The sequence below is a fragment of the Scomber scombrus genome, chromosome 4, assembly GCF_963691925.1.
Source record: "Scomber scombrus chromosome 4, fScoSco1.1, whole genome shotgun sequence".
Classification (NCBI taxonomy): Eukaryota; Metazoa; Chordata; class Actinopteri; order Scombriformes; family Scombridae; genus Scomber; species Scomber scombrus.
Window position 1 is genome coordinate 15,110,066 of NC_084973.1, and position 139,580 is coordinate 15,249,645.

Consider the following 139,580-nt stretch of genomic DNA (forward strand, 5'->3'; position numbering starts at 1 on the left):
TTCTTTGTCCTGAAGACAATAGCTAGTGTAGTTTATAAACTGTTCCAAAGTCAGCATTATATGAGAAGTTCCTTGTGCAGCAGATCCTACTGTGAATGTGCGAGAATGCAGTTCAGTTTACAGAGTTTTGAAAATGTGTTGTGCTGCATATCACAACCTCTTGACTTTGTACTGAAGTTGTTGATAATAATGTAGCACAAAGTCAAGAGGTTGTGATATGAAGTACAATACGCTAGCTAATGAGATTTGTTGACAAATCATCAGCCTTAGCCTTTAAAGAAGCGATGTGATAGAAGATTAAGGCAAATAATAAGTTATTTGGAATTAATAATTGAACAAAGAAAAAGCTGGACTTACTGCACCAAAAGAATCCAGAGAAAGCAGAGAAAAGGACAATTGCAACTGCATTGATCTCTAGCATGTACAATAGAAAAACAACTCACCAAGGACCACTTATCAACAAAAAACACAAACTGCCATTTTCATGCCCATGTATGGATCATGTTACTGTGTTACTACAGTCAACACTGTTGCTTGGTTCAGAAACTGCAACATTGTGACTGACAGCTATTCTGATGGGGCTGGAAAATGATTATGAGGATTTCTGTGACTTCACCAGGCTGGCATCCTTTCTTTTCTTTTTTGGAGAAACATTTTAAGCTGCTTGTTTTCCCATCCTTTTCCAACGCAGGTAGACATCTCTATATCTGTCTATCCATCTAACCATACATCTGAAAATCTGACTACCAGTCATCCATCCATACATCCATGTAAACATTCATAAAATCGGTCGATCTACCCAGGCAGTTAGCTGCTCTCCCCTGGGAGAGGCTCAGCTGCCTCCTGCAGCCTTCAGACACGTTTTAATGGTGAGCCTGAACTATAGGCTCCTCTGGCTCTCCTGAGATACACACACGCATATCAAACACTGCATAAAATTGCATGTGTATCAGCAGTGGTGACCTCACCAATACCTCTACCACAGTCTTCCCATTTCTCTTAATATTTATACAGCATTTCTTTATCCAAACACTTGTTTCTCTTTCTACATAAAGCCTCTTTGTTTTTCCTTTTCATTGAACTCCATGTAAACACAAGTTATTTTCCTTTCTGTAACACCAACGTCAATCCCTCAATCCCTTTTTGTCTCTTTTGTTTGTTTTTTTTGTGCCTTATCTCTCTGTGCATTGGAGCTCTGTTTCTGCACCACCCCTCCCCTCTCTGCCACAGTCCCCTTTCCTTCTATTTTACTCTATCACTTTCTCATTTTCTGTCATTAATGTCATTCTGCCCTGTAGCAAAAGTGTTTCTGTGAATGTGTGCCGGTGTGTCTGCCTAATGGTGTTCAAATCTTCACTCTCCTTTTAATGCCCTCATGCAAGCGCTAACACACACACACACACACACACACACACACACACACACACACACACACACACACACACATACACACACACAGTTACTTCAGAGAGGCAAACCTGGGCACAACATAAAGGGACATCATCCTGCTCTCGTGGTCCAGTAGAGGCAGGGTGACGGATGGGATGGGGAGAAATGGGAGAGAGATAAAACAGCAATATGGAGCCATGGGGGCAGGTCCAAAAAAGGGGAAGAGGGGAGTCAGCAACAGAGAGAGAAAGAGGGGGGCAGAGAGGGAGTGGTTCACACATTTGATGAGTGAAAGTAGCTGTGATAAATCCAGCTGAGTGGCCTTATCTGTGTTCAGTTGTGTGTTTGCCTGTTGGGAGTGTGGTCTTGTGAGGCTGAGGGCAGACAGAGAGGTGCGTATTTGGGTCAAGAGGAGCTTGTGGGTCTGGATCTGAGCTACATGAAATGTGTATGGTATTTGAAGCCCAGCGTATATTTAAGTATTTAAGTAAGAGTATTTATATTTTATTTAATGTGCAGCTAATGAGGAACTACAACAAAACTCCAGTAAAAAAAAATCTGCAACTAGACATGCTGCAGGCTAATGCTCTTTGTCTGACCTTAACACACATCCAAGGTGTAACTGGCTGTTTATTCAAGCTGAGATAGTACCAAGGGCATAGTGAGGCCTTGCACTGTGTTCACCTAAACACAGCCACACGTCAAACTAGACTTCTTTTTGCTTTAACATTAATATTAAAAATACCAAAAGGATTGTTAAACATTTTTAAGAAATTCGCTTATTTGCTTTCTTGCTGAGAGTTAGATGAGGAAATCAATACCACTCTCACGTCTGTGTGGTAAATATGAAGCCATTTCTAGCAGCTGGCTAGCTTAGCTTAACACAAGGAAAAGGGGGAAACAGCCTGGCTCTGTCCAAAGATCCTGAAAGCTCACAAATTAACACATTATATCTAATTTATGTAATCCATCCATACAAAAACTCTCAGCAAAGAAATTGTCCCACACATATTCCTCCCCAAAACCACAACTTTTCATTTTTACGCTTGTTTTTTTTTTACAGATTTTTTTTAAATGTGGATTTTGTTACGTTCAGACAGAGCCAGACTAGCTGATTCCACCTGTTTCAGTCTTTATTCTAAGCTAATCTAATCGCATCCTGGCTCCAGCTATATAGAGAAAGTGGTATTGAACTCATCTAACTAGCAAAAAGCAAATAAGCAGTATTTCTCAACATCTTGGGGCGGCTGTGCTTCAGGAGTTTGAGTGGGTCATCACTAATCGGAAGATCTGCGGTTGGATCCCTGTCCCCTCTAGTCCGCATATTGAAGTGTCCCTGGGCAAGATACGGAATCCCAAATTGCTCCTAGTGACTGTGCCATTGGTGTGTGACTGTGAGTGAATGATTAGACTCCTCTTGATGAGCAGCCACCTTGCATGGCAGCCTCTGCCATCAGTGTATGAATTTATGACTTATGAATTTATGTTTGTGTATAAATGGGTGAATGTGGCATGTAGTTTAAAAAGCACTTTGAGTGGACGGAGGACTTGAGAGGCAACAAATAAATGCAGCCCATTTATCATTTTCCATTTCCTTCAAAGCTGCACCACATCATTCCACATGTTGGTGGACCTATATGAAAGCAGATGTTAAAGTTGGAAATGAAATTTTAAGACTTACTCTGAGATTGATATAACTTACAGCACTGTGCAAAAGTCTTAGGCCACCACCATCATACAAACAGAAAATACAGGAAATATGTACACAAAATTTAACATTAAGTATTCAATATTATTATTAATTGAGGCTCCATTCTGTTTAGGTTTAAGAGAGCCAGGTTCCTGCTAATGCTCAAGTGTAAGAGGAGGTCTGCCTATAGAAGCTGTTTTCTGAGACTGAGAAATAATGATATATGGTCATTATAGCATTGCTAAAACAACTAATCTAATGGTGGCCTAAGACTTGTCCAAGAGGACTGTGTGTCCTTGGCACCCATTATCTGTAAATAGCAGGAACATCTGTCAAATTCAGTTAAAAATCTGACAGTTCCCATCATCTTTTTCTGCTTACACACCTCAAAGTCCCTCATCACTTTGCTTATAGTCCGCAGATGTACATTACTGTGCAAAAGTCTTAGGCCACCATTAGATTTGGTGTTTTAGCAATGCTATAATGACCATATTTAATTATTTCTCTGTCTCTTTAATAGAACACAACCAGAAAATACAGGAAATGTGTATGCAGTATTAAAAAAACAGGGGGGGGGGGGGGGGGTTTATCAGCATGTTCATAATTAAAGTTTGCTTTTACTTCAAGTGGAAAAAATATGAGGGTTTCAGTCCACAGTGAAATTGAAAAACATTGAAAAGAGGAGGCATGGTGAATTTCCAAACAATAAGTTCTCAAAGGAGACATGGCCATACAGCCCAGCAGGCAAACACAGTAAAGCCATTACCAGTAGTTCAAATGAGGTTCCTGACACCATGCATGTCAATGAGGAGAAGCTGAAGCTCAAGAGAGTAAAAACACACTCACACCGTGCACACTCCCAAATAAACAAGGACACACCCACCCACATACAGAAAATGTGGTAACTCACAGAAATACCCACAATTATATGCACACATCACTATCTCACTAGATTCACTCAGTAGCAGATTGACTATAACATAGCCTACAGGTGTCATTAACATTTCAAACATGGAAAATTATGCAAACACCCTGCCACGCTGTGGGGGCAAGCAGCTCAGCTCATTTAACACACTCCTCCGGCCGCTCAGACGGAACCGTTTCCTCATCTGTCAGTTTTCCACCGCTTTACAAAAACAAACATCTTGTCAACAAACTGCACTCTCAAATTTACATGAACACACACGCAGACATTGGTGGTGGGGGTGGCGGGTGTGTGTTGAGGGACGGACGAGACAGACAAAAAATAGCACAGTTAATGCTGCTAAGGAAAACCAATTTCAGAGAAAAAACACACAGACGCTGACATCTCACACATGAAAGATGGTGTCAATGAACATTTCTGCTACCATCATCTTTTCTGGCCCTCTTGGATAGACTGTCCAGCCTTGTGCCTAGCAAAACCAATCTGCTCTTATTTCATTTCGTCCCAATCAATTCTTTTGCTTGGGTGAACTGACCATAGTGTGTGTGCGTATTGTGTGGGTGTGTGTGTGTGTGTGTCCATCACGCCCAGTGGAGGTCCATGTGCAGGGCTTCAGAATATGAGGTAATCAATCACATCATACTGCCTTAGATTAGAGCCACATCGATCTGGTTTCAGCTCTGACAAACAACCTGACCTAGAATACATCCACCTGGACAGGGCACACACACTCACACAGTGTCCCTTCTTTTGCTGCATTTCTAGCACTCCACACAGCACACCCTCCAGGGAGTGTACACAACCACATACACACATACCAGGAATATTTACTGAGAACCGCAGTCGCACACAGAGCGGTCCCTGTGCAGTAAACATCCAAGGTGGGATGATTTTCCCCGTGGGTGGCTGATCATTTGTATGCTTCTTTCACTGTCCATCACCTCCGCTGCCCCAGTCCACGAAAGCAAACACCCACCATCACAGTTTGACATTCTCATAATTTCCAATAGACTCAAGAATGTCATACATATTTCTACCTGTGTGCATGTCTTCTCTCTGCTGCATTCACTTATTTAATTTATTAATGCTGTATCGTCCCAATCAATGGTTGGCGGTGTGATGAAGGTCTTTGCCTGAGGGGAGAGAGAGCAAATGGAACAGGCTCTGAGATGTGCAGCGTTCACATAATTATTAAGTCTGAGCTCAAGCCTGCACGTGAGTTTGAGCATGTGTGCATATTCACATGTGTGTGCTGTGCTTAACAAGTAATCATTAGCAATAGATATGCGGTGAGGGTGTCAGAGTGTCATCCAGGCATTGTTTGAAGATCTCTAGCTGTCTACCCTGTAGTGAAGACTGGAGAAAATCAAAGCCCTTAACATCTAGGGTGTGGTGTGTGTGTGTGTGTGTGTGTGTGTGTGTGTGTGTGTGTGTGTGTGTGTGTGTGTGTGTGTGTGTGTGTGTGTGTGTGTGTGTGTGTGTGTGTGTGTGTGTGTGTGTGTGTGTGTGTGTCTCTGTAGGTGTAGGTGACAAGCCTTCACCCACCATTCCACTACAGAGCAGACAAAAATATACACCCGAGCAAAAGTACAGTCAAGTGGCTGAAAGTTTTTCCCCCACTTTTGTTTTATAATGTGAAACATCTGGCATAGAGTATAATTAGTTTCGATATTTGATTCAATAGCTGTATCTATAACAAAATGAGATTTATGGAAATTTATTTGGAATTTAATCAATATCTTACATCAGCCAATGTGACACAACTATTAAACCATAGCTGGCATGCACAGTGAATTTGAAACACTGACTTGCACAGCATTTATCGTGATATAGTGTGCTTGACTGTTATGCAACACTTTTCTGTTCCCTGTTCAAACTAAATTGCTTGCCAGGCAGTTAATCTGCCATTTTCTAAGGAGTAAACAAGTTTAGATCATTCCCACAAATATCTGTCTCTTTCGTTGGCTTTATAGTTAAGGTTGTTCCATGGGATGTTCATGTTGTCCACTATTTCTGCTTTTTTATTGATTGGATTTTGGCTCGAGCGTGCACAGCTGTATTTGAGAAATTGTCATTTTGAGTAATGAGGAAAACAATGAAATCCTCCTCCTACTGTTTGTCTATGTAGCCTCTGTAGAAGGGGAAGCTAAGCGATCAAAATAGAGTGGGCTCATTGGAAGCCAGAACCACTAAAAGATTAATAAGGATTATTTTAAACTGTAAATCATGCAAAGATATACCAGTAGAGCCCCTGAATAAAAATATAGACCAGGAATGTGCTTGATATGTCCCCTTTAAAAGAGTAGTTTGATATTTTGAGAAATACATGTATACAGTTAGATGAGCAGGTTGATATGAAGCTGCTGCCAGCAGCCAGTTAGCTTACCTTAGCACAACGTCTGGACACAGGAGTAAACAGCTAGCCTGGCTCTGGCCAAAGGAAACAAAATCCCCTACCAAAAAGCTCACAAAATTAACAAGTAGTGTCTTGTCTCTGTTTGATCAGTACAAAAACCAAAGTTGGAAGTCATTGCCAGCTAAGTCCTGGAGTCTCTGCTGGTTGCCTGGAAACATCATGGTGATGACACAGACCACAACACAGTGTCTTAACCTTTTTATGTGAATTCAACAAACATGATATTACATATTAATTAATGAGATTTAGAGGGGCTGGTAGGTGGGTTTTGTTACAACAATGATATTATATATATTATATCTTCTAATTCTTTGCAAGAAAGTGAATAAATGTGATTCCTTACTGTTCCTTTAAGGGCAATTAAAATTTGGTCTTGTAACTGTAGATTGTGTGTCTAATTTACCATTGTCTTCTAATATGAGGTGACTCAGTCATATTAAGTTGTATAATTACTGCGTTGATTTTCATACTGGAGCCTGAAGTATCCGATGTGTCCTGTGAGCAACAGCTAAACAGTAAAAGACCTACAGAGACAGCTGGGCAGACGAGTGACCAATGTAGTTCTTCTGGAGGCGGGAGGATTGACCAATGAGAGAGCAGGGCTGATTGGTGGTGATTTATGTTCCTGACATCTTTAACCAAATTACCCAGCATCCCTTGCAGTGTGATTACTGTGATGCACCATCTTGATGCTTGTGTGTAAAGTGCGTGTGTTACTTCACCTCTCCCCAGGCCACAGATCACAGAGAGCTGGAAGGAGGATTTGGACACGACAAGTCAAGATTCAAAACTACCAGACAGGGGGAAAAAATGTTTTTTCAGATTTTCCATGATAGTCTGATATATCTCTTGCAGTTATCACAGTTATCGTGCCCACCTACCTGGAGGCAAGCCTTAGACAACATGTTTGGGGTTTTATGAAGTAATCTCATTGATCGTTTGCCAAGCTGTCAGGACACTCAGAAGATTTTCCCAGCATTTGTTTGAATTTATGAGAATCTAACAGGTTTGTATTTGCATTTCCACACAGTGGTAAACAATTTCACATAAAAAGCCTTTCCTTTTACAATCTGAATTCTAATACATATTGATCTATACTAGCTGTAACAGGAAAATACAAAAAAAACTGTGTGTGCTGACATGCATTTGATTAGCTGTTTCCCTGGTGGCTACTAGTGTAATTTTCCCAAAGACTAAACCAGAGGCCTAAAGACTTTGAAATGAGCTGAGGAAAGCCATGCTTAGCAGTCAGAAATATGTCAGCCTAAGCTTTCCCTTTGAACATAATATGCAAGTAAATCACATTAAGCTATAGCTTGACAAATATGTAGTGATTTTTGTGGTTCACTGTGAGATGTCTCTCTACTGAAACCAGCCCAGTTTATATTAGAGCTAACAGGCTCATCTAACTGGAAGCCTGCATGATCCATCAGTTCATTTCAGCCACTCTGCTCTCTCAGCCCTGCTCTTAAAACAGATAGTGGGAGACTGTCTCATTTCACGCTTGCAGGAGTTAATGCTATTAAACTAGACACATAGATACAAATGTGCATAGATTCAAACACATGTGCGCACACACATACACATACACACACACAGACAAGATGTAGCTGCTATCTGATGGCCTGAACAACGGCAACCTCTGAGATAAAGAGCAGCTTTCCTGTTCCAGTGATACACAGCCATGTGTTCAGCCTCTAGATGTGTGTGTGTGTGTGTGTGTGTGTGTGTGTGTGTGTGTGTGTGTGTGTGTGTGTGTGTGTGTGTGTGTGTGTGTGTGTGTGTGTGTGTGTGTGTGTGTGTGTGTTTGGTGGTACTGTGTGTGAGTACACATTTGCACCTGCACTGTGACTGATGCAGGACCAATCCCTCAGTGATCCCATTACAAGGGTCTGACAAGCGAGGGTTGGGCGTGCGTGTGTGTGTGTGTGTGTGTGTGTGTGTGTGTGTGTGTGTGTGTGTGTGTGTGTGTGTGTGTGTGTGTGTGTGTGTGTGTGTGTGTGTGTGTGTGTGTGTGTGTGTGTGTTTGTGTGTGTGTGTATATGAGTGTTTGCGTGTGTGTGTGATGGAGAGGATCGTCTCAGAGCTGCTGTTAGTTAGCAGCGTTCTCTATCATTGTGGCATGTTATTATCTAGCAAGGGCCTATGTTACATCACTCATGCTTACACATACACGCAGACACACACAAAAACACAGATTTGTTTTGATAGTTTTGTGAGGACACTCGATTGATTGTATCCATGCCATAATACTTAGTTTGACATGTTGGGAAATATGTTTATTTGCTCTGTTGCTGAGAGTTAGATGGGAAGATTGATACTATTCTTATGTTTATGCAGTAAATCTGAAGCTGTAGCCAGGAGACGGTTAGCTTAGTTTAGCTTAGCTAAGCATAAAGACTGGAAACACACAGAAACAGCTTGACTGGCTCTGACCAAAAGTTAAAAAATTCCCCCTCAACACCTCTAAATATCACTGATTAACTCATTCTATCTTATTTTGTTTAATCTGCACACAAACAGAAATGTAAAAACAACCTCACAGTGATGACAAAACTCCATGAAGTCATAGTGCCAGGCCAAGAAAACATTCTACGACATAACTCCTTGTCCTAGGAGTATCACTCTTGAAGACCACCACCTTATAATATCTTCACTCTGAAGTGAAGTTCAAAAACACAAGAGAAGTGCAAGAACAACAAATCCATTCACAAACTTGCCTTTTGCTTACGAGATCAGCCAAATAAAAACTAAGATTATTAGCATTTGGGTATGAGTCCCTAAAGCTAAAAGGGAAGTCCAGCTTGCTGGTCATGCACACACACATCCCTACACATATTATAGGACTTTAGGTAAGCAAGCCACTTACCAATGCATTTGTTAAAAAAAAATAAAAACCCAAGTAAAAGTAAACACTATTTTAGAACATTTTAGAATAGCAGTAAAACATAAGCCTATAAGAATTACAGTGAATGTGGCAATGAAGTGTACATACTGTACTGCCAACTAGTCTTTATCTCTATGCAAACCTGCCCTCCCAGTACCTTGTTATTCCTGTGCACAGCCAACCTGCCTGACAGCGAGCACATTTTAGTAAGTCTAGTCAGCTCAGACTGAGAGACAGTCTGAATGTTGCATTACTTATACTGATATAAAACACACACACACACACACACACACACACACACACACACACACACACACACACACACACACACACACACACACACACACACACACAAACAAATGTACACATGTACAAAGAGGTGATGATAAATATTCAATAAACCATGGAGTCAAAACCTTGGTACAAACCTTGCACAGTGTCAACTGAATGCATTCATATTATGTGTACAAAAACATGCATATTTTACACTCCATTAAACAGAAACTACATACATGAATAGCTAATCATGCACATTTATGCTCACTTTAGTAACAAGGAATGCAAAGTTGCATCCTGTATACATTTGACAAAATATCAGTAAAATCCAACTAAAAACCATTTATCACCAGTAGCCTATACTTACTTGCCTGTACCTCAGTGTGTGTAAGGGTGACTGGTATTCACACATGTACACTGTAACACATTTAAGAGCTGATACTTCAGAAAAACATATAACATTGATATACAGTATAAAGGGCTAATAGAAGCAAATTGAGTTTGCTGTCTGTCTGTCTGTCTGTCTGTCTGTCTGTCTGTCTGTCTGTCTGTCTGTCTGTCTGTCTGTCTGTCTGTCTGTCTCGAGCTGTGTTAGTTGGGTTTGGAGCAGGTTATGCCTTCCCTCCTCATATTTTTCCTCCAGCCTATTGTTTACTAGCTGCTTGAACTGGCACCTGAGAACAGATTGCTGTTCAGAAGACTTCCAGCAGAACAGGCAGAGTAAGTAGATCTCTTCTCCTCTGCTATAATCTAATCAAATTTGATGTTTCCAAACAGCAGCTGGCTAAAGGCACAGCGATGATACCCTCAGAACAAAGCCCACGCTTGTTGTCGGAGACTTACCTAAGCTTCTCCAATTCCTGCCTCAATTTAGCACTCTCTCCCTGAAGGTTAACGCTGCAAAACAACAAGAAAGCAATTTAAAGGCCTGACACACAAGCTCAGATGTGTGTATTACTCTCAAAATTGTTCACGTCCCTCAAAATTGTTCAATTGTTAGTGGAGCAGATATCCACTGTAGGCTGATGGGGGCAAGTCTGCCATGATCCCATGTTTATTCTGCATGGCAAAGGAAATTCAAACACCAACAGACAGCGTTGACACAAACAACCTTTTAAAAATATCTTGGCCCTTTGAGAATGTTACTGTCTTCCAAGAAATATGTTCAGTTTGCTGTTCAGTGGTTAGTTCAGCTTTCTCTGTTACCAAACCTGTGTGTGAAAATCTTTATAATTGTGAAATACAAAGATGTTGGGGACCAATGTAGGATTTAGTGATGGTATATATGCTACCACTTTTAAGCTCTCATGCATTATTAAAATATCAAATATAACGTCTTTCTTCATGTGAATTAAATAATAGGGGGAGGGTAGGTGGCTTTGATACACTATGTGTACATCAAATGTAAAGATCACTACACTTCAGTCAGTACTGCAAAAGGTCCTTTCATCGCTTTGACCTATCCAGCTCTCATTTTCATCTAACACTAACGAGGGGCTCATTAATTTCTAATCAAAGGATCCTGATACACTGCAGGTCCATTGAGGATATTCAGCCCTCTACACATAAAGTGGATGGGGTCATCATATTTTAAACAATACATCTGAGGACCAGTGGGAACACATCAACCCACAAGGTGGAGGTGAGTCTATGTCAGAGAACATTCTGAGCCCTTTTTAATCAGGTGTATTAAAATCCATACAGCTGAGACAGGAGTGAAGGCGGGAAAACAGAAAAACAAGATGAGGGAGAAAAAGATGCAGTGTTAGGAAGACTGAATTGAGAGCTGCTTTGTGTTTAACTGGGCAAAAAGTTCCCTTGCACACATCTGGAAAGAAGACACTATCTCACTGTTTTAGTGTGTGTGTGCTTATGTGCACGTGCATGCAGGAATGGCCGTTCCGCCACGTTCCAGATAATTCCACACAGGCGAGTCCACACTCTCTCTCTGTACTCTCCCAGCAAAGCTCCACTAACACACCATCGGTCACTCTGTTCTGTGCTTGTGTGTAACTGTCCAGACTCAGTGAAACAGACGACTGCGCCTGTCTGTCATACGCTGTTTAACAAGAAATTCTGCCTCGAGACTATCAATCTGAGGCCGCTGAGAGCCACAGGAGCAAACCACAAGTTTTATCAGCAGAAAACACATTCAGTGTATCAGCCCAATCAATCATATCTCTTCAGATTTCTACCTAGGCCTCTAAACCATTAACCTATTACAACAACTATGCTGGTATCAAATGATACAGTCAACACATTCAATACAGTCAATTCACAACACTGTACTGCTTTATTTGTTGACCTATCAAAATCATTTGACTCTGTAGACTATGAACTATTGCTAAATACATGAAGCGATATTTGAATAGGGGACACAGCTATAAAATTGTTATAAACAATATTTGGAAATACTGCTAAACTGCACCTTTACGTGGATGGCACAGTAAAGGCATACTCAGTTGCCCCTTCTCTGAGCCAAGCCATTTCAACAGCTTCAAGACTCACTTCATGTACTCAAGTCAGTTCTTAATGCACATAGGACCAAATTCAGGACTTTTTCTAGAAAATGTTCCCAATCCCCAAGTAACATAAATCTCTACACTCTAAATGAGGGCTCAATCAAAAAAAATGTCATCTTTTAAGTATTTAGGCATCTGGTTAGATGACAAAAGAAACTAAAACTAAGGATAGGTGTTTATTTGTATGTTTTTGTGTACAAGGCCGTGCCGAGTAAACTCCTGTCAATATATGTAACCTCCTGACGCAGACCTCTAGCAGGCTTCAGCTTTGTTCGACTAGCTTGCTTCATTATCAGGTTTCAAGGGCTTTCACTGAGCTGGGAAAAAAAGATTTCTCCTACGTTGCTCCCTAGTCTTGGAATAATCTGCAGAGCATATTATATTTTAATAATCTAGTCCCGTTGGAAAAATTTAAGCCATGATAAAAGTCTGAGCAACTGACAGATGAAAGTGCCTTACTTGAGCTAGATTTCATCTTTTCCTTGTGTGTTTGATGTTTGTATTCCCTATCTGTTGTGTTTTATTTATATTTAAACAGTAACTGCTGTGCTGTCTTGGCCAGGTCTCCCTCAGAAAAGAGATTTTAATCTCAATGGACTTCCTGGTTAAATAAAGGTTAAATAAAAAATAAATTAAAACATCATATCAAAGTAGTCATGCTATTGTAGCAGAAGAATATTAAGAGAATTCCTATGAGAAATTGAGTTATGGGATGATATGATAATCTAATCAAAATCAGCGTTGGTCTTTTATTACCAGTATCCAATCACGTTAGAGTGTTATCATGTGCTCCCATTTGCCTTCAGCGTGGAATGAGAGTGAAAGACAAGAGGAAATTCAAAAAGCTGAATAGGAAAAGATGTGTATATAGATGTGTATGTGTAACTTTTACAATAAGTAGATTACAGAGACATAAAAAATGAATTATTCCCATACATTTACACACATTCACTGTAAAAGCATTATGACCCTGGGTTACACATTCACTTTAAAGAAAAATTTTATTATATAATAAAATAGTCACAATCAGAGTATTTCCAACCACATTTTTCCAGTCAAATCATACACTCTGTTAACATTGTGGGATGGAGCAATATAGTGAAATAACACATCCAAGGGTTCAGTTAACACTGTGCAGCCAACAGTGTTACTGCTCTCTACACTCATCCTGCAATCAAAGGTGTGACACTTTCAGAAACACTCTCTGCCAAATTTCTCTCAGAGTCTTCAAATTAGACAAAAGGCCAGGTCCACATATGCAAGGCAAATTAGCTATTCTCAATACTTAACTTAAATCAGAGACAACAATAGTCTATATGAGACAAAAGACAGCGGCTCCCCTGCCTCAGTAATCCACATGTGTCACAGTGCCATCTAGCTATACAATAAATAACTGCAAGGAACCTTAAATAGATTAATCAACCACATTCATTTTGTCTCTGCTGAAGTTGAAATATCCTACATTTTACCTTAATGTACTTTAATGCTCACATGCTGTAATAAAGTCTGCTACAATTTTATCTCTGTTTTTTTCTTTTTTTCATTTTCAGCAACGTATATATTAAGGTGGTACTACATTGGCATGAAAATCAGTACAGTCTTATATATTCTACTACAATAATCCTGCATTTACTACAAGGCTTCTAATCTCATTTTTCTGTAGACAATGTGTCAGAAACATGTTCCTTCAACTCTGTGGTCATTTTTGAGACTGCAATTTGTGGTGGTGTGGTTTTCAACTGCATTATATGGAGCTGTGTTACTTTGTGGGGTATGAAATATATATTTTACCACCCAAGACACACCCACTGGAGATGCTGGAGCATTCTGAATGTATGAAGCACACGTCAGTGACACACAGCAGAAAGGAGCACTGATTGGTCATCAGCACAGAAAACAACCATGATGGAGTGCAGAGGGTGTGAATGACTGTTAGAGACCTGAAGGACGTTTATAGACACTGAGTGACTCACATGTGAAATAAACTCTTCACACCTGACAATTTGTCCTGGGTAATTAACTAGTCATAATTTGGAATAAATTAATTAATTTTATTTAATTAATAATTAATAAAGGCGCAGATAAAGTTCTTCACTCTAATATAACACAAAGGCCAGTAAAACACCTCTGCATAATTTCTGCTTACAGTCTAATGTATCTATATGTGCACACACTCATACACTTCATGCCTGGCCTCTCTTTGGACACAGGCACTTGCTGAACCGCAGAATGTTAAATAAACCAGTGAAGGAATTCAACTGAGTCAACATAGCCTGGAAGTGGAGAGCTTAGTGTGTGTGTGTGTGTGTGTGTGTGTGTGTGTGTGTGTGTGTGTGTGTGTGTGTATGTGTGTGTGTGTGTGTGTGTGTGTGTGTGTGTGTGTGTGTGTGTGTGTGTGTGTGTGTGTGTGTGTGTGTGTGTGTGTGTGTGTGTGTGTGTGTGTGTGTGTGTGTGTGTGTGTGTGTGAATGTATTGGAAGCAGAACAGAGTGCTGTCTGTCACAGGGCAGTCCGGAGTAAACACACACACACACACACACAAACACACACACACACACACACACACACACACACACACACACACACACACACACACACACACACCGACACACACACACAAACTTTGTTTAGACCCTACCTGTCTGTGGAATGCACCGAATCCAGCTGCTATGGCAACAGAAACCTGAGGTAAATCTCAGTATAACACCTTGCCAGCTCTCTCTCTCTGTCACTCTCTGTCACTCTCTGTCTCTCTCTCTCTCTCTCTCTCTCTCTCTCTCTCTCTCTCTCTCTCTCTCCTCTCTCTCTCTCTCTCTCTCTCTCTCTCTCTCTCTCTCTCTCTCTCTCTCACACACACACACACACACCTGACCTTCAGGTTCCACAAGTTCATACTGATGGTGGGATGATGCAGTGTTTCCTGTAGCATCATTTTAGATATAGCCTGTTGTCTCTGTGGGAAGATTTTGGAGTTACCTGAGCACTGCAGATCCACCATGATTACCAAACACAACACTTCATCAGCCAACCAACAAATGAATAATATCGAACACATTCACAGTAAATAACAATATAGAACACACATCAATACAATACAACACCACTAGATATTACTTTACAATAAACTATTCCTTTTCCACAGCAGACATTCTGAGTTGTCTTAGTAGGAAAAGTGCAGATGTTACTAATTATATGATACTGATGGTTATAAACCATGCATAATACCAGGAATTCACTCAGCCACATCTGATTTTATTATTTACACCTGTACTTATTCTACTGAGACACGTCTGTGAAAAAAGATCAAATCTGAAGTGAAAATGAAGAAATACTGAACAACCTCTGCAGCCAACAATGCATTCCTATCATTATCAATTTTCATTTAATTTATCAGTTTATTCGGTTATTCAGTGAACAGAAGCAGCATAGTTTAAATTAATTCAATTGTAAGTTGATGTTGGTTATCAAGAATTAGAAAAATGAGAAATGGGATTCTTCCTATTCTTATTTTGATTCTTACTTATTCCACTCTCCAGTAAATACCAGCTGGCTGCTGTATTTACCCCTCCTCTGCTCCCAATGTTGGTCATGAAATTAAAATAAAGTGTTTTAATTTAAGTCCTTTCACACTCACGCAGGATTCCTCTGCTCAAGCTGAAAAGTTATGTGGAACTATGCAGGTAATTATGTGATATACTCGACCTCTATTATAAACCATAAAGGTAAGCCTAACAGGTACGGGGTGAGAAGAAGGCTATGTTATGTATGGTTCATATAAGCTATGCAATTAGTCTGACGTTGGGCCACAGCACAATGGGCACAGTTTGACTTGTCATTTATACAATGAAGCAATTAATAATGAGGTTATAGTTACACGTGTGTTTGACAAGTTAAATGTCTGCTGTGAGAAAGGTCAAATGTGTGGAAAAACCTTTTTACCAGTAGGTGGTAGTAAATGGTCCACTAATGAGAGTCGGTCCACTCGTCTTTATGTAGATATTATTTAATGATATGGTTTGTATGTTTTTTAATTGCATTAATTACTCCACATTTTTAAAGCCTATGCTCTGGTATTTTACAAACACACACACACACACACCTTTGTGAAACACTTTTTGGATTTTTGTCTCGCACGCTTTCGCATGACGTCACGCGTTAAACGAAGTGACGCACCTTCCGTTCTCTCAACTTCCGCCTTGCACGTGTGTTTACAACAAAAATGTGGACAACTTGGCTTCAGTAACACAGTTGATAATATTGAACTCTCATTGACTGTGCACTGGTAGAAATATGGGGAAGCTTAATGTTGTGGTGTTGAGATACTTATCTCGAGACGATTTCCGGGTCCTCACGGCGGTAAGTACAGTTTTATCCGACCTGAGTTAGCCTGTGCTAGGCTAAGGTTGAGATGTGTCGGTGTGTCAGACAATACTGTTACAAACCTGAATAATGGAGCAGTACACATGTCAGCAGCTTTGATAGCGTGATGATAGTGTGTCGCTGTCACAGCGGGTAAAGTAATGATATTGTTGTCAAAGCACTGTACAGGTATAAAAATACGGTGGTTGCATGTGAGATATGATTATAGTGCTTTCAGCAGATACAGTGGGTAATATGGTGTCAATACCAACTCTAAATAGTGTGGCCAAACAGGTCAAAAATGTAAGAGAGTGATTAAAAAGGAGTGGTTAAAACTGAAAAAGCTGAGATAACGTGACTTTTAGTCTCCAGTAACTCTGTATCCTGAGTTTGTAATGCAGACTTTAAGCTATGAATTTTGGCTTATTTGGTCAAAGTTGTCTAAGCTTTGCCAGTGCTAAAAAAAAAGACATTACACAACTGAGTGTAAAATTGGTGGGATGCCCCTTTAAGTAATATCATCACATTTCTATAAATATATTCCCTGACTGAGGTATCAATCAATAAACAGTACTCATTTATGTCTGCATGTCGTCCAACTCTGCAACTGATGTGACACTTTTACTGCTCGTTTTTCTGCTCTCATGATCATATTCATGTGAATTTCCCCATCACACAGGTCGAGATGGGGATGAAGAACCATGAGATTGTTCCAGTGAGCCTCGTCGCTTCCATTGCCAGCCTTAAACACGGTGGCTGCAACAAGATCCTCAGGGAGCTTGTCAAGCACAAACTCGTGGCCTATGAACGCACCAAGAGTAGGAAAACACATGCTTGTTTTATCTCATAAAAGTCCTGATACATGTTGAAAGGATGTATGTCATGTCAAACATGTAGGTGTACAGTTCTAACTGGTGTGTATACATTGATTCCAGTGGTGCAGGGCTACAGGTTGAACTACGGAGGATACGACTACTTAGCCCTGAAGACCTTTTGCTCCAGAGAAGTGATCCTATCAGTTGGAAACCAGATGGGAGTGGGGAAGGAATCAGGCAAATACGACAATCACTAAGAGTGTGCACATATTAGTCAGAAACACTCAGTCGTGGCAGTCATGATCACACACTTTTGTTTGTGTTCACCTCTTCAGATATATATATTGTGGCAAGTCCAGACGGGACCCAGTATGCTCTGAAGCTTCACAGGCTGGGTCGTACCTCCTTCAGGAACCTAAAGAACAAGAGAGATTACCACAAACACAGGAAGAACATATCCTGGCTTTACCTCTCTCGACTCTCTGCTATGAAGGAGTTTGCCTACATGAAGGTAAAGGACAAATCTCTATTCATGGACAAAGTGTCATACATCATCATCATCAGCTGTTTAAAAGATGTATAGTATAAATCAAGTTTAGTGTGGTGCATCTTTTGAGCTTTCATCTTACTCCTCTCAGGCACTGTATGATCGAGGCTTTCCCGTTCCGAAGCCCATAGACTACAACAGACATGCTGTATTGATGGAGCTCATCAATGGATATCCACTGTATGTAATCAAGCATTTTCTCTTTCTTGATTTAATGTATTGTGTACACTCTTTATCATGTCTAACTCCAAAAAAAGTTTATTGTGATAAAAAAATGTCATGGATTATTTTTCTCTCTCAGGTGTCAGGTGCACGAATTGCAAGACCCCTCAGCCCTGTACAGTGAGTTCATGGAGCTCATAGTCAAACTGGCCAATAACGGCCTCATTCATGGAGACTTTAATGAGTTCAACCTTATGTTAGATGACCAGGACCACATAACAATGATCGACTTCCCTCAGATGGTGTCCACCTCACACCCTAATGCTGAATGGTTGGTGTCTATGCCATAAAGTTGAACATTAAAAAACATTAAAAAGGAATTGGTATAGCAAAAGTTTTACCTGTTGTTCCCTTCTTCAATCTTTATTTGTAGGTATTTTGATCGAGATGTGAAATGCATCAGAGATTACTTTGCAAAACGGTACAATTATGAGAGCGAGCTCTTCCCAACCTTCAATGACATCAGGTAACTTTTTTTTGTTTTGTTTTGTTTTGTTTGTACTTTTTCATCAGCTAAAATTAAATACCAACTTGGACAGGCATTTTATTGGAAAACCTTTCCACTGCACTGAGTTGTGTTTGTATGTTTGCATGACAATAATTTGTCAGATGTGTAACACTGCCCAACTTTTAGAAAAAGGACATGTATATTGTGAGCAGTGTTATTTCTCTACATTTATTTCAAAGGCTGATTTTGAGGTGAAAAACAAGACAATATTTTATTTGTTGTCAATGCATGTTCCTGCAGACGGTCGTATTCTCTAGATGTTGAAGTCTCAGCCAGCGGCTTCACCAAAGATCTACAGAGAGATGGTGCATTGCTACACCCAGCTGGACCTGAGGACGAGGAAGATGATGATGAGAAGGATGACGATGAAGACTCAACTGATGAGGAAGCAGGAGGAGAAGAGGAGAGTGTGGACATGGATGAATATAAACATGTAATGCTGGAACTGGAGGGTCTGAAAGTTAGTGAGACACACGCAAATGAGGAGGAGGAGGTGGAGGAGGAGAAGGTGGGGGAGGAGGAGGAGAGTGAAAAAAGGCAAGCAGAGAAGACAGAGAGAGCTCCTGAAGCTAGAAGTGATGAGGAGACCGAGAATAACTTGGAGGAAGAGCTGAATGAAGCAGAGGATGAGTGCCCAGAGCTGGCGGACATTTCTGCCTCCAACAAAGAGTTCAAACCGTTCAGGTAAACACAATGAAAAGTTATAACAATCCAGTATCCAAAATGTGTTGTACCTGCAGCTGTGGAACAGAGCCAACTAATAAGTTTAGGTCTGTTAATAGGAATGCCTGAAAAAAATGAATTTAATTTCAGAGACAGTCACAGACTATTGAAGATGCTTAAGGAAGTCATTTTAATCCTTTTCTGAGAACTTGTTTCTTAAGAATACAGCATCATTTGTGTCAAATTACACAAATGCTAAGTACACCCCTGCAGTGAACTGTTTTGCTTTTTGTGTGTTCTATTATAATATTATTATATTTGTTTGTGTTTTTTCTCCTGCAGAGACTCAGACAGCCTTTTTCACATAGCAGAACACAGGAGGAGGACAGACAGTGAGGCTACAATGGGCAGCATAGGGAGCTGCTCTACCATCCCACCAGTAAGTAAAACACAAACACATCTAACTGCACGAGTCATACAGGAATTGGGTTAGAAGGTTTTAATACATTTAGCTATCACATGGTGTTGCACTTTGTGAAAGAATGTGACAAATAACAGTCGACCTACTGTTTGCTGTGCAGAGACACACGGTGCATGTATACAGCATCTGTAGTAACCTGGTGCCTCTGTTATTGTGTGTGCTACAGGAGGTAGTCCGACAGAAGGTGCGGAGGCAGCTCACCAAACAGCAGAAGGCAGCACAGAGGAGACGTCTGCAGAAGGGAGAAGCCAACTTAGTGACCAAATCCAGGAGAGAGAATCAAATAAACATCAAGTCTAGTATGGAGAGCGCCTCCTTCTGGGGATAAACGGGACTGTGACCAACAAAGGGAATTCATGTCAACATCCTTTTCTATGGTTAACATGCATAACATGTTTCCTCTGTTGTAAACACATGATGGCTGATGGAAAAACCCAACAAAGAGAATGTCTGCGCATCATCTCCACTGTTCTGTACTGTCATGGAAAATTCACGAGGGAAGAATGACAAAACTGGGATCACAGCACAGTGAAAACAAACTTTGTGTATTCTGTTCTTCTTGTTGGCTCTCACAATGTCGAGTTAGAGGATGTCCTTCCTCTATCAAAAGGGCAGTAAACTATCAACATTCAGTACAATGTAAATATGGACTACTTATAATGCGGTAATTTGATTGACAATTAAACCATTTAAACGTTACTGCAGTGTGATTGTTTTTTTTTTATTTAAAAGAAGGAAAAAATGTTATTTTGGCTCGTGTGACACTGTAGTGTAGTGTGAAACCTGTTAATGAGTTTGGATATATTATTTTAAACTGATACATCACATATCAACAACACAACAACAGACAGATACCTATTTAGTAACCTGCTATTGCTGAAGTCTCAAATTCAATCTACATCCGAGTCTACTGCTTTTAGATTGACTAATGTGGGTCTGGATTCAAGATTCAAACAATGCAACTTCATCAACATCTTTTATTTTTGCTGAACTCCAGAGTTTCAAAGGTCTCCAACTATTATGGTAGCTTGAATAGTTCACTACATCCACTCTCCCAGCAACCAATCAAAAAGAAGACTGACACAAGCATGTGGGAACATGCATGCCCCAGAACACGTTAATACATTGAAAAGCTACAGGAAATGGACATGCATGCCCATCACTCTTTCCCTCTGACACATCTTAACATACAGAGTCAGGCACAACATGTAAAAGATTACAGAGGAGACAACATGGGAGCTGAAAAACTACTTCTTTCTCAGAATCTCGCTCATTTAGGCTTTCAGAGCGGGTGAATTCAGACTTGAACAATGGCCATTCATATTGAGGACATTGAATGGAACTCAGACCCGAGGCTCAGTAGGCTCAAACTAGTTTTTGAAGTCAAGAGTGTCCCACCCCCCACACGTCTCACACAGTACATGTGCAGCGTTATGATGCTGTATAGAGACAGTTTTATAAAATCATCTTGTAATATAACAGACTTTCCACAGAACAAACTGTTTTCCTGTCCTCGAGGTGGTGCAGTGTGCTGTTTGTAATTCAACTTGGCAATTTTGTGCAGGTCTTTAACTGTCTGACTCCGTTCAGGGATTAGCCAGCTGCACGGCCTAGGGGAGGGGCTCAGCATTCCAGCTCTCCACCTCTGTGTGTGTGTGCATGTGTAGAAAGAGTGAGGGGCCCTCTGAGCTAATTGGCAGCGAGGGTGACAAAGGTGGTCTGCTTCAAAAGAGAAACCCTAGTGAGATGTTCACACAGGAGAGGAGGAGGGGAGAAACGGAAAGGAGGTTTAGGAAGTTGAGAGAAGGAGAGTGTAGGGAGTTTTAGATTTATGATATTCCCCTCCTGCGTCGTGATGATGGTGGAGACTGCTCATTTCTAGGTTCATCTGTGCCTTTTTGATGGACCATTTTGATGAAGCATGTGGGAACTGAACTGGACAAGTGGAAAAGAAAAGTGGATTGAATGTGTTTGAGGCAGTGCTGGATGAGGATGAGTAAAGTGAAAGTTGAGGACAGCATCATGTCGTACCTGTCACAGAGTGAGACTGACCCAAACCTCAAAGACTGTGAGTAACTGAAGGATAACATAATAATAATAACCACTGAAACATTAGAACATTCTATAACAAGAAGGCAATTTATTGTTTTCTCATCATTTGGTTATATTTTCTGCACAGTACAAGTGTCAGTAAAGTTATACCTGTTGCAATAGGCAGAGTTGTTATTGTTTTGCACACATTTAGGGGGAAAGGCAGGGAACTTCTAAACCTATTTCAGGGTCACAAAAAGCCCAGATGGGTTATAAAGTGCTGATCCGTGTAAGTTATGGGGTGTTTCCCTTCAACTCCTAATTCTACTTAAATAAACACTGTCTGGGAGTTTTGATTTGCAGATGTCTGGCTTGTACAGGTTAACAATTATACACATTCTTAAAAGTGGTCTCAGATTAAGAGGAGCTGAAAAGATTTGGAGAAAAAATTGGATCTGATTGAGACAAATGCATTAATTTACAGTCCAACAGTGTGCGCTTCATGCTTCAATTAAGTAACACATTCACACTGTTGTGGTCATTAGTACTTTTACTATTGTCAGTCTTCATTTTGACATGCATGTTTCTTCATCATGTGTGCAGTGAATGTAGTGGCCATGCTCCATAACTTTTGGGAGCAGAAGCAGACAAGTCAGTTAAATGGTTCATCCACTGAATCGGATGGTTCTGTCAGAGACATCGCCAGCCAGGCAGAGAGCTTGCTGCTGTACGAGTCTGCATCTTCCCCTTGTCCCCCGTACATCTGCTATGTCACCCTGCCTGGAGGATGCTGCTTTGGTAACTATAAGGTGTGTTTATCATTATCAGTTATGTCTGGCATGGTTTCAGTACTCTGTAGTTAATGTGCTTAAACTGCCCCAGTTACTTCATGTGTTGTTGGAACTATCATCAATATGTCGTGAATACACAAAAATGATTTTTTTTAAAACATGGGATAAAAGTCAGTATTTAATTATATCATCTGATATAAGTAATGCATAAGTAATGTATCTGCTTTGAGCTTGTACTAATGATATTGCAGAGATTGAAAACTGCAGCATAGTTTGTAAATGTTATAGATGTCATGAGTTTGTCAGGTACCACTAATAAGTCGCCCTTTAAAAAGCATTTTTTAAGTTTTAACTAATTTTTTGATTATTTTGATGTTGAGTATGTGTTAATAAGTCATGTAGTATTGCTTTATACATCAGTTTTAAATACTTACTACTTAGAAACAACTTTGCCTGGTATTTCTTGCAGGTGTTTACTCTACACACTTTTCTTTTTAGCTCAGCAATTCATCATAAGGACCCTCTAATTCACCACCTTTGAAAAAAACTCTGGAAAGTCAACAGCCATGTGTTAGCAATTTAATGACATGTATAACTGAATACTTGATGGCATATTAGAATGCATGATCTTTCCATACCAACAAATATAATGACATTATTACTATTACTAAATATAAATGATAGATTTTTTCACTGAAATTAGTTATTTTCATAACCTGGCAACCCAAAGGTTGGTCTTATAAAAGATGTACTATTGATTTTTAAAGCATTAGCAAATTATTTAACCATTAATAAAGCCATTAAAAACAACATATAAACCCTTTGTAAATGGTGACTTATCACACAGTGCTACTATTGCTGCCAGATGCAAGTTTTGTTCCAGATTTTCATTTTTCTGATTAAAAGCATTTGAATTTGTGACATGTATTAGTTCAGCCACTACAAGGACCATCTGAGGACTATTCACACAGTTACACACACATTTGAGGTTGTTTTAAATTGATGTTGTTCAGCTTAAATCCCATGATGCCTCTCAATGGGTTCATTGTGACCCAGACATCAGCCCCCAGCTCAAAGCAGGCATGTGATTGGTTATCTGTGAATGCCTCTAATGTCCTAATCTCATTGGTGATTTGAGTTCTGATCCCATGATTATTTGAAGTGTAAAATCAAAATGTGAGAGAGTGGGCGGCCACTTACAGATGGGAATGACTGACTCAAGTCAGTCAACCCTAACCTACATATTGAGCAGGCCCTCATATTTCAGTTTGAAATGACAAAGTTGTACTCTTTTTAACATTTCATCCTCAGGTATGTGACACTCTGGCAGAGGCCCGCAGGGATGCAGCTCGTGTGGCTCTGATGAACTCGCTTGTGAACGAGCTGCCGTGTCGACGTATCACCCCTCAGTTCATCACTCAGAGTTTACAGCAGGCCACCACAGACAGCGTTGTGAGTGTGGGCCAGTTCCAACACACAGTACTGCACCTTTATATGAGGCAGATTGTTAGACTGACACTGTAAAAGAGTGTTTAGTCTCAGCATGATTACTGACTTGCACTGTCATCTCCGCACAGGTTTCTATTGAAGATGCGTGTGATTCAAGCACCAGTATAGGAACCTACAGTTTGCTTCTCAACTCCTACATAGGCAGGAACATGCTGGAGTTCCAGGTAAAAACATGAAGCCAAAGCCTACTTTGTAAATGCTATTTTTCTTGTAGCTATACTCCTAAATCATGAGGAGTCATGTGGTAATCGTGTGAAAGACCTACTTACTTCAAATGATTCAGGCTTTGTGAAGTGCTACTTTGTGCCAAGGGATATTAATTTGTGTATTTAGAGTTGGACCCAAAAAAGTGTTATTACTTTACAAAATTAGGGATTATTAAGCCAAACATAGCAAAACTCACAACCCCTGGGTGGTAATTCCATCTTCCATTGTTATTATACCACTAGTCTGTTTTAGCCTATTTATTCCCATTCCTTGCACTCTCAGATAGACCCTGGCACTGAGTCGTTGTATGAAACACCCAATATTTCTAACTTTGTGTAAATAATCACGTCTGCAGACAGAGGGTTATTAGAGGGAGGAAATGGGTTCATTATCATTCCTGCTAAAGCACAGTTCTGAGTTCACACACACACCTCCATACAGTCTATACACAAGCACTCAAATGCATATACATACACGTGCATTCAAATGTTTTTACATACAATATTAAACACTGGGTATTTATTCGACAGTACTCCATTTAATATATCCATGTGTGGCAAGCAGAATCATGAACAAGCGGCATAGGACAGCTGGAAATAGAGTAAACAGGCTAGTAGATACAACAACATGAACTTTAACCCCAAATAACAAACAGTACGTGTCCCATTTTCCATCTGTGTCCCATTATGTCAGATTCAGCTAATGTATAGATTGTCTCTGTTTAACACTAATGTCATTAGCTCCTAACACATGGCAGCTGTTCAACCAGACAGTGTTTTATAAATTATTTTTGAAACCTACCTGGTTAATAAAGGTTTACAGTATCTTTTCAAACCAATCGTCCAAAGTTTAGGTATAAGTTCAAGAAATCTCCTCATAATATGTTATCTTTGTCAGACCTATGTACACAGTCCTGAATGTTTGGGTCTAGTATTCACAAAACTTTCTCCCTGTCTTTTTCTCACCTACTTTCTCCCTATCTCTTTCCCTTTATAGGGGATGATGACAGTTTTCCAGTTGTTGCACTGGAATGGGACACTGAAGGCTCTGAGGGAAAGGCAGTGCTCTAGACAGGTACAGGTCTCACAAAGGACATCTATTTGTTTTAGATTATGCTGACCCAGGTTACAGAACACTTTAGTATCTTTGCTGCTACAGAGGGATTTACTTTTTCTCATTTTCAGAGTGTGATTGCCTATTACTCTCAGCGAGGACTTGACGAGTACATGCGCAGCAGCATGGCTCTGGACTGGCTTGGACGGGAGCAGAGGTCACCTGGACGACTGGCAGAGGAGCTACAAGTGGCACAGAGAGAGCTGGTGTTGGCCCGACGTCGAGGAATAGAGCTGCGCTTCTACAAGGAAAAGACAGAGATCCTTAGCTTGGCTCTGAGTCAAGCATACATTCACCACACACCTGAGGCCTTCAGCCAGGCGCCAAGTCACATGTGCAAGCTAGAACAACTTCCTTTACACACATTATACTGCCAGGATACAGAAGTCCAGATAACACCACCCTGCAGTCCTTCACCAACCCTCTATAAAAACACAAAGCAAACAGTCTGTCAAACCTCTGGCAAACACATGACCTCCAACAGTTCCCCACCCAGTTCACAGCAGACATATGCGCCTTTAAATCACTTTGAATAGACTGAAGTAGGAGGTGGAGGGTGAAAGTTGTCATATGACTTTGTGAATGAACTAAAGCTGAGATTTGACATCGGTAAGGAAGAACGTTTTCTATCAAGCATGATCATGGTCCTCATTTTTTGTAAACATAATCCTGAAAGTTACAAATACTGTTATTTTGTGTATTAATAATGCTCTAACCTTGTTAACACTATAACATCAAATGTAGTGTTATGACGATATAACTAAGACTTAAAGATAGTGTATTCGCAACTATAAACACAAGAAATACTGCTTTCAAGTGATTTATATCAAATAGTTTGAAATGTAGTTATACTGTAGTAGTCACCACCTATCTATTTCTGTATGAAGATTACTAAACTTCACTGTCCTACTTTTTATTTATGGTAATTTCGGTTGTCTTTTTACAAGTTTATCATAATACACAACGCCAACTGCATTTTAAAAATACTGGAATTTTAAAATTATTAGAATTATTTGGCCTTTAGTATAACATTACCTACCAGCATTTCAATGCTCCCCTGTGCCTCAGTCTTCCCTCCCTGTGTAACATGTCATCTGACATGTTGCACTTATCAATGGAAATTACTTGCCAGAGCAGTTCAAGATGCTGACTGTTACTATGTTGGCTGGATGTTATAAGACAAATAGTCTGTTCTGAGTCTAACACATATCTGTTCATGTAAAAGACCAGCTGGATATAAAATACAGTTTCATTTGTATCTATCATTGACATTAGTATGTGTCATACGGGATCAACTGCAGGTATAATTAAAGGAGCAAGCACTTATATTTTCTTGATCAAAGATCTAGTACATCCAGTTGCCTCAGGTTTCGTGAAGCACTGTAAGTCTATGTGTGAAAGCATTTTAAAGGGAAATGTTGAACTAATTGTTGTAATATCTACCTGTAAATAAATATGTCTTTTGTCTCTCACTACCAAACTGTTCATCCATGTGATCACTGCTGAGAATAGTAAGGCATTTTTAAAAATGCAATATTACAGACTACATGTGTGAGAAAGTGTTAATTGTATTGTGATATAATTACAAGACAAATAATTACATAAGAGTTACTTTTCTTGCATCATCACTACAGAGATTGAAATATAATTTTTGAAAGGTACAAACCACATCCCATCCCAGAATCAAACTGAGCATCTTGAGTGACCTTGAATTCGTTTTATGTGTAATTGTGTCATTTAAAGATTTTGTGGCCTAGTTTGTTACTCTAAACATTAGGGTTTATAGAGTTGTGATTTGAAAAATTATACGTTATGAACTTATTTACTATTAAAGAGAAACACATCACATTCTAATCATAATGATAATAATAATTTTAACTTTATAGCAACCTCCATGCATAGATGCAGCTCAAAGATGAAATAAGATAAGATATTCCTTTATTAATCCCATGATAGGGAAGTTTACATTATTGCAGCATCAAAGTGGACAGTAAAAATAGAAGAGTATAATCAATTAAAAAAAAAGAACAATTAATAATAAGTACAAAAGCAATACAAATCAAAAGTAGTAAAAAATATAAAGTAATGACAACATTATGTACAAGTGTAATATGGGTATTGACTGATAATATACCTGTGTTTGATATTTTTATTGTATTGTATTGTATATTGTATTATATGTATATGTATATGTATATGTATATGTATATGTGTATATATATACGTGTGTGTGTGTGTGTGTGTGTGTGTGTGTGTGTGTGTGTGTGTGTGTGTGTGTGTGTGTGTGTGTGTGTGTGTGTGTGTGTGTTTGTGTGTGTGTGTGTGTGTGTGTGTGTGTGTGTGTCTGTGCGCATGCTTGGGCTTCATGCTTGAATATTCTGATTCATGAACACAGAAAAGTTTAACACAAAGTAAACAAATCATTAACGTGGCCTTTGCTCTGTAATATTTTGGGCTCTCAGGCTTTCCGTACAGAGGTGGGGTAGTCACGTGACTGAAGGTTGTTTGATCGGAGTTCCTGAAATAAACAAAACAAATGACAGCTGACCAGCGGATGAGGCCGCTGCTGCATGTCAGTCGGCTGGAAGTGTTGCAATCTTATGTTAACGATTTGAGCAACAACACTGTAAAGTTATAAGACGCTGATGAATACATTACTGAGGAGAAAGACGAGCTAACAGCTACGCGTTAGCCTAGCTTAGCCTTGGAAGAGCGCCATCAGTCTTGTAAGCTAATTAAGTTTAATCAGCGTCGGTCTTAAAATTTAACCTCTTGATATTATGTCTACATTATTAAGTAGACTTGTTGTCCGTTGCTTTGATATTTTCTCCAGAGGCCATATAAGAGGAGATTTCCTTATAACCAGTGACAGTGTTTATCTCGACAACACAGACAGCCACTAGCTTCTTATCACTAGCTGCTGCTCAAGGGTCGTTGTTTGTTTGTGTGTTTGTATCAAGTTTACTTATGAGGACTGTTCGTTTCAAATCGATCAGCTTCACCGATGTGAACTCAGAGGTGCGAAAGTCTGAGGTCAACAGACAGTAAAGATGGAGGCTGTAAGACCTAAGAAGACCAAAGCAAAAAACAGCGGAAACACCCAGGTGATTAAACCAACACATTTACTGTCATTTTTAAGTTAATTTACGAACACACTCAATAACAGTGGTGCACAATTTAGAGTGTCCAAGTATTTGAATATCTGTCTTAAATGCAGGTCCTCCATAACATGTAAATGTTAAATTGAAAGTCTCCTTGATTTCAAATGACTGAGCTGATTTACTGGGTTATTGTACTTAGATGACATAATGTATATGTTTTTGCTACATTATTCATAATGTTTGTTCTTTAGTCACGCAGCCATTGTCACATGTAGAAAACTACAGCTTAGGCTGAGTTGTTAACTAAGGGGAATTAAGCTGTGTCTGATTGTTTTGTATGTTTTCAGCTGGTCAGAAAGCAGAAGCAGGCAGCAGAAGACAAAAGAGCTACAGCTCCCTCAGTTGTCTATGATGAGGCGTCCACCTCTGACTTTACAGACATCCCTCTCAGCCTGCCGTATCAAGAACCAGAAGAGGTACATCAGGACTCTGTTCAACCCCCTGAGATCACAGAACAGCCACTGGATCTGCTCCCTGAGAAGCAGAAGACCTCTTCATCACAGACTTTATCCACTTCTGCTTCAACCAAGAATTTACAGTCAACTGTGACACCACAAGTCACAGAGGATTTGACAGAATTGGAAAAGCGGGATGAAACAGATGGGGTGGTGAAAGTTCAGGGGACTGAGCTGAAAGGTGTACCACAAAGCACCGAGCTGGAAGGAGATCAGCAATCATGGAATCAACCATGCCTTTCTACACAGTTTGAGATCCCAAATGTCCCCAGTGCTCCTGCACTGTACCCCTCCCTCCAGACACTGGAGGAAGGCGCCATGATACAGTTCAGTGAGGAAACTGTGAAAAATTGTGGAAAGGGACCTGCTGTGTTGGCACTCGCTGAGCAGGAGTCCTCTCCTCTGAGTTTGCAACCTCTGGAGTCTGTAGCTGAACTTTCCAGGAGCAAACTCTACCCAGAATTACCCAAGACAGTGCCAGAGTTTCAGGTAATCTCATGCATCATGTTAAGTGAGATTACAAATCCAGTTTTAGGTTTATTCAAATAGAAAAAAAACCTAGATAGTTACTAGTTTGTCATTTCACTTGTGAGTGTTTCCCACAGCTTGAGAATTATTTGTGGTGGTAAAACAGCATTCACAACTTTACTTCTGATTAAGGAGGTACACTGTCCGTCTGCACTTTTGATAGCAGTGTCACATAACTTCTTAATATGACATTAACTAATATTTGGTTATGGTCACTGTATTATTAAGATATTTTTAAGGTGTGTGTTTTTACCTTATTAAACTGTTACAACAACAAAAAATGTATCAATACTGAATTATATGGTGAAAAATGATATATTTGATATTGTATATATTGCCTATACCCAGTTATTAAAGGACTTCTCTTAGGAGCCATCATTGTTGCCTTACATACATACTGCACATGTTTGCATGTTTTTCCTTTGCAGCCATTCTCACAGGAGCAGCTGAGTGTCTGGGAGCCGGGCGGAGGGTTGCGTTCCTGGTTAGAGGGTGTTGAAGTGTGTGCAACCCAGTTCTGTGCTTTGGCCCGGCAGGAGAACCATGAACTGACTGAACTGCTGCAGAACTATTGGCGCTGTCGTAGACAGCTGACCCAGTCTCACACACAGCTACATACACAGTCCTCTGACTGTAAAAGTACACAGAATCGTCTCTGGAGCTTCAGGGATGAACAGCTAACACTTCAGGTGTGTTTTTTGGAATAATAAGAAAAAGTATATAGTAAAGAAAACTGGGATTGTTCTCTGCTGTTATAACACTTCTTACTGTATGTAATTTCTTCACTACAGGGTGTGTGTGCAGACCAGTATAAGGTGTGCGGGTACCACCGCTTCCAGCAGGCAGAGTTTAGTGAGAGTGTGCTGGCTGAACTGAGGAGACTCTTTGAAGCTCGGAGTGAGCTGCTTCATCAAAAGGTGGCACTGCACGCGTACACTGCTCTGCTGTCACGCCTTCAGGTGGAATCATACTTGTATCGCCTATTAAAAGGTGAGAGACTTGTTGTCAGTAATTGCTTTAAAGTGGACATAACAGATTAGTGGCTAACACTCCTAAAAACATGCCTCTCACATACAACACTGATACCAAGGACATACCTGACATTGTGTATCTGTTTTTTCTGGTTTGTATGTTTTTGTTATCAGATTGTCCTGGCAGCCAAACACAGCCTTGTTCTCTCCAACCCCTGAAAGAGGCCATCAGTGTCCTCTTTAGCTTCACACGAAGAGTCCTTGATGATACACAGTTCCAGACAGACATCCACCACTGGCTAGAAAGATTGGTATACACACAAAAACACTCTACAGCCTCCCTTTTTCTATATTCCACCCTCACTCCATGGTTGAGGTATTTAGTTTCTGTGATTTTTCATGTGGCTCCGGTCCATTATCCAGGTGGCAGTCCTGCTGCATGTTGGAGGATCTGGAGAGCACCTGTACCTGCTGTGCCATCTGCTGTGCTGTCCTGCTGGGGTGGGCAAGTGGGCTTCACCTTTCCTTCAGGTTAGTTTTGGAAAACAGTCTCTTATTTATTGTTGTCATTTCAGTAGTCATACATACAGATGACTGTAGTTTTTATCTGCTTAGATCCAAGTTTTGGGGAACACCTTTGGACTGCAACACTTTATGCAAGCTTTGGCAATCTTAATGTCACCTGCTCGGTAAATAATGAAGCACTTTTACTTTTTCTTCAACACTGACTTTGAACTGTTTTCCTTGAGAATCCAGGCCATCCACATCTCTGATCAGTGGCTTCTCTGTTTTGACTCAGACATCGTGCAGAGTTTCTGGGCCATATGAAGCCATGTGAGAGCCAGAGCTCAGCAGCTTCCGGACCTGAGTCAGGCAACTGGACCCTTGTGGATGAAGGAGGAGAAGAGGTACATGTAGCCAGGCAATGATTGTAGTTTGAGGGAAGAAACAACTTTTGAAAATAGAGAATTATATAAAACTTGGCTTAAGTTAATATTCATGAACATTTTAAGTGTATGTTTACATGTAATGGAAAATAAAAACCATGATAAAAATAGTTATGACAAAAAATATCCAGCTCATATGTCTGTAAAGAAATCATGAAAAGACTGTGTTTTATATACATAATGTTCTGGTATTTGATCTCATCGCCTGAGTCACATTCAAAGCTGCTGTAAAAAGGGTGCTAAATAAGCACCTCTGACCATTTAAATATCAATTGGCCAGCCTAAAACCACGACTGCAGCTAGTACAAATGCGTTGCTTAGGAACAACTTTGTTTTGAAAATGTTCAAGACACGTATTACTTTGCCAAATAACATTTGATGTTAATTATTGTAATTAAATCAAAGCAAATTAGAATTGCAAAAATGCAATTAGAATTCACTTTGCACAGTTTTCTTAAAAACTGCAAAATACAGTTTGTTATGACGCTTTTACTGAAATGAGTTCAGTATGTGGTCATTTAACCAGTAGCTGAATTACCTTGCTGTTCTCTGCATTCAGGATGAGGACCCAGAGAGCAGCTGGGTGCTGCTGTGTGAGGAGGACCTGATCTCCCTTCTGACCCAGTTCCCCTTCCAGCAGCTCTATTCACACATGCTGGGGATGAGCAAGCAGGGTAAGTGAGTCTGTCTGTCATGTTTTTTTTTATTTGTATCACTCACTGAATGAACTGACACAGCTAACTTTCCGTTTCCAGGTGTGTATGAGCCTCAGGCCTCCAGTCAGAAGATGATGCGTGTGTTTGCTTTTGCTTCCTCACTCATTGAAATTCTCGCTCTTGGCCTACAAACCTATAACAGGGCACGATACAGACAGCTGGTCAAACGCATTGGACACATCATACGGTCAGTACAATAGTAGTATAAGCTTATTAATGTGCAAAAATGCACAGAATTGATTACATGTCTTGTCTTGTTTCCTTCAGATTGACATTGTGTTACGTTAGTGATCACTGGGCCCAGTATGTGAGTGTGACTGGTGCTGGTGAATCCAGCTCTCATGCACACTCTCTGTCTTTGGACAAGCTGCAGTTGGAATATGATCATCTCTTCCTCAGAGCTGTCCTACATGTACTCAGAAACAAGAGGTGAGGAATTTTCCTGAAGTTTTCATTTTAGCTGAAAATATTCACTTTATGAGTTTTCACATTAGTTTTATGTGGTCCGCTCTCACAGGCTGGGCATTTGGTTATTCATGTCCGAGATGCCATATGGGACTCTGTCCAGCTCTATGCTGTGGAGGGTCCTTTATGTTATGCAGTGTGCCGAGACAGCAGGACCAGAAACACTCGGCTCTGCCAATGACACACGCTCTTGCATTCATGCTCTCAGAGGTATACACACAAAATGTTACAAGAGTCAAAAACATTATCTAGATTTGGGTTGCTTCCCTGCAAAGCTGAATGTAATAAGTTGTATTTCCCTCTTAAAGCGCCTTAAGTTCAATTTAAAAACATCCACAACTGTTGACATATTTTATGACCGTCTCTGTTACAGACCAAGAGCACCAGGAGAGGTTTGAGCATTGGCTATGTGAGGTGAACAGCTCTGACGGCATCTCCCTCCTCACCGCACTAGCACACATGGCCACACCAACTCAGCACTCCGACCCTGCCTTCATCACAACCATAACTCTGCTGATTTACCAGGTATGACAAAGAGATAAGAGGTGTGTGCGAGCCAGTAAAAAAAGACAGTTTTATATGTTTTTACTGAGCTCTTTTATGTAGTCTAGTTAAATTAAGACACTGGAGTAAAGGCAGACTGTGAAGGAGACACTAAGTGTACATGTATATGAAATTGGATCGAAATAGAAAATGGGTAGCAAGAGAAAAGAGGTTCTCACAAGCATATAACTAAAAATTAATCAGGTTCCTCTGGTTCAGAAGACCTACAGTGCCTTCCTTTTTTCTTTTAACATCTCTCTTTATTGTTTCCTCCAGGTGTCTTATGTGAGTATGTCTACCAGAGAAACCTACTCCAAGGTGGGGAGGGAGTTGCTGGCTGCCATTGCAACAGCCCATCCTTATATTGTCTCTGTGGTCCTGGAGAGACTGAGAGAGACCATACAAACTGTCGGCATGGTAAGTTCCAAATGCAAGTAGTTGACCGCAGTCAGAGGAAGATATGTAAACGGCAAAACTAAAAACACAAGTTTTTGCTTCCATCTATGTTCATGTGTGTTAGGTGGCACTGTATTTGTGTAAAGAGCTGCCTCTGAGTCTGTGGCGGCCGCGGCCAGAGGAAATATGTGTGATCGGAGCATGGTTGCTCCAGCATCCTCTGTCTGCAGTGGAGAATCGGCTGGCCTGTGTTATACTGGAGGGTCTGAACTGGGGTTATTCACTGGTAAGTCACACATGCATTCAAAATTATTATTGCTTGAGTACAGTTGTGAGTTTGTTGTTAAATGTCAAAGCCTTTTTTCGTCTTGTAGGATGGATCGTTGGCCCTGTCTTCATCTTTTCACAGTGAGGTGGCTCTGCTGGTGGCTGAAGCCTATCAAAAGTATCTCACTGACAAACCATACAGTGGCCTCATATCAGAGGGAATAAAACAGGTAACTAATGCACCAGTTTTTCAGCAGGATCTGGTGCGGTCCATTGTGGCTGTAACAAAGAATTACTTAGTTTTTTTCCATCTCTGTCCATCTTCTTCCTTCAGGTGTCTTACCTGGCCAGTGTCCTTCGTTTGGGCGTATCTCCTGAAGCATCTTTTAGTCAATGGGCATGGCAACTGTTGCTAAGGCTGAAGCTCCATGGTAATGCCCAGAACCCGAAAGGTTCCTGGTCAGTCCCTGCTATGGCATCCAACCCACCTCCGGAGCTCACACACGCTCCGAGCATGCACTCTGTTCTCAGGGCTGTAAAAGCAGGCATCCCTATTGGATGCTACCTGTCCATTGCTATGACAACAGTGGGACATAGGTTTGTATGCACACATACCCTTTTATTTATTATATATGGCTGAATTACCTATAGAATTTGAATAAAGTTCATCTCTATGTGATTTTTTTTTTTTTCTAGCCTGGAGCACTTTTGTACTGATGGAGTTGACTTGCTGAAGAGTCTTATTCAGTCTCGCCACCTGAGGGCTGCTGTGCACCTTCTGGAAAACATCCTACCCCCAAGTTATCCCCTCAGCTTCTACCTGCTCAAAAACGCTCAGTAAGCAAGATACATCCTTCACACCCAACCTGTGAAAGACCAGGAAAAGTTTCTTACACTTAACATTTGCTCATAAGTCTCTTCTCTCTTCTGTCCTGCCAGGTTTGTAAGTTGTATCCAGTTATTCCTGCAATACGATAGTGTGTGTCCTCAAGGTGTGACACAGCAAGTCACTCACCGGGTTGCACCGCTCCTCACGGGAACCACCTATGGAGACAATGTCCGACTGCTGAACAGTGTCATTCAGGTAGCTTTTATTAAAATGACTTCACATGCATCACAGCCCAATACAGAAATGCAGGATTCTTTCAGTGATTTTAAAACATTTTTAAACATCCTGTTTAATGAACATGAGTTATTTTAACTCTAACATCTTTCCCAAAACAAAGAAGACATTTTTTAACGTGTGTGTGTGCACTTTTTTTCTTCCAGAGCCATGTTTTAAAGAGCTCACAGCCCGGTCGTGTCGGAGCTGCAGCAGTGCTGGAATTTTGGGTGGGAATTCTGACTCAGCAGAACTTGTGGTATCGGGACAAAACAGTCCTGTTCCTCATGGATCAAATCTGTTGCGCTGCATTCACGCATCACCAGGAGGAATGTGTGCAGAAACTCCTCTACCAACAGCATAAGGTATTTACTCAGTCGTGTTAGAGGTTTGCATATTTCAGGGACTTTCATGGGCCCTGCGGGTGCAGATGGTGAATTTAGCACTGTAAATAACTTTATTAACATTAATATTGCATTAGCATTACAGTTATAGCAGGGGACGGTTTGCACCTTAAACCCATTAAATCATGGTACAAACGTTAGTGCTGTGCAGACTGCCTCTGGTTCATGTGATGAAACTGATCTCATATCATTAGAAGTCAGTACTGCTGAATAACAAGGAACTCACACTGTGATTTATTTATTTATTTTCCCCATTTTCATACCTCATGCAGAACGCCTTGGGTTACCATGGAGATCGAGGTCTGCTCTCTTCTCTGGTTGGCTGGATTGCTGGAAATGCCACACCCTCTTTTATAGAGGGCCAATCACTGAGTGCAGAGGTAAGCCCCAACAGTACGTGCAAGAAATATGATCACGTCGATGAAGTTCTCAGTCCTGACAGGATTGTGTATGTGTGTTGTCTGTAGGTTTGGTTTGCATGGCTGGTGCTGAATATGGAGGGCGTGTTTGAGGAAGACTCTCAGCTTAGAAGATGTGTTGAGCATGAGCTCCTGTCAGAGCCCAACAATTCCCCAGAACAAGCTTTAAAGGTATGCAGACAAACACACAAAACGTTATACTTTTATTTAGGTGAAGGATCAGGATTTTTAATTTCACAATACAGGTTTGACACAGTAAATACAAATAAAATGTTGGGGTGAGTGTTGGTGGTTCATAATGAGTGAGTAATGAGTGTTGGTGGTTCATAATCAAGAGTGCTGTATGGAGACAGCTTTAATGGTTTGTCTGTGTCTGAGACAGAAGGCGCAACAGAGGCTGAAGTTGCCAGTAGCCCCATCTCTGCAGCGGCTGCAGGTGTACCGCTGGGCATGCCAGGCCTTAGCCACGCCCCTTGACCACCCTCTCCTTCCTCTGGTCTGGCAGAAGTTCTTACAGCTCTACCTCAGACAGCCTGGGCCTGAATATGGGTACAATGCACACACATCGCCATCCTTTACCCAGAGAAACCACAAAATAGACAGAATGCATGAACAGTAAAAGTACCATGTATCTGTTCGTATGTGTTGTCCACTAGGCTGGCTGCAGGTGGATGTATTGGCCGAAGGTTCTTCCAGGCTTCTTATCAGGCCACTTTACTCAGAGACTTGAGACATAGAATACAGGAGGTGTCTGACTTCCACCATGCTGCCAGCCAGGCCCTCAGAGTGCCCCCGCCACACACATCTTCACCAGACAGCCAAGGCGACGAGGGCCCCGATAGTCCCAGGCCACCTTACCTCACCTCTCCTCAGCTACACACAGAGCTGGTCAGGTAGGTCTCTGATGTTTGATGTTTGCACTGAAATAGATTCTTTCCTTTTGTCTAGTAGGTAATAGTCTATATACGGATACTCACATCTCAGCTGATTGGTCGCCTACAGGTTGTTTGGTGTGTTTGCCGTGTGGTTGGATGATGAAACTCTTCAGAAGCAGGAAGTGTACCTTCCCTCTCTTACTCCAGAGTATGAGCCACACAGACTGGCACAAGTCATGCAGCGGCAGGAGGTAGGTGTTGCTTTTTTGCGTGGTTGTGTGTGTGTTTATATTGATGAATGAAAAATACACAGATCAGTTATAGCAGCCAGTTTTTTTATATCATACTGCTTATACATTTGAATCTGTGTTGTTGCTTTAGGAGCTTTGGCTTGAGTTTGTGGACCAGGAGCGTCTGCGATTTGATGAAAGGGAGGTTTTGTCTCTGTGGGAGAAGGTGCAGAATGAGCCAAACTTCCTCCAGGCCCAAAACCCCGGCTTCACTGACTACACCAGCCTCAGTAATGGTACAGAGACAAAACTGCTTCTCTCCATCCAAAACATTGCCTATAAGTTCATTTCAGCAGAAACACAGCAGTAAATGTGAAGGTGGACAATTTTGAACTATGATTTGTGACAAATATGAACACATAACTCTAGTAGGAGTTCATATACATGTCAAATGTTGTGGTGATTTTTAAAAAGTGTAGACTTTTTATTTAGTTTTTTGTGTTTTTTGCATGCAATATCGAAAACAAACTCCAGTAGCGTAAGTGTTGAAGTTTTTTAACCAGTTTGATGTTATACTTTGTCTCTCTTTGTGTGCAGCGAGGGAACGTATCCTTTCCAACCTACAGAAGCATCCAGTTCCTCGATCAGCTCCAGATCTGCAGCACCAGAAAGTTCCAGTAGCTGAGGTCCCCACTGTCTGTCTCACTGACTCTAAAGCTGCTGCTGAACTGCTGCAGCAGGACCTCAGCATCCTGCAAGACCAGGCCAGGTACATGGAGTTCATACAAACATGTATAAGCACATAATTCACTGACACACACAAATGAAAGGAAAACATATGCAAAGCTACGCTCTGATATTACAAAATACTTGTTCATCATTGTGTCAGGATTGCAGTGGCACGCGAAGCCCAGCAGGTGGCGATGGAGCAGGAGCTGCTGGAAGGTCTTCCTCTACTGTATAAGAACCGACCTGAGCAAGTCAGCATGGCCCTGGAGTGTAAAGGGAAGGGAGGGCAGCTGTGCCAGGGACCTGCAAACATGACTGTTACAGTATGATCACTCACTCTGTGCAAAAGCCAAATTTTTAAGTATACGTATAAAATCCTTGCCATAATTTGTTAATGTGTGTTTGTGTATGTAACTGTGTAGTGTGAGTGTGTCCAGAGACAAGAGGCAGTCCAGACTCAGATAACCTCACTGTGCAGGGACCTCAAGAAGCTTCAAAACGACGCCATGGCTTCTCCTCCTCAAAGCCTAGCCCAGGCTGCTGTCCACACAGAGAACTTTATCACGTCAGTATAAACAGATCCCAGTGCTCAGAAAGAAAATACATGATCGACGTGATAATATATACAAGTACAAACATATGCAGAAATAATGATGTTGGCTTATGTGTGTTTTATTTATGTGCTCAGGGCTCTGGTGAATATGTACAAGGCACAGAAATCCCCAGCAGTGCAGCATGTTGGCGTGTCTGTCTTCTATCAGGTGGTCTCCTTTGTGTGTGAGGACACATTGCGACATCCGCCAACTCGCCAGTACCTCTCCTCGTGTGTGGAGATACTGGGACAGGTGCGCATACACACATATACACATAGTACTATAAGATTTTTATCAAGCATTGTTTTAGCATCATGTAGAATACCTAAACAAAGTCAAACTGTTACGTCCTTCATCCCTTGAACAATATGTATCCATGACCAAAATTGTCAACCCACTTACTCCAATCACCAGCAGCCTGACACTGCTCTCCAACAATAGAGCAAAGTATGATGGGATTTGGGGTGTTACTAAAGGATACTGAACCAGAAATGCTACTGTGGTAGTATTTTAAACTGCTGACTTCCTGATGTTAGATGAATTTCTATATGTATATGCATTTAAATGAGGAACAAAAATGGTCAAAAAAAATAACTACTTAGACCTCACAAACAAAAACTTAAATTTTAAGGAATTCCTGTTCTTTTGGCCCTGTCAGCTGGATAAAATCAGGTTGCAGAGTCAGCACCCTGCAGAATAATGGGGCAGACCCTGGTTACAGTTGGTGTCTGGTCTGGCAAAACATACTTATGAATTAGCCAGTAAATCTTGTTTTGTGTGTAGGTGTTTATCCAGGGCAATGCAGAAGAGTGTGGGCGCGTCCTGAAGGCCATCCTGGAACAGAGGCGACTTTGCCCTCTCATCTCCCCCTTCTTCACTCCCAACGCAGCACCCAATCAGCTCGTCTTCCTCTACCAAGACGTGGTGACTTCCCTTCACCTAGACAGTGCTGATGTCATTTTCATGCTACTTACCAAGGTCAGTCCAGACACAAATACAACTAGTTGAATATGATATACTGTACACCAACAGCGGTTCAGTTACAGAAGCTAATTTTGCATCTCTGCTTGTAGTTTGATTTGTGCCAGTGGCTGATTGAAGCCCATCCTGTGTTTTCTGAGAGAACCCGTTTGCTGGAGTTGGTCCATGGAGCTCTCTGTGTCTGCGGCCGAGACCCAGAACCTGAACTTCTCACACCTTTTCACCTTTTCACCAAACACTGGACCTGGCTTTTACGCCACCATTTCCCCGACCACTACAGTGACTGCCTGCGTCTGCTTATGACCAGTAAGTGTGTGTGTCTGTGTGCGCTGCCCCCTTTACTATGTGGATTAAAATAATTATTGAGCCACAAAGCAATGAATTGTCTTTACCATTTTTTATATAATAAAGAATGAGACAACATAATACTACTTATATTAGGCTTCTAGAGCCTCGCAAAACACTGTTTATTATAGGTGCAGTTAGCTATTAGGCCATACATTTTTGTATCCTCCACTGAGTTTCAAGATGAGTCATCAAATGGTGAGACACAGGATTAAAAATAGGAAAATGTACTTTTTATTTCTGTCTTTCTATGTCTTTAAATTCAACCTGTGCCAAGCAAAGCATATCATGAATTTTAAGGTTAATGAATGAGTTTTTTCTTGCCACCACTGAGCCATTTTGCTTACATTTATGATAGTACAGAAATAAAATCTGAAACTCGCTTGATATGGTTATTCTGTCATATTTAATAGCATCTTTTTATTTATTTTTTTTGTCTCTGATGTTCTACTGGCATGATAATTTTCTTTAAAGAAAGGGCGATGTTAATGGATCAATGAGATTAAATTATTCTAAATAGATATACAAATGATAAATGAATAATACTATATGAATAATATAACATTTTTATTTCAAGAATACTGAGTTTAGATGTCTGAAATACAAGTCCTTCCAAATAAAACAGACATTTCTCAACATCACCAGGCTCCTCAAACCAATTACTGAGCCCAGAGTGTTGGAAGGTGACTCTGCGAGTGCTCGGCTGTTTACCTCCAACCCGCAGCAGCAGGAGCAAAGGTGAACAAACACTCAGCACCAGTGATGTCTCCAGCCGTACAGCCGGACCCTCAGCCTCTCCATACAGATCTCCAATCAGCCTCTCTCCTCAGCAGGTTACTAATGCTGGTATCTTTATTGATAATAGACTCAAACTTTGTAATCTGATAATAGCTAACATTTTGTGTGTTATATTTGCTGCTAACAGGTGGATGAAACAGTCGACTGGCTGAGTGACTACTTCCTGCGGAATCGTATCAGTAAGACAGATCTCCGCAGCTTTGGCCTCTACTCTGCTTGGACTCCTTACATCAGTGAGGTTGTCTCCTTCTGGGAGCATTTGGTTGGTTGTCTGATCAATGTGCCACTCAGCAGCTGTGCCCGAGAGTCAGTGGGCAGCAGTAAAACAATGAAAGGTAAATATCAAATGCAAGATTATATAGAGGATATTTAGACCAATGATCAATCGTAGAATTCACCATTGTTGATTGTTTTGTGCACATGCTTTGTTGTTATCTGTTGTCATAAAAATGTGATATGTTTCTCACAGCTCTTCAGGACTTACACAGTAAGATTGTGAAGTTGTTCAAGCCTTGGATCTTTCCCCTGGACACTGATGATGGCGGGCAAGTATCACACCTACAGCTCTCAAGCAGCTGTTGGTTTTACATACAGAACTATGGAGCTAAACTGTTGTCAGTAAGGCAGATGTGAAACAGATGTGAGAACAGACTCAAGAGAGAACAGAAGATCAAAAATATTCATATTCCACAAGATAGATTTTTTTTTCAGATATAATCTCTGCTCCCCTTTGCAAGTGGATAGCAGATGCTTGTGGTGGTGTATTTTTAAACTGAACCAACAGTGGGGGGGTTTCTGAATTTCCAACACATACTATACATTACACCAAAGGAAAAACACAAACAAGACACTGCTCAGAAAGATAGAATATGTCAATATTAGTGTGTTTGTGTTTTAGCAACCTCAAATGTTACCCGTGGCTGGAGACCGATGCGAGTGCAGCAGGATGTCTGGTTGGCCTGTATGCTCAACTCACTGACACACTGCACCACAAATTCAGAGGTGGGTTCCTAGCGGTCCGGTGTGCATACAAAAGTGAGTGTTAATGTGCCGCTATTCTTTGTTGTCTGTACTGTTATATATAACTATGTGTGTATGTTACAGATCGCCTGCTCCCAGATCAGAGAGGTCCTCTGTGGTTGTGTATGATGCAGTACTGTGAGAGCTGCACCTCTCCCCGCACACCTGAATACCTGCTCTACCTGTACCACACGCACCTCTGCAGCCTGCCATGGAGACACCTGCACCCTGACACTCAGCTCATGGAGCAGCTCTTCAATGTGAGACTCTACCCTCTGATTCCTGACCCCTCACCTCCAGCACTGCACACTGATCTGTACAGGGACACAGGGGAGCTTGTTAATTTGAGACCTCAGTCCTTGGCCCCCAGTTTCTATTATTAGTCCTTGGACAAGACACTTAACCCCAAATTGCTCCCGTTGCCAACGGTGTGTGAATGTGTATGAATGGTTAGTTTCCCTCTGATGAGCAGGTTGGCACCCTGCGTGGTAGCCCCTGCCATCAGTGTATGAACGTGTGTGAATGGGTGAATGAGACATAGTGCTTTGAGTGGTCATAACGACTAGAAAAGCGCTATATAAGTACAGTCAATTTACAATTTTTAAAAATTCTAAATATCCAAGAATGGCAAGTAAGGCATACCAAAAAAGGGATGGAATTTAGCAAGAAGAGGAAAATATTTTCTATTTTGTCCATCTTGTTATGTATAAGCCATTTTTCAATCGTAGTAATAAAGTCAATCTTTCTACCTCTTATCTTTTTAATAATAATATATCAAAGGGTGCTGTATGTAGATCCATCTGTAACCATTTATGCAATTACAAGCAACTGTGGGGTAGTTTTCTGTAGCCGTAAGTATTTTCTGAAGACCTCTATCATTCCATGTTATTTCTATGTGGAGGCCTGCCAGTTAAAACAAATTACTTGTCAGTCCAATTAATATTTAGAATATTCAGATTTCTTTCAAATTAACAATGACTATCAGTTGAGCCATAGATGTGCAGCTTGCAGTTAATCGGAATCAAACTTATATAATCAGATGTAATTTGTTACTTTTTATGTGTGCAGGTGGAGAGAGGAAGTCCCAAGAGCTGCTTCCTGTTTATGGGAGAGGTGTTATGTGAAGTAAACTGGGTCAGCATCCTAAGTGACCACTTCCAGACACCTCCCACATCTACAACATATCCAGCTCTACCTGACATGGCTATTCAGAAGGAATCACACACCATGTTGGTCTATCTGCTATACATGCTAGTTTTTCTGGCAAAAGAAGAGCAGGTCCTGAGTCAACAGGTGAGTTCAACCTGTTCTTTATTAATTATTTTATTTATTTCATTTTATTTTATTTTATTTGTCTTCTTTTACAAAAGGCTCATTTTAGATCTCTTGTTATTCATTAATATCTTCTTCCTCAAATTCCAGGACTCCCCTCTGCTCAGTCTTTTGGTCCAGTCCACCTCTCTGCCCTGGCACCAGCTGGACCTGTCTTCATACCAGGGCATTCTGGGATATGTTGGCACTCACTACCCTCCGTCCTTGCTGCTTAGTGCAGATTCTGCGCCTCAGCTGCTGCTGAAATCACTGCGTAGTGCTGCTGGGCTCCACCCCCGACCTAATGACACTCCGCACAGGGTTCGCTCCGACAGATTTATTAAAGCATCATAAACCTATATATAAGTCCATATATATGAAATAGAACCACCCTACTCATGATACAGTGTTGCGAGGTGAGCTTACTTACACATACATGCAGTGAGTCAGACATTTTTAATAAATTAGCCACTAAACTCATTCATAACTCCATAAATAAATGAATGAAAGCTGCTCACAGGTAAGATTTCATAAGAATCTAAGAGGAGAATTTAGATCAATAGACTGGATATAACTCTCCTTGAGCAACCAGATTATACAGAGTTGTTAGAGGATATAAGAATTCATGAGTTTCTTATATCTGCATCTCTTGTGTAAAATTAGGAGGCTTGGAAGACCCTCATTAAATTTGTCTTAAACCGTTTATTTCTCTTAGCCAGCACTGTATCACTCAGTTTACACGAATGTAGTAATTACATATCTGCGGTGGACATAGAGCAGCAGAAGGCACTTTTATATACGAAGTTGATACTTTTGCATAGTAGACGGACTTTGGCAAGACGTACACGATCCACTTCAAAACTATATTGTACACAGGACAATGCCAAGATCCAGAAATGTGTCAATGCTTACATTTCACCAGTAGCTTAATTTCTAAAAAATAATCTTCCTTTGCTCTCAAAGATAGGTGCATCAGGTAATAGCAAATTATTCACAGAGAAAAGCTTTGGAGACATTTCGTTAATTTAGTTTATGTATTCCTTTAATAAAGTTGATATACTATTCTTCCAGATTAAGGTATGATAACTTTATATTCACTACTTGAAAACCTCTCTGTAGATCAGTTATACTGCATAACTTCGTAGTAACTGAGCATCCATATAATGTCATTAATCTAGGAGCACACTAGATATGTGTGTCTTGAAACGACGTCAGTATATATATCGTATTGTAAATGACAAAGTTAGGTATTTATTGGTTTATCAATGTGTTTTCTTTATTCCAGACAAACAAAATCTCTCTGATTTCTGTCATTTTCTTTCTGTCAGGAGGAGACGCTAAAGGCGGCAGTGTACGTGTGCTGGTGTGTGCAGTCTTTGGTGACTCTGGAGCAAGGAGGTAGCATCAGCCTCAACACCCTGGAAGCCCAGCTGGAGACATTGCTGGAGAGCATTGTCACATTCAACCCACCAGGTGAGCTGAGCCTCACCATCTTTAACATGATTATAATCAATCAGTATTCAACTCTTCTCTTCCCTCACTTCTACATCTCTACATCCTCCTCCTTTTTTTCCCTCTACAGAGACAGGTTTGGAGCAAAGGCACATGGCGTTCTGCAGTCTGTTCAGCGATGCACTGGCTTTGCTCAACGGAGTTGGCGTCTCAACGGGCGAGGCCCTTGCCGCTCATGTTATTACATGGCTGGACAGAAAGGGGAGGGGCTTTCCTATCCTGCCTCTTCTCACAGCCTGTTCCCGCTGTCTTGCATCAGTGCGTCACATGACGCGCATCATGGAGGCATGCATCACAGCCTACTTCAATCATGGTAACCAAAGTAGAAATTCTGTTTTTTTTAACTGAGGATTACAATTAACTGTTTTATAAATTGACTCACATGTCAACAAGTAGTTTTAGTCCTTTAAATTTCCTCTCTTTTGTATAGAAAGTTTAATGTGATATCAGATGTTACATTGATTTTATTTTTGCTTCACCCATGTCAGCTGAGGAGGAGTCTGTAGGTTGGGGTCCTGTGTTGGCATCACTGCAGGTGCCTGAGCTCACCGCAGATGACTTCCTCTCTGAGAGCCAATCGGGAGGAAGCTTCCTGACACTTTATGCCTTCATCCTTCAGCGCCTTAACACTGAATACACAGCAGCCAATGAGAGAAGGACGCTGGCTCTCATTAACACATGGACCAATCAAGTCTTCCCCAGGTATGAACCCCTCATTCTCTCAATTATTTGCCTCTTTGAAAAAGGTCCAACTGCAGACCTCCCTCCTGAGGCCCCTACTTCTGTGAGCCAGTGAGGTTTGAGCATGAGTAATAGGGTTCTCTTGTATGAAATTTGTAAACTTTCACTAATTTTGCTTTAGCAGTGAACCCAAATCTGTTACTGAATCTTGAGTCATATTAGATCTACAAGACCTAATTTAAAAGTTTGGTCCAGCTTTTGTAAGGCAATTGCACTACTGCACTGCCGGTTGCTACTGATTTCTTTGCTGTGCTTAAAGCTTGTGGGTGACACTGAAGCAGCAAAATCCCAAATTACTTTAACAAATTATTATATTTTATGGTGTGACATCTGTGTGGTTATGGTTTGGTTAGGTTAGGCACAAAAACACTTGGTTACAGCTAGGGAAAGATCATGTATTGAATTAAAATGATCACTTGAAACTTGTAAACATCAGGATAATGTTGTTACAGTTTTTTTTTTTAAATGTCTAAACTTGTGGTTAGAAACAGGAGGTGAACAGTGGTTTACTTTTTGTCAGAGCAGTAACATCTGCATGAGAGGGGCTTTAGAAGAAAGGTCTGAGATGCTACAGTTGGACCCCCTTGGCCTCTTTTGGATTTTCAAAGTTCCGTTATTTTGATTTTGCCTGTGAGTTTAAGGCGTATTCTTCACTACACCTGCTATAATGTGTTTTGTGTTTTCAGTGGTCCTGGTGATGAAGCAAAGCTGTTTCTTTGGTGGCACAAGGCAATGAATCTGTCAGCGGAGCAGCTACAGCCACAGGCGGGCCTCAGCGAAGTGTCTGGGGTCGTCATGGGTCTGTTGAGGTTGCAAACAAGACTGTTTCAGCTGGGAGAAGAAAGACTCAACTCTGGACTACTAGGTGCTATAGGTCTTGGAAAGAGGTCCCCTGTTTCTAATAGGTAAGCTCATGTGCGTTCTGTTAAAATAAACCAGCTGATAATCATAAACCAGCTGTTAATGTGTGTCTATTGTGCGTTTAGGTTCAGGGTGGTGGTGCGCAGTCTGGCTGCATTCCTTTCAATCCAGGTACCATCAGAAACTGAGCTCCGACTCCAACCTACCAGTGACTTACAGCTCTCTGCAAAGGCACAGCAAGTACGCAGCTGAAACTGCAAATAGTGTTTTCATTTTGTAGTCTGCAATTATCTCCTAAAATAACTTTCTCCTTTTCTTCTTGTGGATGCAGACATTGGGGATGTTGGAGGCCATGCCCAGCAATAGGCAGTACGCTGACTTAGAAGACTCTGTGAATAAAGCTGTTCAGTTCATCCGCTACCCAGGACACTGTCTCAAAGATGGACCCCGACTGCTCGCCCTGCTAGCTAATCTCCTGTACCCTGAACTCAGATACCTGCACATTATCCGTTAACCTTGACTTGACGTGACACACCGATGCTGGAGATATACAGGACGTTATTCTTCAGTGGCAAATACAGTGACAGTAAAACTCTGTTTTGCACAGAGAAATTCTTGTTTGAGCACAACGTTTCCAAGTAGTGATATTAATACGGAACTAACTTTGCTAATATATCAGTGAGTGAAAATGACTGTTCATCAGATCTCGCTGTGCAATTGTGAAAAATACTTTTCTGACTTATGACCAAGGATAAAACCAGTCAGAAGTATAAGAAATGTAATTTGCTAAACTTTTCTTGCACTTTCTTGCTTTCTTCACTCATGTTTTGTTGCTTTTTATATAACCTGCCTATCAGTTTTCAATTCCATCTATTTTAATCTTGATTTGAGAGGATCTTACACATATTTATTGAAGCAGAATTCATGAATCAGAGTTCAACACTGTGGTTTAGACGTGACTTTCACACCTGTGTGTGGAATCCGACAAAGAAAAAGTTGAAGGGTCCACACATTATTTGGAGGAAGTTGAAAGACAGATGTAATAGGCATATATGTTAGTAGTACCTTCTTAAAATGGTGTGGAGGACACCACAAAAGCTGGTTGACAGTCTGGTATTTCTGGTTTGCCATTTTTAAACTAATGGGGTTCTTAGCTAGACTCAACAGCAAATTCATGCTAAAGTCTAGCTAAGAACCACATGTTGAGGAAATTTATGGATCCTAGGTACTTGGCACACATTCAGATAAATGAAATAATCATGTTTAGTTGCACAACATTTGCCAGTATTATGTTCATGTCCAGCCAAAAGTGCTTTTATTGTTTCTGCCAAAGATGTTATTTTTTGTCTGCTCTGCTACTTAAATCTTCTCGACAATGTATTGTGTTCGTTTCATCTGTTTCGGTGACAAAATCTCCCATCTGAAAAAGCACACGCAGTAGAAAACACCACACAGTGCACCACACCACTTGGCTTCCTTATAAAGTAGTGTGTACAAAGTAATACAAATAGCTAATGCTGTTAGTATTAAGGAGAAGGGACACTAGTTACAGGGTGTAATTTGATTTATATACACAATGGGGTTATGTAATGGTCATTTGAGGACAAAGGCATGTTTTTCAAATATCCCACCTCCAACATTGCTGCACATCCAAAACAAGTTTTCACATTTTAATCATCTTTGCCAGTTCACCACTTCTGTTGCTCTGTGCCATCTCAATAACAGTCGTATTGCACTTATAAAGCCTGAACCTCGCCATATTGCCTGTGATGTGTGGTGACTATTAATGTCATAAGCATTTCTTTTTTATGAGTCAGTAATCAGGAATGGGTCTGAAGGAGGGGAGCTATAGAGGCAGGTTGCACAAAGGAGACGACTCTTTTCAATAAAGGGAAATGAATGTCTCGCAGCTGGTATTTATCAACCAATTCGATGATCTGGGAACATATGTAGTACAGTGATCCTCTGAGAGCAGGAAGATGCATCTAAACTCCCCGGACAGATCACATGGAAAGACACTCATAAATTGAGCTTCAAAGGATCAGTCAAGGAGTCGGAGAGATCCAGACATTATACATAGAGCAGCCTCTACAGCTTAACAGCAATCTGCATTCTCTGTGCATAACACTGCCGATGGTCAAACTGACGTTAAAGCTCCTTTGTCTAAGAAGCTTGTTATGACAAGCATGCACTGTGTTTAAGTGATTTGATTGGCATCCACATCCTGCTGTTCTCTGCATCTAAAGGCTGGATGTCTCCAGCTGAAAGAAGCTCTTACAAAGGAGCTAGTCTATAAATTGAGCCGTGTGCTTTGATGTGTGTATGCTTACACATACATCCAGAATCCTCATTTGACACCACTGCATGTCTGGGAGAAAATCTTCAGGCAACAGTGGTCTCTATGGTTACAGGAAGGGTAGAAAGTGAGCGAGGAGGTGGAGAGGACTGGGTGTTCTGAGGCTGTGAGAGGGAGAAGGAGGAGGGGAGGTGGGAGATGCTTACCAACACTCATTGCTGCCTCCTCTTCATACTCATAAACAGCCTCCGGTGTATTCTTTGAACACCTTGTCAGCCGTCTCTCTCCGTCTAATCGGCCTGCTGTCCTCATGTCTCTCAGCTCAGGTGGCAGAGCATGCTGAAGCAGCCGATATTTATGTGACAGTTTATTCTGAAACATTTCCCTCTTGCTTAACTCATCCCATGTTCTCAGCCGCATGTGCACAGAGGACCCATTGCTGAGTCTGAGAGAGTTCCTGGCAGACACATCACTGTCTGGCAGTTTCCCGTGTCACCATGGAAACCCAGCATCAGGTCAGGGATTGTTGTTCCTAGACTGTTTCAGTGCACACACAGCATCAAAGAAGCACGTGGATCAACTCCTATCAGTCATCACTGGCAATTAGGATGAAGGTTAACAGTAAAACAAACACACAAACTACTCCCAGTCCAGAAACAGACAGTATGAAGTGAACTACTGCAGCAATGTGGCTGTATTATCTGAATTGTACGAGAACCCCGGACAATATGAGTAAGAAAACTTGGCACAGACAGATGCAGAATTCAGATCCAATTTTCACCAGATGTTTCTGTCTGTACATTGCAGTCGATTTCAACATGTTGTAGTGTCCGTCACAGGCTGAGCAGCGGGCCCCTGCATGAATAACACTCTATGGCTGACCAGTTGCTCTTGTGGGACAGCTGCACAGGCCCTAAGTCCCTCCCTGCTGCCATAACACACACTCAGCTGGACGTACAGGAATGCCTCTCTCCGTTCTCCTCAACAGCCTTGCAACACAGTGAATTCTCTACATGATTGCATTGTTTTGAATGTTTAGTGTATGTGTGTGAGTCAGTGCTGTACATGCGTGTGTGAGGGAGCCAGTGTACATGTTTGCATGTGTCAGACAGACTCCTCCGTCGAGACACCCACTTCTCTCGCACCTCCTCGCCAGTCCAGAGGGGAGTGATGACTCAAGTTTAAATGAGCCTTTATTCTCTGTCTCTTTCTCTCTTGCATTGAACCAGCAGAGCACAAGCTCTTTACCCTGCTGAGTGTACCTTCCTGTGCACTTAACGATAACAGTCTTCGATGATGAGTCAGACCTCCATCGGTGGTGTAATATGTGATTTTTTAGAAACTTTGTAGGTTGATCTGCAGATCTGCAATAGACTCTGAACAGTGATGTCAAGGATGAATATGTGGCCTTCAGAATATACTGTGTGTGTGTGTGTGTGAGAGAGAGAGAATTTGATTTTTAACCAGTGTTGTTATTTCAATTGTGGGACTGATAACTGAATCTGGGGCTCAGAATTTCTCACAGCAACACTGAATTTGAGGTCAGGGCTACTGAGGTGAGGGGTTGTATTAAGGTCAAGGCTTTAAAATATAGGTCAGGGTTAAGGGTAGACTGGTTTATTTTGGGGAACTGTGAGGGTTTAGAGTTATTAAAGTCTTAAATTGGGATAAAATGTATAAAATAGGATGTGACTAAAGTATTTTTTTATTATAAGAGAAATGACTGTAAGAAACTGACGGAAATGAGAGCAAAGAGAAACTGGGAATGACATTAAACAAAGGTCCACAACAAACTGTACTCAGGGGTGATACATGGTCAATGCCTTAAACCTCTAAGCAATATCTGCATCCCAGAGTGTCTGTGTTTAATTTTAGGGCCAGTGTTTGAATATTTCTGCTTTCTTGGTCTATTCTCTACACACAACATCTACTGCACATCTGTCTGTCCTGTGAGAGGGATCCCCCCTCTGTTGCTCTTCAGGGGGTTTCCCCCCTATTCAAAAGGAGAGTCAGAGGATGTTGTATTGCTTTACAGGTCATCAAGCCACCTGAGACTAATGCGTTATTTGTGATATTAGGCTATACAAATAGAGTTGACATAGCTTGACTTGAATTATAGCCTAAAGGTCAGGGTGAAGAGTAGGGTGGGTTATTTTGAAGGGAACGGTGTAAATTTGGAGTTAATGTTAGGGAAAGGCTCAAACTGGGGGTGAATTTGAGGGGTTTTTGGGAGCTTTGGAAGTAGGATGTGACTGTAAATACATTTTCAGTCTACACAAAGATAGAGGGAGGATCAGGGATGTGTGTGTGTGTGTGTGTGTGTGTGTGTGTGTGTGTGTGTGTGTGTGTGTGTGTGTGTGTGTGTGTGTGTGTGTGTGTGTGTGTGTGTGTGTGTGTGTGTGTGTGTGTGTGTGTATGTGTGTGTGTGTGTTTGTGTGCAAGTAGTCATCACATGAATCAGCAGTGTATATACCAAGTCAACCCAGGCACGACTACAAGGACACACGCACACACACACACACACACATACACATACACATGCACACTTCTATCAGGTGATTGTTCTGTTCAGCTATCAGGACTCTCTCTCTCTCTCTCTCTCTCTCTCTCTCTCTCTCTCTCTCTCTCTCTCTCTCTCTCTCTCTCTCTCTCTCTCTCTCTCTCTCTCTCTCTCCAAATATGACTTGGTTTTCTTGCACAGTGAAACACACAGCAGCCTCAAACCTCTCACTCACATGCCTGAATCTTCCAAAAGGGGGAGATCTTAAGTATGATATGGTACTGTGGTCACTTTCTTTTTCAAATTCCTCAATCCAATTTACTTTGTACATATAGTCTGAGTGTGTTTGTGAGAAGATCTTGAACAAAGAGTCCTGTTGGCTGCTGGCTGAGGGCTGGGCTTTGCTCCCCACACTGAAAACGTCTTTTCAGACACCGACAGGATCGGACCCAGAAGGCAGACAAGGTAACGGAACACATGTTTTTATGCATTTTTAAACAAAAATGCATAGTGCCGAATTAGTGCCGATTTTACAAGTTTAATAAACATGATAATAGGTGGGGGAGTTGACTTAAGATGCATCAACACTTTGAAATAGAGTTATAACTTGACTATAACTATGATAATGATATGATAATGAAAGCGAACTTCTTGACTCTTTCTTTCAAAATCCCGATATTAGTTTCAGTCCATTTTTCCGCGTACAGTCTATCCGCTGTGGAGATGTGATGGATGGACTGTAGAGGTGATACTTAGGTTTATGGATGTACGGGCAGTTGTCCGAGGTTTTCCAGTGAAACGTCAGATTGCACCTCAGCGTTTGGTCACCGACTATTTCAGAGCCTGTGATCCTCCCGGCGTCCTGACGTCAATTTATAAGGACCCAGCAGTGCCGGAGCGGCAGGCAGATAACAGGCTGAAGGAAAGACAGAAAGAATAAGCGAGCTGGGCCATGGTGATCTGATTTTTCCCATACATAAATTGCTGTGCACTGGTAGGAATTTCTTTCATCAATTTTCATTTCTTTCCATATTACATATTTCTCATTTCTTATTGGTATTATATATAGCCTAATAGACCGAGCTTCTGGTGTGTTTTTGAACCTGGGCAGTAATATTTCATTTTCTTATTTTGAGCTAATATGAAAAGGTTTATGGGTCGGTAGCCTTACAGTCGCAAAAAATGGTCGAGCAGCAGGATTCTTTTGGCTGTATCGGTATGTCTTTGTCTGTAGTAGCAGCAGCATGTAAGCAGCATATTATAATGTAAATTAAGGCTGGCTTTCTTTTCGCTTTTCTTTTTTTTTTTTTTGCTCTCTTGGTCTAACAGAGGCTCATTGTGTACTGTTTAGAGGCACCGCAATGTTTCAGTGAAGGGCTCTCTGCTGTCTGACAGGTTGTGTGGCTCTGCCCAGCTGATTTAACACAGTAAGCCTTGCCAAGTCATTAAATAGCTATAGCTCAAAATCACAACATTTAAAAATGCAATAAATTACTCTAGATATGATCCATGCCTGCTGTAGGATGAGCTTGTAGGGAGAAGCCCTTTGATAAAGCAGGTGAAGGGGAATTCCTCTGTACTCTACCTGACTCCACATCAACATGGCAACTGCATCCCCATAGCAACAGTTAGTAAAACCAGTACTCTGTGTCCTCACTCCCAGTTGTCATTGAATAAACAGCACTTTAGAGCATCATACACCTCTGCCAGGACATATTATCTTGCACTGGTAAGCATCTGCCTCAGAGGAGTATTATAAGACCACATATAACAGCATAGCTCTGCGTCTCTCACCAGTGAATCCAACCACGAGCCTGAGTGGAAGGAAGAGAGGGGGGGTCCCAATCCTGAGAGTGTATGTGTGTGTGTGCTACCATGGGGAAGGACTACTACAAGACCCTGGGTATTCCCAAGGGCTCCAACGAGGAGGAGATTAAGAAGGCATACCGGCGCATGGCACTGCGCTTCCACCCTGACAAGAACAAGGATCCCAACGCAGAGGAGAAGTTCAAGGAGATCGCAGAGGCCTACGAGGTTCTCAGTGACCCCAAGAAGAGGGTTGTCTATGACCAGCTGGGAGAGGAAGGTGAGAAGTCTGGCCATCACATTATTTGTCTGTCTGTGTTGGTATAATGAAGAGGATCACTGAGTGAAAACTGGTCAGAGGGTGCAGGCTTCAGCGCTGTCAGTGAAGCCTTGTTATGTGAAGTGTTATGATGGATTAAGATGTTGTTGAAATAGCTCAGGAACAGAATCAGCATCTAATATCACAGTGGAGGACTTTGGTGGGCTTCGGCCGCTGAAGTAATAATGCTGCGTGTCCTCCATGTTGTCATGTTCGTGTTTATGTGCAGGTACATGAGGTGTGTGTGTGTGTGTGTGTGTGTGTGTGTGTGTGTGTGTGTGTGTGTGTGTGTGTGTGTGTGTGTGTGTGTGTGTGTGTGTGTGTGTGTGTGTGTGTGTGTGTGTGTGTGTGCATGTGTGTGTATTGTTATGTGTAGTGTCAATAGCAGCCAGCTCTGATTCCTTTCAGTCCACCTCTAGTGAAGTGTGTGTGTGTGTGTGTGTTTGTGTGTGAGAGAGAGTGTTAGCTGACAGACAGATGGCTTAAGATCATTACGTGGTTGAGATATGAATAGCAGCAACTGTAGCTGTAGTTTGCATTTGTGGGTGTTTTGTGCATGTGTCTCTGTTAAGATAGTTGTGTGGGTGTTAGTGTGTGTTTTTCTGAGTGTGTGTGTGTATGTGTTGGACGGAGTGACCTGGTATTTCATGAGTTCCTCCACCTCCAGCACTGTTGGAAGATCAGTGATGCTGTGGGATTTTTCCCGCCCACGTGGACTCCACTCTCCTCTCTGCTGTTACCCACACTCGGTCTTTTCTGAACACGGTCCTGTGTCTGGAGTTCATTTAAATGTGTGTTTTCAGCTGGTGGGTGTTTGAGTGTGTGCATGTGATGTTTCACGTTCCTCTTTCTCTTTTTTTCTCTTTCTCTCTCAGGTTTGAAGACAGGAGGCAGCAGCTCTTCAGGTGCTCCCGGCAGCTCGACATACCACTACACCTTCCATGGAGACCCCCATGCCACTTTCGCCTCCTTCTTTGGTGGCTCCAACCCTTTCGACATGTTCTTTGGCTCCAACCGCAGTCACAGCCGCTCTAACGGCTTTTCCTTCCACAATGACCACAGCAACGACACAGAGCAGGACATGGACGTGGATGAGGATGACCCCTTTGCTCATTTCGGGAGACAGTTTGGCTTTCCAGGGGGGATGAACAATGGCTTCCCTGGGGAAGGCCGCAGGAGGAGGGGTGCGCCATCAGAGCGTCTGGGGACTGGTCGAAAGCACCAGGACCCTCCGGTGGTCCATGAACTGAAGGTCTCGCTGGAGGAGATCTTTCACGGCTGCACAAAGCGCATGAAGATCACCCGCCGCAGACTGAACCCGGATGGGAGGAGCATGAGGACAGAGGACAAGATCCTCAACATTATCATCAAGAAGGGCTGGAAGGAGGGGACCAAGATCACCTTCCCAAAGGAGGGGGACGAGACCCCTGAGAACATTCCTGCTGACATAGCCTTCGTGCTTAAGGATAAAGGGCACGCCCACTTCAAGAGAGACGGTTCCAATATAATTTATAACTGCAAGATCAGTCTAAAAGAGGTGCGTCTGCCCTGTTCCATCTCACCTCTCTCTTTCTTCTGTCTTACAATCTGCTTTTCTATCTATCTGTTTCTCTTTGTCATAGCTCTAAATGTAGATGAGTAGATAACAATGCTGAGGTTGGAGGCTTTGATTCCCATTGGAGCAAACTGGGCATTCATGGAGCTGCAAAGTCTTGGATGAATATCCAAAAATGGGATATTTTTCATTCCCTTTCTCTTCACCATTCTTTTCACTCCAACCTGGGCAAACACTGGGTGTGTGCTGGCAGAGAGGTGTGACTGTAATTTAAGGTTAGGATTATGTTCTGGGTGGGTGGTCATATAAAACATATTGAAGAGTGACCGTGTGTGTGTGTGTGTGTGTGTGTGTGTGTGTGTGTGTGTGTGTGTGTGTGTGTGTGTGTGTGTGTGTGTGTGTGTGTGTGTGTGTGTGTTACTGGAGGGCAGAATCAGTATGGAACAGAGTCTCTGTCACTGCAGTGTCAGAGAAGCAGCAAGAATGTGGAGTCCTTGTGTGACCGGTATAAAGTCATCATCCTCCTCTTGATCTGTCTGCTTTGCACAAACATACATGCAGGCAGACACATAAAGCTACACATAGACATGCTCACAAGCACACACGCACACACTTGCATCTTCAAGTGTATCTGCAAACACACTCAGTTAAAGATGGATTGTGGTGACAATCCAAGTTTCTATTACTGTGACTGGCAGAACATTTAATTAGCCGCTCCTATGAGGGCAACGAGTACAGCACAACTCTGATCTGTCTGTGAATTACATAAGCTTTAATGTTTCTAATCGCGCTGCCACTTACTGGCCTGCACTCCTCATGGTTAGCTTAATGGCAGGTGTTCTCAAAGAGTCGGTGGTGTCAGGGGAGTTGTTTGTGCCAGTTTTCCTCTAAAAGCAACTCTAACTCTCATGAATAACTACAGAAGTGGTGCACTGGGAAACAAGGTGTCTGCACACAGCACGACTATGAAGAAAGCCTGGTTAATGAGACCACATTAAAGATTGTTGAGTCACATTAAGCAGGAGATGGTACTCGATCAAACCTGCACTCTGATTAAGTTTGCACTGCACAACTCCCACAGCTAAGTCCTCAGCTCATACAGCAGCAAGATAAGAGACTTAAGTCTGATGCAGCTAAAGGAGAGTTGAGGGTGAAGAGAGGGAGATGTGGATGGGGGTGGGGGGAATCCGGGGAATATCAGGGAAGTGGGTCAGATGATTCAGTATCCAAAGCAAATAAGAGCTCATATTCCACTGCTCCGCTCTGGTCTGTTTCCCCGAAGATGTGATGCTAAATGCTGCAGTGAAAAGCACAGCACCAGCTACACGCTGCATGCCAAATAACCTGCCACATGGCAGATGTTGCACCAGTAGGTAATATAGATCCTAACCAGCAAGATGATGGTTTCCATTTGCAAGAAAACTCAAGTAAGTGAAAGTGCTCACATACAAAAACAGAAGAGGGTTTTTTTCTTAAACAGACATAGTTATTTTGGTCACGTTTTGACTCCTGTATGATTCTCCTAGTATTTGATTGCTCAATGTAGTTTTCTGCCTGAAGCATGCATGTCCAGGTGAGCAGCTTGTTAAGTGTCACTCTGTAAACTTCACTGCCCTCACTTCACAGCGACAGCAGCCAGAAAAAGTTGGAGAGCTTAGCATGATTTTGACACAGTGATTTCCCTGAATCTGACCCACACATGGTTCTATAGGCCACCTTTCTCTGGCAATAACGATGCCTCCACTATCATCAGTATTCTGTGGCACTGCATCTCTATCTCCTGTCACTGCTGCACTCAGCTGAGCAGCAAAACCCACATCCAAATGCACATAGGTGCTAACTGTAGCGGTTGGGCTCTAAAGGATAAGTTGGAACTGCTCCACCTCTGATATCATTTAGAAAGGCAAAACACTCTTAAGGAAGAGTGTATTTGCCTTTGTGTTTTAATCCTGTCAGTGCATTTAAATACAGCAGTAGTAACCAGTATTCAGGAGAAATATGTGTATGAAGGGTATGTGTATTGGTCTATCTTTTGAGGACAAAAATGACAGGACAGTCTTGTGAGGGCTCTGGTTTTTGAGGACACCTAAGTACTAACATAACTACAGTATAAAGGTTAAACGTGCAACAAATGTGGTTTATGTTAGGGAATAAATTGAGGTTTATTCATCATTCTCGCATGTAAAGCAAAGTCAAAGTGAATGTGTGTCTGTGTTGGTTTCTAAAGCTGTTTCGTCTGAGATGAGGTTTATGCAATCAGTGGGTCCTCAGATCAGCTGGCAGTGTGTGTCAAGCGTCATGGCAACCAGTCTCTGTGTGTAAAGACTTGTGTTACTGAATGGAACTGCTCATAACAAGAGGATGAGCCAGTAGTCCCCATCAAAGTCATAGGCTAAATCACCCCCTAATGTACAGTATGTAGTGGGTAAAAGGAGACTGATGTCATGGCTGGAAAACTGAAGCAGCTGCTCTGCCTGACTGAACTTCACGTGTTCATATGTCCATCCCTGTTTGTTTAAAAAAAACACCAGACGAGACATGAAAATCCCACAAATGTCTTAATACAACATTGACCACATAATGACATGGACTGGGTGTCAGAGGTTAAGCATGTGCAATACAGCCAAAATCACTATTACATCATAGCTTATTACATCACAGCCTGTTCCCTTGACGTGATGCTGAGAGTTGGTTTGTTTTGGGAAGATCTTGGATGGAGACCTGAACCCCATTACATCTAAAGGGTTATTTTGAGTCTTAAAGTTTTAATGAAATTGATTTTCATTGAATTTAAGACATTAAAGCATAGGTACTGAACATTAATTAATTAATTAATTCTTAGATGGAGCATTCCCATTTTAACCAGTTTCTTTTGAGAGATTTATGGTACCGCTCACACATTTTTTATCACATAATTTGTTGGGTATGCAAATCCCCTTTCCTGGAGATTACATCTCGTCATTTAAAATGTATATTTTTTTAACTGCCTTAGTTGTTCCAAGGACTCAGTGAGCAACAAAAGCTAACCAAAACTCCCAAACTTTTGTACCTTTATTTGTAAGTATATCAGAGAACTGAGCAAGAAGGGGGTGACGGGCAGGTTTCTAGAGGGATTTGTGTTACTATTTCAACTGTTTATCCATCCATTATAGCTATTTCAATCATTTATCAATTACTTTTAGCTAACTTATCTGCTCACTTCCTTTATAGGGGCTCTCTCAATATGTGGTGTTTAGGTTTAAAGACTCAATATGAGGATATATTTTCCAAATTCAAATTGTAAGTTCTATTCCTTTTTTAAAATTAGTTCAGCCATCATCTAAAATGGCTTTCCATCTTTCTGTCGCCACACCTTTATGTATTTATTCACTGACCTCATTTTGTTTTGTAAATCATTTTTAACAGTTGTTTAGGAAAATATTCGTTTTTTATTCATCACGATCTTCATTCACAGAGTTGTGGTTTTAAATAGTTATTTCTATTCATTGCAAATCTGGTGAGTGATGCTCACTGGAAAGCCTGTGAAGTCGTGATAACCACAGGTCTCTGTGTTTAGTTTAGAGCTCTCTACGCTATGACTGGCTTCATCAGGCATTGTGATAAGGAGGTGAGGCTTAGTGTGTGTGTGTGTGTGTGTGTGTGTGTGTGTGCTCTCTCCCCGTCCTGCCAGCCCATCTGACAAGCCCTCCAACTATTTACGAGCTCAGCCGATTCCTGCCTCACTTCATTAGCCCCGGCTATGAGACCGCTGCTAAAATTAGTCCCCTGTGCAATGTGTAGTCCCTCCAACACTGACACAGTTACACACACACATACACAACACACAAAGACCGGAAAACTTTTCCACTGCCAAGTCCTGTTTTCCTAATGTTCTTGTTCCAGTGCTGTTCTGTGGACCCCACAGCACTGTAGTCGATACTGAAACGATTTGTCAGTAAGGCTTCTTTTCTGTCTCTTTGTTTCACACACACACACACACACACACACACACACACACACACACACACACACACACACACACACACACACACACGATGAACACACACAGAAAACACTTGAAGGTTTGACTTATTAGGATGACGTACTGGGGGAAGATAAACTAAAGTTTTTTGTTCATGGAAACATGAAGTCATCAATATATTCATGGCTTTGGCATTTCATTCCTTCTAAGGATATTAACCCCTCAATCTCTTTTCCTTTCCTCTCCTCTCCAGGCGTTGTGTGGCTGCACAGTTAGCATTCCCACACTGGAAAACCGCATCATCTCGCTCCCCTGTCACGACATCATCAAGCCAGGGACAGTGAAGCGACTCAGAGGGGAAGGCCTGCCTTTCCCCAAGAACCCATCACAGCGCGGTGACCTCATTGTGGAATTTTCAGTCCGTTTTCCTGACAGGATCCCCCCTCAGTCCAGAGAGATTATCAGACAACACCTCCCCCAGTCATAGAAAGACTCTACAACCACACACTTCAGACTAATTAATGGCCCCAAACCAGAAAACCAGCCCTTAAAACTCCTTCATCCACTTTTCCTTTATACTTTGACCCTCATTGTAGTAACTTTCCCACTCCCAGTATACATGTCCTGCGTTAATGCAACAAGCATTAAACAGACAATGTTGTTTGTAAGGACTTCAGAGTGGGAGGAAGAAGGAAGAATGCCAAGATGAATGGCAGTATCAGGATGTAATTATTTGTATTTTTTTGTCTTTTGGCCCAAATACACACACACACACACACACACACACACACACACAAAAGCACATGAGCAGCGGAGCGGTGCTGAGGATGGGCTCAGCACAATTTTGGCTTTTTCCTGAACTTCTTTTCTTAACTCAGTTTTTTACAGATTTATCAGTGGTTTTATATGCTGTCCAACTCCTCTGATCCTCATCTTTTTGTGATAGGATGAAAGTCTGATATATTTTTTAAAAGACACATTTTTTTTCCAGGATTTTCTTTTCTAAAGGAAGTTCTAAATAGGAATTATTTATTTTTACCTTGAGTGTACCAGCAGCTTCAGTGTGTTCAATGCAAACCCCAGTTTTAACATAACACGCCCCCACCCACCGTCTTCTCTCATGCTTTCAGTCTAATAAAGCTTTATGCTTAAAAGCTGTAGGCCATTTACTGTTTAGTGTTACCTGTCTCCCCCAAAATCAGTTATATTATGATTCGTGCAATGCCACAGCACACTTAAAGTCCCACATTACTCTAAGTAACATTATCATATCTCAACTGCATTGGAAAGCATGGATTGACAATCACACACTGTAACAACAGTGTAAGTTTGGATAATACAGTCTGCACATAATATGGGTGCTTTCCCTTCTGAGCCGTGTGGCTACTCTAAACTGAAAAGACTGGCTCATTATCTGAGGGACATTTAGGTGCCTTACCCGGTGTCATACCACACACACAGGTCACACTGTAATATATACAACCAGCCATGTCCAGCGCACCACAGACGATGCCCTATGCCGTGTGAGACATTATCATTGGGAGCTGGTAATCTTGGTAAGTAAGCAATGTAAAGTCAATCACCATAATGTATTGGATGTAAGCAAGGACAATAGATACTTTGATGAAGGCTGATGAATTTTGCCAGTGCATCCCTGTAAAGTGCCGTACAGTACAGGCTGGACTTCCCAGAGGAATGCAAGCATGACCTTAATCATTCAGTGTAGCTGAAATCCATAGTAAATAGTTTAGATTCCTCTGGGAAAGCCAGCTTTGTCGTGTATATTCTGCTTTCTCTTGTGCCATTTAAAGACCAATGTCTTGGTGCTACTGTGAGCAGGGCCAAAAACAGACCACCTGATGTCTGCTTTTTGGTGTCATAGAGTCCTCAGTTTGTGATTTGATAACTGCTTCTGTCCTCTGTAACATCTGTAAATCAAACTTTGCATCTGTTTTTCAAGTAGGAAAAAAATCCTGTTTAGGAAACAGGTTTTGTATTATTGCAGCAGCTGTTCTCTGTGTCAGCTGCAGGGGGCTCCAAAAGCTTCTGTCAGCTCTTCCTACTGTAGTTTATAGCAATGATAAAATGTATGTATGAGTATGGTTTATGCAGACAGCTCTAGTAGGTCGTATATATCATGTGTATGAGAAATGTTTGAATGTGACATGTTGACAAATGCACTTTTATGTCATAAAAGATACTGATGAAAATGTTAGAGGATCAGAGAGACTTGAAAGACTTGTCTGAGTGTGTGAGCGCCCTGCCTCTCAGAGCCACCAGGGACGCCAGACTGTGGCTACACCCAGAATGCACATGTGCTGCTGCTGAAAGACTCACCATCACTGCTTATGTGCATTTGCCAATATTTATGATCTTTTCAAAATGGAAACAAATAAACCAAATGTGTGAACTTAACAGTTTGTGTGATTTTAGTTTCTCTTTCAAGAATTATGATGACTTTGGTGAGGTGTGGACCTTAGAATTCTTAAATCAAAAGGTTTCTCATGTTCCATTTAAACATCATATACTGAATAAGACCAAAACTATTGAGCATATAAACCTATTAACTGACCTGCTATAAGTCTATCTGAAACAAATAAAAGGAGCTAATAAATCATTTTTGGAATCTAGTGTGATCAATCATTGGTACATTATGTTTAACTGTGTGCTCTTTCGGTGAGTTCAGTGAAGTTTGGACATTTTCCAACCGTTTGGGTTACAGATAAACAAATTAAAGCAGACTTTGACCTCACCCAGTTTAAACTCAGACAGACAGTTACCCTCAGTTGATCACCGATTCATCTTCCAGACCCGTCCCAGGTAGGAACTGAACCATAAACCAATTACAGTCTTGACTGAAAAACCAAAAGACTATTATAATTATAATTTCATATATAATCTATGTATGTGGTTGATGAAAAGTGTGTGTGTGTGTGTGTGTGTGTGTGTGTGTGTGTGTGTGTGTGTGTGCGTGTGTGCGTGTGTGTGTGTGTGTGTGTGTGTGTGTGTGCGCGCACATCACATGGTGAGGATACAGCAGACAATTAACAAACCATGGAAAGGCACTCTGAGATGTGCTGCAATAACACCACACTGTGACTAATGCCATATAGCTGTATCATCTATTTCGGGCAGTAAGACTGGGTTCACAGAGAGTTTATATTTCCACTGAAACATACTTTTCAGCTCTGAGGGCGAAATTAGCATATAACAAAAAGCAGCTCAAAGATTTTAAGCTGTTGCACATAAAGGGCATATATGCATTCAACTGCTGCTTCTTGCTGTAGTGCAGAAGTTAATGAATTCATATGTGAGTGATAATCAGTAACAGAGTATTAAGACTTAGTCATGATGACTGGCCTGCTGCAGGGTCCATAAGAGTGTGCACATGCGAACACCTCATAAACTCCCCCAATCTGTCAGCTCCTCAGAGTTGGAACATGAGCGCCTTCGTGATTCTGTCGACAGGGCAGAAAATGCCCATGGTTGGACTCGGCACATGGAAGAGTGCTCCAGGACAGGTAGAGATGTTTGTTAAGGCAAACCATGTTTCTGGAGACTGATAATACTGACATGATTGAAAAACAAGTGTTTGTCTGTGTCTGTATCCACTTGTTTTCAGGTGAAGCAAGCGGTGCTGGCAGCTTTAGACTCTGGGTACAGACACATCGACTGTGCAGGTGCATACGGCAATGAACAGGAGGTGGGAGAGGCTCTCGCTCTCAGGGTCGGCCCTGGCAAGGTGAGAAACGCTGCTGATGCTTCATATCATTTTCAACAGTTCACTCTTGACTTTGAAATCTCAATGCTAGGTCCATTTACTCACTCGTACCAGAGCTTTCATCCATATCAGTTCATCAGCAGATGTAATTTGGTCGTGGAGATGTCATGGAACTGTAGAGGTTCAGTGATTCGAAGCATTTTTAGGACTTCTCGTCCTTGTTGGCTTAGAAAGTTTAGATGGGCAGTTCATTCTTAAGATTTACAGCAGCTGCTAACTAAATAATGTCAAGGTCCACTTACTGGCTTGTTCCTGAGCTTTTGTGCTTGAAGTGCTCAGAATATTGAAAAGTTTGAATGAAATGACAATAGAACAACAAAGTGCCGATGAAGACAGTCCAATAAGATTTAAAGTCCTGCAATAAGTAAGTTGACCTTGGGGTTTTAGTTGATTATATGTCAACTTTATTATGTTTAATGTTGATACTCAATGTGCTAACAGTTGACTCAGATGATCTGTCAGTAACCAAGATTCAGCTGATAAAATAGAGTTTGTATACAGTTTAGTATATGGTGAATATTTGGTTTGTGATTTGAAAGCTGGACACTTGATTAAGTTTAGAGTTGGATTTAGGATCAGGGACTAGGTTAGAGATATGCAGCAAATAGCTGGCTGACATTTTGTTGAGTATGTACTTTTTAACATCTGATCATCCAATTGTTTTCTTGAATTCAGCAGTAAGTGGCTTGTAAACCAGATATCTTTTTTTCCTCCAGGCTCTGCGTCGGGAGGAACTGTTTTTAACATCCAAACTGTGGAACACCAAGCATGACCCCAAGGATGTTGAGGAAGCATGCAGGACGAGTCTGGCCCACCTGGGTGTCTCCTATTTGGACCTGTACCTTATGCACTGGCCCATGGCATTTCAGTGAGCGGCCACGCACAAACACACACACACACACACACACACACACACAAAACAGATGAATAACGGATCAAATTACCTGAAGCAGCTTTTGTGAATGTGTGTGTGTGTGATTTAGGCGGGGGAAGGAGCTGATGCCTCGACGGGAAGATGGGACTGTGTGTTACTCTGACACACACTACCAGGATACTTGGGTGGCCATGGAGAGCCTAGTGGACAAAGGTCTGGTCAAGGCTATAGGGCTGTCCAACTTTAACGCCAGGCAGACTGATGACATCATCAGCATGGCCAGACACAAACCTGCAGTGAACCAGGTACAATTAACAAAACTGCATTGGACTCTGACGACCAGTTAACTTTGAAAAGATTTGAACAAAAATGCTAAAAAAAAAACTGCATTATTGTGTGTCTCTTTGTGCTGTAGGTGGAATGTCATCCATATTTGTCTCAAGCAAATCTGCTGGCTCACTGTCGGTCAGTGGTTTATTCCTTTTTTCTTTTCTTTCTTTTTTTGAAAGTTAGAATAAATAATGTTCCTACTGGGCTAGTAACAGCACTCATACCTCTTTCTCAGGTCAGTGGCAGTGTGTGTGACAGCCTACAGTCCTCTGGGCAGCGGGGACAGACCTTGGGCTTCTCCTGATGAGCCTAGTCTCCTGGAGGATCCACAACTGGGAGCCATCGCCCAGAGATACCAGAGAACACCTGCCCAGGTCATACTCAGGTAAGACAGGAAATCTTTCAGTAGGAGGTGATTTAAAGGAAGACCCTTGCCTCCTTACCCAGCCTCCACAGTTATGTTATATACATGTGTAAACACGAGCAAAATCCCCCACATACATCCGTAGGTGGCACGTGCAGAGGGGCGTAGTGTGTATCCCTAAAAGCGTGACACCCTCCAGGATCCAGCAGAACTTGCAGGTGTTTGACTTTTCCCTGTCAGAGGACGACATGAAGCTGATGGAATCCTTCAACCGCAACGAGCGCTTCATCATCCCAACAGTCGAGGTCAGTCACTGCTCTCATGACACCTAACTAAACTGCAAAACCACTTCCTCCCCTGGATAGAGACCATGTACAAATTACTTCATGTTTATATATATAACAGCTACTGCAGTCCAAATTGTTAACTGCAGTAAAGTCCCCCCGGGGACAGCACATGGCTGAAACATCAGCCAGTTTTAGATCTCCATGAATGTCTGATATGCAAAGAAGAGTGATCCTGTTTCTTAAAGAGCAGGGCTGTTAGGTGTTGGGTGAGACGTCCGCACTTATGTATAGTTATGCTTTGTATGTTGTTAACACAAACATTTGTATACAACTATAAGGACATCGTAACTAATTTGTTTTGTTTTTCCACAGAGGGAAGGCAAGAGAGTGTGGAGAGATGCAGAACACCCTCATTTCCCTTTCCATGATCTTTATTGAGTCTACACACCACAAGGAGTTCAGGATTTCTTTGTAAACCTAACTGTCACACTGAAGAAAAACAAAACTGTGACCAAAATATGTTCTTTTTTCTCCTTGGGTTGAATTGCCTTAATATTCAAGGGATTACATTTGTCAGGAAATTGTTCAAAACTCACAAAATGGGGACTAACTTATGTATTGTACTGAATGTATGTAAAATGATTATGTTTAATTTGACCATGATGCTTTCATGCAGACTCACTGTTGCAAACAAAAAATAAAAATGTGTCCTATGTAATTTTATTCTGTTGACTGGGTCTGATAGATAATGCAGTAATACAATAATGCAGGTCTAAATTAGCTGCCTCACTCTTCTCAGTGCTGCAACAGATTTTTGCTAAAGACAGAGGTTTACATGCATCTTTGCAGAAGCATAATTCCAGCTTGACACACCAGATGATCAGAGATATCGCAGCTTGTCCAGAAAGTTCAAGCTGGGATATCTGGGATTGCAGCCAAACAGCAAGCAATGGACCAAATGGATTCAGGTGATAGAAGCACAAAAGAGTCTCTGAACAGAGCGGTAAAGAGATACATGTGTAGGAGGCACTCACATTGTACTCATCATGAGGAGAGTATGATTATTCAGAGGAACATAGAGGAAATATTCATTAAGTTGTCAACTAAGAGTGTATAAAGAGGCTATCAAATGGTCTTTATTTTGTTTTCTGACAAACCATACTGATGGATTTTAACATGTGTTTGCAGGTCAAATTGACTAAAATACACTGGATGCATTTTTAAAAAACAAAAATTGGGTTAGACAAGTTTTCAGGGGTCACTTCCGGCCAAAACTGCAAATAGAATCAGAAAACGGGACTTTTGTCTCCCCCTTCTGGCAGAGAAAGTAATTACAAAAACACATCTGACACGTCTACATTATAGGCTGCACCGTGTACTACTCCTTACTGTTAAGCTGTAAAACAGATAAATTGCTTTGAGCATTACACAACCGCCACAAAATTATTTGTTTCACTATCATAATTTGATCCAATGGGTCTCAGAACATTCAGAAAGTCTAGAAGATCTGAACAATTCAATTATTTATTCCCATTCAGGATAGCAGAGACTAACTGGGGGAAGTCTCCAAGTATGCGTTCATCTGACCAACGCAGGAACGTCAAACCCGACACCAGATTAGAAACTCTGGTAAAATACAGAGATATATCAGGCGCTGATAGGCTCAATCAGTACTATGTGTTTGAATGTGACATTAATTGATTTATACATATATGTACCACACTGCAGGTTTAACTTTCATTGCCCGAGTGACACTTATCAGTAACAGAGCTGCATCGTCTGCCCCATAAGAGTATCACACCTTTAGATCACATGGTGTCTGCACTGAGTTAAGAAAATATCACCAAATTAAATCAGATACAAATTTGCAGCAGTTGCTATCCAAGCTGAAACTGATCAACATTAAATCACTAAATTTAAATAAAAACATGACATTTTAATTCCTCATATATTGTATGTTATCTCACTCTCCCTGTGTTTCTAAAGCAAAAATATCTAAATAATCTTTTAAAATTACAAATATACTATAATGCTAATATGTCCATTTACCCACATAACTACAAATTATTACCTTGAACAGAAAATATTTCTGACATTTAACATTTTAAATGATCATATACCTTAAATTTAAAAGAACAGACTATTGATAAGACATTTAAAAACAGACACTGATAACACTTCCATTTCGTGAGATTTTATTTTCAACATCATAACCTTGACAAATTTGTAATACATTATATGCTACTGTTTATTTAAAAAAAAAAAAAGAGGAAGTCATTAGCAATATGTTTTTTTCTTTTCTTTCTTATAGTCTAGCATAGAATCCCGTCACTAAAGCCATTCATGTTGGTTGTGATATACTGAAAATGAGGCCACTCAATAACCCCCAACCCGCCCTCCCCCCCCCACAGAAAAAAGTCTGCATCAGTCACTCACCTTCCAATTTCCAACATCCCCTTATCCCCACCCACATCAAAGCCAGGGCAAACCAAGCGGCTACATGCTTTCTCCGAGGGAAATCATACAAAAAAAAAAAAAAGGAACACAAGAAAGAAGCACAAAGTCCTAAAAATGTGGAATCTGGTGAGAATTTGTACAGGTGTGATCCCAGTACTGACCACTGTGGGGCAGTGTACATTTATCCATAAAGGTCATCATCGTTATCTTCATTGAAAACGGGACCAGTGCCAGTTCCTCCTGAGCCATGGCTTGGACCGCTGCCACCTGTAGCACTGGAGGGAAACCTGTAAGAAAGAAGACAGTCATTCAGAAGTTCATTAGCAGAGGAACTGATTTTGTGCAGAGAGAGAGTAACACTTTTTAATCTTTTATGGTCATACTAATAAAAAAAACATCAGAAAACGTACCTGAAGCTGCCGAAGCCACGGCTCTGCTGCAGTGTCTGAGCAAACATCTCATATTTGCGAATGTCATTGTCGCTGACGGAGCGACGAGCAAATCGCATCGCCTCTTCAAAGTGGTCCTTCCTGATCTCTGGCACAGGATCATCCTCTTCCACCTCCTATGAAGAAGATACATGGAGTGTTATAAAAACCATGAACAAGATCTGAGGCAGCAAGCTGATGTTGAACCAGACATGAAAACACTGACCATAGCTGATGGGTTGGTCTGCCTCTCCCTCTCTCTTCGGATCTCATTCTCGATGCTCTCTCTGATGGCCAGCTTACACGCCCGCTGGCAGATCTCTGTAAGATCAGCTCCAGAGAAGCCGTTGGTCATCTTAGCCAGGAAGTCCAAGTCCACATCCTGTCAAACAAAACAAAAAAAGTTCATGTTCAGAAATTTACCAGACCTTTTCTGATTCTTCTGAAGTCATGTTCAAGTCCGAAGTGTGTCGGGGGTCACCTTGCTGATGGGACTCTTGCGGAGGTTGGCCTTCAGGATGCTCATCCTGCTCTTCTCGTCGGGCAGTGGGATGTAGATGAGCTGATCCAAACGGCCAGGTCTCAGGATGGCAGGGTCGATGATGTCTGGTCTGTTTGTGGCTCCGATGATGAAGACGTTCTTCTTGCTGGACATTCCGTCCATCTCAGTCAGGATCTGGTTGATGACACGGTCAGCTGCTCCACCGCCATCTCCCACGTTGCCGCCACGGGCCTTGGCTATGGAGTCCAGTTCATCAAAGAACAGAACGCATGGGGCTGCCTGACGAGCCTGGAAACATAAAAACAGACACAGAATAGTTTTTAAAAAACTGAAATATTTCCGTAGCGAAGAACTTCCAGAAAACACTGAAACATGCCATTTTTAACATCTCAGTATCAACATTGTTACCTTGTCAAAGATCTCTCGGACGTTGGCCTCAGACTCTCCAAACCACATGGTGAGCAACTCAGGTCCTTTGATGGAGATGAAGTTTGCCTGGCACTCATTGGCAATGGCTTTGGCCAGCAGAGTCTTACCACAACCAGGGGGACCATAGAACAACACACCTTTGGATGGGGTCATGCCAAACTTGAGGAACTTGTCTGGGTGCTCCACTGGGTACTGAATTTAAGGAGATTGATAGAAAAAAACAAAAAAACATTCTAACTTCACTTTGTGAAACATCAATTTGAGTTATGATTTCACCTCTTGGAAAAGGTTCATACCTGCACCAACTCCTGCAGCTCCCTCTTGACATCATCCAGACCTCCAATGTCCTCCCAGGTAATGTTGGGAACCTCAACAACTGTCTCCCTGAGTGCTGATGGGTTACTCTGGCTCAGGGCCCACTGCAGGACAGAGTTGAGCATGTTAGTAAGCGCTAACAGATAGCTGTTACAGACCATATGAAAAACATTTTACACTCACCCCTAAATCAAAGATTACACAATAGTTCTTACCTTGAAGTCATCCATGGTGACAGCCAGAGAGTTCATGACTTCAGCATCAATGGTCTCATCCTCAAGATCGATCAGGTCCATCTTCTTCCTGATGGCTTGCAGGGCAGCCTCAGAGCAGAGAGCAGCCAGATCTGCACCCACGTGCCCATGGGTCTCATTGGCTACCTAAATAAACAAACAGAGCTCAATAACAATAGCAGCAATCCCTGTCCAGAATCCTTCCCAGTGCATCTTCATTAAGTATAACTATCCATGAAAACTTCTGCTGCAATGCAGTGACTAATAAAAATGACAGTATTACATGTATTTATTTACTTATGTAACTCATGCAGCATTTTCCAGATGATGACACAGTAAGGTCAAAAGTGTGCTTCAAATGAAGTTTCTAGTGAGCTTAAATACAGTGTGCAGACATATGTCCAACTAAAGCATATCTTCCTGATGTATGATGGCAAACAAATTAAACACACTGGCTACTGTGATACATTGAGCACTGCCAGAGTTTGCACCATCCTTTGTGAGAAATTAAGTAATGCAAACTTGCTGCATCGAATTTGATGGTATAACTGATTCTTCTATATTCTAAATTAAAAAGTATAACTACTGTCAGGATTCATGCAAGTCTATAATGTACAATTTCTTGAATAGTTTTACTCAGCAACAATAAGCACATAACCTTGCTTCAGGGAAGCCGTGTGATGACAAATGTCACCTGACTATGTGTACAGACCTGTTCTAAGTCAACGTCATCAGCCAGCTTCATGTTCTTGGTGTGAATCTGGAGAATCTCCAATCTGCCAGTGGCATCTGGGATGCCAATGTCCACTTCCCTGTCAAAACGCCCTGGAAGGTGTGGTAGGTTAAAACACATTAATTACATTGACATAGGCTGAGAATACTGAGAATACTACGATAGATGAGTACCAGACAGTGTAAGAGTACAAGATACAAGTTGAAAACATTTGTTTAGTTTTTTTTTTTCTTTCTTTAAATAGTGCTTCAGTATCTGGTTAATTAGCCAGATACATTTCCAACCCTATGATTGTTCACTCAAAGCATGCCAGCTGTCAGACATCCTGTCACACACTGTTAAAGGGTGTAACTGCACAGCGCTGTGAGAAACTGACCCAACAAATGAACAAATTCATAGTCCAAAAACTGCCACCATATCAATTAAATGACAAATGTAAGCAGAAATAATACATAATAACTTTTGGTCTATTGCTGAGACATTGTGACGCACGCCACTCAAATGCTGTTATTGGTTGAAAAAAACAAATTTGGATTTGCTGGTGATGAAATGTGGTCCAAACTTTCATGCTACAATAACTCCAGGCTACTCCATAAAACACTAAAGGCCAAGCTGCTGATAGTGTTTGACCCAATGTGTTCTAATATTGGGGCAATTTTGCGTTGATCATCAACCATGAATATTTACCAAATCTCCTCAGAGCTGGGTCAATGCTGTTGGGTCTGTTGGTAGCAGCCATGACGATGACATGAGCTCTCTGTTTCAGGCCGTCCATTAGAGTCAGCAGCTGAGAAACAATGCGCCTCTCCACCTCTCCGTGAGTCTACCCAAAAAAAACCCACAACACATATTGTTGGTACAGAATTCATATTTTACACTTCATCTAGGCATCAGTGCCGTAAAAAATCAAATTCCAAAGTGTAAAAAGAAACAAATTTCACTGTGCAATTTGTGTGCTGAGATTTCTTATCGATTTATTTCTTCAACCATCCATCCATTTAGGTTTCCACTCTCCCCACTCACCTTCTCTCTCTTAGGAGCAATTGCATCAAGCTCATCGATGAAGATGATGGCAGGAGCATTTTTCTCTGCTTCTTCAAAGGCCTTTCTCAGGTTACTCTCACTCTCTCCTGCCAGCTTACTCATGATCTCAGGGCCTAAAAACACAAAGCCAGACATTTTTATTTCAGATAAACATCAACCTCACTGCAGTCCCTTTAAATACTATGCATAAAATAAAAACCTGATGTTGGACAAAAGGTCATCAATTAAAAAAAAAAACTAAAACAAAACACACATCAAGTAATCCAGATCTGATTTACAGGAATTCAAAACTAGACAAATTCAAATAAAATCCTCAAACACAGGCACTCTGAGGGTTAGTGAAGCAACTGTCAGGTATGTCACCCTGTCCCATCTCAACACTCTGAACAATAAGTAACAATTAAAATGTAGCACTTACAGTAGATAAATGGCAAAACTACAAGTGTATCAAAGTGTTATCTATGTAAACCAGTTTTTCCTGACTCTGAAGCATTTTCCTCCTGATGAGAAACATTCCCTCCTCTACAACTCATCAGGATTATGATTAAATATAAATAATACAGACTAGAACAAACCCAGTGCTTTTACAGAATGGCCCAGACCAGGAATGAGTCCTTATAAAAAGGGACAAATATGAATTAGTGTTCACACCATTAATAAGGAAGAAGAAAGCTCCAGTTTCATTGGCCACAGCTCTGGCAATCAAGGTCTTTCCAGTTCCAGGGGGTCCATACAGCAAGATTCCACGTGGGGGCTGAGAAAGGGGAACATTTAAAAACACATTTTTAAAACTCATTTTTGAATTTAGAACAGCAAGTTAAATACACAAAGGATTTAATGAATTCATTTTTCTATACCATCACCATTCATCATTAGATTAGCAGTGAGTCAAACAAGACCAAAAGCAGAAAACAACAAATGACTCTACTTTGAAAGTGTGTTAACGGCTTACTTTACCTCTTTAAATTTGGCATTTAAAATGTGTATTATACAACATGGGACAGCAGCACAAGTGAGGAAGACTCTGAAAGTCAACAAACTGACTGAATAACAACACTTATAGCAACATTTAAAATGAGCCACTGGTTATACCTGAAAGGAGGGGCAGTAAAACTGAGTATTTCAAATTGAGGAACAAAAAATTTTACAGCTTAAATTTTTCTATGAGAGAATGGACTTTTTAATCATTTAAAAAGCTACAAAAGCTCAATTAGAATTCCACAGTGAAGGCGAAACATGTCGTCGTGTTCGTCAGTGCAAATTAAAAGGATGCCTTACCTTGACTCCTATGGCCTTGAACAGAGCAGGGTGTCTGAGAGGCAGCTCCACCATCTCTTTGATCTGAGCTAACTGCTTCCTCACTCCTCCAATGTCATCATACCCCACCTCGTTCAGGGACTCTTCCTCATCCTGAATGTTCAAACACAACAAGTTCAATCAAATATGAATGTAAGTTTAGTTAACGTTAACCCATGTACAGTGTGTGAACCTGCTGCCCACCTCTCTCCTGATTGGCTCTCCCTCACAGTGGATGACCGTATCAGGAGCAACGATGCAGTAGGGAGAGGGATCGGTCTCCACCACCTTGAACTCCACAGCACGCATGCCTCCTCTGACCAGGAAAATATCACCTTCACAAGGAAACAATGTTGATTTTAGCACACCAATAGTGCTACTTGTTATCAGTTTAAACAGATCTGTCGTGACACTGGAAGCGTCACACTTACCTTTGCGGATTGGCCTGTAAGCCTCTAGGAAGTATGGCTTCAGGTACACCTCAAACAGGTTGCCAGTAATTCCCTCTACTGTGTCATCTATTGGAAGGACGTGGATCCTCTTTCCATACTTCACATCAGGACATGGCTGAATGCTGAGGGGAATATTAAAATTAACATCATTTCTACAGAAAAAAATCTTGAAGAACTTAGGACAACTGTGTGCTTTTTTCCCCCACCTGATAACGTCGCCCAGTCGAACCCTCAAATTGTTGCGGACCACCCTGTTCATGCGAACCTTTTCATCAGAACAGGTGTCATCAGACAGCACGATGCACACAGTCTCCCGTCTTTTCTTCCCCTTCATCAACACTGTGTCTCCACGGAAGAGCTGCAGCTCATCCATCTTGGTCTGAAAGACACATTATAAACAAAGTTAGCTATCGAAATGATGAATACTCTCCAAACATTGCTGATCTGTCACAACAGATCATGGGGACTTTGATCTTGTAGATACATCAACATTGCATTAAATCTCCTGAACCTACCTGGGAGAGAGAGACCACGCTGTTGTCTTCATTGATAGATTCATCGACAATCAGTCTGTTGGGTCTGTTCTTCTGTTTCAGAATTGCAGTGGCTAGATCATCATTTTTTGCTCTATGAGAAACAGATGAAAAAAAAGGTCAAACAAAACTCTTATTATTGTGCACCTTCAAGCTGTCAAGCAGCTCCTACAGTCAACAAGCCGCACCAATTGATAAATCATTGTACAGTAAGAAAAATTTGTATAATAAGAAAGCAATAAGGTCTTGCTTTCCCACATGTTCCGCAGCAAATAAATGAGTTGAATGTTCCCACTTCATTGTGTATAATAATGTATGTGCAGAGTTTGACAATGTTTTTGAGAGGTGGGCATACAAGCATGATGTATGTCATCACAAATACTCTGGAAGCTAATCCTGGATGCAAATACTCAATTTACAGAAGTATGATGTGTGAACTTTAAGCCTCCAATACACATACATTGAGAATGGACTTTACAGTAAAGCATAATTGAACTTTTTTTCCCCTTGGAAGACAATATAAGACAGACATTATTATTCAGAGTTGAGTATTTTATATACATCTTCAAACATGTCTGTAGGAGATCTTTAACTTTGGTAGTTTCTTTAAATCTGCCGTGCTCCCGAGGTGCTCTGTGACACAGTGAAACTTAAAAGTTTCAAGTTTCATTTATTTGATGAGGTGAACTTGGCCACAGACCTCAAAAGTGATTACAACTGGGATCATTTTAAAATCCGAGATGAACCCCTTCTGGAGAGAGATCAGGCAAACAGTGCTTTGACTATGATTGTTTGTAGCTTTTATTAATGTATTTCTACTGTATTGTCTCTTTTTCCAGGCAACCACATCTAGGAGTAAGTTGCAAATTCACTTGTAGAATAAAAAATAAAAAAATAAAAAAAAGAAGGTATGAACATAGTACGAGTTCATTTAATTAATATTTTATTGTGTGGGTCTGTCTCTACGTTACTAATAATATTGTAAACCTAGCCATAAGTCATTCGGACAACTCGCCAGTTACAACATTGAACATAATCTAACTTGCGACTAATAATTCAAATTATCATCAGAAACGAAACCGCAAGGTGCAAATATCCTTAAGTTCTTAAAATACTCTTTTCATAGTTTCCCTTTCATGTTGTTAGCATGCTAGCGCTAGCCTTGTAGCTAACTGACTGGCGAGCCAGCAGATGACACAGCAAAAGAAATGGGGAAAAAAAACTTTGTTAGCTTCCACCTCCCACAAAGACGAAGCTAATAATTACTAACGTGACTTTAAATACGTATGCTGCCAGCGGTACCGATAGCTAACGTTACATATTAAAATCAGACGACCAAATGTTTTATTTTACGACTGTTTTGCTAACAGCTGAAATAGACTAAAATGCCGATCATTAGGAATGAATAGCCTGCTAGCTTTGGGGCCATGAAGTTAGCTTTCTGAATGACTGGCGTCTTCTTTGTTTGTTTATGGCCAGCCGTTAGTCCATCAGCTAGTCTGTGTCGCTTGGTGATCAAATTTGTATTTGTTACATTCACAATAAGACGCCGAGTCTCCTGGCAGGCTATCATCCGGCGGATAGGCCACCCTATCGGTATGATGGTGGCTGGCTTTGGCCTTGACACTGTTGCTAAGCTAAGCTAGCGCTAGCACTCAAACACGGCAGCGATGACTGCGCTTTGTCACGGCGCTGTCACACCGCTGGATAACTCGGTACCGTTAACCGGCCGACGGCAACCGTTTGACAACCGCCAACAGTCCGTCAGGAATGTATCCAACGGTCAGTTTTCCAGCCAACGGACAAAGTGCGGAGGTTGGACTACCTGACCCCGTTAGCTCCCCGCTGTTAGACTCGGTGATGAATTAGCCACCGAGCTAACTTTAATAAACTAACGTGTTCTGAGCCAACATTAACCGTCTAAAATAGGTTTTTAGGAGGCAGCCGTTGATCAGAAAAACGCATTTAATTAAGACTGAAATCTATTTCTACTTACTCCCCTCCCGATGCCATGGTCGTCCACCTGGATTACGATTAATAAATAAATTCTAGCTAAATGTTTAAGAGGCTTAACCGGTTCTCGTTACCCAACAGTGATATCACACGAAAGACCAGCAGTTTCCGTGCTTTTCTTTACAATTATACTGTGAGCTACACGCATCATCCGCTCCAATTGGTTTATACACTGTCAATCAAATACGGAAACCAATGAAAGACTCTAGAGCCTGACGTCGCCAGTTACAAATGAGTGGGCGGTGCCTATTTTCATCAACTTCTCTCTTATTGGTCGTTTAAGCCTGTCGCCAAACTTCAGTCATCCAATTGGTGTGTACCGCGTTGATATTGAAGAATCGTGAAAACATGACATTTGTCTTTTACTCTTTGACAATTACCTTGCGTGTGTGTGAAGATATACATCTGTGCAAATTAATTAGATCTGTCTTACAATCTATACAAAAGCAGAAGCTCTAAAAAAAACAGTCTGTATTCATTAAATACTCCCTAAAGACATGTATTGAGACAAAAATACTCTGCTCTAGAACAAAATTGTGTGTCTGATTTGGTTTTACCACACAAAAATATAATTATAATGTTAAAATCCAATTATATCTAACAGTCCAGTCTAAAAATCCTATTGTCCGCATTTGTGCACTGCAGGATTCATGTCTCCACATCACATATTTGCAAATTAAATATTGGATCAGTATTGGCTCCAAAAAAGTTGTGACGTCACAAATGATGCTCACCGGTCCACCCCTTAAAATAAGGTTTTTAATTAGCTAAGAGAGACTTGCCACTTTACTGAAAACAGCATTACAGGGTCAAACAGTGAATACATACTTATGCACAGTGATGCTAGTAACAAGAAGCAAAACACATTTTTGAGTGGAGTGGGACTTTAACATTAAGTTGCTGCAGAAAACGTAAAAAATCAACAAGACGTTATTGGTTTCTTCCACACTGTGTTCGTTCTCCATCTTTAAATTACAATTCAAGATGCTTTACTTTGGTATCCCAGCAAACACATTTGTTGTGGGTACAGATTTCAGTTCACAGGAATGAGAAAGTCGATCCTGTTCCGTAAGTGATAGGGTATTCTTCTTTTCTCCCTCTCCAGGCGCACTAGGGAGGACCAAGATCCTGTATTCTGTTGTGGAGCTCTGTGGAGTCCAACGAGGGGCCAGATCGGGGTTCCTGCAAGTACACAGGAACAATTCTGCAACACAAAGGTATCTTACAGTTAGAGGAAGAGTACAATACAACATAGCAAATGTGCCCTTCATGAAGCAACAAGAGACTAAAATAAACAAATTCAGATTGCATCTAGATCTAGTTCATATTTAAAAATCTGTCTAACTTCATCACTTAAGTAAATTATATGTTTGACTTCCTGTTACCTGGTGATTACATTGCAACAATGAGGTGAAACAACATTATGTAGCACTACATGCTCTGGCACTTTTTCCTTAAATATGTACCTACAGAAATTGTGAAATGAAGCTTTGAAACATGTCAGATCTTTGGATTCGGCAAATCAACTGTTTCTGGAAGGTTCCCCATGCTATACACACACCATACTGACTAAATGCATCTTAATTGTGGTTGGGGACACATTTGTGTGCATATCACTCTAAACAGCGTATAGTCATATGCATTTCTGACCATTGTTTAATGTGGCCTGAACAATTAAATTCCACTGCATCTGCAGAACATTTTAGGTGCATTCACAACAATATTTGGAATGTATGTAACCAGATCCCCCAACATGCATTTTTGTTCCGACTATGAAGACAGCTAAAAAGTACACAAGTAACCGGCATATATAAACCACACTCTGAAAGTCATTAAATATAATGAATAAATGAATGACAATGTCTTACTCTGCAGTGGATTGTGTGGTGAAACTCCAGGTCTTTTCCCAGCAGGCAGCTGCCTCCCGTCTCCTGCCAAGCCTCCACAGGACTTCACCACACCACAACCCTGCAGCCACACACTCTGGGACAACACATAAAGCATTGAGACGTATACTGACAAAGTTCACTACAGCACTATCTATGGTGCATTAATGTCAAACTGACTGATATATGAACAGAACAGTAGTTTAAAAACATTAAAAATAAGAGGCTAAGATCATAATTACAGTAACGTTTTCACATTTGTTAAGTAGCTGCTCCTTATTAACAAACAGAATATTTATGGAGGATTATTTTGTTTTGCACTCAGACCCTTTCACACAACTGTCATTACTAAAATATTTTGTTACAGATTTATTACTTTCATTTCAAATTCTAGTTAACCCTAACAATAAAATAAATAAATAATAATGGTAAAACGCATGCATCACTGCCTTAGATTTAAATTCTTTACTAAATGTTTTCATACTCAATAAACAAGAACAGTAATATACTGTATATAGGATGTTGTCAAACTGTGGGATAAAGTTTTTATCTAACTTTGAAAATACAAAGGGATTACAAAGTGGTATCAAATTATTAATAATCCCCAACTGGAGTGTTAAGTGTTGGCCAATGGCTGACCATTGCATCTATATGACCAAGTTGCTACGGTGCACTGGCAATAATCCTGTCAAAAACAAATTTGAGCGTTTCTGTATATGTTATTAAGGTACAGCTGTGGTTTGTGTACCTGGGAATGCCTGCAGGCTGAGCTGTAAGTCTCTCAGTGCCTCTTTGAGTTGGTCTGTCTGGGTGAAGCTGACCCCCCTACCAGCTAATGAAAGCCCCTTCAGCCTCTGCAGGATACACAGATCTGTTCTCTGTTTGTCAACCATGTCGGCACTGGGAATCTGTGGTTGGAACCCTTTAATTGAACAAAAATGCACAGTTAAAAATAGCTGGAGGTTTTCTTTGGAGAACTTTTCTCCAAAACATCAATAAAGCAAGAAAGTGCTCACCTTTCTTTTTAAAGCGCACATTCACCAGCAGGTTGATACACCTGTAATGCAGAATACAGTCTTGTGTTTGCATAGTAACATGACCATTTATGACAGAAATACAGTCCTTCCCATCTCACAGACCTTGTGTAATGAGTTACAGCTTGTTTCCAGTCCTTCATTTGAATGTGGCAGTGACCCTGGAGGAGGTAAGCAGCACCAGTACAGAGCAGCATCGCCACCCTTTCTTTATCCTCTGCACACACTGCCCCGGTCTCAGCCTCACTCTTCTCCTCCAGCTCTTCCAACACCACCTTCTCTGGCAGCAGCTCCAGTGTTGTGCTGATGACTTCATCGCACAGCGCTACACAATCCACAGGCCGTCGGGCCATGAGCAAGGCAGCACCGGCTTCCAGGTAGAGCTCAGGTAACCTAGGAAGAGAAGGCACTTCAGCATACACCTGTGGCGGACACAAACAGTTAACAGATGTCAGTTAAAAATATTTTTCACCATACAAGCTTTATAGAATATGTGTTAAAGGACTGGACAAAAATCATATAACTATTAATATCCTGATAGAACTTATCAATAGTTAAATCAATTTGTGTGGCTGTCAGTGCTTCCAGTCTTACTTCGTGTTGATGTTCTGAGTGAAGAACAGCCAGCAAGTCCAGATAATACTCCACACTGTCTGACACCCTGCAGAAACACAGCAGACACCACACCCATTTAACAACAAACTGCAGTGTATGTGTGTGCTATTCTTAGATCAATCATCATCTTTTTGATTTTCAGTAGTGATCAGGTGTCAGTGAATCAGAGCTTTTCAGCTCCATGCTGGTATTATTACCTCCTATGGAGCACGCACTTCAGAGCCAAACTGTGGAGGACAGAGAGGGCAGAGGGGACAAAGAGCAGACTGCTCACAGATTGGCTCCGAAGTAGTAAGGACGGGGATAGGAGATGAGTATCGGCTACAATGGGCTCTGTGGCAGAGGGCAACATCAATGTCTGTGGAACAAGAGAGGTTTTGTGTTTCAGTGTTGAAAGCTACACTTATGTGAATGTGTGTCAGTGTCCGAAATTAACTTTTTCTCCCACTTACTAAGGGCTGTTCAACTACAAAAATGTGTATAAAGATTTTTTATCAATGGAAACGTTTTATTTGCATTTGTCATAAAAAAATAGTTAACTTAACCCATTTTGGGTCCTTTCATTGTTCATGATTAATACAACATAACTCTAGCCAGAGTGGCAACAAATAAAATGCAGTTTTCACCATTACAGCAAATATATAGGTACATATGTACAGAGCCAAACTGTGGAGGATGTACATATGTACATATGTACTGTATGTTACCCACTGAGTGCAGCAAACGAAGAGCTTGTATCTCAGCCTGTGTGTTCTCCAGCTGTCTGTAGATGAGCATGCTCTTGTAAAGAGCACATATGCAGCGTGAATCCGTCTCCAGGGCCTTCCTGAAACACTGCAATGCCATCTGAGGACAGCTCTAGAGACAAGATGAAAACACACACACAGTCTCACTGCTGTTATGCCAATCATTTTCTGTTCATATATGTTGACTTTGTCTGTATGTGTACCATATGGGCGAGGCAGGAGCCTGAGAGGAGATGTGAGTATGCTAATAGAGATCTGGGAGCTGGCAGGGAGGAAGCTGTCTGCAGATCAGTCAGCGCTTCTGAACTCCGACCCTCATTCAGCCTCTCTGCACCTTAATAAATCATAAAGAACGCAGAAAAACACTGAATTAGTTACTTTACAAACACAAGGAGTCCATTTATAAATCACTGGCATATATTATTTGTCTCTGGTTTAAAGAAAAACATTGTTTTCACTTTTTGGAGCATAAGCATGATCTATAAGAACTATTCTATATTTGTCACATACATATACAGTATAGTGAAATGCTACATTGCCATTGTCTGACAATGTGTAATAAAACATATTTACAAAATGTAGGCATTTTTATTCATAAAAGAGTGAAGAAAAAGAGACAGTAGCTGATGGAAATGAAATTTAACTAGAGTAAAGTGGTGATAAACATGAAAAGTCTTGATCTTGTGGTTGAATATTTATTCTTTAAGCAAGGTCCATGTTAATGATTCTGACTCTGACTTATAGAAAGAAACTACTCGTCCGCCTCTCTGTGCTAGTCCTCAGGCTGCGGTAACGCCTCCCTGCGGACAACAATCAACACTCAAAAAATATAAAAATATACTTTTCTGTTCTCATTACACAAATATTGGAGGTTGTCTGCCCCTGCACTGTTGGTGAATATATTATAATACGCTGAAACATGCATTTAGAAGCCAAAAAGAAGAAATCAAGCTGACATAAACTCCATTTTAAGCTCCACATGATATTCTGGTCTGGTCATACCAAACTGTATCTGGTCCTGAAATATCCATAAACAAAAACATGAATGATGCTGACCTTGCACAATAAAGGTGCAGATCTGCAATAATTCAATAAGTCGGATTGGGTCCATCACCAATAGTGAAGTGTTAGAAGACTTTCCCCTCGCCTCGCTTGTCATGTCATCCCCATCTCCAGCAGAAAGTTTCTCAAACAGACAGGAGAGCTCCTCCTGCATCACAGTAAAAAACAAACAAACCCCACAATCTTTCATACTGATGGGTGGTAATCAATACATTATAAGTGTGTAATTCTCAATGAAATACAGATTAATACTATTTTACTTACAATTACCAACAAGTACGGGGTGTTCTTACCCTTCAAATTGTGCACTGGACACACAAGTGACATTGGAAAAATTGCACTTAAATTCACAATTCTGCATATCTTTCTTCAAAATTATATTTCCAAACAATTTAAAAGTCTCTCCTGAATTTCTAAACATATAAGTCACATATCCATACCACACAAATCTCTTGATGGTTACATCAAAGGAACAAAAAAACCCATACTGAAGCTCACTTGGACACTGACTGAGACCCACCTTTTAGGAGGGTCTAAGAAGCACCATCTTACCTGAAGTTCTTGTATAGTATTCAGCCTGCAGGTTGCCAGCCAGATTGCCCACTGCAGGCAGAAAAGGTGCAGTACACTGGCATTCAAAGCTGTGTTTTCCACTGATTTGAGAACAATTCTCCAAAATACAGGGGGGTCTGAAGCCATGGGGTCATCTCCAGTCATCTGTAAAACTGCAGGGAACATGAGGCTATAAGAGTCAGACTACCATGAAGTTGGATGAAATTGGACTATTTTCCATGTCTTCTTAGTCTCTAGTTTTATTGTCATTTCAAAGCAAAAACCTACTTCTTTCTGTGGTTTGTGTGAGGAGCAGCTCAGCTTCTGAAGCCTGAGACAGAGCGATAGAGTACAAACAGGCATTGTACACCACTGACAGCTCTATCTGCATGTCTGCGAGAGGAGGAACACCTGCAGGAGAGTAACATGAGGTAGAAAAGAAAGGAGGCAGGTAAGAGGATGGAAAAAGGTGAGAGCTGAGTTCCACCAAATCACAAAATTGAGCCTTTGTAAGATGAAGCTGTAAGATGAAGCACCTTGGATTTTCCTTAAAAGTTTGTGGAACTCAGAGGACCACCATCTCCGGCTCTGGTTCTGGTCTGGACTCAAGCTATCTCCTCTTCCTTCTTGCTGCTGAAATGATGAGTTGAAACCAATCAAATCAAAACAACTTTATTGTCCACCTTTGTTGCACAAAAGTAGAAATTTGTCTTGAGCTTGCCAATATCAGATATCACATCGTACGTAACAAAAACAACAAGTAAAAACATTTAAATAAACTATATTAGATGAAACTTTGTAAAAAAAAATCAAGGGTTACATTACTAAAAATGATTTGAAATAATTTATGATAATTTAAGAACAATTTACTAAGTGCCAGGTAAATTGGATTCAGAACAATATTTGCATGTCCATTAATTACCAATTTATAAGTCCAGTGTGTGGACTTTAGTGACATATAGCATTGATAACAATCTGATAACGCCTCCTCTCCCCTCCCAAATGTGTAGGAGAACCTACAGTGGCTGCGAAAATCATGAAAAATGCGATAGGCCCTCTCTAGAGCCAGTGTTTGGTTCGTTAGTGGGCTACTGTACAAGCATAGCGTTGCAACATGGTGGGCTCTGTGGACCAGGACTCATTCCCTATATAAATATAAATGGCTAAGTCTGAGGTAACAAAAACACAATTCTTATGTTCATAGGATTATACACAAATTAAAACATACTTATGAATATTATATCACATTTCTGCCAAGTTTGTTCTGCTAAATTACAATCAATTCTACACACTGGTCCTTTAACTGATGTATGCCAAGCTGACTACTTGGGACAGGAAGAAACAAAGTGATTGCTACATTTAGAGAATAGTAAATGGTGGAGTACATTTACCCAACTACTCTTCCAGTACATATACAACATTAAGGTAGCTATACTTGTTTATTTATGTTTTTGCTGCTTTATACTGCAATACTTTACTACAATTTAGAGGGAAATATAGTACTTTTTACTCCACTACATTTGTGTTATAGATATAGAGATACAACAAGTAGTATATCTGTTTTGTTTATAAATGTGATGCATTGTTACATAACTACCGACAGTATATGTATAGAAATTAGTTAAAATGATTTTGCCAAAGTATCCTATCAGAATTCCCTCATTGATGTCATGTATGCAGAGGGGTGCGTACACAGATTGTGTAGGTATGTAAACGGAAGGAAACTGAGGACCATACAAGGGACGAGGGTGGGGGGTGGGATGGGGAAAACTACTGTAAAATGTTTTGTTGTTTTGTTACTGTAATTGTTACAATACTTCCTATGCCTGGTATGTTTGTGGGTTTGTACAACTGGGTGAATGCCTGACTTACACCACTGTCATTGTTTTAGATACATGTATACCTGGTGATGTATCCTTGTTGTGTTTGGAACTATAGATGTTCTACTTACTGTCTGTTCTTTCTTTCATATTACTATGATTTATTTAATTTATCTTTTTTATTTTTTTAAATTTTATTTATTCACTTGTTTTTATTTATTTATAGTCTTTTATTTATTTATGTGTGTATGTATGTATGTATGTATGTATGTATGTATGTGTGTGTATGTATATGTATATATGTATATATATATATATATATATATATATGAATATATTATTTGTTTTTGTTTTTATTTTAATGGAAGTTGATGGCATATATTCTTATAGATACGTGCTCTTTTTTTTATTTATTTATTTATTATTTCTTTCTCCTTTTCCTTGGAAACGGACAGACTCGAAAAGCTGTTATTTTATTTTGTTTTTCATAGCACAAGCTGGAGGCGCGTGACACCACAAATATGCTGTAATAATGAATATCTGTTAATAAAACAAACCTTTAAAAAAAAAAAAAAAAAAAGATTTTGCCATAAACCAGCTAAAACATGTATATGATACTTACATAAATCAGTAATAACAATACAATCATACAATACGATGTATATGATACAATTAATCGCCTGACTCTGATATTTGAAGTACATTTTTCAAGTTAAAACTTCGACAGAGGGACTTTTACTCGTAATTGACTATATCTGTACTGTGGTATTACTGCTTTTACCTAAATGCCATGAATGCCATGAATACCGCAAGTGGCAAATTACAACATTAATAATAATGAACCGTGCCCAGCTAAACACCACCACACACAACACTAAAGACTGTGCTGTTAAAACAGGACAGCCTAACTCACCAAAAGCATGAATTTCCTATTAGATTTACACTGTGACTTTCTGCTTTCTTTATCTATTCCCGAGCACTAAAATACTTATGAAGAGTAACATTAGCTAATAGACAGCTAACAACTAAAAATAACAGAGAGAAACTTAACCTACCTTCCATTTGTTCACCAACACGTTGTTTTCCTGAATCCATCTATCCAATAAAGGAGTTGGTTTATACATGTTATCAGACATTATATTGATATTTTGGGTGACAGTGTTGTTTTATTTAAACTTTCCCTCGTCAAAGAGGAGCTAACAACCCGGAGATGAACACTGGTGAGTGCACTGCTGCGGGGCTCTGCTGCCCCCTGTGGTCGCATGTGGAGTCGACACGGGCAGTCTGCTCAGAGCCCAGCAGGTGGTGCTGTCACAGAGTCCTGTCCTGCTGTTTTCTAGATACTTCATCAGTCTGGACCAAACTGTGAAGAGTTGCTGCTCTTTGGTTTTGGTTATAGACTTCATAATTCTGTACACAATCATAGAGACACACTCATAATTGCACAATCAAATGAATTCTATTCTATTCAATTCAATAGGCTTTATCAGTGTGACATTGGACATGTGTTGCCAAAGTACAATAATGATTAGGAAAGACAATGTTAGGGAATGAAATTAAGAATATTAGTTAATCAAATAAATAGATAATGAAATAAATAAATGAAATGAAATTATTTATATAAGTAACGTAAATAATCAAGTTAGTATTGATGCAATTTCAGTGGGACTTTTATAATGCAAGACAAACAAAAACAATGCAAGTGTTAATCTACTGATGATGAGATAAAGAGATGTTAATCGTGGGGAAAATACAACATATCCGTTATTCAATAGATCATAAAAGAAATCTTCTGATAATAAAATAAAATAAAGGGATGTTAATAGTAGTATTGGTGTATTCATTTTTTGCTCAGTGTGTTGGCCATTGACTCCTTAAAAAGGCAGCATTGGCCAAAGAGGCATGCTGCCACAGTCACATGCACAAACACACACCCACAGGTTTAAAGCAAGTAAACGCAATCCAAGGCCTTAATTGTATTACAGCTGAGTCATCCTTGAGGCTGCCAGGACAGCCATTTTTCTAGATGTCCCTCCCAAGGTGACTCCTTCTTTTCTCACCCAGTTCCTCTCCTGTCATCCCTCTACCTTTTTCTCTTGACATCCTTCCATCAATGCATCATCTTGTTCCTGTTGTTTGCAGCCTCTATTGTCTGTCTCCCTGCTCCCCCTTTCTTTCATGGTCTCAAATCACAGAAAGCTCTAAATATAACACTGTGGCGAAACAAGGGAAGCCACTGCTACACACTACACCTTAATGCACTGCTCAATAAGCATGCACACATACATGCATAGAAGATACCTCTCATTCTGCTCTCCCTGTGTCTTTCATTCTCCTTGGCTGGGCTTCAACTTTTTTCTGACATTTTCCTCTGCATCGATCCTGCTATTTTCCATCTCTCTCTCTCTCCCTCCCTGTCTCTGTCTCTCCATACATTCCTGTCAAGGACAAGGTCATTACATGGCAAGAGCCTCCCACCTCCTATTCTTCTGTCCCTCTCAATGTCATCTACACGGCAAGATTTCAAACTTTGATTTAAAATGTTGCAGTGATAATTCCACCCGAGGCAGCACTAGAGTGCTGATCATGTTCCTTTTGAGAAACTAACAACAGCCATAATTTTGTCTGTTTTTGACAGCTGCTGGACAGTTTGTCTCTTCTGTGGTATCTGCTGGCAGGTTTATTCTGTCCTAAATGTGATTTTGGCTGGTAAACTAATAAAAGTTGTACATGACAATTATAATTTGTAAAATGTCACTTTTACACCCACTTCAATCCCCTAGATCCCTCAGCAGTGCTTTTAAACAGCTTGGTTTGTCCAATTAACAGTCCAAAACTCAGAGGTATTCAATTTACAATTATTTATGACAGAAAAAAAGCAGCAAATCCTCATATTTAGAAGCTGGAACTATCAGATTTTGCATGATAAATGATGAGTTCTGACCACAAATACAGTATTTGTCCTTCACCCCTGCTAATAAATTACAAATATGGCATTGATTGTAATATTTCTCCAGCAGGTATGTATATTCTGACATAATATGAAAATGTATGAGTCTGTTTTCTGTACACTTCAGCTCTCTGCTGTTGGTTCAGATAACAAGAGATTGAGGAATATGAGCTGTACTGAACATGCAATCTTCATCACAACAGAATTCTGCACACTGCGCTCCATTATTCTCATTTATAAAACATGAAGTCAGTGGAGGGATGGCGTGTTATTTCTGTCCTGTCTGCCCCTGGGAGTGTGAGAAGTGGTACAAAACACACTGTAAATGTATACGTTTTATGAGGACACCACCAACATGCATTTAGTACTTCAGAAAACAAACCTGTGTGGGCTGTTTTATTGTTTTAAGGGGTTTTACCTTAAACAATGAAACAGACATGACAACACTGCTTGAGGACAAGCTGAGGTCTTGGGTTGGGTGCCACACAGTCCCTTGGGTGTCACTGCTGACAACACACATGTTCATAGGGATGAAGAATGGCTGATACAAAGAACTGAGTGCTGACCCATCTATTCTTTAACATACTCCTCAAGGGAAAGGCAGCCTACACACTTATCCCTGTTCCTTTAAGGTATGCAGAGTAAACTCACTCACCCTGTGTTTGTGTAATCAATAGGTGCTGTACAGGCTCGGAGACAGCTCAGTTTGTTTTTGTGTGAATGCTGTATCATCGTAGCTCAGTGCACCTCCCAGTGTGCATGCACTCAAAAGTTACAGATTTGTTGTTGGTGGTGCTGTTGCAGTTTTTGGGTTTCATGTCAGTGATGTATGTGTCACATGTCATGCATGGCTTGCAACACCATGAGGGTGAAACAAAGCTTTAAACTAGGTGTGGCTTTCAGGGACAAATTTCAGATTGAGGACCAGTTAATTGGGATGGCTTGTCCAACTGGGAACAAAAGCGATGTCCTCAACTAGGGAAAAAGATGATTTTTGGGTCAGTGGTCAGGTTTAGGGTTCGGTTATGGTTAGGTTTAGACTAGTAGTGGTTAGGGTTAGGGTTTGGGGTAAGTCTCCAGGAAATTAATGTAAGTCTGTGTCCCCAAAAGTCTAAGTACATAACGTGTGTGCCTGAGAGAAAGAAAGGAAGAGAGAAAGGGAAAGAAAAAGAAAGAGAGAGAGAGAGAGAGAGAGAGAGAGAGAGAGAGAGAGAGAGAGAGAGAGAGAGAGAGAGAGAGAGAGAGAGAGAGAGAGAGAGAGAGAGAGAGAGAGAGAGAGAGAGAGAGAGAGAGAGAGAGAGAGAGAGAGAGAGAGTCAATGGCTCCAGCCCCAGTGGAGTCTCAGGAGGGTTTGCGTGGATCTGCAAACTCACACTGCAGCAGTAGGCTACAACTACAGAGAGCATCAGCAGAACACACCACACACCCACAATATCACATTAGAAGAAAGAAGACTTACATCAGCATACCCAAAATATGAATGTTTGTTCAAATGTTTAAAAACACCACGATGAATTAAAATGATCTGGGACATGTATAAAATAACAATTGCAACTGACAGCTGCAAACACAATTGTTCATGCTATTGTCTTTCAGCTTGTTGTCTATTTGCCAAATGTTTTCTGCAGAAACACACTGAGGTAGAAAGTGAAAAGTGATGCTGATACTAAAAAATATTCTACATGATATAAAAACAATATTAGAGGTCTGTTGCATCAGTAGCCTAAACTATAGCTCATTATCACCTTCAGTGAGAACAACTCATTGACATGTACCAAACTGATCAATGTGAATATATTTCTGCGCAGGCAATAGTTTTATGGAGAAAGGGTATCTCTTTAAATTGAGTGTGTCCTGGTGCTGACTAGTGAGTTTTCCCTCCCTCCTATATAAACCCTGCGCTGCCCTTCCTGCTGCAGTCAGATCTACTCCAACTCAGCCAGGATGAGTTTCACGGTAGACCACCACTTCTTCGGCCCCACTGCGTACCGCAAGGCTCGGCCTGCCTCCGTGTCCTCCAGCGGGTTTCACTCCCAGCGCCGCCGCCTGACCTACAGCCAGCCGTCCTCCGCCGACAGCTTGGAGACCTTCAACGGTGACATGACTCGTAGGACCGAGAAGGAGATCCTCCAGGCTCTGAACGACCGGTTCGCCGGTTACATCGACAAGGTGCGGAACCTGGAGATGCACAACCGCAACTTGGAGGCAGAAGCTGCAGCGCTGCGACAGAGCCAGGCTGGGCGTACCTCTGTTGGAGAGCACTACGAGAGAGAGTTGGGCGACCTGAGGGGTCTTCTGCAGCAGCTGACCGGGGAGAAGGCCCGCGCTGCCCTGGAGCACGAACACCTGGAGGAGGACATCCAGCACCTGCGGGTCAGGCTGGAGGATGAGGCACGCAACCGGGAGGAGTTGGAGGCTGCTGCCCGTGCCATGAAAAAGTATGTGGAAGAGTGTCGGCTGACCCGGATGGAGCTGGACAAGAAACTCGGTGCCCTGGAGGAAGAGGCTGTTTTTCTGAAGAAGAACCACGAGGAAGAAGTGGCGGAGCTCCTTGCGCAGATTCAGGGTGCTCAGGTGAGCTTTGATTTGCGGGACACGATGAAGGCGGACGTGACCAGCGCACTGCGAGAGATCCGCTCTCAGCTCGACAGTCATGCATCCAAGAGCTCAACTTACGCTGAGGACTGGTTCAAAGGTAAGATGGGTCAAAGAGGAAAAATATTAAATTAAAGCTTTAAAGTTTTGACATGATAGAGAACAACCTTGTGTATGAGGAATGTTAATGTTTGTTCTCTGTCCGTGGTGCTGAAATCTGGACTCACATCCCTGAAATTTACATTTAATTTAGCAATTGTTGACCCCTTTGTAAGGCATTCAGTGACTCAATAAGAATTAGTTGCGTTTTGTCTAGAGGATATATGATTTAGGACAATTATTTAGGGCCTACTTTTTGCTATGGGACTACAAACAGACTAACTGCTAAATTATGCAGATTAACAGATCATAGTGGTTGTATTTGGACTGTAATACATATATTATTATTTTTTGGGGGGGATAAAAGAGACGCAATCCATACGTCCCTGTGTTAGAGCTTTATCCAACCAACCCGTCAGATTGCAAACTTAAACGAGATAAATTCATGAAGTTTTATCACTGTTACAGAATAATTACAGAATAAAAATGCTGAAAGCTCGAGATTTAAATAACATGACCTCCAGTTTAGATGTGCGCCTCTCTGTGGGGCATCGTAGCCGCAGACCGATCTTTTTTTTTAATTGGAGCTCTGCAGAAGTGAGATGTCACACAGAGAGGAGACTATGATTAATTTGCACTCTCACTGTGGGTAACAGTGGGTGTGATCGTGCTTGCGTCCAAGGCGAGCTGTGTATGCCTCTGTTTGTTATGTTGATTGGTTTTTACCTTGAACCTGAGCCTCTATAAACAGAGCTATCATTTCAAGGTCACTTTCGTGGCGATCAGACAAGTCACGTTTTGCCACATCATTTTAGTCATGTATCATATACAGATGTGCCACAGTGCTGCTGACTTACACACCTGTGAAGGCCAATAAGGTTTTAATGTGAGCAGTAGTTCAGCTTCATGCCACAGAAATGATCTATAAATTGACCCTTGTGGATCATCCACATGCTTACTTGATATCATCAGTAAAAAGTGCAAACAGAATGACCTTTTCTGTGTGGTGTCCAGCTGACTGCAGCAGTGAGGATCATTCATGCACAGAGGAGGGAGGGAGCTGAGTCAGAGCAGCGACTGACAGATGGACACTGTCAAGGTTACTCAGGCTCTCAGTGGTGTCTGTCTGCTCTCTGTTGGCTTCAAGGCAAAGAGGAAAAGGAGAAGAAAACTGTCTCATGACTGAAATAAAACAACAAAACATGCACTGAATAACAATGCAGAATTTATTTAGTGTGCATTCAGGTCATTCACTGTTTTGGGATGTAGACCATTCAGCGGTGTGACACAGCAGAATGCCATACATTAAATGGGCCCTTTAAATCATCTGTAATGCCTATGTGTGTCTGCAATTCCCACAGTGCGTATGGAGCGCCTGTCTGATGCTGCCAGGAGTAACCAAGATTCCATCCGTGGGACCCAGGAGGAGATCATGGACTACCGTCGTCAGCTCCAGAGCCGCACCATCGAGCTTGAGACTCTTCGGGGTACCAAGGAGTCACTGGAGAGGCAGCGTATGGAGAGTGAAGACAGACACCACGAAGACCTCAGCTCACTACAGGCAGGATATCAGCACAAATATCTTATCTATCAAGGAGAAAATAAACAATGCCAGTTCATTGTACCTTTCTGTCCGCTAGCATTTGACCTGTAATGCTGTGTGTTCATTTTGCAGGAGACCATCAATCAGCTGGACAATGAGCTGAAAACCACTAAATGGGAGATGGCCAGCCAGCTGAAAGACTACCAAGACCTGCTGAATGTGAAGATGGCTCTAGATATTGAGATTGCTGCTTACAGGTTGGTCAGGGTTTAAAACTAAAGATATAATCAGATTCTGCCAAGTAATCAATGATTTTTCCTGACTGCTTGTCTTGTCTTCAAAAACAGGAAGTTACTTGAGGGAGAAGAGAATCGCTTTGTGTCAGGAGCAGGCCCGTACTCCTACCTGGAGAGCAGAATCTCCACTCATATAAAAGTGAAAGCAGAGGAGATCTCAGACACAGTCATTGTGGAGGAACAGACAGATGAGACCCAGGTCACAGAGGTGACAGAGGAGGCAGATGAGGAGGAAGAAAAGAAAGAAGAAGATGCAGTGGAGGGAGAAGACGAAGGTGAAGAAGGTGAAGAAACCAAAGAAGAAGAGGAGAGAGAAGTTGAGGAAGCAGAAGAAGATAAAGAAGAGGAAGGAGAGGTAGAGGAAGAAAAGGGAGAAGAGGAAAAGGAGCAGGAAGAGGGGGAGAAGGGAGGAGAAGAAGAGGCCGGTGAGGAAGAAGAGAAGTCCAAATCTCCAGAAAAGGTTGCATCCACTCCTTCAAAATCTCCTCAACCCAAATCTCCTGCTGTCAAATCACCAGAATCCAAATCTCCACCAAAATCCCCAGAATCTAAATCTCCACCAAAATCACCAGAATCTAAATCACCGATGCCCAAATCCCCTGCAAAGTCCCCTGCAGTCAAATCCCCCGCAGGAGATGAGTCTAAATCACCTGCTCCAAAGTCCCCAGTGTCAAAATCCCCACCCAGCAAATCCCCAGAATCTAAATCTCCTCTGCCTAAGTCCCCTGCCCCCAAATCCCCCGAACCAAAGTCTCCTGAAAAAGAGGAGGCCAAGCCTGTCTCTGCCAAAGACACCCCTAAAGAAGAGAAAAAGGAGGAGAAGCCCGTAATAGAGGAAAAGAAGGAGAAAGAGCAACCTGTGAAGGAAGAGAAGAAGCCTGAACCCAAGGAGAAAGAGCCTGAGGCAGAGAAGGTGGACAAGCCTGATGCGAAGAAAGAGAGCAAAGCAGATGAAGCCCCAAAGAAGGATGATGCTTCAAAACCTGAGACTCCCAGCAAGCCCGCAGAGGACAAACCTGTTCCCAAGTCTGAGCCCAAAGAGAGCGCTCCCCCTGCCAAGGAGGAGAAGCCCTCTGCTCCTGAACCAGAAAAGGCTGCACCTGAGGCCCCAAAAGTAGAGCCTGAGAAAGCAGAGACCAAGAAAGAAGAGAAGAAGCCAGAGGTGAAGCCCGCACCTAAAGTGGAACCTGAGAAAGCAGAGAGCAAGAAAGAGGAGAAGAAGCCAGAGGAGAAGAAGCCAGAGGAGAAGAAGGAGACCAGTAAAGAAGCAGCTGACAGTAAGGATGTGAAGGAAGGAGGCAAAGCAGAGAAATCTTCCAGCACTGAATCAAAGGAGGGCAAAGAAGAGAAGGCCAAAAAGTAAGACTGATAAGCTGCATTTCAGGGCAGGACGAGGTGGAAATGCCAAAGAACTATGAGGGAGGGAGGGGGTAGGGGGGTGGGGGTTAAGGGGCTGGAAGCTGTTCAGGTTGGCACTTTGGTGTCCAAAACAAAGCAGGTGACGGTATGTAAGCAATAGTGATTTACGTAGCATAGAACCCCCTGCTCTCCAATATGGTCATTTACGCACTCCTGATGCTTCTGATGTATGACTGTAGTGAATGCAGAATGCTCTTAACTCTTTATCTGAATGTGACAACTGTCCTTAATAAATTACAAGTGCATTAAAACTGAATCCCGCCAACGGGGGGCCGCAGGGGCCTGCTGTACTTACACAAGCCTTCAAGGGTAGATGTCAAAACAATGTCAAGCTTAAGATTGTGACAGATATTGAATATATAAAAGAAATGTTTATTTAAAGAGATACAAATGTCTATATTATATTTACAGATACATCAGCAAGAAAGACTTGAATATGCTTGTTGTGCACCTTAATGCAGCTTCTCTCGACAGGTGAGCTGCAGTGTCTCACTCTTCTGGTCTGCAATGCTAGTACAATGATGACTGTGCTATGTATAAACTGCTGAGAATATGCAATATGAAACCGATCAATAAAGAATGAAAAATGAAACACAAGAGGCTTTGGGGTTCTTAATCTGTTCACACCACAGGAAAAAAATCTATAGCAGAGCTTTTGACCTTTATCAGTAGATATTTATAAAGGAGAATAAATCATCACACACAGTGCAAGGCCTAAAAAGTAAATGCTGCGAGTATTGCACTGCAATGCGGCTAAGGAGAGGGGGAGCTGTGCCCACCCGCATCAGCCACTGCACCCTTCCTCACCCCCATGTATAATCAGGAGCAAAGCTGCTTGCTCACACTGAGCAGAATATATTTCCCCCTTGTTTCCCCATCTCTGCAAAAAAGCAAAAGTTCGCACACCAGATTTACCCCTTAATAATGTTCATAGTTATCCTTTAATTAATAGATGTATTCTGAGACAAGCTGAAGACAAATGCTAATGATCACACAAAATGAATGAGCTAACAAGTAAATAATAGAAATCCATCCATGTCACGTTTGGTCAGAACCCATTGTACTATTATCTGAGCCACTCATTTATTTCTACAGCCATACAAAAAAAAAGTCCCTACATTTTTAATGGATTTGCTGATGAGTGCAGCAGCTTGTGGCAAAAGCAGCTTTCATTTATGAATTTAACAGATACTCTATTGACATTGGATACACTTTGGCTGACATTGAAGAATTTGACTCCTGGCATCATCTCAGCGTTCACCCCACATCATGGCTTCTCTAAATCCAATCACACTGCGTCCTGATAGATGGCTGAGTATTAATAGGATCAGCAACCACATAATAAAACATAAAATAATGAATAACTTTGACTTCTCTCACTTTGTTTTTTAAGTAGCATCTTAGTGTACTGGCACTATTATTAGACATCATTTTGAACTCAGGGACTTTACTTTTACTGAGATACTCAACAAACACATTTTCTCGTTGAGTTACTGGCAGCATCCATTTCAGAAAAGATTACCTTTTTTTGCTTGTGTGCTTCACTTTTGCGTTTTTAAAATCACAAGAGTCTCTTCCTCTGACTCTTGAGGTAAAATGGCAAAGATCCCACCCAACAATGCTGTGTTCAAAGTAACTTACTATGAACAGATTTCTAGACAGAAAATCTCTTAACACCCAAATACAAAAAGTATCCACTTGACAGTGCTCAGTGGCCTTGTCCCAAAGCTTTAAAGTCTCTTCTTCCAGCTACATACATTTCCTTACCCATAAATCTATGAAGCATCAAGGTCTGGAATTACATTACACCCTTCTGGACTTGCTCTTCAATGTGTGACACAATAGGAAAGTGATACTTCCACAAACACTTGTGTAGACTGCAACTAGCTTATCATGAAATGAGACTAATCACGGATTGAGCTCCTCTCAGTATCCTGGACAACATTTTTGCTTCCATTACAGCAGTCAGGATGATAAATTAAAAGGTCAAAGGCTGTAGACAGCACATCAGATATTCCATGGACACAATTCTCTGTGGAAATGACTCAGCACTGAATCGCAACAGCATACTAACCAGCTAGTGCAGACGACGCCTATAAATAGAGCATCTGAGAGAGGTGAGGGTGGAGAGGCGATTGGAAGGATGAAACAGGTAAATTTAGAGCTTACAAAAAAACATGCTGCCACAGAGACATAATGAGACCATATACATCTCTCAAGAAAATAACAAGGTGTTTATTTTCAAACTGGTAGAAAGACTTTAAAAAGGTATGCATTGTGTTTAAAGAGTCACAAAGCTAAGCTTGAAGGATAAGGAGTTTTAAAACATACTAGGGGGAATCATATGGACAGGTTTAACGATGACTGAAAAAGCCCTGCGGATGGTTGTACTTGAATGGCTTCAGACGATTTGGACCCCTGAAATTAAAAGAGGTAGAAATAGAAGTCAGATATATATATTATAAGTCTCCCATGCATCGAGTGTAAAAAACGTAACCAATTCCTCTCTTTAATTGTGTACCTGACAGTGCGCAGGCACATCTTTTCACGGGGAAACTCCCGTGGTCCCTCCACGCTGTCATCCTGTCCCTCAGTCTCCAAATACACATCCAGGCAGACACACAGGCGTGAAATTTGATTGGTCAGGAGCTGATGTCCTGGACGGGGGCCCTGCAGTTCATTTTTGAACACGTTCACCTCGCTCTCCATGGCCTAAAGGAAGATGAGTCAGTTACAAACAGGTAATCCCTGTTTTTTGAGATATAAAATGAGCCTGTACAGCAACAGAGGACAAACTCATGAACACTATTAAATTGTTCATACTCGAAGGTTGTCGTCAGTGCGTCCACTGCGCTCTCCCTTCCAGCTAAGAGAGAGGGAGAAAAGAGGAGACATTTCTGGGTAACGGGGACTCAGCACCACCGCAGCCTGGAGACGAGCTGAGAGAAAAAGACAAACGGAGGAAGATTGTTTAAAAAACTGCCATCTTAAAAATCAAAGTACTGATTAAAAGCCACATTGATACGTGTTTACCTGTGCCTCTCTCCACCACAGCCATGAAGTACAGATCGGTCTCCTTTGCCAGACCAGCATCAGTCACATGACGTACAAATGGCAGATCCTAGCAAAGAAGAGAAATATTGCATTGAGATAGGCACTTTATTATGTGTATTTTGAATTAACACTTTCAGTAGAGGTGATTCAAAGTATTTATGAGATTGTTTTTTACCATGTACTCCTGTTGTGTGATGGTGGTCCAGCGAGCTAAACGGGAGATGATCTTGGCTGGAAATAGATGCTGACACTCGCTGGAGACAGGGATGATGCTGTGCTCTGAGGACAGGATAGAAAACAACCTCGGTCACAATTTAAAATCTCTTCATTAGGGACATTTAATGCGTGCTGTTGTTAAACGATACTCTACCTAAAGAGGCAAACTGTTTATGCAAGGCCAAGCGGGACTGCAGTCGACCCCTCAGCAGCTTAATGGTGCTCTCCATGTGGCTAGCACTCAGAGAACTGCCCACACGCACACCCTGAAAAACAAACAACATGAATACACACACACACACACTATCTGTGCGATACTGGAGGATGCTTGATGTCCACACACATGCACACACCTCTGAAGCATCACTTGGAAAATGTAGTCCACCAAGACTCTGAACCCACATGTAGGGATGGCCCAGCTCCTCCACATAATCAGCAAAAGAAACAATCCTAAAAAAACGGAACATCCTGTTAAATTCAAAAAGATGTTTTGCTTCACATTTTGTTCTGTCCTTGAATTATTTTGCATCCATACCCGACTTTATCAAACTGATAGCGGTTAGCTGGATTGGGTGTTTCTCTTCCCTGGTCGCTGGTGAAGAGACAGCTAAGGAGAGTATCTGCTTTCAGCAGGTCCCTGCAAAAGAAGACATCACTAGATGTTCCTTTCATGGCTACAAAGAGGGAGAAAAATGTCCCCACACACACACACACACACACACACACACACACACACACATACATACCCTGCACTGATGGCTGTGCTAAGGTCGATGGATGTGGAGACCTTGGTCTTGACCGTCATAATGTTCAGATTCATCAGATAGTAGAAGGAGAGATGGAGGACGCTGCCATCTGTGGAAACAAGACAGATAACACATGGTGATGAACTAATCCATTACTAGCTTCATTCAACACTCTCTCTTTTCATTTACCCTCCCAGTGAACAGCCCTGGGGGTTTACTTCTCACTGCAGCACATTAGAGAGTGATACCAGGGTGTGGTCAGGATGGATGCTGGCAGCACCCAGGGGACACATACTATGCTGATGGTCATCTTTCACACTACACTCTCTGCAGTCACACTGAACTCAGTGACACGTCATCACTCAAAGACGCCTACACCTTTCCGTTTAGTTTGCTTTTAGTGCAGTAATCTGACTGCTGCAACACAGCCAGTTGGAGAGAGGGAAGCTACTGGAGATAAAAGCAGAAGTTGGAGAAAGACTGGTGATGAGAAAATATGCTTACAGCATGTAGGTGCTGCAGACCCACAGTGCTGCATGCACCCCCCCCCCCCCCGGCCTTTAGGTAGAGTTACGCCTGCAATGCAGATCTCCCTATAATCTGTCACTATTCCTTATATCTCCAGCAGAGGGACCACGAGGGTCAAGTGGTGTCATGACATCATAGCAAACGGGTCATGCTTAGTGTACACACTATCTGGTAGATAGTGAGTTTCTCACATTTACAAACTCCTATCAAAGAAGCATTACACAGATTTCGGCTTTAAAATACTGCATGAAGACAGAATGACTCATTTTGTGCAGAGTGACTTTATTTTGAAGCCATCAAGGACGCAGAATGAGTTACCTTTACACTTGAGGTCCAAGCACAGGGACAGTGGGTGCCTTTTCAGCATCTCTCGTCTTTTGTCGTCCAGCTGGCCGCCTGTAGTCGGCCTCCTCCTCTTCTGTGAAAGGATGGATAGTAAAAAAGCAAAAGAAACAAGAAATGAAAAAGAAAGCATAGCAAGGTGCTGTTTGACAGTGTAGTATATAAAATAAATTAATACTAATTTGCATAAAATTCCAGCTGCAGGGAAAGATAATTTCCACCAATAGCATTTTAGCCCTCTGTTATGACAGATAGAAGAAAAGGGCACTTAAAGGGCCGGAAGTGAATGGATTGAGAAACACAGGTTGCAACCAAATAGATTTTTTTCCCACAAATTAGTAATTAACAAAATATACACTAACTTTACATCTACAGAAACATTCAGACAGCAGTCTGACAATAAAAAACAACAGCGCTTGGATGCTGAACGTGCTTGCAAGAGGTGGGCTCAGGTTACAGTCACCTAGCCATTCTTGGTAAATATTTCCCAGAATTCCCCAGCTGGCACTCCTCCGGACGCAGGAAGCGATCAATATCTGCTGCTCCCCAACCCATCAGACCGCACTGTGTGACAGCTCGGGCTTCAGGGACAGTTTGTGTGTCCATTGCAGAGACAGATGTATTAGGAGATGGGTGAACTCACTGACCTGAGTGTGTGTGTGTGTGTGTGTGTGTTTTATTGAAGTAAAGCCAGGCATGAGACTCACCGTTTTCTCTTGCTCCTCCTCTGCATCTGAGTCACTCTCATCATCTGGATGACACAAAACAAGCTATTAATATGATTCTTTTGTTGTGGATGCATCTGTAACAAGAATAATATATTGGCAGCTGTGTGTAGTGTTGTTCGTACCCTGGGAATCTTCTGGAGGTTTTGACAGAGCCTTGGCCTCATCAACATCACCGCTGATTGACACATTCAAGTTCTTGTCTGGTATGAAAACACAAATCAGTCACTTATAATCAAAGCTTGCACCCACCACTCTAAAAGTAAACATGTACCATGTATCAAGACAGAATACGTACCACAGGCCTGACCGTAGGCATTGGCTTGAACAAACAGGACATAGAGGGGAGGGGGCAGGTGTCGGGCGATATCTGTCTGTTTCTGAGTCTGCTCAAAAGGCATGGACAGGTACTCCTGCACTGGTAGAGAGGCCTGAGAGAAGAAGAAGATAAACCATAATGTCATTCAGAGCAAAGGCATGGGATGCTGTTGGTGCTGCAGTTAAGAACTTCACTTCGATGATGAAAAAAGATTAACAGTCCTGGACTTTAGTAAGGAAATAAATTAAATGTCCAATGTTCAACACATCAGTGCTCCAGGCTGCTGACACTGGAACACTGGACTTAAACCTTTATAATATGGCACACTGATGGTGGTTATACCTGCATTATGGCATTCAGTCCAGGCTGTAAGCTTCTCAGATGTTCCTTCTTCACCTCAATACTCTTCTGGATCTTCTCCTTTGTGGATTGAGACTCCTTGTATTTCTCTGCCAACCTGCATCCAAGCACAAACTTTCAACAGCTGCTCTGTGCTCCCTTAGAAATCCAGACTGCTTGATTAAACACAAATGTACGGTTTGCGTACCTCTTCCTCTGTTCAAGCTCCCAGTCCAGTCGTGCCAGTGTGAGCTGGTGGGGATCATTCTTTGTAAGGTGGGGCCTGGAAATCTCCTGCGGTGCCTCCTGGTAAAACTCCTCCTCACTGACGAGGTCTATCTCCTCATGCTTAGACCTGGGACAGGGAGAGAGAAGTTAACCACCATCATGAAGACATATTTCTGAAAACCTGTGCATGAACTATCAACAGTACAGGTAACAAATCATAATAAAAACTTTTCTCTAATTGAGCAGTTTTTTGTATGACTAACTACAGTAATCTTTTTAAAAGATTTTTTGTTTGTATTATGAAGAATTAGATTTGACTTTAGTTGATTTTAGATGAATCATTCATCTTTGTCTTAAGTTTATTGAAAGTAAAAGCTGTTTTAGTTGAAGGAGATATTTTGTACTAACTTGAACTCCAGACATTTGCTGATCTCCTTCTGAAGATGCATAACTTCATACAGAAGATTCTGCAACTGAAGGTGCAGCACATCCACTCTCTGCTTTGCCTGAGGGGAGAAAAACAAAACAACGCAGTAGTAAAGCTGGTTTGAAAATAAAAATATACCATGAATCAGAACCAAGATGCAATAAGAGCAAGGATGGATAAGAAAGTTTGGAGTCTGAATTGACAAACTCTGCACAATAACAAATCTGCTTTGCTGAGAGTTGCAGCTGCAGCAGCTAGGTGTTACAAAGTAGAAACAAAGTGCTTGGTGCTCAACCTGCCTTTCTGTGATCCGCACAAAACAGAGCTGAGGCAGCACTTTTTCAGCAAATGAATGAAATAGAGCTATCTTAACCTAAACTGGTGTTTGTTTTAGTACCTCACAAACATAGGAAAGCATTTGAGAGTTGTGTGGGAGTTACCTCATGTGTTTGGTCTCTGCCTCTCTTAAGTCGCATATGAGCCAGACGGTTGAGTTTTTTCAGATTCATGAAGTGAATGCAGCCCTGCATGCGTCTCCGTTCGACCTCAGCACACTGAGAAGAGACATTACAAGTTAGTCTCCATTATTGAGCTGAAAACCGATAATCAACCTTGTCTGAACCATGTAGACCAGATTGTAATGCATTATAATCACAAAAGTAACATACTTTATTGTATGGATTAAGTTCCTATTGTGGGTTTCTACAGTGACATATCCAACCCAACACATGCCATGACAGACTTGTTTGAGTGTGTACTTTCAGAGTATGAATCTCACCCCCTCTTTGGCTCCGTTGGCTTTTAGTTCCTGGATCTCACCCATGAGGCTAGCCAGACTTTCACAGGATTCTTTGTACTGCAGGTAGTCCTGCTCAGGATCCCTGCCGTCAAGCTCCACCTCCTCACTGTATACACGCACATCCTGGAAGAGTTATAAAATTAACAAAAATATGTCAATATCAGTCCTACTCCACTCTGAGCCCACTCACCTTACTGATGTAAAGTCAAAGCACGACTAGCAGTAGAGTGAGTGAGTTGATGCGTACCCAAAATTTCGAGGTTGAGCTTGATGGCTCCTACTAGGACTGGAACTAAGGGTTATTTTCATTATTAATTAATCTGCCACTTATTTTCTCAATTTATCCTTTCATCTATAAAATGTCAAAAAAGTCCAAACTCCAAAGAAATTCAAATTACTGTATTTACGACACAGAAAACCTTCCTCACATTGAGATGCAACCAGAAAATGTTTGGTTTCACAGAACAACTAAAACGATTATTATATTCTTAAAATAGTTAAAGACAAATCAGCTCCACCTCATATATACTAACTCACACTCACATGGCTTTAAAAAAATACAATATGAAAATTCAAACTGGTTAATTGGTGGATCTGTCAATGAGATTTTAGTGTTTTGGTCACAGAAGAGCCTTCATTTAGTTCACAGGAGCAGGTTTAACAATGTTTACACTTTTCTCTGATGATGGCCAGTTATATGCAGAACAGTGAATACAATAACATATGCAAAATATAATGCATTTGTATCCCATAGTCATATGACAAATTCTTCCTTTTGACACTTATATTATTTTTTGAGACGTTTATTAATTCAACTCTAATCATTTTTATGACTGTAATTTATACCCTGTTTAGGGCTAAAGGGGGTCTTGCTCCAAAGCACATCTCTGAACTTCTCAAACCTTATGAACCAAGTTGCAGTCTGAGGACTTCTGGGAGAGGTCACCTCAATGCTGTTGCTGGATCAAGGTTGGTAATTAGGGGTGACAAGACCCCCCCCTCCGACTCTGCAAGGAGGGGAACTTTGGCTCACTGCCTCATATTCAACCTTCAAGTCCCCTCTCAAAACACACGTGTTTATTTAAGCTTTCTGTGCTTCATTGCTGTGTGAAACACTATACTATAACTATTGTTTTGACAAATTCTATTCATATATATATTATTTGGTATTATTTCTACATAGTTATTATGTTCCGGCTGTGTGTTGCATTATATGTTGTTTCTGATATTTTGTAACTTAGAAACACCTACTATTTGCTCAAAAATGCGGATATTCAATACTTAAACTATTGACCTTGGGAACAGTACTTGGACATAATTGAGGTTTGTTTGCTGTTGATACTGGATTTTAACCCAGGTCGTAGTACTGGAGGTCTCTATACACGCTACCCATACTGTTGTGCTAGTCGGCCAGGCTCAACAGCCTCCTACCTGCTGGTCTCCGTCTCCTCGGCCTCGCTTTATCTCTGGGGTTCCTCCTTCAGTGCGGAGCACCTTCGACTTTCGCTTCTTCAGGGCGTCCGACGACATTGGAGGCTACAAACGTATTAAGAATATATAGTTTAGATTATACGAAAGTGAATTGCTATGAAACTAAAGTTTAGCCAAACGTTAAGTAAAGTATAAGCCTTTACTATTTCCCTGCCAGCGAGGGAGCTAGAGTTAGCACTAAACTCAGGCTAACGTTAGCTCCTCGGCTAACAACCGTGAGCTTGTAGCATTATAAAGGAAGATTTCTGCTCAAATATAACAATCGATCAACATATTTAGTGGCTGGTGTGATGACAATCAATATTAACATACCTTGTTATTGTACAAGATACGTCTGAAATCCTAAAATCGTGTGTATTGGAACATGAATGAACAACACAGTCTGTTCTTCACCAGGCGCCGGACGGTAGGACGGAACCCCAACATTGCCAAAAACCTCTGACGGGAAAGGCGAAGGCGAAAAGCAGCCGCTATAACACCAATTACAGTCACAAATAAACATTGCAACTCCTACACAAACTACTGTAAAGATTTACCTTCAATAAGATGTAACTATTTCAATTACTTAAAGTAATGTGTAATAAGTTACATTATTTTAATTAAGTAATTGAAATAGTTACATCACTTGTTACATTTTAAATAGGGTATCTAGTAATCTATTACATTTCCAAAGTAACCATCCCAACCCTACTCTCAGGTTTTGTGGTGGTTTTCTACCTGTTCCTTTAATTAGACCCAGATCTGTAGAGGATGTTTTTGGTTATTTTGATCATGAGATCATGGAGATGAGATCAGTTACAAATCGTCAGACTATCAACATTCAAAATTAAACTGAAAACATTTGTATTTTCTCAGGCTTTTGATTAGTTACTCTATCCATGTGTCTGTATGTCTACAGCTCATAACCACATGTTCTTAATTACATTCCATATTTGATTAAAACAGTGTCAAAGTAAACCACAGGTATTCAAAAATGATTTATTCACAATTCCACTGACATTTTTAAAATGTACACAAAAATATGACAGTTTCAGTACATTTAAACGGAAACATTTGCTGTACTTTTTTTTTTTTTACACTTGGCAGAACAAGGAATCAGCCAGTTCACACTCACTTGGCCATGTCTATCAGACTCTGCAGAGACGTGGGTACCCAAGTCTTTTCTCCCTGCACAAACACAACTCCTCTGTCTATGTAGATGACAATACGCCCAAACGTGTACAGCTGTTTACCCTCATGCCGTTTGGCCACGATGGGCATAAAGACGATGTTGTTCTCCTCTGCCTTTGTCTGGATGAGATCTTTGAAGTTTGTCGGCACACCAGCACTGATGCCCCTATGAGCTACACTCTCAGCATCCCTACGCTCCTGCATTGCCTCGTACTGGAAGTCCTTTCGTCTCTCTGTCTGTGTGAGATATGCAATATTCTCCCTTGCACCAGGTTGCATATATCCCCCTGTGGGTATGAAAAAGAACAAGCTTTGTAGTGTGTTTTGGTACAGTGGCAAAAAAGTGCTCAGTTGCTTTATTATCATCATTTTGTAAATTAATACTGTCATGTAACTGCAACTTGTTTATATATTGAAGCATTTGATATACATTCAAGTCAGTGTCATTAGTTCTGTAGAGCAAGTTGTTTGATATAGTCTGAGACTGTGTGTGATACCAACCCATGCCTGAAGACACAGCACGGTTCATGATGTCCAATGCTTCATTAAACTTCTCTTTTATGAGCGGTTGTGACAACAAGACATCACTGAACATGCTTTTCCAACCGAGGTACCATTTAGTGATTTCCTCATAGTTAGGACTGTTGCTTAACCATGAACACAGGACCTATAAAAAAACCCCCAAGCAGACACAAAAAAGGATAAAACACAAGATTTAATCAAATATAAAAATATATAATCATTAATTGTGGCTAAGCATATCTTAATAACTAACTCCATGTAAGTATATTTACTGACTTGCAACCACTTTGTAAAGAAGTTTTTGTCCAGCAGGGACACAAGGCTGGAGGGAGACAGCATTCCCTCCCAGTCCATCACCCAGTGAAAGGGCTCCATCTGCTGCTGGTGAGGGTTAATAACCAGCTCCTCCAGACACAAAGCTGTGGAGGCAATCCAAAGCAGTCACACAAACATTAATTACCGGGAAAAGGTTGAACAGGATAAGAAAGGGTAAAAAAAAAAAAGTTAAAAAAAGAGCCTGCTGTATAAAAAAGAAAAGAAAAAGAAAATAATTTGTTTCCATTGCTGTGGCATATTTCTGGCTGTCACTCATGAAGCCGTACCTAGTTTAGGGATGATGTTTTTCACCATGAAGGCCTCCCATGCTCCTAGTGTGAAAACGTCTTTCCACGGCTGCAAAATGAGGCGTGCCGAGGTGTCGCTGGGATGCCAGCGCTGCAAAGCATTTGACAGTTTGCTCCTGATGGGCGGGTAAAGAGGCTCTAGACGTGATTGGAGCAGAGGCAGCCAAGGGTGGATCCAGGAGTGGATGGGCACTGTGTCTGTTAAAGGATTCCAGTTATCCACCTATTAAACATAAAACAGAGGCAAAGGTTTATAAGTGCTACTTATGCATGTCAGACTATGAAGGTATAAAACCACATGCTTTTTCGAAAACATTGGATTTCTCTTCATATAAATGTGTCTGTCTTGCCTCTCGCTGCAAACGGGGTAAAACCAGCTGCTCCAGTAGATGATCCAGGATCCACTGGGGGAGAAGAGGGGCCCATACTTCCACACAGTCCACCATTGGCCCAACAATACGAGGCTGCCAGCCTGACACACAGGACCGCATGACTGGGATCAACACTTCCCACAGCACCCTGGACAAACAAAGACACATCACACATGTCACAAACACAAGCAGTTAAAAAAAAAAAAGTCTAACATTGCCAATAAAATGTATTCACGCAAATACATGTGTGTGTGAACAATGACCTGTGGTAAGGGTCCATATTTGAATCTTGGGCACTGGAGTGGAGGTCTCTAGATTCGAGGATTGCTCTCCACTGACCGATGTCTTCCAGACAATAAGAGCTGTCCTGAAATAATCACAGATAACAGTCTGAGCAGTGGTAACTTCACTGTTGGTAATTAAAGCCAAAATCCCCCCCACAAAACATGTACTGTAACTACAGTAAAAGAAGGAAAAACATAGATGTTGAGGTAATTGCAAAAACATACCTTCAGAGGATCCCAGGAACGTAATTTCTCTTTAAGTAACGGATGAATAACAGCTACGGCCAGGTCTGCCAATCCCATCATCTTATATTCTTCATAATAGTCTGTTTGTAAAGTCTCAAAGATCCGGGCGCACTCCTTAACAAAGAACACCAAACAAAATTATCATTATAGTTTCAACATTATAAAAGCGAAGTTAGAAATTGTTTAAATGTGTTTGTCTGTCTGTTTAATAGATATGCATGGTATATACACCTGCAGGGTGGGTCCCTCCCCTGGTGCTGTCTCCCCAGATGGAAACCGATCCACCAATGCCAACACAGCCTCCATTCTCTGAATGGCATCCTGCTCTACCTCCAGTCTGCTCTGCAGTGCTCGTGACTCGTGTGTCAGCGACACAACTACATCTTTTTCGTGCTGCAGGCGTCTGGCAGACTACAGAAGCAGGTAATAGCATAGCAGAACAGAAAACATGTCAGTATGTGGAAGAGGAGTAGAGGAGCTGTACACAGCAAACTCCTGAAAATCAAAACAATATAAAAGAAGCCTCAGGTGACTGATAGAGAATCCTTTATTAGTAGCTCAAGAAATTTGCCAGATGTTTTTGTTTTTACTTCACACCTGTAATATGTCCTGTTCTGTGAGGTCTATCAGTAGCTGCAGATTATGTTCCAGTTCAGGGAGAGCAAAGCCAGATCCCTTCTGATCACGTGTGGCCATGCTCGGTGGACCTTCGTCTGGGACACTGTGCTTATTGGACATCTGACTGTAACTGTAATACACCTTTTGCTCTCTTCCAGTCATATCTATTACCTAGAGATGAGAAGAGAAAATGTGCTTACTTTAATGTAACAAAGAATTCATCCACATGGGGATTGTTTGGAGTGTAAAAGTATCTCAACATTACAACCTCATCTAAGGAATGTGAGGATCCAATTATAGAGCTCTGATAACATTCCTGTAAGCCAGCAGCAAATTAGCATTAATGCAAAAGTCTTTTCAAACATACCTTGACCTGTGCCAACTCTCCAGCAGATGCTGGTGTACTCCGCCCTGCCAGCTTGCCTTTAGCCTTCAGCTCGTCTACAGTTCTGTAAGAGTACTTGGGTTTCTTCTTTCCTGCAGAGCCAGCAGGATCCTTACGCCACTGACCTAGCTCCTTCTGAAACTCCTACACAAACAGAAATTGAGAAAATGTACTAAATAAGGATGACTGACCACATGACCACATGGAAGAGAAAGAAAAGATCATTATCTAAAACACTCTACCTTTTCCTCCTCTTCTTCTGAGTCGACCACAGGAAAGTCCTGAAGACTCTGCTTGGTTCGTTCATTGCCATAAGCTCCCACTGCTCCCTTGCCTTTACGAATCTTTGCCTCAATAGGGTTTATAATACCTGCAGCAATGAGAGGGTGCAAAATGAGAATATATCAGCTCTGTTATGTAGCTTCTGAACAACATATAATATCGTCCAAAACATGAAAATAATGCAGCTTCCTTAGGCTCACTGACCTTGAGCATTCTTCCCCAGGCCTTTGCCTGGTTGGTAACCCATCTTTTGCAGCAGTTTTTGTCCAATTCCCTTAGTGTGCTTCTCCCAGTTTCCAATGCCTTGTCCAGACTGTATGCCACCTGCAAACCTCTGTGACTGGTTCCCACGGAAATTACTCTGGCAAAAACAATTTGTTTTTAACAAATCTTATTGTACAACAATGCCATGGGTAAAGAGCACACATCCACACAACACAATTTACCATCTGGAGTTTTTTGGGTGCACCTCCACGTGGAGGTGGAGGGGCTGAAGGAGCATCATCATCGGAGTCATCAGAGCCGCCTTCTCCTTTTTGCTGCGGCTGTTGCTGTTGTTGTTTCTCCTCAGCTGCACTCTTTCTTAGGCCAGCACTCACAAAGCTCACCGGAGCAGAGTAATCTTTAGATCTAGAAAAACACAAACAATTAACTCGTTTTTCTGTGCAGCAGTGGTTTGTGTTCTTTGATCTGTTCCTGACTAAAATGGAGCATTAAGGCAGCAACAAAAACAAACCTATGCCTTACCTCTTGCCTCCAAAGCTGGGCCTCTCGTCCTCATCTGAGTCCCTGTCAGCCCAGATGCCATAGGTAGCTTGGTCCTTGGTCTGCCTGTGTCTGCGGCGGTCTGGGTTGAACTCATTGGCCAGATCCCATTCTGTCACCTCAAAGCTCTCAATTTCTACACCTTCCTCTTCCTCCTCTCCTCTTCGCCCATACAAGTGTGACATGGACATCGCTGCAGGTCATGAAAAAAAACATCATGACAATTAACATTGTAAAAAAAAAAAAAAAAAAAAGAAGAAGAGAAAAAAAAAAGATTTACTCTAGATAAATGCTTTGTAACTATATAACCATTTGGTTACTGTTATTTGAAACAGCATCCCCTGTTATAGCTCGCTAGATAACATAAATGAGAAATATCGGTGTTAATAACTTAAACTAAGAGCTTGTTATGGACCGCTGTGAAACGCAGCGTGAAGACAAGCTAACATTTACTATTCGCTACATCCGTAATATTCACGGCCTGTGGAACACTGAAAACATAGTTCACTCTGACTCACCTGAAAGCGTTTGTATTCCTCTAATTAGAGATTTAATCAAGCATAATGTCTCCTGTGACAGTAATTAAAGGTTAGCTAGATATTGCTAGGTAACGTTAGCGTCTTCGTCGTACGAACTGCACACGAACACACAAACTACTTCCGGGTGACTGCTGCTGGTGTTACATGTAACAAACCTTGCATGGAAATGTGTGTCTCAATTTTACAGGCCAAAACATGTTATATATTTATAAATAATTCAATATTGTATGAATCACCTATTCATGGTAGTTTATATGATAAACTTTAGATTTAAAAACGTATTTTCCTAGGATGGCAAAGTCATGACCCGCCCTACTCTACCTCTGATTGGCTAGTACTGGTTGGGCGGGTTGGTTGAAGAGTGTGATTGATTAGTATTAGGGCGAGAATGTCAGTTTAGGCCAATCAGAGGCAGAGTAGGGCGGGTCATAACTTTGCCATCCTTTGAAAAAGCTATTGCACACCGGAAGAGGAATCGCGGGTGTTACACTTAACGTATTCCCACCTGCAGTAGACTTAACCGTAGGCAGCACCCTATATATCAGATTTTAATATAATTGTCATTTTTTTATCACTATGTGTGTGCACATAAAGTTACCGGTGAATTAGCTCAGATGTCAGACACCGGGGAGGAGTGGCAGGTTGCCCGGAGACGAAAAGGTGCAGCGCGAAGATCAAATACACTACAGCCGTGTGCAGCAGCAGCTGCATGCTGTCAGGAGGAGCTGGATGTTGGGAAAACTGTTAAACGGATCAGAGAAACAGTGTAAGAAGTTTTAAGTCACGTTAAGTAACAGGCTCTCAGTATTATCCATGTTTTCATGTGAATGTTCTCACTACGGGCCTGTGCACAAACTCAGGAGAGGTCAGTAACTTCTCCTCTTCATCTGCAGGTCTGAACTGAGATATGAGGACTTTTGGAAGGACTGGAAAGGTGAGTGCTGGGCACATTGAATGTTTTTGGTAGAGGAATGGATAAAGGACAATTGAAAACACATTTTGTAAGTCTGACTTAAAACAACAGCCCTAATTCCTCTTGTTCATACTGGCCATAGAAGATATCTGCACTTACAATGTAAAAAACAACAACAACAACAATCCACAAGACTCCTTCTGTGCAAAATGGCATTAAAAAGTCTATCAGAAGCAAATATAAAGCTTCAGCTGTCCAAATTAGTCAAACATCTGTGAACTGTATGTTTAGAACAGCTGCAGGTGGCAGAATCAGCATCCCTCTCAAAACCTCCAGAGAACAAGAAGGACACTGAGCTCTCCATTGACCATGTGGAGAAAGGCGGAGACGGCAGAACATCTCAACATCTAGAGTGTGTGTGTTATGGCCTGGGCCCCTTTTCCTCCTGTGTCTCGGCTCGCTTCCAGCTGGCCATGTTGCTGCTGCTGCTGGATGCAGGGCAGGTGAGAGGATGTGGGTTTATCCAGTGAGATAACAAACACTTTTTACACGTGACATTTTTCAGTCTGTAAACTGTCTCACTGCTTCTCCACCACCAGATTCCCCCGAAGGATTGCTCTGTTTATGACCCTGCATTCACCTCTGGAGAAAGGGACGTTTTGAAAGAGCTGGGTCTGACTGTACTCACAGAAAATGAGGTCAGTTGGTGATGTATAGTGTGGAGAGAAAATGGACTGTTTCAGTGTTGCTGGGTGTTTTGGCAGCAGTATTGCCAAGTTGCTTAACTTTTTTTCCAAGTCTAGTGTGAAAGTTCATTCTTGACTATGGAAACAAGTTTAACAAAAAATATATTTTCTGAAGATGTCAACACATCTTATGGTCTTTATCAGAAGATGGGGTTAGCTCAGATGCTATGGAGATAACTCAGTTGTGACATTAGAGCTGAAGGTGTGCTGTAAAGTCTTCAGTGTGGTGCGTTCAAGAGCTTTGTCAGAAAATCTGATCCAATTAGAGATTATGAAAATGCAAGTTTGGTACTTTCTTGCGTTTAAATATGTAGTTTGTTCCCAGACTAATTTTAGATTAGATGTCTTGAACTGTTTCCTGTCATGTCCTTTCAGCACATGAATGCACCATCCTGGAAGACTTTTCGGAATGTGTTTTAAAATGTGGTAATAGACAAGAATTTCAAGGTGATGAGAAAATTGAAAGAGGGAATAATGTTCACCATGATTGATTACTCGCCTGATGCCAGTTTCAAGTCTCTGCAGCTTGATTTTAACATCAAATTCAAGGTACAAATCAGTCTAAAAACAACAATATATTATATCTGTCTCTCCACATTGTGCAGGAGGGGAAGCGGTCTGCGACTAAGCCCACACTCTTTTACCTAATGCATTGTGGGAAAGCTCTATACAACAACCTCCTGTGGAAGAACTGGAGTACACAACGATTGCCTCTAATGATAATAATTGGAAACAGCTTCAACGGCATGAGGGACAGGTTTGTACCAAGCATGGATAATGGAGATAATGTTTGAGAAATTGGAGCAGAGGTGACGTTTGCTGTGTGTCATCTCAACAGGGCAATTGAGAGAGAATTCAAGCGGGACTACAGGTACATTAGCCAGGCTGTGGATGTGTGTGAGGAGAGAGCGCTGCCCTGTCCGTCCCGTCTGATTGACGTCTTCAGTGATACAGCAGTCATCACATTTCCTTCTAGCAGCCTTAACAAACTACCTCAGTCCACCTGGACAGAGCCACATGAACCACAGTACCAGCACTGCCCTGACTTGGAGATCATACAGAGGGAAGCACTGAGCTGAGAAAGGACATGAACAAGATATGGACAAAATTGTACAGTTTTTTTATTTTATCATTGTCATTGATATACAGTATGCAATTAAAAAATGCTTCAATTTATGGATTGAATGTTGCACAATTGAACCACTTCCATGATAAGTTTGTCTCAAGGCTGCATTGGGATTGCCTCTGTCCAGACCTTTGAATCCACCCACTCCTCCGAGATGACTGATTGACTGAAGACGGAAACGGAGTGTAACAAGTTGACACTTGTGTCTGATAATAGGCAAACTTTGGGAAGAAAAGGGTACTGTTGTTCATCTTACACTAATAAATTCAAGCTGTTTTTTAAGCGGTAATAAAGAATTACCATCACTGAATTGGGACTACCTGTTAAGTATTAGTTATGTGTCTGGTGTTGTTGCTGTCCTCTATTGTCATTTCACCACAGTCAAATCCATACTGTTCTGTTCAGTGCTACTTATGATGACATGACATTGTGTTCATTAATTCATAAACTTAACTTAAAACTTAAACGGACATAATGATGTTTCCACATTTTATCTGATTTACTATTAATCACATTATGACTGGCCATTTTTAAGATTTTTTTCTTTTCATTCAGTATAACATGAATATCAACTTTGAGCAATTTGAGTCAGTAAAGATTTCATGTTTGAATACATTTTAGAAAATATCCACTGTTTTTTACATGGGAAGCTACGTACTTAGCTTTATCCTTTTCAAAACATCCACTTCTAGTTGGCTGTTTGGGTTTCTCTGAAAATAAAACCACTTATTGAAATGTTGTTCAGCAGGTTGGACATGAACATATAAATCTCTGGATATTATTTTTGATATTGTCAGAACTGGCTCCTAAGAACACTATGTTCTTTCTAGGACGATATGCAATGATTCAACTTTCTCTTGATGACATTTCAATGCTCTGCAGGCTGATTTCTGCTCATGTTTTACTCTGGAAATCAGTGGCTATCTGGAAAATGGAAAAACAGACTGTGGTATGTTAAGAAAAGTGAGTGGTAGTAATTTACACATGTGTAGTGAATAGAAAAAAACAGCAGTAGGCCTTAACATTTAGATGATATACTTTGGAAGGTGTTTCTAGACAGTTGATCAACCTGCAGCTAACTGCAGTTTTATGAAAGTGGTTCATATGCATTTATTTTCATTTCGTGATTTTCTTTTAATTTGATTGGATTCCCTGTTTACACCTGAACCAAGATTTGGTGACTAATAGATTTATACCATCGTCCAGAACATAATTATTGCATATTTATTGTGTGTGTGTGTCAAAAACAAGATTACTATTAAAAAGGAGAGCAGTTCTTTGATGCACCAGAGTAAAACGTTTATTGCTGAAAAAGTAGCACTCAACAGTACAGCCCCCTCCCAGCATCAACACAAAGTAATACCAGTAATACTAGTAATACTGATCATCTCACTCTCTGTTTTCTTGTTCTCTTCTTCATGTTCATTGGATCAAATAACATCTAGCATCCTGGGAGAGTTTTTTTTTTTTGCTTACAGCAGTGGCTTAAAAAAACATCACTACAACACTGTTTTCCTGTTTTACATAGTCTCACTGTTCAGCTGATCCATTGGCAGTGACATCTGCAACTCCATTCAATGCTGTGACTTTGTCTCCTGCTCCATTGGCTACGACAGCTTTTGAGACAACAACATCTGCCCAGCTCGCTTTACTCTTAAGAACTGATGGGCTGGCAGGGCTGTCCAAGGCTTCATTTACCGCATCATTAACCTCATCTGACCCTGACTTCATCTCATCATCTGTTGCATCAGACTTCATCTCCCCATTGGCTGCGCTGCTCTCTACTCCATTTGGTCCACTGGTCTCGCTTTCCTCTGCTTCAGCCTTCTTCTCTGTCTCACCATTCACTATCTCGACCTGAGCTGCTCTGTCACTGTGCTCACTGTCACCCCTATCTCCTTCTGTTTTCTCCTCATGCTCAGCTGGCTCCACTACATGACCATTAGCTGAAACTACAGTAGCAATCTCAACCGAGGTCTCTTCCACTGCTGGGCTTCCTCCGTCCTTGACTTCCTTCCCGCATCCTGTTTCTTGATCTGCGCTTTTCTCTTCTCCGTTCATTTGCTTTTCCAGTTCTTTTCTCACTGCTGCCTTCAGTTCCAGGTGTTTCTGCTTGTACTCCTGGAGCCTGTCACTATGAAAATACAACATATTCACGAGTGTCTTTACTAGAAACATGTTCTGTAATACACAGTTTGTCTACTAGTTGTTCAACAGTCGAACCATATTTTGGCTGCACCTCTCAGGTACTTCTAATCCACCATTACAGCCCAGCATCAAGACACTGCTTCAACAAATTTTAGGCATATTACATCATATATTACAGAGGATATTTACCTGTGTCCAAGCTTCCTGATCCCTGTGACCAGAACCATCTGCTCCAGAATGGTTTCAGTTGTGGGGGTTAGACACTAATGACAGGAGGACACGGAGGTTAACTGACACATTCCCTTTTTTCTTTTTAAGGGTGAAAGAGGCTTATAATATGATAATCAGAACGCACCTCCACTGTTTGCTCCGTACTGTCAGCTCCTGCCTGTCTGAGAGAGCGTTCCACCTTCACCGCCTGCTTGGTGATTGTGCACAAAAACTCTGCGCTGCAGCGCGTCTGGGCGTGATCCTCGCCAAACTGAGAAAGAAAATAATCATAAAACGACAATCCACTTTTTTCTCTCTCTCTTTCGATTACACTCACAAAGAAACACTGACCAGGGAGGTAAAATACGTGAGGGCCTCTTTCTCATGGCTCATAGCACTTCGGTAATCCCCCTGGCTGCACATCCACTGGGCCAACAGATGCTGACTGCACACACAATAAAACAGGAGAGCGAAGATGATGGAAAAGTGGAAAAAACATCAAAGACAGAACTGTGCTGACCTTTTTTCTTTTCTTTTTTTTCTTTTTTTTCTTTTTTTTTTTACAAGATGTGAGTCAAAGCTATAAATAGCATCTTACTTGAGAGCAGTACACAGATCTGTGGGGCCAAAGAAGGAAGTGTTGAGTTTGAGTGCGTTCTTTAGAAACAGTCCAGCTTGGTCTCCTGTCAACATCAACCCAAGACAGCTCTGAAAGAAAAGAAGAATGGCATTTTCAGTAAATACTGTTTACTTTGATATTGGGAAAGCCTTTGTTTTTTTGCTTCAGCTGATTCTTAAGCTGTTGTAACCTACATCCAGTGTTGCGATGTAGGGATGGTCTTCTCCATGGACAGTTAGCATTAGCAGGCGAGCTCTGAGGAGACACTTCTGGGCCAGAGTGGTCTCCCCTCCAGCATATACATACACAGCCAAGAGGGCCTAAATAAAACACAGCAATAATATTAATCACACTGCACTGTGGCCACATGGCACAGCATTTACTCTTTAGAAATGTGTAGTTACAGACACTAGTACAGGTCAGATATCTCTCCTCACAGTAACCTGAGGTTTGGTTTCCAGTAGCAGTACCTCCTGCTTGGTCGCATTTCTAACAAACACAATACATGGGTAAAAACGACAAGAAAAACATTACACCATACTCACATATTGCTGGATTGTGTTGGGATGGTCAAAGCCAAGCACCCTCTCACTGATGACCACTGATTTCAGTTGGACACTGCGGGCCTTGAGAATATAGGAAATCATAGCAATAAAAAGAGTTAATGTTTTTTAGTTTTTTCTTAATCGTACAATCACATCAACATGCTAATTTGAATTTAAATTATTAAAGTAGTATTGAAAATAAGCATTCCTTATGCAGAATGGACCCATATAGTGTTGCAATATTTTTTAAACTGATCATTCGTTTTGTATGTAAAATCTAAATTTGCAAAATAAGTGTAGCTGTGGCTGTCAGATAAATGTAGTGGAGTAAAAAGTACAATTTTTATATGTCTAATATGTTGGAGTAGAAGCATAAAGTAGCATAAAATAGAAATTTGCAAGTAAAGTAGAAGTGGCTAAAATGTACTTACATACAATATTTCAGTTACTATGTAAACATGCTGAGTTACTTTGAACTCTTGTAAAATAGCAGTGTTAAACCAACAAAGTTTCTGGGAAGGGTTTGGGGACTGTTGGCTCACCTCAGCTGCTTTCCCCTGCAGGTAGGCCACCTTGGCCAACAGGCTGTGACAATAACTGGCCTCGTGGTGCAGGTCATCACACACCCTACCAAACAGGTAGGCTGCTTCTTTCAGGCGCTCATGAGCCTGATCCAACAGGCCTGTGGTCGAGAAACACGTAATATTGCACAGAAAGTTTAGATTTAGTTTAAACACACACTGGGAAAAGAGATAATACTTAATCTCTTAATTATAATTATACTTAATTAAAATTAATCTGCAGCAGATCTTTTATACAGATTTATTGACACACCTTTCTCAACGGAGTTACATGCAGCACGATATGCTTTGGAAGCATCCACAGTTGACATGTTAATGTGCTTGACAACAGGAAAGATGTTGAGGACATCGTCTGGACCAATGGGAGCTTTGCTTTGGTTGTCGAGGAAGTAGTCTCTCAGCCTCAACTGGTGTAGACGCAGAATTAACAAACAGGAACAAAATAAAACGTGGATACTTTTTCCTTGTGTTATACAGAATCTTTTTTATTTTTTGCAATAGAGCTCAGTGTATAATTAAACATGTTTCAGTTTATTGTTACGGATTAAGAACACACTGAATCCATATTTCAGATTTATGTTACCTGTACTCCAGTCTTTAAACAGAACTCTCTGAGCAAGGAGAGTTTTTGGAGCCCGTAGTGCTCAACCAGGTGGTTTGGGCCAGAGCTGTCACAAAGAAAAATGACCGTTATTTAAAATGAACACTGAATTATTGCATGGCCAATAAACATGAAGTAAGAACAAACAAAGGCTGTGTCCTCACCCGAGGCAGTCAGAAATGTTATATGTTTCAACAGCATCCTGGCAGACCAGGTTCCACAGCTCAGGCCCTGTAAGAGTGCCCCAGGGTGTGCCTTCAGAGGTCCCAGCCCCTCGGCCACGCCGCCTTGACTTCTTTTTACTGTCCTCTCCTGCAGGAGTGGGTGTGAAGTGGGGAACCAATAGGCAGCAGAGGAAGTGACTGACAGCTGCAGAGAGACTAGGCACGTCCACACCCTGCAAAGACAGAGGCTGCTGTTCATTCTTTCTAGAGTGTGTGGAACCACACCTGCTGCCATTTCACCATGCAATGTTCAGGTATGCGAATATAAAAGTGAAAAGTAACCCTCACGGCTATAGGGCAAGTTACCTGGAGGAAACTGTTGAATACTCTCCTTGTTGAACGCATGAAAATTTCACCTATGACCAATCTCTGTTGAAGACAGAAAGATGAATGATAGAAAACACAGTTAGGAGAGCAGTTACGTGATCAAGACTAGTTTATGTTTTACAATTTTTGAGATTAAACACACCATTATATGCCTCAGACGCTCCTTGTGCTCTGACTGGTTGATGGTCTTGATCACATGACCCAGATACCGGAGGTTGATGCCTCTCTGGTGTAGTGCCAGTTTTAGAGAAGCTCCATCCATTGGTGCCTCATTGCTCTGTAAGCAATACTCCACCTGCACAACACACATATGCAGACAGATATATAGTGAGTTTGTTTCATATTCACAGTAGACGTGTCTGTTTAGCATGTAAACAGTGAATATACTTACAAAGGCTGGTATCTGATGTGTGATGATGCAAGCTGCAGCTTCCCTCAGTAACCTCTCCTGCAGCTTTATTGATGCACTTTCACTATCAGGGAATGACACTCCTGCATACATCGAACAAGAAGCCTGTTGTAATGTGTTCTATCAGATAAGACTGTGTGTGTATAAGAGTGGGTATGTTTGTGTAGTTTCTCATGGTACCTGAGGAAAAGACGTTTGGATTTAATCTCATCTCAAAGATGATGTCACTCAAAGAGCCCACCTCTTTGCAAGCAGCTCGGACTGCACTAGTGGCCCGAGAATCACCTGTAAATATAAAAATATTTGTCAAATATTAATGCACAGTTTTTGTGATTGCCATTTGGAGCATTCAGATCTGCTGAAACAATACTTACAAGCTGTTGCACATTCTTCAAAGCCTCCGTTCTCGTCCAGTATCTCCCTGACATGCTGTGTGAACTGGGTATGTCTAAAAGAAACAAAGACATAAAACCCTAACTTTATGAAAAAAAACAATTTAATAGTAGAGTTTTTAGAAATTGTATTTCATGTACTGTAGAACACACTTGTGCTGGATGAAGGCCTGCACCATCTCTGGCCTCAGTCTACAGAGGCTGTGAGGAAAACTCTGTGGAAGCCCAGAGTCTGTGTGATAATTCTCCGGCCAACCTTCTTTTACACAGCCCTTCTTTCCCTCATCTTCTTCACTGCTTTCTTCAGGACAGAAGTTGGCATCAGATGGGAAGCTCCTAAACACATCCAGTATGTAGAACCTCCCATCAGCTCCCAACAGTCCCTTAGTGTCCACTGATGTGAACAGTGGTGTCTTGAAAGTGTTGGTTCCCACAACAACGTGCCTCTGGAGAGAAAGAGCTTTGGCACTGTGAGCTAAGAGCTCCAGTAGCTGTCTGCGTTGGGGGGATTCCTGAGGTCCTGCATTTACCCCATAGAGCAGACCTCTGATAAACACAAAAAAAGACATTTGCTATTATTACACAGTTTGATTTAACAAGGTGACACCAATACAGCAGCTTCATTGTATAATGAGTCCACAGGATGTACCTTGGGGCAGAGGGAGTTTCCTGGTCCTGCTCTGAGCCTTCCAAACCAGGAGCCAGTCCTTGTGCTGACAAGCGCACTCCTTTGTAGTCTACAATGGCTGTAGGGAGAGTGTGCAGCCCCTGTAGCCCCTGTAGGTCACTGTAGGCCTGCACTCCTTTAAGCTCTAGTCTCTGAACTGCCCTGCAAGGAGAAGAAACAGAAACATTTTGACAAACTGTGCCAACACTGCGCCATTACGCCGTAACTGTTTAATATTATTATTTGATAGAGAATGTAGACAGTGTACTTTGTGAATCCCTTAAAGCCATAACTGCAATTAATGGATCTACATCTATAGTATCTTAATGCAGAACCTTTTTGTGTGTTTTTTTCATACCTGCGGCCCCTGTCCCCACCAAACACTGCACTTGATGCACACTGGCTCATAAACAGGCCACCCCACAGAAAAGCTGGGTCCTCAGGGTTTCCATTGACTGGCTCCACAAAGCCATCTATCACAGTCTCCGCCCCCTGGGTCACAGCCTTCACAAATGCACTGTTTACCTAGGAAAAGAGGAGAAGACAAGGTGAGCAAACTAAAAAGGGAAAACAAGTGATAAAGTACTAGGTTAAGATGAGGTCACTACTCTTAAGTATAATAGTACTGTTGTTCCTAATCAACAGATTTATGATGAGATTTGTAACTAATTTGTAGCTTTTTTTGGTTACCTGGAGCAGAGCTCTGTCTCTATGCAGCCTCTCCTCCAGACTTCCTTGTGGAAGATCTCTGGCTGCTTGCAACTCCTCATTCCAGTCTGGAGCCTACACATAACAGATTCGATTACACACATAGTTACACTCAATATTACTGCCAAAAGTAAACAATGTTAACAAACAGCAGCAAACAATTTCTGTCACTCACCCGTGTTGCTGGCTGCTCATCCACTCCCAGCCTGCTGAAGGTGTTTTTGTGAATGCGGGAGACACATGGAGGCCCCAGCCAGCTCTGGGTGTGGTAAGGAGTGGCCATGACCTCAACTGGAGGTAACTGATGCCTAAAAGAAAACAGAGAACAATCCCATCATTATAATTCTTCACCTCACTTACACCATTATTTAATCCATATTTTAATTATTCACATTTGGGTCATGCACTTCACTAATCGCCTCTAAGACCATTCTGGCAAAATAGCACATACGCTTCCTTTATGCATTGGTGATACTATTACCTGTTTTTGAGAGTAGTGAATGTCTGTTTGAAGGCAGGACTAATGTGACAGAGTAGGTCAGTGAAACAGTGGCAAACTGGGGAAGACTGTGCAGGACGAGGATCAAACACTTCCTCTGTAGATCTGAGATGAGGACGAGTAGAAAATAATTTGTAATGAAACATTTAAATATTGTACAGTTCAATTGTTTGCATTTGTCTTTAAACATCAGTCGTTACATAGAAAATAAATAGATTGACAAGGTCATTTTTTTTTACCTATTGAGAAAGAAACCTTTTGGATAAGATGTGATGTCACACCGTCGTCCCTCCATTGTCACCATGGTGATGTACAGGAAGTCTCCCTGCAGCTTCCTGTGTCCCGGAGGTGGGTTCCAACAGCTGAGAGACAAGTCCCTCAGGTAGCTGGGGACCTGGTGAGACAAAATTAAAGACATAAGGATTCAGTGTGTGTGTGTTTTGGTGGACTGGTCAAATGTGCACACAGACTCTGGGTATTTACACACCTCCGGCTGGGAGCTTTGTGGTAGCAAGGCCATCAGCGGTCTCTCTGAGGAACCAGGGAGGAGGTACTCAGGAGGAGCTCCATCCTGGTTGGCCGATTCTGTTTTTGTGTTGCTTAAAGAGCGTTTAAGGTTCTTTCCACTGAGTAAGCCAGAGTCTGCACCAGGAGATTACAGTATGAGTTAATAGTAGTAGTAGTAGTAGTAGTGTGTATTCAGTCATCACAACACAACAAACAGAAAAGTACTTACAGTATAGAATAAGTATATAGATTCTAAATAACAGCATAAAGTAATTAATGTATGATGTTAATGACTGAAAAGGTATGGGCAGAAGCATAATGCTTATGCCTATCCTACATAAAATCCCACATTAAATTAAGCTACCTACCAAAAAATGATTGAATGAGTTAGATTTAAAATTTAAATAGTGTTCTGTCTAAGGGCACAGTATTTGTGCATACCTGCTTTTTGTGTTTGTGTGAGTGTCTCCAGAATGCTTGGTGAGCGTCCTTCTCTCAGTGCATCCTGAGGTCCAAATGCTCTCAGCAGCTCTAGGACATGAGCCAGATGGAGCCTGGCTGAGTGGGCGGTGTAGGGCTCTGGAAAGACACACTCCATCACTATAAAGCTCACGCTGAAGATTATGAAACTGCTGAGGATGTAGTCAAAGTCTGATGATTTTTTTTTTACTATGAACAACTCTTTGTTGATGATCATGATCATCTTAAATTTTAAGTTTTATTGGACTAAAGTGTATATCAATCAACCAGTACTAAATACTTCAGACACAAATCTGTTTGTTTCAGTAAAGAGCGAGAGATGGAATAATTGGTTGACACACAATTATACTGCAACTATAAAACTTATTATGATGTTATGAAAAGGTGAGTCAGCTATGTGATTGTGTGAAAGGGAAAGGGTGATGGGTGTGATCAAAATAAGGAAGGATTCATTCTTTCTAATGCCTTTAGGACCATAATTAACTATACCATAACAATACAAATGATATAAATCAACCACAGTAATATCTGAAGAAAGTGGCATTTAGTTAAAATCACGCAATTAAAAAAAAGTATTATACCATAAATAATCCTTTATGTAGATATGTAAATCGCCATAATAACCTTTAAGAGCCATATGGTTAAAACTGCTAACAACTGTGTCAACAACAGTTTCTCAGTCAAACCAATAGAGCTTTGGAACAATTCAGCTATACATTCAATTTGAAATAAAACAGAATTTAAAAAGAATTATATCAACAACAAAAAAATTGAGAAACCCAAGCAGAGATACTATCCTACCTTCAACCAGGCGGAGGATTGCTCCTGGTTTAAGCCCCTTGAGGCTTTGCAGTTCTGCAAGGGGGTCCAGAGTTGTACCGGCAAGTGCCAGTGATAGGTTGGAGCGTGGACACACCTCATCCTTCGACAGCAAAGTCATTACTGCGTCTTGAACCAGCCAAAATCTATGGACCTACACGTGGTTTAAAACAGCAGTTAATGCCCACATTTAAAAAATGTGTTTTCTATGAGAACAGTCCCTGTAAATTGAAGACAAGCCTATTAAACTCGAAGAATACACAGTATTGTATATTTTAAGAAAAATGTAATCCTGTGCACTCTTCATGTTGTCAAAGATACACATAAAAGACCATATAAGTAAATGTATACGTGTCAACTGTGCATTGCAGGCGTTAATATATCAATATCAAAAGGTATAGATACAACACACAAAAAAAAGGTGGGTAGTTATCAATATGTTATCGGCTATCACTGTGCTATCACTTTCACTTCACTTGTGAAAGCTTTCCCTAACAAAAGAGGAAACAAAAGAGCAAATGTCTGAAATGTCAACACTCTTGTTTTGTACCTGCAGCTCAAATGACTCTACTCCTGCTCCCTGGATCTTCACGGGGAATGACGTGTCCTCATCTTGCTTAATGCCAACGGCATCTTTTCTTCCAGTCAGGCTGATTGGATCTGTTTGTATGAGAAATCAAAGAAACAAAAATGACTGAGGGTAGTCACAGAGCTCTGAAACGGGCTGTTTTCCTGCCTTCCGCTTATTATGTGCTGGGATTTTTTCCAGCTCACAATGACCCTGAAAAGACTTAAGATGTTATAGAAACTGCATGAATGGCTGGATGAATGAATTACAATCATGACCTATTATGTTCAGATTCCCTTCAAATGTTCGTGCTGCTGAATCAAACAAGGACAATAGTGTCCTCTACAATGATCCTGAGCTGGACTGAAGAGTCTGTGAGTGTGAGAGTGCCTCAGAGCAAGAGTGAATTTACACAAAAAAGAAAAATGTCAAAGAAAGGGAGAGTGAGGTGTGTCTCTCTTTTACACATACACGTAAATCAGAGGGAGAGCAAGACGCAGCATGTTCCTTAACTTGCAGTGAGACTAAACCTGTTGAATTGCCTATTGGCCTTCATGTCATCTCAGGGTGAAGGGACAACCACACCCAGTGTTGGCATGTGGATGCTAAAACACAAACTCAAACTAATAGACTTTTAGAAATAGCTTGGCAGTAAAGAATGCTGGCTTGCATGCATGCATGTCAACTTAAGCTTTTACAAATACACAGCAAACCACAAAGGTCACTGTGTCCTCATCTCTGAGGATTTTATTTATTCTACAGTAAAATCCCCAAGTCTTTCTGGGACTACTTTAACACTGTAAAGCACCCAAAAAATAGCTTCTCTGTTTGTGATTGGTTGGAGGAAGGTCCCTCCTCTCTGCAGGCTTTGAGCCATCAGCGTCTTCTCAACTGGAGCTACTGCCTGACTACTACAGAAAACAGCATTGTTTTAACTCTGACAATTTTAAGTTGGCGCTGATTTCTAAGGTTGGACTATAAACTACACAAAGTTTTTTTTTTTTTTTTGGGGGGGGGGGGGGGGGGGGGGGGGGGGTGGAAAAACCTCAGGGCAATCTTGTTTAGAGACAAGCCAGTACATACTCTACCTTAATTCAAACGTTCTGTCTTGTGGATTGGGAGTGGCAAAGGTTAAAACAAGTAAAATGGCCCACTTCAGGGTTTGGGAAAAGGTTAAGTAATTATGAAGTAATATGGAGTATAGTAGTATGGAAAACATTGGTACAATTTGCTGAATTGTGGGTGAACAGCAGAGATTGAAATAAAATGTAATCTTTTGTTACTTTTATAGGATTATAAATGGATTTCAGGTTGATGTATATGTGTGAACAACTGTATTATAAAAGTTAAAAGCAGATTGTCCAAGTGGTCAGAAAGTTGGTGAAAGCAGAGAGTAACATCAGCCATGTTCAGAGCAGCAGAGCATTGCTAAATCTCCCACCCTCCTCACATTCTCCAGCGAGGGAGACATACAAGGAAGAAGAGTAAAGTGCAAAACAGAGACAGTGAGAGAGAAAGGAAAAGGAAAACATGGACATTGCAGAGATTTCTCACCATTCTTGGCCTGATTTTTTCCTCCTCCTTTCCTCACTTTGTCCTTCATAGCTGCGTTGAAGTTTTTCTTGAGCTGTCCTCTTGTGTGGTTACTTTTCTGTGCTGGAAGCTGCCTCCCCCTCGTAGTCTTGTTTCAAACTGCTGGAGGAATGCACAGGAGAGGGACAGTGAGTAGAAATGTGCAGCTGGATTGTTTGCGAGCCCAGCAGAGTGAAAGTAAATGGCTGTCTCTTCAGGATTGTGACTCCTGCCCCTCTCTGCTTGGCAAACTCAGCTTATCTGTTCTCCCTGAGTAAAAAAGCCACACCCTCTTATTGCTCCACACAGGCTTATTACTCTCTCGCACACTTTGTTGGAATGGGTGTGTCTATCTGCTCACTCTTCCTTCCCCTGGCATGTTTCACTCCTCCCTCCCTCCTGAAACCCTGGGAGGGATGTAGGAATTAAGCACACAGTGTGTCTGGTAGTGGTTTGTCCCCAGGCAGCCGAGCCGACCATGTTGTTTTTGACATCAAGTATTTCATGTTACACATGTTGCAGTTAATTTAGTGTATCTGGGTATAAATATATTAACGGAAAATAGGAACATGATCAAGTCGTATATTTTTTTTAAAAAGTACACCGTAATCCATGTCCCTAATGGGTGCATCCTCTATGTAACACTCTTGACTCATGATTGTGAATTTAGCTGAAAATACAACTGTGAAAGAATTAAAGGACAGATTCACAGTTTTTTAATCTATGTCAAAACAACAGTCAGGTGCCAAATTAACACTGATATAGTTTTGTTCTTGCTATAATCATTGCTTCTGTTCATCGTGGCCATTTGAAGATCTCTTGAAAATACACAATGTTAGTGATGGTGACAGGGGAGTGGCAAAGATTAAAACAGATCAAGAGAGAAAATGGGAAAGGGAGAACTAATTATAAGGTAAACAAAGCGGTTGGAAATATGGAAAACATTGGTACAGTAGCAGGTTTTGAATTGTGGATGAACAGCAAAAGAGCCTGTGCAGACACTGAAATAAAACCTACTCTTTGTTCCTCCTACAGGATCATATCTGAGTCTTTACAATTTTATGGATTTCAGGTTGACTTTATTATGTGTCTGTGTGAACAACTGTAAAGGTAAAAGCTAAAAGTGCAGAGGAGATTCTCCATACATCCACTGCTGCTAAACAAGGGAATACTGTCCGAGGAAGAACAAAGACAGAGTTTGATGCTAAAAAGAATATAAATGCATTTGAAGAGGATCTTTTAATAGCCAGTATGAACAGGAGTAATGGTTATAGCAAGGAAAATCTCCTTTAGTGTTCATACAGGCACCTGACTGTTGTCTTAAAACAGGCTGTGAACCTGACCTTTATTAACCTCCCACAAATGGATGTGTTCCCATGTCTCATAATGTGGTTGCTTATTCATTCCTGAGAAGCTTACACCTACTACAAATACCGGAACATATCTGTCTTAACAATAATTAAGATATATAGCAAAATGTCATGCAATAAAGTGCAGCCCTTTCTCTGGAACTGTGCGTGGCATTTCTATCTCACATCTAGAGTATGTTCAGACCTGGTTTCAGTTACCTCTCAGCCGACAGACAGGAAAGTCCAGCATGTCTGTGCTTCAAAGTAGACACTGAACTGCAAACATTCAAGTGTCAAAACAAGGATAAAATCGATATATGACGATTTTATCCTTGTTTTACCACTTGAACCGACACAAAGTATGTATATGATTGGGCTTATAATTAAATAGCAGTAAAAGCGCAGAAAATAAGTAAATGTGTCATGTTTACCCTCCATTACACTGTTGGATGTTGAAATTGTTTTGACTGCAGAAATGTCAATAATCAAAACTGATGACGTCATCTCTGTTTTGAGGGGGCGAGGCCTGCGGACACTGTGATGTTCCTCGCTGCCTTCATGTGGTCCTTGTAAATTTTAAAACTCTACATCAAGTTTCGGGGTCTTTTACATTAATATTGGTCGGAGACTGTTTCAGTTTTAAAATAATCTAACTCGTAATTACTTTGTGAAACAGTGGCGTGTTGACGAGAAGAAGATATAGGTTATTACTTATTCATTCGGATTATTTACGCAGCTGCGTTGAACGTTATTCACTTTCTAATCGCCATACTTTACTCGCTCATCATAGAAATCTATCTCTGTATCTCTGTTTTTGTTTTTTTTTAGCACTTTATTCAGTCTTTAGGGCATTTATTCATCGACGCTCATCTCGTAATTGTCATATTTCCGACAACACTGCAACCCGGCAGCGTTTGACAGGAGGTTGTCCTCGGCTAGCCGAGCTAGCCAGCCACAGCGAGCTAAACAACGAATATAACCTTCTGCATTAACTGTGGGAGAAGTTGTCGGTGAGTTTAACTTATAAACTTTGTGTTATTAGTCCATAAACACCAACATGATGTAACAGAGTACTTAACGCTAGTGTCCCGTCCAGGAATTGTAATTGAGCTAGCATAAACCTCAACCGCTGTCGTCAAGGATGTGTTGCTTTTTTAAAAATAACAGTCACACCAATAATATAAACATTTGACATTGGCTTTTATCCCCTTCCAGATAATGCCAAGAAAAATGATTTAGTGCTACGTGACTCACATCATCTTCATAACTTATAACTTGACACATTCATGGTGTGATAAGATGTCACACTAACTTGACGCTAGCTGTCAACATCCATTGAAGGCTGGGATTAGTAGCACATCTCATCAATGAGAGGTAATTTCTCCATGATGATTGCAGAGATTCACAATGATCCTACAACACTGTTCACAGCTTTAAACAGGTTGCGAAATATTGCCCCTGTCAATGACGCCCTGGACCAAATATCTTCCACTAGATGTGTCAGAAACATAATTAACATGTCTCTTGAAACGGGATGTGTGCAGCTATAAAACCCCTGCTGAAAAAACAAACCTAGATACTGATGTCTTCAATAACTATAGGCCTATATCAAATCTTATGTTATTAAGTAAGATACTGGAAAGAGTTGTCTTTAAATAAATTACAAATTTCCTGGACAAAAATAATAATTAGAAAGGTTTCAGTTAGATTTCAGGATCACTGATGCAACCAAGGTCTCCATTGTAGTTTAGTAGATATCAGCGCTGTCTGTGATATCATTGACCACAGAAGTCTTACTGAGTGCCTCCGTGAGTGTTTTAAGTTGGTTCTGGTTGGTTAACTTGGTCTTATCATATATCTAGGAGAAGGTTTTTTTGTCACTATGGGGGATCATGTATCAGGGAAATATTAGTTACACCCTGGTGTTGCTCAGGGAAGCTGCCTTGGTCCTTGGCTTTTTCACTATACATGCTACCTTTAGGTGATATTATCAGAGAACCTAAGCTTAATTTCCACAGCTGTGTTTATGAGGCACAGCATTTTGTTGGATGCAAGAGATGAGCAAAGCCTTTGCCATTTAACAACTGGTTCCCTGCAGTAAACAAGTGGAACCAGACTCTTAAATTTAAATGGTGAGAAAAGTAATTTTGTTACTTTGGTCCGCATATACAAAGATAGCTTGTTCTCGCCAAACACTGGATGTATCCTTAACTTTTAAATTTACCTAAACTTAAATTTTAAATGCTACATAAAGAATGTGACCAAAGCAGCTTTCTTTCATTTAAGACATATTGCAAAGGTACGGCTATTCCTACCCCAACTAGATGCCAAAAAACTTGTTCATGCATTTATTTTAAAGGTGATTTGACTACTGTAATGCTCTTTTCACCGGTCTTCCAAATCAATCCATCAAAAAACGTCCAGGCTTTTAAGAAAAACGAGAGAAGAAACAAGATAGAAAGCATTTTACCCCACTTATAGCTAACCTGCACTAATTTTAAAGTTCTTGTTTACAAGGGTCTGGATGGTTTGGGATCAGCCTACATTACTAATTCTTTGTTTATTATCTTTCACAGGCCGTTTTTTAAATACAAATTATCACACAGATAAGAAGGTCGACAACTCAGCCTTTTTAACTATGCACAAAACTGTGGTGTTGGCCCAAAGCTATGCAGGCTTTTTAAACGACAAGTGAAAACTTATTATTCAACATTGCCTTTAACTAAGTGTCACTCGTCCTCTGTTTTTAGCATACCTGCTCTTGCTGTTTGCTGCCTATTTTGTTTGTTATTCATTTGTTTGTGAGGTTTAATTGCACCTGCTTTAATTTGCCTGTTTTTATTTATTCTCTTGTTTCTTCACTTTAATGTAAAGCACTTTTAGCTAAATCCCCTGCATGAAAGGTGCTATTTAAAGAATGTTTTATTCTTCTTCTTATCATTATAATTATTATTATTATTATTAGTGACTAGTTAATGTTAGACCACTGAGTTATAAGGTGAGAAAACGGTGTTAGCTAACATGATATTGATGAAGGGTGTCTTACTATCCTGTATCACTTGTAAACAGCTCAATAATTCAGTTACTACTCGTAGTCAGTCCCCTGCGAGATTGACAGGCTACACAGTGATACAGTGATACGTAAAAGATAAGATTGTCTCTCAGCCTCATTTTTCTCTCCTGTCGACATCTGGTTTGTTACAGGTATTGTGTTTGTGTGCCCCCCGCCCCCCTCAGGTCAGAGCTGAGGGTTGGGGTTGGGTTTGAGCTAAATGTCAGACATTCCCGTAGAACAGGGGGGTCTATCCCAGGCTGCCCCAACTGACAACGCCCAGGACCTGTTTGACAGCCCCGCGCAGACTGTGTCATCAGTGAACACACCTGAGGATCAGGTAAGTTTGCATGTAAGGTCTTGTGTTTGGGCAAAACGCCCGTTGTTGTGTCTAAAGTTTCCTTCCTTTAGCACTGCCCTCCGTGATTTAGGTGAGATTTTGGAAAAGATTTTAATTTATAGTAAGAGGGGAAAAACGATGAAGAGATAAGATCCACCCCGTGCTGAAAGAGAACACATAGTGACCTTTGTTGGAGAAATTGACAATGAACGGATCATATGGGAGGAGACGTGGTGATGACACTCAGCTCTTATAGAGAAAAATAGATGGTACCCTAAGTATGAATTTGCTAATAAAGAAACACTCCTTTGAAGTATCTACAGGGTCAATGGGTTATGGGCTTTAAGGATTTTTCTGTCTTATCAATTTTTCATTGTTCAGCTGCAGAAGGCTGCGTAGGCACAAGTCCTACTCATGGATCAAAGTACACTTATTTTTTAGTCTTGGACTGAAAACCCTGGTTTTTAACCGGGCGCTGACACACTTAGCAACAAACCATGACGCTTCGCACAATTTGAGGGCCATAGCAGATTGTATCAAAAGAGTCAGTCAACTCTGTAAAGTTACATTTCAAGTGGCTATATATTTTATTAAAAGAAACTTATGATTTTAAATCAGCTAGTGACAAAATGCTGAACAGTCATCATGTTCTTTATTGTATTGTGTCACAAGCAGAGCCGTGTTAAACTCAGTGTTAAATTTCATTAACAGATGAAGAAGTACAAAGTGTGAACCGTTTGTTTGTGCTCCCTGCAAAAATAGCTGTTCCATTCTTTACCTACAAAGTGACAGCAGGACAAAATGGAGATTGTGAGCTTGTGTCTTGGGGAAGGGCTATAGTTGGGGCTATAGGTCACATATAGTCCCCCTTTATGGTTTTCACACATTGTAAACAGTTTTCACACAAAGTAAGTTTTTGGAGGCACAGGAGGCGACAAAACAGCAAGCTATCCTCTGCCACTGTTACTAGGTGCCTGTCCTCCAGTGAATAGCCAGATGAAGTTTTATGAATCCTGACAGTTTATTGTTAAAAGAACTTTGTGTTGGATGACAGGCAGCCAAATATACTGTAGATGGGTTGTAATAGTGAGTGACTGTGACTCTACACACAGAAAGGTATTTCTTTCAAGGAGATCAGCAAGATTTAATTCTGAGGAATGATAATCTATTCCCATTCCAGTTTATCTATGATCTATCTGTAAATCTCTACACCTACTGTTTGCGCGCTACAAATTGGATTATTGATTTGGCAGCAATGTGTAAAGTCGGTGTTTGTTGTTGAGTCAAGCAGTAGCAGGCTCTCTGTTTCGACACACCAAAACATGAGCGGTAGATTAGAATAAGCATTACTGGCTGCATGGTTTGTGACTGTGCAATATCAAGGGGAAATAGGTTGTTTACAAGCTGTCGCCGTGTCAGTTGTCGAAAGGGGAGGAAACAAGACAACGCTTGTAGAGGAGGAGAATAAAACTGGGCTTTGTGTGTCTGGCTAACAGGAGGCCTGATCCTTTCCTGTCCGCTGTCTTGTTGCTTTAGCTGATGGTCTCAGGTTCCTTGTTAAGAGCTTAATGGAAGGACACAAACTGAGCTCAGACTTACTTTGTAAACTACAGGTAAAAAAAAGAAGGCTAAAGAAGTAAAACAGGCAGTGTGGCATATGTATTGTAGCTGGCATTTGCTTTTTTACTGAGGGACGGAGCAGTATTTCTGACATGAAGAAGTAATAATGATTCAGTATCTTGACCATGCTGGCATTTTTTCCTCAGGTGTCGCCGGTGGTGGATGGGGTCTCTCCTTCTTCTGCTTCGTCCTTTGAGATGCTTGACATGGAGTCTGCCCCCGCTCCCTACCAAGAAGTGCAGCCTCACTGGTTCTTCTGTCGACGGGCTGATGACAACACCTGCTGGCTTCCTTTCAGCAGAGAGGACTCTGACAAACTAGAGAATGCCCACAACTCTGGTAAGCAGGTGTATATTGCCGGTATATATTGCTCATGTACAGTGTATATAAATGGGTAATGAGGGTCAGCATGTGACGTAGGAATGGAGTGAGTTCACTATAAACAGCCGGGAGAAGGATGACATGTCAAAACACTTCTGTTGCCAACACTGGCAGGGTGCCCAGTAGGACAGTTGACTCTCCTGACAGGACATGCTCACTGGTACTTGCTGTCTAACCAGTTGAAGTCATCTGGGTGGTTTCAGATAGCTTCATTACTGTTCATTTACAGTTTCGTTGTATAGATTAAGAGTGGACATCCAAGAACTTCTTTTGTAAACATTCAAAAGTGATATTTTAGTAGTTCCACATTTTGAGGAATACACATATTCACATTCTTGCCAATAGTTAGACCCGAATATTGATAAAGCCCAGCTGTCAGTCTGGTAAATATTAAGCTAAACCTAGCAGTCGCTTAGCTTAGCTTAGCATTAGGACTGGAAACAGGGAAACAGCCAGCATGGCTCTGTTCAAAATCTGTCCAGAGTCTGCCTACCAGTACCTCTAAAACACAATAATTAAAATTTTATATCTGGTTAAATTTTAACAGATGCATAAATGGTTGTATATGTATGTATTATGATGTCTTCATAGTACATTTGCTTCAAATGTAGTTTTAATTTATTTAAATTTTAATATTATATTCATAGATCTTGTTTGCACCCACTTGTGCACGTGTGTTTATTGTGCAGTAGGAGACAAGGAGGGGGACGTAGTGGTAGCTGTTGATGGAGAGCGGTATGATGTACATGTCAAGGAGAGAAAGCGCTACGCTGTGTACTGGGAGCAAGCTCCTACTGAAGTCCGACGCTGCACCTGGTTCTACAAAGGAGATAAAGACACCAGGTTCATGCCATACCTTGAGGACTTCGGCAAAAATCTGGAGGTAGTCTAAGCCTCCACCAATGCAGTGCACATTCCCACTTTTTCCAATGTCATTCTTTCTCTTACTGTGCTTGCTCCTCAGTTCTTCTTTTATATATCTCATATATGTTGGCCTTTGATTCCTTTCCTTCCCAACCTCCATTTCATTCAGGATGCCTATATGATAGCAGTGACCTTAGACGAGTGGAAGAGAAAGCTGGAATTTCCTACAGGAGAGACGGTCATCTTACACAATCCAAAGGTAAGGCCTGCTATTAAAATATCACTATGTACACTATGATTAGACAAAGCTATCACATTTCAAGAGGTTATATGTGTATTTTAAAATCAAGTGCATTGTTTCTTTCTTTCTCTCTTTGATTTCCCTCCTCCTTCATCAGTTGATAATGCAGTATCAGCCAATCGGTTTGCAGGATGATTGGGTCTCCTCGCCCTCTGAGCAAACTCGCCCTCGAACAGTCAAGAGGGGAATAGACAACATCCCTGTAGAAATACCAGATGGTATGTGTGTGGGTGTACTAATAAGAGATATACTGGAATATAAGCACATTTAACAAAGTCAACAATTTTGGACTTATAATAATTCGCTGTGTGTTCCCAGGTGAACCTGAAAAGGTGGACCACCTTGTCTTTATGGTCCATGGCATCGGCCCTGCATGTGACTTGCGCTTTAGATCCATCATACAGTGTGGTAAGTGTGTTTCTACGTGTGTGTGTGTGTGTGTGTGTGTGTGTGTGTGTGTGTGTGTGTGTGTGTGTGTAATATGTAATATGTAATATATATATATATACATATACATATACATGTATGTGTGTGTATTAATAACTCCTTGTCTTGTCATCTCTCCAGTGAATGACTTCAGGAGTGCTTCCCTGTCCCTCCTGGCCTCTCATTATAAGCATGCTCAGCAGGAAGGCAAGGTGGGCAGAGTCGAGTTCCTCCCAGTCAATTGGCACAGTGCTTTGCATGGGGATGCTACTGGTGTGGATGAGTAAGTATGGAGAGTGGACAAAACAAGATTCCTATGTTGTACAGTATTATTTATGTCTCTATTTGCAGAAAAAGGTCAAACTCTGGCTTCCTTTGCTTTATTATCTCTCTCACTCATTCCTTACTTTCCAGGGACATTCAGAGGATCACTCTGCCGAGCATCAGCAGGCTGAGACATTTCACAAATGACACTCTGCTGGACCTGTTTTTCTATAATAGCCCCACCTACTGCCAGACTATAGTGGACACCGTAGCCTCAGAGATCAACAGACTGCATGCTCTCTTTAAACAGAGACACCCAGAGTTCGCTGGGGCAGTTTCAGTCGTCGGACATAGTCTGGGTTAGAGATGCACAAAGTCACAGACACATTGTCACAAACAAGTGGAATATTAAAATGCTGGATTTCAACCTCTTCCTTTTTGTGTCTCCTTCCTCAGGTTCACTGATCTTGTTTGACATGCTAACCAATCAGAGGACTGGTTTAGAATCCACCAGAAAGGGGGTATGGTGACATTCATAGTAAAACATAACCTCATCAATAAACTGTTAAAAAAAGAGTGCATATTTTGCAACATGTAGAATAAAAAAAAAAAAATCTTCCCTGGGTTTGAGGTGCTGTCTGCTGAACCCTGTCATCTGAACTGTGACACGCTGGAGCAGACATTGACCAGACTCGGCCTACAGCAATACTTGGCTAGACTACAGGCAGAACATCTTGACCTGGAATCACTGGTAATACACATATGCACACAAACATACACACACACAAAACGCACATACAGATACAAATGTAAAGTACAGTTAAAAACTTGCGGTTCTCTTTTTTTAGGCTCTTTGCCATGACAGTGATCTCAAAAATTTAGGAATTCCTCTCGGACCTCGGAAGAAGATCCTAAACTACGTCAGGAGGAAATGGCTTCCAGAGGTCAGACACATCTCTTTTTAAATTGTTTTTGGAATTTCCTTTGGGATATACACTATATTGCCAAAAATATTCACTCACCCATCCAAATAATTGAAATCAAGTGTTCCAATCACTTCCATGGCCACAGGTGTATAAAATCAAGCACCAAGGCACACAGACTGTTTCTACAAACATTTGTGAAAGAATGGGTCGCTCTCAGGAGCTCAGTGAATTCCAGTGTGGTTCTGTGATAGGATGCCACCTGTGCAACAAGTCCAGTCATGAAATTTCCTCGCTCCTAAATATTCCACAGTCAACTGTCAGTGGTATTATAACAAAGTGGAAGCGATTGGGAATGACAGCAACTCAGCCACGAAGTGGTAGGCCACGTAAAATGATGGAGCGGGGTCAGCGGATGCTGAGGCGCATAGTGCGCCAACTTTCTGCAGAGTCAATCGCTACAGACCTCCAAACTTCATGTGGCCTTCAGATTAGCTCAAGAACAATGCGTAGAGAGCTTCATGGAATGGGTTTCCATGGCCGAGCAGCTGCATCCAAGCCATACATCACCAAGTGCAATGCAAAGCGTTGGATGCAGTGGTGTAAAGCACGCCACCACTGGACTCTAGAGCAGTGGAGACGCGTTCTCTGGAGTGACGAATCACACTTCACCATCTGGCGATCTGATGGACGAGTCTGGGTTTGGCGGTTGCCAGGAGAACGGTACTTGTCTGACTGCATTGTGCCAAGTGTAAAGTTTGGTGGAGGGCGGATTATGGTGTGGGGTTGTTTTTCAGGACCTGGGCTTGGCCCCTTAGTTCCAGTGAAAGGAACTCTGAATGCTTCAGCATACCAAGATATTTTGGACAAGTCCATGCTCCCAACTTTGTGGGAACAGTTTGGGGATGGCCCCTTCCTGTTCCAACATGACTGTGCACCAGTGCACAAAGCAAGGTCCATAAAGACATGAATGAGAGAGTTTGGTGTGGATGAACTTGACTGGCCTGCACAGAGTCCTGACCTCAACCCAATAGAACACCTTTGGGATGAATTAGAGCGGAGACTGAGAGCCAGGCCTTCTCGTCCAACATCAGTGTGTGACTCACAAATGCGCTTCTGGAAGAATGGGATGTCACTTGCACGCAGGTGGTCGAATGGTTAGAGCGCATGCCACATATGCAGCCGACCCGGGTTCGAATCCCGGCCGGAGGTCCTTTGCTGCATGTCACACCCCCCTCTCTCTCCTGTTTCCTGTCTGTCTACTGTTAAATAAAGGCATCTGTGCCAAAAGAAATATTTAAAAAAAGAATGGGATGTCACTAAAGTTCATATGCGAGTCAAGGCAGGTGAGGCAATACTTTGGGCAATATAGTGTATATATAAAGCTATATGTAGAGCTTTGGTCTAGCTCTTTAAAGTGACCATCAGGTCCCATTCACCTGCCCATTTTGTGCCTGGATAAAGTATATCTGGAAAGCTGGGCACTAATATTACAGATTATACTTTCTTTTCAGAAACTTCACCTGATTTGAAACATTTCTTCTTTTTCCCATAATTATATGTTTAAACAAACATTGGTGTGAATTGGATGACTTCTCTCTTCAATCTGGCATGATTTTGTGTGATTTTTTTTATGTGGTTTTCAATATTCTAGATGGCTCCTTTCATTTCAGTTAGAGTGCTTGCCTGGTCTTATCAAGGGGCTGATAGTGGTAACTATATGCTGTATCTACAGTTCCTATACCATTATTAAAAAATAACATGTATACTCTCAATTTAAACAGGGTTGTAAGACAATGCGTCTGGCACCAGTGCTGCAAGTTCCACCTTCAGATTCTTTAGCCATTGATCATGATGGTAACCAGTCTCCAGGGTTGGGGACGCAGCAGCCCCACTTCCATAGAGAGCAGTCTGTCACCAGCGCTGTTGACTATGAACACTTCGACGTGGGCATTGGACAGGTACCACACATGCACACAGGCACGATTACTTGTGCTTGGGAGTACCAGTAGCTTAAAGCTTTAATGTTTCACCTTCCTGCTTCTCTCCTCCTCCCTCCTGCTTGCGTGGACAGACCAATGGAGGCATAGCCAAGGGACAGGTGTGTCTCACATGGTGTACCTGTGCTCTCAGGCTTTCTCCCTTGTTCTCTTTCTGCACGCTGTGTCTGGACTTTCTCTTCACATAGAGTCTTGTCTGGTCAGGGAAATTTATATTAGGCTTATATGAGGCTACCTTATTGATTCCATGAAGTGCAACCCAATACTACACTCACTGCCTGTACTCATCCAGTGTTCAGCTCCCCGCTCTCTCTCCTTACCTGCTGTCATACTGTTTGTTTTAGTGCTCACCACATCATATTCCACCAGAGTCTCATTTCCATTTGTCAGATTGAACATATGGATGTCCTACTTAAACATTGTGTCTACATTTTAAAATGTTTTAACAAAATGTGACTGTGCCCATACTTCACACCCTGTTCTGTCTCCACAGGTGTCTGTTGATTACCCACAGTTGGCATTCCAGCCGCAGACTTTTTTTGCTTTTGGCTCTCCTATTGGAATGTTTCTGACTGTCCGTGGGCTTAAACACATCGATCCCAACTACACCTTTCCAACTTGCAAGAGCTTTTACAACATCTATCATCCGGTGAGTAGGCACATATTTACTCTGTCAGCCTAATCAGACACACATTCTGTACTCGGCCCTAAAAAGGATTACAACAAAGATGCTTTAACAGCACAGTTCTGAATCACAAGGCAACGACAAAAGTAGAATTCTTCGCCACTTTGTGTATTCAGCACTGCTGGTTGTGTCTAACTTGTGTAATCAATAAATCTGCCTTGAGGCTAAAGAGAACATATCAGTTTTACTCTTGTTACATGATGAAAGACGTCATCTATTAAATGTTACATCCCCTTTCTTTGCTGTGTAGTATGACCCTGTCGCTTATCGGATAGAGCCCATGATTGTTACAGACGTGGACCTGGAGCCAATGCTAATCCCTCACCATAAAGGCCGCAAGAGGATGCACCTGGGTATGACTGTTGGTTTTTCTCTCCTTGTCTGCATTGAACAATAATGTGGTATGAGCTTTGGTTTTGTCGGCTTAATGATAATCCCAGTGTCTCTTTGTCTCCTAGAATTAAAGGACAGTTTGACCCGTATGAGCATGGATTTGAAGAATAATGTACTGGGATCATTACGGACAGCGTGGCAGTCCCTTGCCAGACTACCTGTTGCTGCACTGCCCCCAGTGGAGGAAGGAGAAACTACAATAGAGAGAAACCTTCAAGAGGCACCAGGTAAGACTGAGCAGTTTTAATTCACCTTTTGTGTATTTGTGGATGATGTGTGCGTGTGTGAGTGTGGACAAGAGTGTTTCTAACCCTGTCTCCTCACACTCCTCTCACCCCTCTCTGCATATTGCCCCCCCCTCTTCTGGTCTGTCTGGTGGTTGCTCCTTCTTCTCTCACCCCTTACCACTTTACCTTGAACCTCAGCCTCAGCGGCAGTCACTGCTTCTGCTAAGAGGGGCGAGAAAAGTGCTGACTTTTGGACTAAAATACTGGAGTGGCCCAGGGCCCTTCATAAGCATTACTTCCAAGGTAAGCCAGGATAGTCACTTGGCTAGAATGACTGATGAAAATAAATGAAATAACTCATTCTGGCGTATTACTGCTTTTTGATCTAGTTCATTATCACTCAGTCTTATCTTGGAGAAATCTCTGTAAACCGGCACAATTTAGTGAAACCCTACAAGCCTACAATAATCTGTCTTTCATTCAGCCTGTTACATTCAATTTAACTGGGTTGAATCTGGAAAATAATCTATTTGTTTCCATTATTTACACAAAGGAAACAAAATTAAATACTATGATAGCTTGTTTTAATTTTAAGATAATATACTGTATTGATAAAATCTATTTTTCAGTGGCTTACTTTGACACATGAGCTTCTTCACAAAGAGCAAATGTTATGTAATGTATGTCATTATTGCTGCAGGCTCTCGCTACTCCCCTGCTTCTCCTTCCCTCATGCCTAACTTCACTACTACTGCTGCACTTGTAATCTTCAACTTCAGGCTTGTCCTTCCCTTTCAGGCTGTTAGGTATGGTTGGTTGAATTCATTGACTGAAAATCAACTTCAGAAGACACTTAAGTTATCAAGCCAGGCTGCACTCTTGTATAAACTGAACGAACAAGACAAGTTAAATAATAATGATTGCAGTTGAGTTTTTTTGTTTTGTTTTGTTTTTAATGAGAGCAACATCCAGGAATTTCATCTGCAGGCAAAGTCAGGGGCAGGTCAGTTACAGTAAATACATGCAGGTACATGTTCTGACCTTTCCTACAGCACCTCAAGCACTTAATCATCACCTCATTAGAGGAGGGGGAATGCAGCTGCTATCTTGACAGACTGTACGGTTAAATAACACAATACGTTTGTGTCTTACTTGAGACATTCATTTGTTTCCCTTTTATAGTTCTGTAAGATTCCAAACACGATTGTCTTTAAAACGTAGTAAGATTTTTATCACATAATGTCATAATTACAAGAAGGAAGAAACCAGCAGTTTAGGGTTTGCAACAATGAGTTCATAACATAGCAAGAAGATACACCATTCATTCATCATCATCTAACTAACATTTACTTACTGTAACATCATACTTGTCCTTAAGAGTGAGTGCCTAAACATTTACCAGGGGGCTTAAATAGACTCTATGGTAAGTTGATATAGCAGATATCTATTCATGCTACATAAGTGGTAACCAAATCTTTAAATAACAATCAATTACTATCAAAACCCACAAGAAACAACGACTTATCTATAAGAGCATGATTTAATGCTGTGCCATTTCAAACAATCATAAACTATTTAAACCTGTTACAACCTGTTCAGATTGTTTCCTAAAAGGTTCTTGTGGGAGGTGTGACCACCCACAGACGAGTATCTGTCTGGATAGTTTTTCATTGTTGACTGAGTTGGTATGCAAATTTACGTCCATCTCCTCTAATCTTGCGACATATGTGAGCAAGATACTGTTACTGTTTTATTATCTCATCATATTATGTTGTTTATTCTTACTGCGTTCAGCCACTGACTCCATTGAGGGATAGATGAAGAACATCACGTTGTAAAGTAGTGTGAGATTTTTTTACTTGCAGAGCAGAGATTAATTTAACTCCATTGTCTTGCATTTAACTTTGTTTTCCATAAATCTATATGTTTTTGGCTGCAGAAAGCAGCTTCCCTATTTTTTACCTGACTGTCATCTGACCTGGTCTTATTGTATTAAAGAGGATGAGTCAAAACAGACAGCTGTTGCTGGGATTTATCACTGGTTTCATTGTCTGAAACCTCATCATGTAACTTCATCATTGTTTCCCCCTTCCCTGCAGCAGTGTGTGAGGAGGCAGAGTCCTCAGTGTCCGAGGAGCAGTCAGAGCAGCCGGAGATTAAAGTGGGGATGTTGAATGGAGGACGAAGGATTGACTTTGTGCTTCAGGAAAAACCCATTGAGAGCTTCAACGAATACCTATTCGCCATCCAGTCTCATCTTTGTTACTGGTGAGTCCGGTACAGCTGTTCAGAGGAGGAGTGATCTAATTGTACTCACATTATTTTCTCTTGGTTGTATCACTGTTTATATTCCTGTTTTAACAGACTTTTCATTTTAACTTATAAATAAATAATGCCCTCCCCTCTCAATCTGTCCGTTAGGGAATCTGAGGATACAGCTCTGCTGCTGCTGAAGGAGATCTACGACGAGCTGGGGGTGGCCTTTGAGCAGCCACAACAGTAAACCAAGTTTTGTGAATGTAGACTCGCTTTTTAACACAACATTAAAAGTGAGAAAGTGAGAAAATGAAGGACAGCTGACAGAGCCAGAGGCTGAACAATCCTCCTCCGGAATGCCTTACCGTCTGAGTGTTACCTGACCACACCGCTCTCTCCTCCCCCAACAGCCTGTTTGGCTGCAGTCAGGTGATCTTGGTTCAGATATGTCAGTCAACATTCATCTTAGGTATCAGAGGCTTCCTGGTGTTGCCAAAACTCCCACTACAGGACTGGGTCCACCTTAACTGTCATGCTTCTTGCTGCACTTTTCTGTCTTTTGAATAATTCTTTATTTTATTTTACTTTGCACTTTCACTCACCAACAGTTATTGACATATCATGTGGACAGCTGCAGCTGAATAATTAGGGGGGGGAGAATCATGATAACCAGAAGACCTATATCTTAATATTTGTTCAAGTTTGGAGAAAAAAACAAACATCAGGTTCAGGTTGTCAAGTTTAATGTTGGGAAATCAAACTGTAATTGATTATGTATTTTATGTATTTCAAAAACAGGAAGTTGTGTAATTCTAGTAATTGCAAAAGCAGTTTACAATTTAAAGAAATCTTTAAAAATCCCTGCATATAATTGAAATTCTAGATGATGCTATATTGCTTATTGCACAGCCTTATGTACAGCCTCCTAAAAATGATAAATGTAGAACTATTGTTCTTATGTTTGTTCAACAGAGCACTCTTGATCAAGATGTTCCCTTAGCCTAATATTAGACCTTACCTTTATAAACTTAACCAGGTTAAGTGGTTTCTTTTGGTGGACTCTTAGATGTTTTATCTCTAATGAGGAAAATGAAGGTTGATATTTTGTCTGTTACAATTTTTCCTGGCAGCTACATTCTTCATTAAGGCAATTGAAACCTGAAGCTGCTACCCCTACACATGTGCAATGTAGCAATAATGTTGAGGTCACACCTTTTTCATTTCATTTGAATCATGTATTTCAGTTTAATCATATTTACACATTAATCTGAGAGAGCTAAACCTGAAGACGAATTGTCAGTATCAAAGGACAGAAATTTGGGTCCTTGAAAGGACGCTGGGCGTGCGTGTGTGCGTGTGTGCGCGTGTGCGTGTGTGTGTGTGTGTGTGAACTTAAAGAACAAAGGCCAGTTATATCCTCTCCCCCGGGTCCACGAGCTATTCCTCTTTTAACATTCTCTTCTGTCTCCTCTTTTACTGTACAGCAGTATGTACTTTATTCAATTTAATTTGAAGACGGATAGAAAGCCCTGCTTCACTCCAAAAATCTAAGGGCCAAATCATTTTTCTCTCCTATCTTTTCTGTCTCCACACGTCTCTGTTGTGGTAAAGCAGAATTGTTCAACTCTGTTACTGGTCCAGTTTTTAGATCCCAATATTTTCATAATTTCATAAATGGACCCAGCAATAAGAGAGTTGTCAAATTGTTATATTAATTTAACTTGGAGAGCATGATAAATAGATTATATAGAAATTATGTGTTTCAAAGCTAATCAGTTCTATTTTATATAAAGAATCTAACAAATATGAATATATTGGTATTATGAATATCCCCAATCTGCACCTTCATATCACAACATGGAGTCTTCACTAAAAAGTTGAGAAACTCTGTGTTAAACTGAATTAACCTTTGAAATAACTCATATGTTGTGCGCTGACAGGGCACGGTTGCCCCCTCTGAAGTTTTGAATGACTTGCATCTCAGCCCTCTGGGTGTAACGTACGCACAATTAATGAAAAATGTAGAAATGCACTGAACGCTAAACGATCATGTTGGAGTTTACTAGAACATTGCCATCTCCACTGTTTATGTCATTTTTAGTGTCTACACAAATCTAAAAAAAGATTTTGTGGTTTCTTCTGTACTCTTTACCATAATGCACTTGATGCTAATATGTTGATGCACACCAAAAAAAACCCACAATTGTTCTCCTTTGTAATTACATACCTTATTGATATGGTTACATGTCGTGTGTGCCATAATAAAACATTACAAATGTGTTGTTGTATTTTTTCGATTTCATAAAGGAACTGCTGACATTGGACCAATACTAAAACAGCACAATGAGCTTCTTCCAAATAAAATCTGATGAAGTACATTGTAAAGTAATGGTCCATCATGAGGTGAGAGGAAGCAATATAAGTTGTACGCCACTTTTATTTTAATTTTTTTTTCTTTACTTACAAAATGGAACTTAATGTAGGATGGAGGTACTGCATAGGTCATGAATATCAAACATCATGTCACAAACAAAAACATAAAATAAATTACAAATCAAATTCAAAACAAGGCTCCATCTAGTTTTCACAGCTTTGTGTGTGGAGTGTGTGTCTTGACGGACTTGAAGTAGGGCATGAAGAGTAAGGTTGGGTTTGTGTTTTGCAAATTTTCTGCCAGGTAGGTGGGATTTTAAACATTGTTAGAAAATTATAAAACTAATCAAATGTAATACGTTACATTACTTTGATTAAGTAATTGAAGTAGATACATTAGGCTACTTATACATTTTAAATAGAGTAACTACTAATCTTTAACCTATAACATGGAAGTTATTTCCAACCTGCTCTGGATTATTTATCTTATGTATATTAGTTTTTATACCGATGGCCAAATGCCAAATCATTCGAGCATGCGCAGTCGTGAGGTAAACACAGCATCACTAGCAGCGGGTGAATTGACCAACAGTCATGAGGCAAGTTGGGCTCTCTGTGCGAAGTTTTGTCTTCTTTTTCAGGCTAATTGTCATTGTTATTGCTGCAATTTATACTTGTCTATACATATATTGATAATTTATGGTGTTCTGTTCACGTTAAAAGTGGTGCGAGTAATTCAATGGTCAATTTGTAACGTTATACAGACTTTAATGGTCATATCATGTGTCAAGGTCCATGGTAACTCCACGTACTTCATTGTCACCCTGTTCCTGTGAGTTGTGGTTTTGCCCACCGAGTAAAAAATGTAGTAAAGTCATTCAGTAATAAGGCCCTCCATAGTGGGCCTCGTGTGATTCATTTCAGTGGGAGGAAGTTATGCACTAATCTCAAAGGCGGGCCTGTGCAGGACCCTCCACTGCTCTGAGGTTTTAACCATCCTTCATTTGATCAGAAGAGAAAAACACGAGGGGACAGCTTTGAATCAAGAGGTAATTATCTTTTTTTAAATCAGTGTTAGGCTCTGGTGTATTCACGTTCAATAAGATGAGTTGACCCAAGATGCATTTCCAGTATCGCTCCTTCACAGATTTATCTGGTCTTTTTCTTCTTTTGAAACCTTTTGTACTTCACTGATAACGTTGTTTGAAGTGTTTGGATGGTCAGTCCAGGTTTGGTTTCGGGGTAAGAGGTCAAAAAGCAGTGATGAGTGTAGGAAATGAATGTATGCAAACAAACAAACTGTGAGCTCTTACAGTGTGTGTGTGTGTGTATGTGTGTGTGTGTGTGTGTGTGTGTGTGTGTGTGTGTGTGTGTGTATTGTCATGTAAAACTATGAGGGGCTGCAGGGGTGGGTTCTGGGTCACAGCAGGTAGTGGGAATGTGGCACAACAAGTGGGGCTGTGTTATGTGCCGCCAACTCTCCCTCCATTTCTCCCTCCCCCCTTCATCTCAGATCTGGTATTCAGCTGACTAACAATAGAAGAGACTCTTTCTTTTTCAAACAATACGCTCGCCCTTGCCAGATACCCCCATGACACACA

At 41.2% G+C, this 139,580-nt stretch overlaps 14 protein-coding genes across 18 annotated transcripts in view; 9 read left to right on the forward strand and 5 right to left on the reverse strand.

Annotated features, from left to right (window-relative positions):
- Positions 1-16,308: 16,308 nt before the first annotated feature.
- riok2 (RIO kinase 2 (yeast)) lies at positions 16,309-20,398 on the forward strand. The gene is made up of 10 exons (XM_062417258.1): positions 16,309-16,460; positions 17,143-17,281; positions 17,399-17,515; positions 17,614-17,789; positions 17,917-18,005; positions 18,127-18,318; positions 18,421-18,513; positions 18,796-19,239; positions 19,561-19,657; positions 19,866-20,398. Exons 1-10 carry the CDS (start codon positions 16,395-16,397, stop codon positions 20,025-20,027), a joined length of 1,575 nt encoding a protein of 524 aa, XP_062273242.1. The 5' UTR covers positions 16,309-16,394; the 3' UTR covers positions 20,028-20,398.
- A 1,287-nt stretch (positions 20,399-21,685) lies between these two features.
- Positions 21,686-25,886, forward strand: LOC133978906 (protein limb expression 1-like). The gene is made up of 6 exons (XM_062417259.1): positions 21,686-21,767; positions 22,334-22,539; positions 23,833-23,973; positions 24,099-24,194; positions 25,234-25,311; positions 25,422-25,886. The coding sequence occupies exons 1-6, from the start codon at positions 21,686-21,688 to the stop codon at positions 25,884-25,886; spliced, it is 1,068 nt and encodes a 355-aa protein (XP_062273243.1).
- Positions 25,887-27,815: 1,929 nt separating this feature from the next.
- epg5 (ectopic P-granules autophagy protein 5 homolog (C. elegans)) lies at positions 27,816-47,098 on the forward strand. The gene is made up of 45 exons (XM_062417261.1): positions 27,816-28,454; positions 28,799-29,455; positions 29,923-30,183; positions 30,286-30,484; positions 30,640-30,776; positions 30,889-30,996; positions 31,081-31,154; positions 31,265-31,373; positions 31,972-32,086; positions 32,168-32,315; positions 32,396-32,557; positions 32,646-32,803; positions 32,967-33,118; positions 33,413-33,553; positions 33,657-33,818; positions 33,907-34,029; positions 34,134-34,396; positions 34,496-34,636; positions 34,739-34,883; positions 35,069-35,266; positions 35,578-35,685; positions 35,773-35,895; positions 36,107-36,273; positions 36,381-36,617; positions 36,727-36,850; positions 36,981-37,125; positions 37,427-37,598; positions 37,719-37,881; positions 37,981-38,123; positions 38,247-38,403; positions 38,935-39,129; positions 39,225-39,438; positions 40,123-40,310; positions 40,403-40,610; positions 40,745-40,820; positions 41,174-41,277; positions 41,380-41,555; positions 42,364-42,588; positions 42,718-42,927; positions 43,935-44,079; positions 44,189-44,431; positions 44,607-44,820; positions 45,546-45,764; positions 45,846-45,960; positions 46,052-47,098. The coding sequence occupies exons 1-45, from the start codon at positions 28,401-28,403 to the stop codon at positions 46,232-46,234; spliced, it is 7,761 nt and encodes a 2,586-aa protein (XP_062273245.1). The 5' UTR covers positions 27,816-28,400; the 3' UTR covers positions 46,235-47,098.
- Positions 47,099-51,471: 4,373 nt separating this feature from the next.
- On the forward strand, positions 51,472-58,644 carry dnajb5 (DnaJ heat shock protein family (Hsp40) member B5). Its single transcript, XM_062417262.1, has 4 exons — positions 51,472-51,510; positions 52,314-52,602; positions 53,517-54,178; positions 58,411-58,644. The coding sequence occupies exons 2-4, from the start codon at positions 52,374-52,376 to the stop codon at positions 58,642-58,644; spliced, it is 1,125 nt and encodes a 374-aa protein (XP_062273246.1). The 5' UTR covers positions 51,472-51,510; positions 52,314-52,373.
- A 2,281-nt stretch (positions 58,645-60,925) lies between these two features.
- Positions 60,926-64,511, forward strand: akr1a1a (aldo-keto reductase family 1, member A1a (aldehyde reductase)). Of its 2 annotated transcripts, none has more exons than XM_062417263.1 (9): positions 60,926-60,977; positions 61,581-61,678; positions 61,780-61,899; positions 62,655-62,806; positions 62,922-63,117; positions 63,228-63,277; positions 63,378-63,527; positions 63,652-63,811; positions 64,166-64,511. In XM_062417263.1, exons 2-9 carry the CDS (start codon positions 61,598-61,600, stop codon positions 64,229-64,231), a joined length of 975 nt encoding a protein of 324 aa, XP_062273247.1. In that variant the 5' UTR covers positions 60,926-60,977; positions 61,581-61,597; the 3' UTR covers positions 64,232-64,511. The 2 variants fall into 2 exon arrangements, with proteins under 2 accessions (XP_062273247.1, XP_062273248.1); XM_062417264.1 differs by having other exon boundaries at positions 60,944-60,977; positions 61,589-61,678.
- A 1,460-nt stretch (positions 64,512-65,971) lies between these two features.
- vcp (valosin containing protein) lies at positions 65,972-74,338 on the reverse strand. The gene is made up of 17 exons (XM_062417265.1): positions 74,212-74,338; positions 72,198-72,309; positions 71,889-72,061; positions 71,662-71,804; positions 71,435-71,565; positions 71,213-71,344; positions 70,586-70,688; positions 69,914-70,047; positions 69,578-69,713; positions 68,870-68,982; positions 68,140-68,304; positions 67,906-68,028; positions 67,589-67,801; positions 67,160-67,468; positions 66,905-67,060; positions 66,661-66,815; positions 65,972-66,537 (listed from the first exon to the last, which is right to left on the reverse strand). The coding sequence occupies exons 1-17, from the start codon at positions 74,226-74,228 to the stop codon at positions 66,432-66,434; spliced, it is 2,421 nt and encodes an 806-aa protein (XP_062273249.1). The 5' UTR covers positions 74,229-74,338; the 3' UTR covers positions 65,972-66,431.
- A 706-nt stretch (positions 74,339-75,044) lies between these two features.
- Positions 75,045-83,124, reverse strand: fancg (FA complementation group G). The gene is made up of 14 exons (XM_062417266.1): positions 82,999-83,124; positions 80,660-80,756; positions 80,412-80,534; positions 80,124-80,296; positions 79,566-79,719; positions 78,713-78,843; positions 78,475-78,621; positions 77,961-78,121; positions 77,743-77,809; positions 77,254-77,570; positions 77,131-77,171; positions 76,863-77,036; positions 76,097-76,211; positions 75,045-75,432 (listed from the first exon to the last, which is right to left on the reverse strand). The coding sequence occupies exons 1-14, from the start codon at positions 83,077-83,079 to the stop codon at positions 75,339-75,341; spliced, it is 1,875 nt and encodes a 624-aa protein (XP_062273250.1). The 5' UTR covers positions 83,080-83,124; the 3' UTR covers positions 75,045-75,338.
- Positions 83,125-86,837: 3,713 nt separating this feature from the next.
- Positions 86,838-90,789, forward strand: LOC133978912 (neurofilament heavy polypeptide-like). Its single transcript, XM_062417267.1, has 4 exons — positions 86,838-87,588; positions 88,949-89,148; positions 89,263-89,387; positions 89,478-90,789. The coding sequence occupies exons 1-4, from the start codon at positions 86,838-86,840 to the stop codon at positions 90,787-90,789; spliced, it is 2,388 nt and encodes a 795-aa protein (XP_062273251.1).
- A 2,281-nt stretch (positions 90,790-93,070) lies between these two features.
- thoc5 (THO complex 5) lies at positions 93,071-100,455 on the reverse strand. The gene is made up of 20 exons (XM_062417268.1): positions 100,372-100,455; positions 100,000-100,104; positions 98,548-98,691; positions 98,210-98,323; positions 97,751-97,848; positions 97,323-97,469; positions 97,118-97,232; positions 96,755-96,887; positions 96,582-96,659; positions 96,439-96,482; positions 95,708-95,807; positions 94,862-94,970; positions 94,651-94,752; positions 94,469-94,565; positions 94,270-94,381; positions 94,075-94,178; positions 93,879-93,966; positions 93,669-93,784; positions 93,367-93,557; positions 93,071-93,263 (listed from the first exon to the last, which is right to left on the reverse strand). Exons 2-20 carry the CDS (start codon positions 100,096-100,098, stop codon positions 93,200-93,202), a joined length of 2,055 nt encoding a protein of 684 aa, XP_062273252.1. The 5' UTR covers positions 100,099-100,104; positions 100,372-100,455; the 3' UTR covers positions 93,071-93,199.
- Positions 100,456-101,017: 562 nt separating this feature from the next.
- tfip11 (tuftelin interacting protein 11) lies at positions 101,018-105,963 on the reverse strand. The gene is made up of 15 exons (XM_062417269.1): positions 105,844-105,963; positions 105,308-105,518; positions 105,007-105,190; positions 104,765-104,921; positions 104,521-104,648; positions 104,261-104,422; positions 103,873-104,064; positions 103,507-103,686; positions 103,255-103,389; positions 103,009-103,112; positions 102,725-102,893; positions 102,354-102,597; positions 102,028-102,170; positions 101,731-101,896; positions 101,018-101,516 (listed from the first exon to the last, which is right to left on the reverse strand). Exons 2-15 carry the CDS (start codon positions 105,514-105,516, stop codon positions 101,170-101,172), a joined length of 2,520 nt encoding a protein of 839 aa, XP_062273253.1. The 5' UTR covers positions 105,517-105,518; positions 105,844-105,963; the 3' UTR covers positions 101,018-101,169.
- A 422-nt stretch (positions 105,964-106,385) lies between these two features.
- srrd (SRR1 domain containing) lies at positions 106,386-108,923 on the forward strand. The gene is made up of 6 exons (XM_062418013.1): positions 106,386-106,630; positions 106,758-106,798; positions 107,069-107,280; positions 107,377-107,475; positions 108,129-108,280; positions 108,362-108,923. Exons 1-6 carry the CDS (start codon positions 106,479-106,481, stop codon positions 108,600-108,602), a joined length of 897 nt encoding a protein of 298 aa, XP_062273997.1. The 5' UTR covers positions 106,386-106,478; the 3' UTR covers positions 108,603-108,923.
- A 1,018-nt stretch (positions 108,924-109,941) lies between these two features.
- Positions 109,942-120,753, reverse strand: si:ch211-166a6.5 (clustered mitochondria protein homolog). Its single transcript, XM_062418307.1, has 28 exons — positions 120,508-120,753; positions 118,936-119,045; positions 118,368-118,539; positions 117,528-117,665; positions 117,067-117,221; positions 116,819-116,973; positions 116,562-116,684; positions 116,256-116,388; positions 116,063-116,155; positions 115,731-115,897; positions 115,355-115,534; positions 114,859-115,251; positions 114,688-114,761; positions 114,494-114,598; positions 114,296-114,396; positions 114,047-114,199; positions 113,884-113,946; positions 113,518-113,750; positions 113,336-113,420; positions 113,006-113,159; positions 112,714-112,853; positions 112,172-112,252; positions 111,821-111,946; positions 111,606-111,715; positions 111,359-111,452; positions 111,153-111,278; positions 110,987-111,060; positions 109,942-110,783 (listed from the first exon to the last, which is right to left on the reverse strand). Exons 1-28 carry the CDS (start codon positions 120,554-120,556, stop codon positions 110,180-110,182), a joined length of 4,191 nt encoding a protein of 1,396 aa, XP_062274291.1. The 5' UTR covers positions 120,557-120,753; the 3' UTR covers positions 109,942-110,179.
- A 1,657-nt stretch (positions 120,754-122,410) lies between these two features.
- ddhd2 (DDHD domain containing 2) lies at positions 122,411-137,884 on the forward strand. 4 transcript variants are annotated; one of them, XM_062418308.1, is made up of 19 exons: positions 122,411-122,884; positions 125,079-125,266; positions 127,033-127,225; positions 127,957-128,150; positions 128,301-128,390; positions 128,530-128,650; positions 128,751-128,840; positions 129,000-129,141; positions 129,273-129,481; positions 129,579-129,643; positions 129,754-129,873; positions 129,971-130,066; positions 131,830-132,006; positions 132,539-132,694; positions 132,981-133,083; positions 133,189-133,350; positions 133,549-133,653; positions 135,450-135,618; positions 135,772-137,884. In XM_062418308.1, the coding sequence occupies exons 2-19, from the start codon at positions 125,147-125,149 to the stop codon at positions 135,851-135,853; spliced, it is 2,394 nt and encodes a 797-aa protein (XP_062274292.1). In that variant the 5' UTR covers positions 122,411-122,884; positions 125,079-125,146; the 3' UTR covers positions 135,854-137,884. The 4 variants fall into 4 exon arrangements, with proteins under 4 accessions (XP_062274292.1, XP_062274294.1, XP_062274295.1 ...); XM_062418310.1 differs by having other exon boundaries at positions 125,112-125,266; XM_062418311.1 differs by lacking the exon at positions 133,549-133,653.
- A 679-nt stretch (positions 137,885-138,563) lies between these two features.
- Positions 138,564-139,580, forward strand: part of LOC133979731 (transforming acidic coiled-coil-containing protein 1-like) — a 21,266-nt gene continuing 20,249 nt past the window's right edge. The window contains exon 1 of the mRNA XM_062418314.1: positions 138,564-139,028. The gene's annotated coding sequence lies outside the window, so the exon portion shown is untranslated. The remainder of the gene's footprint in view (positions 139,029-139,580) is intronic.

Coding starts and splice junctions, on each gene's coding strand:
- riok2 (XM_062417258.1), top strand. CDS start 16,395: ATGGGGAAGCTTAATGTTGTGGTGTTGAGATACTTATCTCGAGACGAT. Junction 17,282..17,398: donor GGCCTATGAACGCACCAAGA/GTAGGAAAACAC, acceptor CATTGATTCCAG/TGGTGCAGGGCTACAGGTTG. Junction 18,319..18,420: donor TCACACCCTAATGCTGAATG/GTTGGTGTCTAT, acceptor CTTTATTTGTAG/GTATTTTGATCGAGATGTGA.
- LOC133978906 (XM_062417259.1), top strand. CDS start 21,686: ATGAGGATGAGTAAAGTGAAAGTTGAGGACAGCATCATGTCGTACCTG. Junction 22,540..23,832: donor GCTGCTTTGGTAACTATAAG/GTGTGTTTATCA, acceptor TTTCATCCTCAG/GTATGTGACACTCTGGCAGA. Junction 24,195..25,233: donor GGAACATGCTGGAGTTCCAG/GTAAAAACATGA, acceptor TTCCCTTTATAG/GGGATGATGACAGTTTTCCA.
- epg5 (XM_062417261.1), top strand. CDS start 28,401: ATGGAGGCTGTAAGACCTAAGAAGACCAAAGCAAAAAACAGCGGAAAC. Junction 35,267..35,577: donor TCCTCTACCAACAGCATAAG/GTATTTACTCAG, acceptor TACCTCATGCAG/AACGCCTTGGGTTACCATGG. Junction 38,404..38,934: donor GTGTGGAGATACTGGGACAG/GTGCGCATACAC, acceptor TTTTGTGTGTAG/GTGTTTATCCAGGGCAATGC.
- dnajb5 (XM_062417262.1), top strand. CDS start 52,374: ATGTGTGTGTGTGCTACCATGGGGAAGGACTACTACAAGACCCTGGGT. Junction 52,603..53,516: donor TGACCAGCTGGGAGAGGAAG/GTGAGAAGTCTG, acceptor TTTCTCTCTCAG/GTTTGAAGACAGGAGGCAGC. Junction 54,179..58,410: donor GCAAGATCAGTCTAAAAGAG/GTGCGTCTGCCC, acceptor TCTCCTCTCCAG/GCGTTGTGTGGCTGCACAGT.
- akr1a1a (XM_062417263.1), top strand. CDS start 61,598: ATGAGCGCCTTCGTGATTCTGTCGACAGGGCAGAAAATGCCCATGGTT. Junction 61,679..61,779: donor GGAAGAGTGCTCCAGGACAG/GTAGAGATGTTT, acceptor ACTTGTTTTCAG/GTGAAGCAAGCGGTGCTGGC. Junction 63,118..63,227: donor ACAAACCTGCAGTGAACCAG/GTACAATTAACA, acceptor TTTGTGCTGTAG/GTGGAATGTCATCCATATTT.
- vcp (XM_062417265.1), bottom strand. Junction 68,305..68,869: donor ATGACGTTGACTTAGAACAG/GTCTGTACACAT, acceptor TTGTTTATTTAG/GTAGCCAATGAGACCCATGG. Junction 66,816..66,904: donor AGACCAACCCATCAGCTATG/GTCAGTGTTTTC, acceptor TCTTCTTCATAG/GAGGTGGAAGAGGATGATCC.
- fancg (XM_062417266.1), bottom strand. CDS start 83,079: ATGTCTGATAACATGTATAAACCAACTCCTTTATTGGATAGATGGATT. Junction 79,720..80,123: donor ATACTATACAAGAACTTCAG/GTAAGATGGTGC, acceptor ACTGTGATGCAG/GAGGAGCTCTCCTGTCTGTT. Junction 77,037..77,130: donor TGTGCGCTTTAAAAAGAAAG/GTGAGCACTTTC, acceptor GTTCAATTAAAG/GGTTCCAACCACAGATTCCC.
- LOC133978912 (XM_062417267.1), top strand. CDS start 86,838: ATGAGTTTCACGGTAGACCACCACTTCTTCGGCCCCACTGCGTACCGC. Junction 89,149..89,262: donor AAGACCTCAGCTCACTACAG/GCAGGATATCAG, acceptor TTCATTTTGCAG/GAGACCATCAATCAGCTGGA. Junction 89,388..89,477: donor ATTGAGATTGCTGCTTACAG/GTTGGTCAGGGT, acceptor CTTCAAAAACAG/GAAGTTACTTGAGGGAGAAG.
- thoc5 (XM_062417268.1), bottom strand. CDS start 100,098: ATGTCGTCGGACGCCCTGAAGAAGCGAAAGTCGAAGGTGCTCCGCACT. Junction 97,233..97,322: donor GAGCTTGAACAGAGGAAGAG/GTACGCAAACCG, acceptor GCTTGGATGCAG/GTTGGCAGAGAAATACAAGG. Junction 93,558..93,668: donor GCACTGACGACAACCTTCGA/GTATGAACAATT, acceptor ATCTTCCTTTAG/GCCATGGAGAGCGAGGTGAA.
- tfip11 (XM_062417269.1), bottom strand. CDS start 105,516: ATGTCCATGTCACACTTGTATGGGCGAAGAGGAGAGGAGGAAGAGGAA. Junction 103,113..103,254: donor GTTCCTGGGATCCTCTGAAG/GTATGTTTTTGC, acceptor TGATTATTTCAG/GACAGCTCTTATTGTCTGGA. Junction 102,894..103,008: donor AATATGGACCCTTACCACAG/GTCATTGTTCAC, acceptor TTGTTTGTCCAG/GGTGCTGTGGGAAGTGTTGA.
- srrd (XM_062418013.1), top strand. CDS start 106,479: ATGTCAGACACCGGGGAGGAGTGGCAGGTTGCCCGGAGACGAAAAGGT. Junction 106,799..107,068: donor CTTTTGGAAGGACTGGAAAG/GTGAGTGCTGGG, acceptor CTGTATGTTTAG/AACAGCTGCAGGTGGCAGAA. Junction 107,476..108,128: donor CTGTACTCACAGAAAATGAG/GTCAGTTGGTGA, acceptor CACATTGTGCAG/GAGGGGAAGCGGTCTGCGAC.
- si:ch211-166a6.5 (XM_062418307.1), bottom strand. CDS start 120,556: ATGAAGGACAAAGTGAGGAAAGGAGGAGGAAAAAATCAGGCCAAGAAT. Junction 117,666..118,367: donor AATCCTCCGCCTGGTTGAAG/GTAGGATAGTAT, acceptor GTGTCTTTCCAG/AGCCCTACACCGCCCACTCA. Junction 114,599..114,687: donor TGAAGAATGTGCAACAGCTT/GTAAGTATTGTT, acceptor TTATATTTACAG/GTGATTCTCGGGCCACTAGT.
- ddhd2 (XM_062418308.1), top strand. CDS start 125,147: ATGTCAGACATTCCCGTAGAACAGGGGGGTCTATCCCAGGCTGCCCCA. Junction 125,267..127,032: donor TGAACACACCTGAGGATCAG/GTAAGTTTGCAT, acceptor TTTTTTCCTCAG/GTGTCGCCGGTGGTGGATGG. Junction 128,651..128,750: donor CCCTGTAGAAATACCAGATG/GTATGTGTGTGG, acceptor GTGTGTTCCCAG/GTGAACCTGAAAAGGTGGAC.